At 44.6% G+C, this 122,500-nt stretch overlaps 4 protein-coding genes and 1 long non-coding RNA gene across 21 annotated transcripts in view; 1 reads left to right on the top strand and 4 right to left on the bottom strand.

Annotated features, from left to right (window-relative positions):
* LOC115196343 (peripheral plasma membrane protein CASK) overlaps window positions 1-12,126 on the bottom strand; it is a 42,527-nt gene extending 30,401 nt beyond the window's left edge. For 4 of the 15 annotated variants that reach the window (XM_029757091.1, XM_029757094.1, XM_029757098.1 and 1 more), the window contains exon 1: window positions 11,082-12,124. In XM_029757091.1, the coding sequence (XP_029612951.1) occupies window positions 11,082-11,140 (59 nt within the window). In that variant the 5' untranslated portion in view covers window positions 11,141-12,124. Of the gene's footprint in view, window positions 1-11,081 lie in introns of all 15 variants that reach the window. The other 11 variants (XM_029757090.1, XM_029757097.1, XM_029757099.1 and 8 more) reach the window with 4 other exon arrangements.
* Window positions 12,127-15,138: 3,012 nt separating this feature from the next.
* LOC115196342 (FUN14 domain-containing protein 1-like) lies at window positions 15,139-22,758 on the bottom strand. Of its 2 annotated transcripts, none has more exons than XM_029757084.1 (5): window positions 22,718-22,758; window positions 20,516-20,696; window positions 18,303-18,378; window positions 17,768-17,902; window positions 15,139-17,245 (listed from the first exon to the last, which is right to left on the bottom strand). In XM_029757084.1, the coding sequence occupies exons 1-5, from the start codon at window positions 22,734-22,736 to the stop codon at window positions 17,168-17,170; spliced, it is 489 nt and encodes a 162-aa protein (XP_029612944.1). In that variant the 5' UTR covers window positions 22,737-22,758; the 3' UTR covers window positions 15,139-17,167. The 2 variants fall into 2 exon arrangements, with proteins under 2 accessions (XP_029612944.1, XP_029612945.1); XM_029757085.1 differs by having other exon boundaries at window positions 17,774-17,902.
* A 1,056-nt stretch (window positions 22,759-23,814) lies between these two features.
* LOC115196340 (lysine-specific demethylase 6A) lies at window positions 23,815-69,233 on the top strand. Of its 2 annotated transcripts, XM_029757081.1 has the most exons (29): window positions 23,815-24,346; window positions 24,485-24,548; window positions 38,590-38,698; window positions 39,809-39,858; window positions 40,979-41,037; window positions 41,473-41,593; window positions 42,234-42,288; window positions 47,076-47,110; window positions 47,707-47,800; window positions 47,949-48,174; window positions 48,539-48,758; window positions 49,567-49,701; window positions 51,414-51,545; window positions 51,733-51,810; window positions 51,920-52,027; window positions 52,212-52,580; window positions 52,789-53,579; window positions 53,815-53,944; window positions 54,153-54,258; window positions 55,172-55,377; window positions 58,738-58,799; window positions 58,888-58,962; window positions 59,066-59,214; window positions 59,694-59,808; window positions 60,293-60,480; window positions 60,676-60,817; window positions 62,427-62,553; window positions 66,991-67,167; window positions 67,385-69,233. In XM_029757081.1, exons 1-29 carry the CDS (start codon window positions 24,171-24,173, stop codon window positions 67,409-67,411), a joined length of 4,326 nt encoding a protein of 1,441 aa, XP_029612941.1. In that variant the 5' UTR covers window positions 23,815-24,170; the 3' UTR covers window positions 67,412-69,233. The 2 variants fall into 2 exon arrangements, with proteins under 2 accessions (XP_029612941.1, XP_029612942.1); XM_029757082.1 differs by lacking the exon at window positions 49,567-49,701 and having other exon boundaries at window positions 23,816-24,346.
* A 3,755-nt stretch (window positions 69,234-72,988) lies between these two features.
* LOC115196341 (uncharacterized) lies at window positions 72,989-85,070 on the bottom strand. The gene is made up of 3 exons (XR_003878837.1): window positions 84,848-85,070; window positions 84,665-84,712; window positions 72,989-73,031 (listed from the first exon to the last, which is right to left on the bottom strand). It is a non-coding gene; the product is annotated as an uncharacterized LOC115196341 (long non-coding RNA).
* Window positions 85,071-108,294: 23,224 nt separating this feature from the next.
* The window catches only part of LOC115195160 (histone deacetylase 4-like), a 67,146-nt gene continuing 52,940 nt past the window's right edge, over window positions 108,295-122,500 (bottom strand). Inside the window, exons 13-24 of the mRNA XM_029754959.1 lie at window positions 122,203-122,482; window positions 121,803-121,936; window positions 121,389-121,538; window positions 121,044-121,151; window positions 120,740-120,883; window positions 120,481-120,600; window positions 120,276-120,373; window positions 119,690-119,808; window positions 114,444-114,577; window positions 114,187-114,271; window positions 112,802-112,934; window positions 108,295-112,715 (exon numbers count right to left, since the gene is read on the bottom strand). Of these exons, the coding sequence (XP_029610819.1) occupies window positions 112,673-112,715; window positions 112,802-112,934; window positions 114,187-114,271; window positions 114,444-114,577; window positions 119,690-119,808; window positions 120,276-120,373; window positions 120,481-120,600; window positions 120,740-120,883; window positions 121,044-121,151; window positions 121,389-121,538; window positions 121,803-121,936; window positions 122,203-122,482 (1,548 nt within the window). The 3' untranslated portion in view covers window positions 108,295-112,672. The remainder of the gene's footprint in view (window positions 112,716-112,801; window positions 112,935-114,186; window positions 114,272-114,443; window positions 114,578-119,689; window positions 119,809-120,275; window positions 120,374-120,480; window positions 120,601-120,739; window positions 120,884-121,043; window positions 121,152-121,388; window positions 121,539-121,802; window positions 121,937-122,202; window positions 122,483-122,500) is intronic.

Genomic DNA, 122,500 nt, shown 5'->3' with positions numbered 1-122,500 from the left:
CGGTGTAACACTGGTTTCCTTCCCCCCTAGCTCCTTCTAAGGTCTAACACTGGTTCCCTTCCACCATAGCTCCTCCCTACACTGTATCACTGGTTTCCTTCCCTCCTAGCTTCTCCCTAAGGTGTAATACTGGTTCCCTTCCACCCTAAGCCCTCCTATGGTGTATGCAGACTGAAGGGATAGGGTAGTTGTAAGCAATAAGGTGTGGGCTACACCTAGCCTTCATATGGGTTTTGATTTCATTCTACCATAGAGTTAACACCTAGGTCTGCAAACACTGAAGTGGTATAGAATGGAGGCCAGCGGATGGGTGTAGTATTGGACTGGACAAGTATTGCCCAGCCTAAATGTTAATAAAACTCCCATTATCTCCATGACACTGTGACGAGCCAAAAGCCAGGTGAACTCAGTTGGGTTTGAAGTCAATTTCATCTTATATAAGCTCAAAAATTCAAATATCCTCACAGAAGATGATAGACTAGCTGCCCAATTTGAATTCGTGAATCGAATTGCAATTAATCTCCCTAGCTGTCAAACGTAGACTGAGTGAGTTCAAATGGAATTGACCCCGCCAAACCCCCCACCCCTGGAAGGCGCCAAGCGATCACACGCAGGAGTGTCATTCCACGGGGAAGGACTGTGAGAAAGGAGAGAGGGTAGGCACGCTTTGATGACATAGGCACAGCTGTGCTCACAACATGGGCCCCCTCCCACGTTCAGCAATGCCCTGCAGTGTTAGTATTACCCGTTAGCGCCTGACCACCTTCTCACATGACCTCGGATGGGAACTAGAATGCCATTAGAGAGAGACGAGAGAGAATGGGAGAGATAGAAGGAACTGAGGTAGCCTAGTAGCCGAAGAAAGCCAAGAGTCGAGACAGGTCGTGAGTAGGGGTGTGAACGTTTAAACGAAATTTGGCTCCTTAACGTAAAAAAAAATCCCTAAACGGAATAACAATAGGTTTTATTTCCCACAAAATTATAATCGCGGTGCAGCTGGCTCGCCTACTCTTTCTCTTCGCTAATGATGCGAGTGCGTGTTCTCTCTTCGGTCTGTTGCATGTAGAATATCCTAGCCTATTCATTGTGGATAGGCCCTGCTTTACAATAAATCGGAAAATACAGCATTTTATTGCGAGATACTGCTTTTGATTGCCGATAGGCCTAGTAGACGGTTCTGACTCCGTCTGCCTGGTGGCTGACCCGCCTATACAGTGCCCCTTCCATCTCTCTCCGGCCCTCGCTGGCTCGCTATGAAAGATGCGAGTGTTTGTTCTCAGAAGTACGGCAACTAATTAGTCTTGTTTTCTTTCTACTAAATGTCTCGGTATTTAACGAACTTTAAAAAGTACTTTATTTAGGAGTGATCTGTTCGCAGGCAGTAGGTAGGCAGGCAGCTCGATTTTATTTGATTGACAGTTCTGGTGGCCTAGTGATGGATGTTAGTCCCCATTCAGAAGCACAGATCCTTTACAAATACAATTCCCGTTAAGTGGCGCTTCGAAACCATCTCCAGAGAAGGTTTCGTGTCGGTATTTAAGAAGCTGTAGTGTACCCTTACATACAAACATGCCGAGGCGCCTTCAATGGTATATGACTGCGGTAGATTTAACGTCATTGCCCGGCCCTAGCGGTCATAATTGGGACCATTATAATGCATTTTGAAATTTGTATGATTTTTCCCCCTTATCGTTTTAACGGAAAACCGATTTAAAAACTGATGTTTAAATGGTAGTTTAACCCTTAAGCACAATTGTCAATTTTTTACACCCCTAGTGCACTAGTGGTTCTGGTGGGGGGGCTGTGACAACAATTTGACCCCCTTGTGCCCCCCCAAATGTGGAGTATGAAATAATTTTTACATAACAAATTTTTGCTATAGTTCTTTTTTTTACATCAATTTTTAGAAAGTGGCAACGCGGAACACTAATTTAACCCACACATTTTCTAGAGGGACGGCTTTAGGCGGAACACAACAGTATCGTACCACGTGCAAAACGATATGACAACAATGTCTAATTTAACAGGCCCCTCTAACAGTACAACTGTGCCGAGCTTGTCTAACAGTGTAGGTTCCGTCCCTCTCTTCGCCCCAACCTGGGCTCGAACCAGGGACCCTTGCACACATCAACAACTGACACCCACGAAGCATCGTTACCCATCGCGCCACAAAAGCCGCGGCCCTTGCAAGGGGAACAACCACTTCAGGTCTCAGAGCGAGTGACGTCACCGATTGAACCGCTATTAGCGCGCACCACCGCTAACTAACTAGCCGTTTCACATCGGTTACACTTGGCCTCCCCAGTTGAAATGGTCTAGAACCGCCACTGCCCTAGTGAGTAAGGGAACGTTGCCTTCCATTGAGGTAGGCTAAGAATGTGATTCATACTTACTCTTTTTGTGTTAGAGTCCGATTACAGTCCAATGATGGTGTTAAAAACGAGGCGGAGTTCATTTAACTCGTCCCCGGATGCCAAAACTGTGTACACTAATTGCGCCGAAAAGTGTCTGTTGAGGTAATACAGTGGAAGAAAACACACGGCCCTACATATTTGCTTGGTTTAATTTACTGGTTACTTTAAGAGAACAACCTTTTGAATATTAATAGAGGGCAATTAGGATTCATCCTGCTGTAACGGAGTACATCTGAAATTCACAGGCCGAAATACCTCCAGGACATTAAGCCAGTCTCAGAGCAGAGATTTCCACTTCTCTCCCAGACTCCAGTAGGGTAGGGGGCCTGAGGAGGAACTTGGGACCCCCAAACACTCATGTAGTCAGAGCTGAACTACCAATTAAATGCACCCAACCATCTTGTTTCTTTAACCTACACCATCCCTTTCAGAATCAGACTGTGTTATGTGAGAGGGGAAAGTATGTAGGTAGGAAAGGAGAGGAGTAACGAAGGAAAGAGGAAAGCAGGTGAAAGTACATAGGGATGTAAAGAGAGAGAGGAGGAAGGAAGGAAGAAATTAGGAGGAAATAAATAAACGGGGCACTTTTTGGGAAATGACCAGAGTCAGACACTGGAGGCCCAGGAGCGTTTAGACAAGCAGAGACCAAATTCAATATCACCTCCGAGTCCCCTGCTCTCAAAGCAGTCAACAAACCCATCTGGAAGAATAAATCAGCCAGGCCAAACTCCCCAGAGTCCACACTGTTAGGAGCTGACCACACACTTCCTGGGAGGACAAGAAACAAGGAGAGGAGAGAAAGTTAGGTGGAATGTAGAATTCTGAGAAGCGCCTCGGGAGGTGTGGGCAGACGGAGATTCTTGCCAGCCTGCCTAGAGTCAGTTACATCATCTCATCATCATGGCTGAGGTGGAGGCTGGAGGGAGGGAGAACAGATCGTAGACCTGTAGACGCGGGTGTAGGCTACGCTGTCTGAATGACACATGCACAGTACGGGGAAAGCTTAGCTTAGCCTTCGTATGTTCTATCAGTAACAAATGAACTGAGTGTTATGGTTGCTCAGAGAACCCATTAGAGGCTATAAAACACACACAAATGGTAGTTAGCCTAACGTGTAGCAAGTGTGTGTATTGTATGTAGAGCTACGAATGAATTAAGAAAAACTGCAAACAAATCATTTTAAGAAATGCTTACATTTTAATGAGCACAATGCGATCCAAAGCATTAAAACGTAGGCTAGGAGTTGATGTTTAATTAGCTGAGCCAACGCGAGTCAGATCACTCCACCAGTTCCCAGCCATTCTGACAATATTCCAATCCTTCCTGGCTCTAATGAGTACCCCAGAGCCAGAATGAAGAGCCGCGTGTGATTCCAGTTGCACTTGTCTGCATTACTATTCCCATGCAGAGAGAATCATTATGAGCAGAGACGGCTCAAATTACCCACGCCACGCCCATCCCCTTCAACTGGAGCTTAAATGCCCGGCCTGAGAACGTCACTGTGTTTACTGAAATTTAACACACACAATGGGCTAATAAGTAGGATTGCATAACCTGTTTGAGTGAGCTTTACTTCCCTCAGATAGATAAGGATGCAGTGGTGAGTAAGGCCTTGTGCCATCCTTTGTTAGAATAATGTCTGAATAGGCAATGGGCCTTAGTTCACTGCTCATGTATAGGGTCATGCCTTGACTACTGTGCTTTGTTGAATCTGTTTATTCTGATTGTGCATTTGTTTTTACCAAAATGATTCAAACTAAATTGGGAGATATAACATTTTTAAAAGGTTCACTTCCAAAAGCCACAGTAGGCTTCTACCTATGGTACTGCAGTAGACAACAGCTGAGCAATAGGTCTGAGTTACTCATAATGTCTACCAATACTCTCAAAAGGGTGTCCCTCCACATGTCCTTTTTACTTTCTTAAAAGGAGGAGAGGAGAAAGGAGAGGAGAGCCTGGCACTAGCTGGCTGTCAGCCAACTGTATGGATCTGGAGGAACTTGATTCCAACAGAGCCAGGGGGGAAGAGGGGGAAGGGTTCCATTATGGTCGATTCAGAATGTTCTAGATAGTGAGACTGAACAGCCCATTCAGCTAAGCGTACAGTAAGCTACACCTCAGAGAACAATTAACTTAGTGTAGTAGTCAACTAGCAGGTTGCAGATCATCCTCAGAGCTTAACCCTACTGGCAATCCTCCCCACCCGCCCAGTCATCTCCCACACAGTCACCCGCCCAGTCATCTCCCACACAGTCACCCGCCCAGTCATCTCCCACACAGTCACCCGCCCAGTCATCTCCCACACAGTCACCCGCCCAGTCATCTCCCACACAGTCACCCACCCCATCACCTCCCACACAATCACCCACCCCATCACCTCCCACACAGTGACCCGCCCAGTCATCTCCCACACAGTCACCCGCCCAGTCATCTCCCACACAGTCACCCGCCCCGTCACCTCCCACACAGTCACCCGCCCCATCACCTCCCACACAGTCACCCGCCCAGTCATCTCCCACACAGTCACCCGCCCAGTCATCTCCCACACAGTCACCCACCCCATCACCTCCCACACAATCACCCACCCCATCACCTCCCACACAGTGACCCGCCCAGTCATCTCCCACACAGTCACCCGCCCAGTCACCTCCCACACAGTCACCCGCCCAGTCACCTCCCACACAGTGACCCACCCAGTCACCTCCCACACAGTGACCCACCCAGTCACCTCACACACAGTGACCCACCCAGTCACCTCACACACAGTGACCCACCCAGTTACCTCCCACACAGTGACCCACCCAGTCACCTCCCACACAGTCACCCACCCAGTCACCTCCCACACAGTCACCCACCCAGTCACCTCCCACACAGTCACCCACCCAGTCACCTCCCACACAGTGACCCACCCAGTCACCTCCCACACAGTGACCCACCCAGTCACCTCCCACACAGTGACCCACCCAGTCACCTCCCACACAGTGACCCACCCAGTCACCTCCCACACAGTGACCCACCCAGTCACCTCCCACACAGTAACCCACCCAGTCATCTCCCTTGACTCCTACACAAGCAGGATCAGAGAGAGGGGAGTGCAGGCAGGGACTACAATAGAAGTGTCTGTGGTGGTGGGGGATAATTGGTCTGACGTACATGTTTACAGGGGAAAATATCAAGGGTCAACTGGTGAGTAAAGACAAAAGATGAGCATATCTAAATGGGAGCACTCATTCTCATTCTTCAGAATGGATCCCTTTTCCTGGCAGATGCTTTAGACATGCTGTACTGGGGGTTTTCCATACATTAAATGTTGTGAGATACTGAACAAGATCTGGAAGCAAGTGCTATGTTTAAGCAATAAGGCCCGAGGAGGTGTGGTATATGGCCAATATACCACGTCTAAGGGCTGTCCTTATGCACGACGCAACGCAGAGGTATATTAGCCATACATCACAAACCCCCGAGGTGACTTATTGCTATTATAAACTGGTTACCAACGTAATTAGAGCAGTAAAACTAAATGTTTTGTCATACGGTCTGATATACCACGGCTTTCAGCCAAATCAGCATTCAGGGCTCGAACCACCCAGTTTCTTAAACGAGATAAGGTAGAAATAACAGAGATTAAAACACTCCTCCAGCTCAGGAACTGAGCCGAAACAAAGGCTCAGTCATCCCAAAGGCCTTCAGCTAACCCCAAACCTCCACACTGTCTGCCAACCTTAGACAGATTATAACAGAGGTGTTTGACTGTGTAGGTGTACTAGCCCGAGACAATTCCCTCATCAGCTAACACAAACACCTGCATATGTCGCTGGTTGACATGTCTATTTACACTATACCAGCCGCTGTTGGTAGCATGTCACACCTACTTTGGTAAGTGTCACCACACCATTTCAATCATTCACAGATCTACAGTGTCAGTCAAATGTCTCTCTCTCGTCAAACAAAATGTCTTGTTATAGCTCACAAACCTCAGAGGGCTACAGGCCACGTGTGAAGTGAGCATTCCATTGACAGTTATTTTTAAGGCAACAGATCTCGTAAACACACATCTAGACTATATTAGTTACTATATTAGCCACGCATGGAAGCATAGGCAACATTAGAAGCGAAACAGAAAAATTACTGGCTGTAAAATCGCATCCTACTAACTAGAGGTCGACCGATTATGATTTTTCAACACCGATACCGATTATTGGAGGACCCAAAAAAAGCTGATACCAATTAATTGGCCGATTTTTTTATTTATTTATTTGTAATAATGACAATTACAACAATACTGAATGAACACTTATTTTAACTTAATATAACACATAAATACTATCAATTTAGCCTCAAATCAATAATGAAACATGTTCAATTTGGTTTAAATAATGCAAAAACAAAGTGTTGGAGAAGAAAGTAAAAGTGCAATATGTGCCATGTAAGAAAGCTAACGTTTAAGTTCCTTGCTCAGAACATGAGAACATATGAAAGCTGGTGGTTCCTTTTAACACGAGTCTTCAATATTCCCAGGTAAGAAGTTTTAGGTTGTAGTTATTATAGGAATTATAGGACTATTTCTCTCCATACGATTTGTATTTCATATACCTTTGACTATTGGATGTTCTTATAGGCACTTTAGTATTGCCACTGTAACAGTATAGCTTCCATCCCTCTCCTCGCTCCTACCTGGGCTCGAACCAGGAACACATCGACAACAGCCACCCTTGAAGCAGCATTACCCATGTAGAGCAAGGGGAACAACTACTCCCAAGTCTCAGAGCGAGTGAGGTTTGAAACGCTATTAGCGCGCACCCGGCTAACTAGCTAGCCATTTCACATCGGTTACACCAGCCTAATCTCGGTGGTTGATAGGCTTGAAGTCATAAACAGCGCAATGCTTGAAGATTTGCGAAGAGCTGCTGGCAAACGCACGAAGGTGCTGTTTGAATGAATGCTTACGAGCCTGCTGCTGCCTACCACCGCCCAGTCAGACTGCTCTATCAAATCATAGACTTAATTCTAACATAATAACGCACAGAAATACGAGCCTTAGGTCATTAATATGGTCGAATCCGGAAACTATCATTTCAAAAACGAAACGTTTATTATTTCAGTGAAATACGGAACTGTTCCGTATTTTATCTAATGGGTGGCATCCCTAAGTCTAAATATTCCTGTTACATTGCACAACCTTCAATGTTATGTCATAATTATGTACAATTCTGGCAAATTAATTACGGCCTTTGTTAGGAATAAATGGACTTCACACAGTTCGCAATGAGCCAGGCAGCCCAAAATGCTGTATATACCCTGACTGCTTGCATGGAACGCAAGAGAAGTGACACAAATTCATGTTAGCAGGCAATATAAACTAAATATGCAGGTTTAAAAATATATACTTGTGTATTGATTTTAAAGAAAGGCATTGATGTTTATGGTGCAACGACAGTGCTTTTTTCGCAAATGCGCTTGTTAAATCATCACCCGTTTGTCGAAGTAGGCTGTGATTCGATGAGAAATTAACAGGCACCGCATCGATTATATGCAACGCAGGACACGTTAGATAAACTAGTAATATCATCAACCATATGTAGTTAACTGGTGATTATGTTAAGATTGATAGTTTTTTATAAGATATGTTTAATGCTAGCTAGCAACTTACCTTGGCTTCTTGCTGCCCTCGCGTAACAGGTAGTCAGCCTGCCATGCAGGCTCCTCGTGTAGTGCAATGTAAGGCAGGTGGTTAGAGTGTTGGACTAGTAACCGGAAGGTTGCAAAAACGAATCCCCCCTGAACAAGGCAGTTAACCCCCGTTCCTAGGCCGTCATTGAAAATAAGAATGTGTTCTTAATCTGACTTGCCTAGTTAAATAAAGGTGTAAAAAAAATAATAGGCAAATCAGTGGCCAAAAATACCGATTACCGATTGTTATGAAAACTTGAAATCGGCCATTCCGATTAATCGGTCGACCTCTACTACTAAGCACAGCCGCTGCTTGGCGACAGACATTTGTTGCCGTGTCAACGCCACTTTAGACATCCCTGACAATACAGACACTTGAGCCACGCTAACAGCACGTCTTCAGTTAATTGAACACTCCCCATGAACTACCAAGGGAAGGAAAACATCTGAACCAATGTGAACCAAAGGGAGCAAGGGATAGCAGGAGAGGAGTTCTTCTAAGCCTCTGTTCGTTGGTTCCCTAGCTCTTCTTGACAGTGAGTGTGGTTTACAAAAATTGGAGGTCAGCCCTGGAGTCCGCTGGCATTAGTTATATATCCAGCCTCAGGGCAATCCTATTTCGAACCATCCACTCTCTCCAATGATCTTCCTCAGCATCCCCTCCCTTCATCCTGGGCTGAGGAAAATGATCCCCAGCTTTCTGCAGGAGAGGCTGGCAGAGTTCTCTACCTAAAAGACACTGGCTGGTACTCAGTGCTTTTGTCTGACAATCGCTTCACTGTCAGAAACTAGGCTGCGTCGCTGGTGGAGAGGATTGATTTGGAATCGTGCTTTTTGTTCGGCTTTCTTTCACAAAGCTGGGATATAAATCAAGTTTATTGGAAAAGATCTGCTTCACTAAACAGAACCTGGTGATGCACAGTGAAATAAATAAGGTAGTGTAGCTGTTTTGGTGAAAGACGCCCTTGTGTCCTGACAACTATGAGTGAGAAAGGAAAGATGAAAGGAGGAACAAATGACTTTGGGAAGAGGAAGGTAGGAGGCCATGAAGCCCTTTCTGATCATGGTGATAACATAGTCATGGTGTAGGCTCCTCTGACTAGAGGCCCTCTCTGCGTTACTGCACCAAGGTAGGCCCTGGGCAGCTACTTATTTAACAGCTGTCCTGAGACTAGTATTGTCACACACCACATGACGTCTAACACCAGGACTGGGTAAAGTAGACCAGATCCTTGATCCGTCACTGAGTGAGGAGTAAACCGAAGTACTGAGCTCCCCAAACAAAGACTAGAGCCTGAGGGGCTGAAGAGCAATCAGCATGTGTCTCAGCCTGGACCCTAATGGACCCACGGGTCTCGATTGAGCGTAGAGGGGGAGGGGAGCTAGGCCAGCTCCAAGACTACAGCAGCCTGCCTGGTCTTCATATGAAGGGGTGTGATCATCAGCCACAACAATAGAAATCCGGGGTAAAGGGGGTATTGGTTGGTGTGGGTGGTAGTTTCAATACATTTAAATCTGGATTTCCAGACTAATCTGTGAAAATGACATTGTTGTAAGCTATGAGGGCAAACAAGGCCTGCACCAAATAGAAGAGGTTCTCTTCAATCAACAACCACCTTCTCCTGCACGAATGCGTGTTAGGATTTATGTGCTTTATAAATCAATGTTTATCGACAAATCCGGGCTAAATAGATCAGGGATAAACATGATCATTAACTGTGTGTGCAATGGTTAAAAGTCCATCAACAATAGGATTGGCCACCTCTGGTTGGTGGGGACCAATAGACTGGTCTGCAATTGACAGGGCAGGGACAATGACTAGCAGTGCGTGGTGATACCAGAACACCGGTGCAGCCATAGAACACAGCAGTATGTGACTCTATTCTGGTGAAGAAGTTCCATCCTCTCCAGGAGCCTACGCTCCTTCTCTTAAAGTAGGATCAAGAAGTAGTGTGTGACGTCATCGTAACGACAATCTGCAGCTTGTCCCAAATGGCCCATGATACTAAATGATTGACTATAATTACCCTGCGTCTGAGTCTGAGAGGAGTGTAGTGGTGTTGGCAGTAGTACTTGTGGAGATCGTTATAGACCGAGTTGTAGTAGACAAGCACGTTTACATTTCAACCCAAAACTATGAATGGCCCAGCTTTTAAACGTATAGCGCCTCTGTTCCAAACCACAAATGAGTCACTATGCCTATGTCTAGTAAAATATTATGATGTTATGTCATATACACCAGATGGGCGCCATGAAATGTGTTGTTTTACAGGGTCAGCCATAGTAGTACAACACCCCTGGAGCAAATTAGGGTTAAGTGCCTTGCTCAAGGGCACATTGTCAGATTTCCCACCTTGTCGGCTCGGGGATTCGAAGGAAGCAGTGACCTTTCCGTTACTGGCCCAACGCTCTAACCGCTAGGCTACCTGTCACCCAGTACCTCATCAAAATAATGTCTAAGCTGAATGGATGCACAAAACATGAATGAAAATGATCTAGATTGGGAAATGTTTTGAATATGTGTAAGCCAATGAACTTCCGTTTTGAAACCATTATTCTCTCTTGCCATGTTAAATTAAGATATCCTGCCCAGCTAAAACAATGCACTCGGCTCTTGAACTAAACAGGTGCTTCACCATACATTATTGGGCCTCACGCAATCAAACTAACAAGTCAGTAGGCCTAACTGGTTTCCCATATATTGAACAGTTTATGCAATCGCGTTATATGCTTATTGAACTAGTTACTGTGTAAGTGATTTTACATAGGCCTGACAATAGATGGGTAGTGTGAGGTTTTGTATGACCAACTCACCTACAAGTAGGCCAAGTAAAACAGCTGTCATGATGGTGGTGTCAATTCATATTTGTAAGGCAATTGCTTCCATACAGAAAAAAAAAAATCAGGCAGGCAGACACGCAATGCAATGCACTCAATGCAAACAAGAGGTTTCATTTATTATCATTGTTCAGTTCATAAACATATGCTGACACTTACTTCCCAATCACCTCGCACAGCTCGTAGACATCCTCGAAAAGCACGTCGTCGTCCGCCATGGTCCAAAGCAAACGGGGATGCTACCCCCGTGAAATTCGCCCCACACGGTATTATTTGTAGAGAAGCCAATGGCCTCAAGTGTACAGCTCTGACTGATCCTCGTTGGAGAAGGGGAACTGCCACGGAATACCCCAGCAAGCTCTCAGAATTCCAATGGTCGAATAATTCTAGTTTCCTAAATTAATTTCCCAAATGGAAAGCCGATGGAGAAGGTAATGTTAGCCGGGTAGCTAGAGCGGCAAGCTACATGCGCTGGGTTTAGCTCGATCGTTTTTGACACTCCTCGGCCCCACCTTCTCCTTCTCTCCCGGCTGGTTAATCCCACGACCAGAGCCGAGGACGCGGGATTTATCAACCGTTTGCACAAAACACACCGCTTTGCATGCCCCGAGATTGTGTTGTCGGTTAATGCCTACCAGATGCCTCTTCTTGGTCGATGCATCCGATGATGCCTCTGCCCGAGTAGGCAGCTTGCTCCCCCGCAAGCTAGCTGGCTAACTATAAAATGGTTGGCTATCTCCTAGCAATCTGGATTTATTTTGCCGTTTGAAATAGCCTGCTAGCGCCGTTATTGCGCTGAGCACACCCAATGTATCACATATGTCTTGGAATATTACCGCACATGCAAAACAAGGTTGCAGCTACCTGATCTTAAATCAAAGACCTTCATGCTTATCTCGTAAAATGTGCATCCATGTATATTTCGTTGGTATGTTGAAAATAAAATGATATTATTTCGTATTCCAGTCTCCTTCGAGCACCGTTACTCCAATTTTTACGCTGTCGGATGCTGCTCCTCCGGCTTCCAGAAATGGAAGACTCCTCCCTCTCTAGGTTATGAAACTGGTGTGTGGAGAGCCATAATGGCTTCGTAGGCGCGCTCAGACTCTTTGCTAATTCCAATGCCACTTGAGCCAACATGACGTTCAGGGCGCCACCCTCCAAGTCCCCCAAGGCGCAGTTTCCTAATCGGTTTCACACTCCCCATTCCACCAATCCACGGTCGCATTCAATGCACCGCGCGCACCCGTTGACACCATCAAAAGCCCATCACCTTACGTCAGCTTTTCCACAATCCTTTCACTGCCCTCTTAATAATGTTTATCGTGTATTATGTATTAATTATTACTTTCCATCTGATACAGATTTGTCCGGACCAGTATTGCACGTCTATAAATAAGGGTATCAAAAAAGGACCAGCATCCATAGCAGCATTGGAAACGCAGGAGTTGACTATTGGAAATATATGAACATTTTTGAATATTAGCAAATGCCCTATTTCTATAAGCCCTTGTTGCCATGCATTAAAAAAGCAAGTACAACCAGATTCCTGCAAGTGATGGCTTCACATTGGCTGGACATTATTTTGCTCTGCCTCAACATAAATGGTCCTATGCATTCTACACCCGGCAGGAGATGAGATTTGAAGTGATGTCTGTTGTTCAGGTGTGCATTGAGAGATACTTTCTAATAATAAGTGATAAGAGACCTGACAGAAATTAGACCTGTTAGGCATATGTAACCGATGTGAAACGGCTAGTTAGTTAGCGGTGGTGCGCGCTAATAGCGTTTCAATCGGTGACGTCACTCGCTCTGAGACCTGAAGTGGTTGTTCCAAGGGCCGCGGCTTTTGTGGCGCGATGGGTAACGATGCTTCGTGGGTGTCAGTTGTTGATGTGTGCAAGGGTCCCTGGTTCGAGCGAAGAGAGGGACGGAACCTACACAGTTACACATAGTAATGTCACAGCCACATCCTGGATCTGTCACATTCTCCTCTCTGCTAAATGTACCTAGCAGCCTAGTGTTTACAGGGAGGGGCTGGTTCTATCTGTGGAGTTGCATCAGATGCTGTCTGATAAGAATTAAACAAAATTGGTAACTTGTTATAAAATGTATGTATATGTAACAGAGAAACTGTAATAATGTAAAAAGTTATGTGTCCTCCGAAGAGGGTGATGGTAGATGGGTTAATAAAAAAGTTAAATAAGGTGCCTAGTGGTTCTTGTACTATTGAATCCCAAAGAAACAACCATGTAGCCTAAGTTCACAGGTTATTGCAATATAACTACCATTCTACCATGTACCTTTTTAGTAAATACCTGTTGATTCATTGGCTTAATGGCACTGCTTTGCTTTTGACTGATCCCTGGGCCACATTGTTGACACACTTGCACCAATGTATTTGTATTATTCGGCCACAACGTCACTCTGGATTGGTTGACACTGCCCCCTTGAGGTGGTCATACAGAAAATAGAGATCTTATTAAATGACCAGAGGGTTATGTCATAAACCCTAAAAGTTCCAGAATGGGATGAAAATGACAGCCAGGGAGAAATCCAAACCAGTCTAACTGGAATTAACGTCTATCCTGATTTTACTTATGCAGGAAAATAAAAGTAAGGCACATGATATATCTGAAATTGTGTAATATAATTATTGTCAACCTAAAATATAGTCATATAATTATAAATACAGTTCTCTTCAAATTCATTATTTTACACAATATCTTACAACAGCACTGGCAAACCATGCTTGACCAACTCCTTGACCAAAATGGCTGACCTCACTGCCATCATAAAAAGGTTCATATCCATTCTAGTATTCTAATTCCTAATTCTATGATACAGAACTCCAAATCTAGATGCAATGCAGGAATAATATGATAATATCCAAGACTCACTAGTCATAGGCTCTGTATTATACCCCAAATACTTTCCAAATACATAAGAAATAAATGTACTTTCACACAGAATCTTCCTTCGGAAACAGAAATGTGTTTCAGTCTACCCAGGCTAGCATTATTATGACAAATTCACTCCAACTCAGGGAGAAATGGTCCCATTTGATCAATTTTCAATTTTCTCTCATGAATAATTTGTGTGATAGGCCTAAAATGGTCTCTATCTATCAGTTGTTTAATAAGCCATGCTCCGTATAAAAAGGCAGCTTCTCGCTGTACTAATTACTATGAATTATTGTACTATGAATAATGAACATTGCTATTCTAACATGCATTGACGTTTCATCTCTGACTTTGTCCACTGACTAGTACTACAGAGAGGGTATTGTGTAACCATACTAATGACAGCTCTCAACAAACTGATTGTGACAAGAGTTAACTATTGTATGGCTTGGACCCTTTGGAGCCAGCTGCCTGAAGGCATGGATTAGGTTGTATCTCAAAAGTATAATTTGTTTCCTGTCTCCTGTCTTTCCTCTACTAATATGAAGTAACTAGTGAAAGCCAGTACCTAGTACATAAATGCACCATATCGAATTTGCCTTTTCTATTTTTTTTCGTATCAGTGCAGATAATGGAGATATGAGGAGAGGTTTAAGTATGAAGATGCAGCCCTTAGATTACGATCAATGGATTAATAACTGCTTTGAACAGCCTGACTGAGGTGTACCGGTATCTGGTGCCACTAGGGCGAGCTGCTAATATAAAACATCCCTTGCAGTTTCCATGGCACTCATACTCTGGCTTTACCCTACTATTGGTTGGATTTATTTGGGGCTATTGATGATCCGATTGGTTGGTGATGTGGTCATCGAATGGTGGAGAGTGGGACTCATCTCATTCCCCCCACTCTAATATCCCCCTCTACCCCTATACCATTACACATGGGCACACTCACAGATAGAGGGAGCGAGATAGAGGTAAAAACAAAGAAAAAGGCAGGACTGGAAAGAGAAAGCGAGAGAAACAGAGAGAGGACAGAGAAAGGCAGTGAGAAAGAGAGTGGAAAAGAGGGAAGGCCTCACCACACCACAAGAGAGCAAGCGGAAGAGAGAAAGAGAAAAAGAGCAGTTTCCATAGCAACAGGGAGGGACCAGTGGTAGTGTGGTGCTGGCAGCTACAGTAACACAGGGCAGAGAGAGGCACTCTGGTGAGGTAACATCATGGCTGCCTCTGTTTTTCAGCTTCATTCAGCTCAATAGACATTGAAGAGTCATTATTTACACAAATCAATATGCCTCTGACAGGACATTATGAAATTACAATAAATCAATACAATTTTATTTGAAAGAAGGTTCTTTGTCAAGTCAATTGACAGAGTACTTCATAAATCCCGGAACTAAACCTCTAGCTACAGAAAGCCTATCAGGACTAAACCCCAATTCAATGTGCATTTAATATAAACCCCAAAATCTTTAATTTATTAATGAATTTATATTGTACTCTGTGACAGAGGTAAACTAAACACAAAACATTTACAATTGGTACTTATTTCAGATTTGATTTGGTGAGTATCTTCCTTTGTCTCTTTCTACATGCAGTACCTTTCAAAAGCAGATTTCACAATGTAGATGAATGCACAGACATAGTGGTGAAATATCTTAGTATTGTGACAAAGCTCATTCATTCATTGTTGCTGTGACATGCATGGTAGTTATTACAAACCCATCCTCCATGCTGACGCAAGGAAGCATCCATTTCTATTCACATCATAAAATCTGGACATTTGCATCACCGGAACTCATAGACTACACTTACACAGGCAGCCCAATTATGATCTTTTGCCGAAATTACTGGCAAAAAATCTGACCTGATAGGCCAAAATACCAATAAATTGGCAAAAGATCGGAGTTGGGTTTCCTGTGTAAAGGCAGCCATAGAGCTACTGAAATCTGAAAAGTCATGCTGGCTTTAATAATCAAAATAAGTATATTGTTGAGAAGTTAAACGTGTCAAGATAGACTGTTAATTCCCTCAGTGTAAACATCAAGCCCTGAAAGTATGCATGTCTGCCATGCAGTCCAGTGACCACACAAACTGTTAACATTGCTAACCTACAAAAATCAGGCAACTTTATTTGACAAAACAGAAACATAAGACAAATCCATAGTTATGGTTGGTTGGTTATCAAGATTTCAAAACAGCATTCAGGAAGTCAGAACATACAAAATGGAGGTTAACGGCAGCAAGAAGTTAATGTGCACTTGGTGAAGTACAGAAACAAATGGAAAATCATACTCCTGACACGTAATATTTAAATAGTTAAAGACACAATATGGAGCAACTCATAAGCAACTGAACACTGACTTTATACTGTGCATTTCCTTCTATCTATAAAACAGATAGTGTATTCTACACATGACTAAATCTAATTTTTTCCCATTACTACACTGATAGCAGGTTCACATTTTTTGGAATGAGTGCAGTGATCAGGTGTTGGTATATTAACCCCGTAACAACAGGTCTGCAGACACATTTTGTTGAATAGCACAGGGTGGTAAAACTTTGGTCTGAGTGTAGGGAGAGCTGGGCTGTGTCCCAAATGGCACCCTATTTCCTACATAGTGCACTGCATTTGACCAGAGCCGTATGGGCAATTGGTGCCATTTGGGACACATTCCTGATCCTGGACCTGTTCTTCCAGGTAAAAGAGGGCACCAGATAGACAGGGGCTGAGTAATCCTATGTCCAGTGTGTGGTACAGTATATTAGTAGTTTATCATAGTGTATCAAGAGGTGTCGCGTTGTGCACTTAAAGGGACATTTCTAACATTTTCAATATTGTATTTATCATCTCCAGAACTCCCCTAACATCAACGTATGTGAAAATTCTGTGTTTCTATGTTTTGAAGTCAAAATTAGTTGTATAATATATATATATATATATATAGCTGATTCAAAACATAGAAACGTGACATTTTCACATACATTGACATTGGGGGTAGTGCTGATTATGAATATGAAGTATACAACAGGCCCAAACAACTGATCCTGGATCAGAAACCACCAGATAAATAGAAGAAAAAGAGGACAAGCTAGACGGTGGACAAGCTAGACTCAGATCAGTTGGGCAGTAACGGAAGAGAGCACCCAGGGGGGCATAAAGTGGCAGCTTCACATGTTCAGCCTCCTCCCAAACCCGTTTCATGACTAGTTCCGTGCTGGGAGAAAGACAGCGATTCACAGTTAATGACAACATCCCGTGTGGCGGCTCAGTTCACAGTAATGACAGCTTCCTTCTTCCTATGTAACGACTTCCTCAGTCGTGAATTGGTCCCGACGCCCTTAGGAGGCTAAGCCCAGGAGGAATCCACCCACAAACCCGCTGGACAGGACAATGTTCTTCTTGACAAACTCTGTGGCCTGCAGAGAGGGGAAGGAGAGAAAACAAGCAGACTGTGAGAGGTCACCCCCAATAACTGAAGGGTTATAAGTGATAATAGATGGAAAAATAAGAATCTTATACGCAGGGTATACTTTAGTTTCTGCTTGTGATAAATCCAGGAATGTGCTTTTACAGTGTGAGTTCGCTAGAGGGCGTTGTTGCTGCATTATTAGTCCATCAAATGGCTGCGGATGACTCAGGTATTTATGAACTTAGCTATTTCCCCCAAATATGATAATTAAGTATATATTTTTTTGTCATAAGTACATGCAATGCAAGGCACTGAGATTCAAATGGACTGTAAATCCAATTGAATCAAAAAGCAGCTCCCACACCCAGGTACTGGTGTTGGTCTCACGGAATAAATGAACTGATAGATAAAGGACCAATGAGCACGCACACATCTCAAACATGTTCACCTTTTAGAATCACACAATACTATAGGCACAATAGCCTACCATAGAGTTACTATTAGGAAAGTCAGGCAGTGTTATTAATACCTTTACCTCCTCGAAGAAGGAGTTAATTTCAGGGGCTGCTTGCTTGGTTCTCTTCTTCAGGTGTTTCTTTGCTTTGTTCACGTCCTTCTCCACTTTCTTCCAGTCCACCTGCACGTAGCCACTGTGATTCGCTATCTGCAGGAGAAGGTGCAGAAAGGAAAATGAGTGGGGATTGTTGGGTTGCATTTGAAGTGGCACTCCGTTCACGTTGTTACATGTGATCTCATTGGTGCTCCCGAGTGGCGTCTTAGTTGATGTGAACTAAGGCACTGCATCTCAGTGCTAGAGGCGTCACTATAGACCCTGGTTCGATTCCAGGCTGTATCACAACTGGCAGTGATTGGGAGTCCCATAGGGCAGCGCACAACTGGCCCAGCGTCTTCCGGATTAGAGTTTGGACGGGGTAGGCCGTCATTGAAAATAAGAATTTGTTCTTAACGGACTTGCCTAGTTAAATACATTTTAAAAATGAAATAGAGATGTGTATTATGTAAGTACCCAGCGTTGACTCAATACAAATATGATGCATTCTTACCTGTAACAACAGGAACCCTCCACCTATGGCAGTAGCAGCTATCTTCCCTACTCTCTGGAACAAGTATCCTGCACACCTGAATGTGAGAGAGAGGAGTGACTGATAGCAGTGTTGTAGTACTCCAGTCCAGGACTCAGACTTGACTCGGACTCAAGTCACAATTTTCATGGCTCAACTCGGACTGGACCAGAAGTGACTTTGTTGTCAGAAAATCTCTCTGATGCACAATTTAAAATAGGGGGCCTACTAACTACAACAGCAAATGTTAGAGATATCCTTAAAATGTGCCAACAGTTGAAGAGAATTTGGATTTTTAAATGGTTGGACTACAGCTTTTAGCACTACCAAGGGACTTGTGACTCGACTCGAGACTAAAGTACTCGGACCGGAACACTAGGGACTAGAGGTCGACCGATTCTGATTTTTCACCGCCGATAGCGATTATTGGAGGACCAAAAAAAGCCGATAACGATTAAATCGGCCAAATTTTGTATTTATTTGTAATAATGACAATTACAACAATACTGAATGAACACTTTTATTTTAACTTAATATAATACATCAATCAAATCAATTTAGCCTCAAATAAATAATGAAACATGTTCAATTTGGTTTAAATAATGCAAAAACAAAGTGTTGGAGAAGTAAAAGTGCAATAGAACATGTGCTCAGAACATGAGAACATATGAAAGCTGTTGGTTCCTTTTAACATGAGTCTTCAATATTCCCAAGTAAGAAGTTTTAGGTTGAGGTTATTATCGGAATTATAGGACTATTTCTCTCTATACCATTTGTATTTCATATAGCTTTGACTATTGGATGTTCTTATAGGCACTTTAGTATTGCCAGTGTAACAGTATAGCTTCCGTCCCTCTCCTCGCCCCTACCTGGGCTCGAACCAGGAACACATCGACAACAGCCACCCTCGAAGCAGCATTACCCATCGCTCCACAAATGCCGCGGCCCTTGGAGAGCAAGGGGAACAACTACTCCAAGTCTCAGAGCGAGTGACATTTGAAACTCTATTAGCTCGCACCCCGCTAACTAACTAGCCATTTCACATCGGTTACACCAGCCTAATCTCAGAAGTTGATAGGCTTGAAGTCATAAACAGCGCAATGCTTGAAGCATTGCGAAGAGCTGCTGGCAAACGCACGAAAGTGCTGTTTGAATGAATGCTTACGAGCCTGCTGCTGCCTACCACCGCCCAGTCAGACTGCTCTATCAAATATAAAATCTTAGACTTAATTATAACATAATAACACACAGAAATACGAGCCTTAGGTCATTAATATGGTAAAATCCGTTTATTCTTTCAGTGAAATAAAACGTTTATTCTTTCAGTGAAATACGGAACCGTTCCGTATTTTATCTAACGGGTGGCATCCCTAAGTCTAAATATTCCTGTTACATTGCACAACCTTCAATGTTATGTCATAATTAAGTAAAATTCTGGCAAATTAGTTCGCAACGAGCCAGGCGGCCGAACTGTTGCATATACCCTGACTCTGCGTGCAATGAACGCAAGAGAAGTGACACAATTTCCCTAGTTAAAAGAAATTCATGTTAGCAGGCAATATTAACTAAATATGCAGGTTTCAAAATATATACTTGTGTATTGATTTTAAGAAAGGCGTTGATGTTTATGGTTAGGTACACATTGGTGCAACGACAGTGCTTTTTTTGCGAATGCTCTTGTTAAATCACCCGTTTGGCGAAGTAGGCTGTGATTCAATAATAAATTAACAGGCACCGCATCGATTGAATGCAACGCACGACATATCATAAATAGTAATATCATAAACCATGTGTAGTTAACTAGTGATTATGTTAAGATTGATTGTTTTTTATAAGATACGTTTAATGCTAGCTAGCACCGTACCTTGGCTTCTTGCTGCACTCGCATAACAGGTAGTCAGCCTGCCACACAGTCTCCTCCCTTGGAGTGCAATGTAATCGGCCATGATCGGTGGCCAAAAATGCCGATTGTTATGAAAACTTGAAATCGGCCTTAATTAAATCGGCCATTCCGATTAATCGGTCGACCTCTACTAGGGACTTGGGACTCAAGGTTTAGTGACTTGACTACATCACCGACTCATACTATGCATTTCATCACTGAAATGTGTTGATGTGTTTCCTAGGGGCCAAAGATCCAGACATTTGTATAATAAGCATATTTAGCCTATACACCTTTGCTTTGGGTTGCATACCAGCCAGTGACCCCTCCCATCACGATCTGCGTGGTCACAGAGTATTTCTCAGCGAGGGGACCAGAGTTATTCCCAAACACCATGCTCCACCATTGGTGCCTCCGGGCGTACTCTGTCAGGTCCACCACCTCATAGGTCTCATCCTCGCTCTCCGGCTCATCCTTTTCTGATAAGATGTCATCTGGGATGAAGACATACAAAGAATTTAAACTGTTTTGCTTTCACTTTCTATCATCTAGGCAACCTTTTTTATTTTTTTTATTTCACCTTTATTTAACCAGGTAGGCAAGTTGAGAACAAGTTCTCATTTACAATTGCGACCTGGCCAAGATAAAGCAAAGCAGTTCGACACATACAACAACAAAGAGTTACACATGGAGTAAAGCAAACATACAGTCAATAATACAGTAGAAAAATAAGTCTACATACAATGTGAGCAAATGAGGTGAGATAAGGGAGGTAAAGGCAAAAAAGGCCATGGTGGCAAAGTAAATACAATATAGCAAGTAAAACACTGGAATGGTAGATTTGCAGTGGAAGAAAGTGCAAAGTAGAAATAGAAATAATGGGGTGTAAAGGAGCAAAATAAATAAATACAGTAGGGGAAGCGGTAGTTGTATGGGCTAAATTATAGATGGGCTATGTACAGGTGCAGTGATCTGCGAGCTGCTCTGACAGCTGGTGCTTAAAGCTAGTGAGGGAGATAAGTGTTTCCAGTTTCAGAGATTTTTGTAGTTCGTTCCAGTCATTGGCAGCACAGAACTGGAAGGAGAGACGGCCAAAGGAGGAATTGGCTTTGGGGGTGACCAGAGAGAAATACCTGCTGGAGCGCGTGCTACAGGTGGGTGCTGCTATGGTGACCAGTGAGCGGAGATAAGGGGGGACTTTACCTAGCAGGGTCTTGTAGGTGACCTGGAGCCAGTAGGTTTGGCGACGAGTATGAAGCGAGGGCCAGCCAACGAGAGCGTACAGATCGCAGTGGTGGGTAGTATATGGGGCTTTGTTGACAAAACAGATGTCACTGTGATATACTGCATCCAGTTTATTGAGTAGGGTATTGGAGGCTATTTTGTAAATGACATCGCCGAAGTCGAGGATCGGTAGGATGGTAAGTTTTATGAGGGTATGTTTGGAAGCATGAGTGAAGGATGCTTTGTTGCAAAATAGGAAGACAATTCTAGATTTAACTTTGTATTGGAGATGTTTGATGTGAGTCTGGAAGGAGAGCTTACAGTCTAACCAGACACCTAGGTATTTGTAGTTGTCCACATATTCTAAGTCAGAACCGTCCAGAGTCGTGATGCTGGACGGGCGGGCAGGTGCAGGCAGCGATCGGTTGAAGAGCATGCATTTAGTTTTACTTGTATTTAAGAGCAGTTGGAGGCCACGGAAGGAGAGTTGTATGGCATTGAAGCTCGTCTGGAGGGTTGTTAATACAGTGTCCAAAGAAGGGCCAGAAGTATACAGAATGGTGTCGTCTGCGTAGAGGTGGATCAGATACTCACCAGCAGCAAGAGCGACATCATTGATGTATACAGAGAAAAGAGTTGGCCCAAGAATTGAACCCTGTGGCACCCCCATAGAGACTACCAGAGGCCCGGACCACAGGCCATCCGATTTGACACATTGAACTCTATCAGAGAAGTACTTGGTGAACCAGGCGAGGCAATCATTTGAGAAACCAAACCTAGGGCAGGTTTCAGGTCCAAATTCAGTCCAATTACCTCACAGTCAAGAAACAGTTCCAATGCATGCATCTAAATCTTTGCTGTAACTTCATAGTAGTATTGATAGGATTCACAAAACACATTAATTCATTGAATATTGATTTAAAACATGACTGGAATAATTGTTTAGTTGGTAATCACGTTCACGTCATTACTATAAAGTGTATATCTGCGATAACGTTACAGTAGTCGGAATAGGAGCCATGGGTGACAAAAACAAAAGGGTTCACAATGCCAATGGCTGGTATTTGGGTCGATGGGCGATTGCATGCCATTGTTTAGAAATTAGGCTAAATTGCTAGCAACAAAGCTAGCCATCTAGTCAGTAAAGTCCCCCTGTCAAAAGCCGCAGCAGTTCGGATAACAATATTTGAGTGTTTAGATTTCTTGATATTGGAACTATCTATATATAGTATAGCTGATTCGTTGTTACAATTCAAGATGATTTTATCCATAAACATGGGCTAGCACTAACCTTCTTTGCGATCCGCCATTTTGGAGAAAATTACATCAGGATGTTGACCGCGGTATGCAAGCCCCGCCCCTGAGCTTTATAAACCTCTGCTGGCCCCGCCTACAGAATGATGCTTTGCCACATCAGTATTTTAACACTTTGCTCTTTCTTTGAAATGTTGCAGAATGTTGACAATTTCATTTGGACGCATAAAAATGTTCCATACAAAATAAGATTCGATTTCCCTCATATTAGATTCAATTTCTGCCCAAAATAGCTATCACTTTATCCCTTGAACATTTAAATTGATTTGAATGTAATTCAAATCTACATCAAATACTGTAACTTATATATAATCAATTGATATCAAAATAAATAGTAAGATTTTATAAAGTAATATGTTCAAAGTGTTTTATGATACATCAAAAAAACTATTTGGATAATTAGATTTGAGGATTTTACATTGGATTGATATGTCTTGTCTAACAAATGAGTCTGGGTATTTTGAAAATGTCTACAGCTGGGGGGAAAAAACACCAACAAGAATGATTGCTATTAATTTCATTTTCAAGACATGTACAAAAGTGAGAATGTAATTCATAACACAGTAGATATACTGTACATAAATACAGTAGAACTAGCTAGTACATTTTAAAAAATGCAAACAGATCAAATTGGTATCAACCACAAAAACGTATAGGAATGTGGGGCCTAGGGCAAGGATGATGATTATTAGGATGTGAACATTGCAGGGTGAGAAATATTTGACAAGTAGTTACACAGTCCTAATCAGAATTCTTACCTCGACACATCATTGCAACGTTTTATTTAGACATGCTTACCCATCAACAGCAAATAATACTGGTATCAAGTATTTGCACAAATTTCTCAGTTGTCACTCTTAAATATATTTAGTAATATGACAGTTTGCATGTAGCTATTTAACATGGTTATTTATGCACTTTGCAAAACAAATCAATCAATTTGAATACCTATACAATATAACCATTTTTGCTTTTGAGAAAATAATGAACATGTATAATTGATTTCTGTGGTTTGTAAAAAGATAAATGATGATGGGTAAAAAAAACTTCATGTCATATGCTGATATTCAGACATATCTATTGGCTGAAGAGGTAGGAGAGGCGTGACTACGGCGGCGCGTGGGTTCGCTTGCTTGTGTGACACAATTATAACAACTTTAAGCTGGTAGCTGAGGGGAATTTTATGGTCAAATAATACTATTTTCAAACTGCAAGAATTGAACTTCATGCATTACATTTGATTAGTTGCATAAACGGTGCCTAAAAATGTGACGCGAATACTTTTTGGAGGGGTACTTGTTTTCCTGAAAGGATTTACCATTTTGAATTGCGTTTTGATCGTGGAGAAAAGTTTATTCTATCTTAATACGTTTTTAGTTTTCCTTCTTTGATTTGGTGGAGTATTTCGTTCGCCCTCTCGTCGCGATTCCATGCAATCGTGCGGAGTCTCGCTCGCTGTTGCTGCCTGCGCTGCTGCTCGGAGTCTCGGCTCGGCTTCTGGTGGTGATGAGGAAAAGAAAATGGCGGCGGGAAAAGCCAGTGAAACCGAGGAGGACTTTCCGACGCTGACAGCCCAAGAGAGGGACAGCTTGGTCGGAATTGACAGGTCGGAGTCAAAGCCCTGCACACACCTCTGGTGTTTTCTTAATATTCTGTACACGCGTTTGCCGTTTTTATACGTTAAATCCATTTGCACGGGAGTGCAAGTGATACTGAACCGCCTGTGTTGTCTTCTTGCTTGCAGCTCACTGTTTGGATTTCAGAGGCTTCATGAAGATGGCGCCAGAACGAAGGCCTTACTGTTGAAGGTAGCTCGCTAAGTTGCAAACACACAGGACCAGCCGGTCCTTGAACCACAACACTTGAACCTTCTACATTCTTGCCCACATAGTAATACGTGTAACTATGTTAAACTAACTAACAAAGCCAGTCCACTCTCAGGTGAGAGCACGGACTCTGGTTAACCATACACCCATCACACGATGTGCGCAGAGCGACCCTGCGGCTACGCAGCGTTCCTACCCTACTTCTCTCCCTCGCTAGTTAATCCAATAGTGAAAATTAACGGCTTTTCCATTGCATAAACACATTTTAGTAACCCAACTGGCTATTTTCGTTATTAGGGTGGCCTTGCATTTATCTAACTCGTCAACTTAGCTATTTGTTAGTCACAAAGGCTTGTCATATCAAATGTTTCTGCCAAGCTGGATTGTATTGGGTGCAGTAGAAATGGCTAACAAGCCTGGTGGCTGAAAAAGCTTGTTAAGTAACGTTAGCCAGCTGGCTGTGTAATATATAACATCTCAAGTACATACTTGCGGGCTAGTTATTTATATTGATAAGACGAACCACCACATGCTAACCTTTTAATTTAGCCTGCTAGCAAATGTCTAGCTAGTCCCCTGCTAGTTTGATAACGTTAACTAGCTTGTGGAACGTGCGTTGTTGGATTCTGGAGTTGGCCAGCTCATTCTGAATGTTAGCCAGCTAGAGATTCAGTGGTCAGGGACATATAGAATATGGCTTTTTACAGATAACATCATTACTGTCATATAAGCGTTAGGTAACGTGTTGTAGCCCGCTAGCCATATCTACCGAGTATGATAGTGACCTTACTTGGTCAGAGAACTAGCTAACGTTTAGGAAGGCTACGTTGTTTTAATGGCGATTTAACGTTCTATCATGGAGTAGACTTCCCATGGTGCCAGGAAAGTGTGTTTGCTTGCTGCACTGTGTATCTGGCTCGTGCAAAATGTATGCATGAATTTGAGTCGTTCTCGTGCCCCGGAGTTGGTGTTGATTTGTGACGGGCTTTCGCTATGTTCCAATGGCTGCTAACTAACGTTAGCTAAACGTGTTAGCTGTTTGGATAGCTAGCTAGTAATGGCTGCTTGGGCCAGTCCAAGATGGCGGGACAGGGAGTAGTGACACCGAAATCTAGCTGTGGTGAGCTCAATTAAAACATCTATCGAACGAAATTACATGCAATTCGTTAGCAGGTTTTGATTGACCCCTTTAGCCGTGTGGCTTATGTTGGTTTGTTGACAGTTTTCATTGACCCTCTGTGGATGGGTCCCTTCGTAGCTAGGTTTTGCATCCCAGCATCAACCTGTAGCTAGCACATTGGACAGTGAACAAAGGGCAAAGTTGCACACACATTTATACATTTTTGCTCATTATATAGAATTGTTTTATGTTCACAGTTGGTGTTTACAATTGGAAGCTTCTATCCCCATACTATGTTGCCACCAAAAAGAAGTGATTGGCTCCCCAGGGTGCTTAGAAAGTAGGCTTGCCGGCAACATAAACAAAAAAGCATAATCTATTGCCAATTCAAATCACTGGAGAGATGATGGCAAACTGGCCACACCACTATGCCAGCCAGTTCAAACCCTCACCAATTCAGCCATTCTCCCTGCATTATTTCCCCTCGTATTTTTTTCAGCAGCGGTGGCAAGGTTGGCTTTGTAGTGGGAGCGTGGCTAATGGAGCTGTCACTGACTGAAATTTTAGTGTCCCGGCATGGCCGCAGAGACAATGTTGATATTTTAAAGTTAATTTCCTGCAATTCTACACATTTTGCCATGGCTTATCCTGTGTTCTTAGCTATTTGAGTGACTCAAATGTAACAAAATCAATGGGGACCCCATGCATGACATTTTTAGAATTTGATTCTCCTGACTGTCTAGTTTTTATTTTGGTGATCGTTAGTTATCAAAGGTGATCTTACTTAAAAATAATAAATATATTTTTTTTACGTACTTTATCTGGGTTTAGTCTTCATTTTACACTGAGAATGTTTAACACCCCAATAAATAATGATATTTATTTAATAAAAAGGAATACAGGGGAAAGACTGCACTGTCTTGGCATTTAGCTGGGACTTTATACCCATGCATTCTGTCCACATTTATTATCTCCAAAGTGATGCAGGGGTCCAATGAAGGAATGACCCCGTTGTCTCTTCATATCCGAGATACAGTTTGTTTTAAAATGTCATGTCGTTTTTTTGGCTTGTTTAGATCTCACTTTAAAGGTTGCCTAGGTTCATATTGTATAGGTTAAAGGTACTCCTTATATCCCTACTCTGAGAAGTGGGTGGGCAGATGCTAGCGGGATGTCACATACTAAAACCAGCCCCTTGCACTTTGGGGAATGCAGCCCTTGGCCAAACTGCCCCATGTAACATTACTAGCTACCCTACACCCTGGTATTCACCCCAGCCATCACATGACACACTCTTAGGGATGTGGTCAATTTAAATCTTGACATTAATGTATATTTTCCATGCACTAAATGAATGACCCGTATGCGTTTCTGCTGCATTGCACCTGGTTTTGCAATTGTCTTGCTACTTTCTAAAATGTGTATGTTGATGTAGCCCACCTCCATCAGCTGTTTTATATGGCACATTGACCACCAGGGATAAGTTTGGACATTATGATGATAAAACCAGTAGCCTATGTGAACCTACTGACTCAACATTTGTTAAACAGTGTCACTTTATTTTATTTTTTCCCCCTCAATTGGTTTGAGTTCCATTTTTATATCACTTGTCTCCTGATTTTGTTTGTTTATTTTTTGCTGTGAGGTGTTCTACCGCTCATTATCTTCTTCTATAGCTTTATTAGTTTTGAGTGTCTGCCCTGTCTGGAATGGTGCACAGTTGCTCTGTTGCACAGCTATCTACGCCCAGATAACGCAGAGTTCAACTCCACTGACAGAACTGGGTCACTGTATCGCCGCCACTGGATTAAGTGGCAACAACATAGAAATAGAATGAGTAGAACTACAACAGGTCTTACAGTGAAATGCTTACTTATAAGCCCTTAACCAACAATGCAGTTTTAAGAAAAATAAGTGATAAGTTACAAATAATTTAAGAGCAGCAGTAAAATAACAGTAACAAGGCTATATACAGGAGCTACCGGTACAGAGTCAATGTACTGGGGCACAGGTTAGTCAAGGTAATATGTACATGTGGGTAGGGGTAAAGTGACTATGCATAGATAATAAACAGAGAGTAGCAGCTGTGTAAAAGAGGGGTGGACAATGCAAATAGTCTGGGTAGCCATTTATTTGATTAGCTGTTCAGGAGTCTTATGGCTTGGCGGTAGAAGCTGTTAAGAAGTCTTTTGTACCTAGACTTGGCGCTCCGGTTCCGCTTGTCGTGTGGTAGCAGAGAGAACAGTCTACTACTAGGGTGGCTGGAGTCTTTGACAATTTTTAGGGCCTTCCCCTGACACTGCCTCGTATAGAGGTCCTGGATGGCAGAAAGCTTGACCCCAGTGACGTACTTGGCCGTACGCACTTCCTTCTGTAGTGTCTCGCGGTCGGAGGCCGAGCAGTTGCCGTGTCTTGCGGTCGGAGGCCGAGCAGTTGCCGTGTCTTGCGGTCGGAGGCCGAGCAGTTGCCGTGTCTTGCGGTCGGAGGCCGAGCAGTTGCCGTGTCTTGCGGTCGGAGGCCGAGCAGTTGCCATCCCAGGCAGTGATGCAACCAGTCAGAATGCTCTCTATGGTGCAGCTAATTAGTCCCTAATCTATGGATTTCACATGACAGGGCAGGGGTGCAGCCTTGGGAGGGCATAGGCCCAACCACTTGGGAGCCTGGCTCACCCACTCGGGAGCCAGGCCCAGCCAACGAGAATGGGCTTTTCCCCACAAGGATTTTATTACAGACAGAAATGCTCCTCAACTTCATCAGCTGTCTTTGTGGCTGGTCCCAGAGGATCCCTCAGGTGAAGAAGCCGGATATGGAGGTCCTGGGGTGGCATGCTTACACGTGGTCTGCGGTTGTGAGGCCGATTGGATGTACTGCCAAATTCTCTAAAATGATGTCGGAAGCAGTTTATGGTAGAGAAATTAACATTCAACTATCTGGCAACAGCTCTGGTGGACATTCCTGCAGTCAGCACACATCTGTGGCGTTGTGTGGCAAAACTGCACATCTTAGTAGCCTTTTATTGTCACCAGCACAAGGTGCACCTGTGTAATGATCATGCTGTTTATTTAATCAGCTTCTTGATATGCCACACCTGTCAGGTGGATGGATTTCCTTGGCAAAGGAGAAATTCTCACTAACAGGGATGTAAACAAATTTCTGTGCAACATTTGAGAGAAATAAGCTTTTTGTGCGAATGGAACATTTCTGTGTTCTTTTATTTCACCTCATGAAACATGGGACCACATGTTTGGGATGTGCACAACTGTACCATTGAATGATTGTTGCATTTTAGCTTCAATGCATGAGGATGACATTAAAAGGAAGAAGCATAATAGTGGGTACTTTCTTTGGAGTTTTTTACTGTCCCCATCCAAGTACACAAAATCAATGTTTCATGCCACCCTCATCCTGACCCATTTTTGGGAATAAACTGATTTTAGATCAATGAATGAACATCCCCTTCCACATTCACACACACTTACAAATGGGTATACAATCAATTTGTCTTTTTTATTTGCAGCAGCGGTGACTTTGTTTGATATGAAGTGGAGCGTTAATATGTTATGGAATCAATTGCAGTTTGTTTATTGGTATAAAATCACATTTACAACTTGTTTACGTATTCCCATATCATTGTATTTGTGTTTTACTTTCATGAGACGTGTTGCTCGTTAGGAAATAAGATGCATTGTGGGAGCTCACTACCAAGCACCAATGTTCGTTCCTGCAGCATTGTGTACCAGTGCCACATTAGGCATCATCGCTTTACTAGAGTAAACAGCAAACTTTATCTAGTTTGTCATATGAACTTGAATGCTTGTTAGGCCAACTGTGTGGTGTGCGAGCGTTCTCATAAAGCTTGAGCCGCAGCTACATTTAATTAGATTGATCTCGTCATCTGTGATGATAGTTGAATTCTGGGTTTGGCCTCCCTCAGCTGTGCTGTCTGTCATTTCTCCTGGCCCCTCCCCCTTTCCACCATAAACAAACCTCCAGTCAGTCTGAATGGCGACATAAGAAGGCATTGACAAACACATCCCCAACCACTCAATCACCCTGAGACTATTCAGCTGTTCAAAGAGAAAGTACCAGGGCCCAACACTAACTTTTTGTTCCATCAGCCACTGTGGCAGGTAGATAAATAAAATTAAAAAAAATATATATATATATATCTCTCTACCAGCCATTCATGTCTTTTTACAACAACAAAAAAACAGATGAGCATGCTTTAATGTTTAAAAAAAAAAAAATGTATTACTAGTAAGAAGTGGTGGTACATTGCTAAAAAAAAAAATTGTAACCTGTCTTTTAACTAAAATATCACAGATGAGGTAAACATGTTCAGCTGTCCGTTTTAAGGACGGGAGGTTGCCGTAGCAACAAGGGCACTTGAGCCACTCGAGTTGCCAGTGTCTGTGTGACTGAGTGGTCTAAGACACTGCATCTCGACGCAAGAGGCGTCACTGCAGTACCAGGTTCGAATCCAGGCTGCGGTGATTGGGAGTCCCATAGGGCGGTGCACAATTGGCCCAGCGTCGTCCGGGTTTGGCTGAGGTAGGCCGTCATTGTAAATAAGAATTTGTTCTTAAACTGACTTGCATAGTTAAATTTAAAAAAATCAACAGAGAATCAAATTCAAATGTTAAAAAAACTCCCGAGTGGCGCAGCAGTCTAAGGCATTGCATCTCAGTGAGGGACGCATCAACTACAGACCCAGGTTCGATCCCAGGCTGTCATAACTGGCCGTGACCAGGAGTCCCATGGGGTGGCGCACAATTGGCCCAGCGTCGTCCGGGTTAGTGGAGGGTTTGGCCGAGGGGGGCTTTACAAGTGGCCCGTCATTGTAAATAAGAATTTGTCATTCTTTTGGGCCGGAGGGGCTTTACTTGGCTCATCACGTTCTAGCGACTCCTTGTGGTGGGCCGTGTGCCTGCAGGTTCACTTCGGTTGTCAGTTGAACAGTGTTTCCTCAGACACTGGTGCAGCTGGCTTCCGGGTTAAGCGGGTGGGTGTTAAGAAGCGCGGTTTGACGGGTCATGTTTCGGAGGATGCATGACTCGACCTTCACCTCTACCGAGCCTGTTTAGGAAATTGCAGCGATGAGATTGGATATCATGAAATTGTGGAGAAAAGGGGGGTAAAATACAAAAACATATACAGTACCAGTCTAAGGTTTGGACACAACTACTCATTCAAGGGTTTTCTTTATTTTTACTATTTTCTACATTGTAGAATAATAGTGAAGACATGAAACATGAAATAACACACATGGAATCATGTAGTAACCAATAGTGTTAAACAAATCGAAATATATTTGAGATTCTTCAAAGTAGCCACCCTTTACCTTGATGACAGCTTTACTCACTCTTGACATTCTCTCAACCTGCTTCACCTGGAATGCTTTTCCAACAGTCTTGAAGGAGTTCCATATGCTGAGCTCTTGTTGGCTGCTTTTCCTTCACTCTGCGGTCCGACTCATCCCAAACCATCTCAATTGGGTTGAGGTCGGTTGATTGTGGAGGCCAGATCATCTGATGCAGCACCATCACTCTCTTTCTTGGTCAAATAGCCCTTACACAGCCTGGAGGTGTGTTGGGTCATTGTCCTGTTGAAAAACAAATGTTAGTACCACTAAGCCCAAACCAGATGGGATGGCGTTTTGCTGCAGAATGCTGTGGTAGCAATGCTGGATTAGTGTGCCTTAAATTCAAAATGAATCACTAACAGTGTCAACAGCAATGCACCACCACCTCCATGCTTCACGGTGGGAACCACACATGCCGTGATCATCCATTCACCTACTCTGCATCTCAGATAGACACGGTGGTTGGAACCAAAAATCTCAAATTTGGACTCATAAGACCAACGTACAGATTTCCACTGGTCTAATGTCAATTGCTCGTGTTTCTTAGCACAAGCAAGTCTCTTCTTATTGTTGTCCTTTAGTGGTATCTTTGCAGAAATTTGACTGAAGGCCTGATTCTCCTCTGAACAGTTATGTTATGTCTGTTATTTGAACTTTGATGCATTTATTTGGGCTGCAATTTCTGAGGCTGGTAACTAATGAACTTATCCTCTGCAGCAGAGGTAACTGGGTCTTCCTTTCCTGTGGCGGTCCTCATGAGAGCCAGTTGCATCATAGAGCTTGATGGTTTTTGCGACTGCATTATTTGAAGTAACTTTCAGTTCTTATTTTTCCGTGCTGACTGACCTTCATGTCTTAAAGTAATTATGGACTGTCGTTTCTCTTTGCTTATTTGAGCTGTTCTTGCCATAATATGGACTTGGTCTTTTACCAAATAGGGCTATCTTCTGTATAACACCCCTACCTTGTCACAACACAACTGATTGGCTCTTTACGCATTAAGAAGGTAAATTCCACAAATGAACTTTTAACAAGGCACACCTGTTAATTAAAATGCTTTCTCAAGGTGACTACCTCGTGAAGCTGGTTGAGAGAATACCAAGAGTGTGCAAAGCTGTCATCAAGGCAAAGGGTGGCTACTTTGAAGAATCTGAAATAAAAAATATATTTTAAATTAACACTTTTTTTTTGGTTACTACATGATTCCATATGTTATTTCATAGATTTGATGTCTTCACAATTATTCTACAATGTAGAAAATAGTAAAAATAAAGGACCCCAGGTACTGTATGTGAACACCCCTTCAAATTAGTGGATTTGGTTATTTCAGCCACACCCGTTGCTGACAGGCACACAGCCATGCGATCTCCAGAGAGAAACACGGGCAGTAGAATATCCTTACTGAAAAGCTCAGTGACTTTCAACGTGGCACCTTCATAGGATGCCACCTTTCCAACAAGTCAGTTTGTCAAAATTCTGCCCTACTAGAGCTGCCCCGGTCAACTGTAAGTGCTGTTATTCTGAAGTAGAAACGTCTAGGAGCAACAGCCGCGAAGTGGTAGGCCAAACAAGCTCAGAAATCGTCTGTCCTCGATTGCAACACTCACTACCGAGTTCCAAACTGCCTCTGGAAGCAACGTCAACACAATAAATGTCTGTTGGGAGCTTAAGGAAATGGGTTTCCATGGCTGAGCAGCTGTACACAAGCCTAAGCTCACCGTGCACAATGCCAAGCATCGGCTGGAGTGGTGTAAAACTCGCCACCATTGAACACTGCAGCAGTGGAGATGCATTCTCTGGAGTGATAAATCATGCTTCACCATCTGGCAGTCCGATTGACGAATCTGGGTTTGGCAGATGCCAGGAGAACGCTTCTTGCCTGACTGCATAGTGCCAACTGTGAAGTTTGGTGGAGAAGAATAAAGGTCTGAGGTTGTTTTTCATTGTTCAGGCTATATATGCACACACTGAACAAAAAATAAAATATAAACGCAACATGTAAAGTGAACTGAAATACACACAAAAAGCTTTTCTCTCATTTTGTGAACAAATTTGTTTCCATCACTGTTAGTGAGCATTTCTCCTTTTGTCAATATAATCTATCCACCTGACAGGTGTGGCATATCAAGAAGCTGATTTAAACAGCGTGATCAGGTGCAACCTGTGCTGGGGACAATAAAAGGCCACTCTAAAATTTGCAGTTTTGTCAACAGATATCTGCAATTGTCATGCTGACTGCAGGAATGTCCACCAGGGCTGTTGCCAGAGAATTTAATGTTCATCTCTCTAACATAAGTTGCCTCCAACGTTGTTTTATGCTCACCTATGATGGCTGCTGGCACACTGGAGAAGTGTGCTATTCACGGATTAATCCAGGTTTCAACTGTACCGGGCAGATGGCGTGTATGGCGTCGTGTGGGCGAGCGGTTTGCTGATGTCAATGTTGTGAACTGAGTGCCCAATGGTGGGGTGATGGTATGGGCAGGCATAAGCTACCGACAACAAGCACAATTGTATTTTATCGATTACATTTTGAATGCACAGATACCATAATGAGATCCTGAGGCCTTTTGTCGTGCCATTCATCCGTCGCCATCAGCATGTTTCAGCATGATGATGCACGTCCCCATGTCGCAAGGATCTGTCCACAATTCCTGGAATCAGAAAATGTCCCAGTTCTTCCATGGCCTGCATACTCACCAGACAATGTCACCTATTGAGTGTGTTTGAGATGCTCTGGATCGACCTGTACGACATTGTGTTCCAGTTCCTGACAATATTCTGCAACTTTGCACAGCTATTGCAGAGGAGTGGAACAACAGGCCACAATCAACAGCCTGATCAACTCTGTGTAGAGGAGATGTCATGCTGCATGAGGCAAATGGTGGTCACACCAGATACTGACTGGTTTTCTGATCCATGCCCATCTATTTCTTTAAGGTATCTGTGACCTGTGGATGCGTATCTGTATTCCCAGTCATGTGAAATCGAAACAAGCAGTTCATGCTTGAAAAGTCACAAAGTTAAAGCAGTTCTACATGGAAGAGTGGGCTGAAATTTCTTCACGGCGACGTGAGATGGATCAACAACTACAGGAAGCGCTTGGTTGGAGTCATTGCAGCTAAAGGTGGCACAACCAGTTATTGAGTTTAAGGGGGCAATTACTTTTTCACACAGGCATTGGGTGTTGCATAATATGAAATACGGAGTGGAGTTGATCTAATATTAGATTTTTGGTCTGATCACATTCAGTATAATTTATTTTGATGCAAAAGTAGAGACCTTCTGGAAAGGGGTAAATACCTCTTCACAGGTGTGTGTGTGATGCTTTGTGTGATTAGCTACCAGCTACGGCACAAAACGACACTGACACCAGCAACTGCAGCATTTATTGTATCTATAAATGTGCTCATACTTGATTTTGAACTCGATTTATATTCGCAAATGCGAGTGAAATGCTTGTACTGTAGAGCCCTGACCACCCGCCAATGTGGCTGGTGAAATAGACATCTTACCTACCAATGCCAAAATCTACCTGCATTTGGCAGGGGTTAATTTTAGGTTCTGGAACGTACCCCTTTTTGTTTTGCCATATGCGCTACAACAGACATTTACTCACGTCTCTTGTCTGGTCTGCATAACACACAGGATGTAACCAAATGACTGGTCCCACAGAGGGAACTCCTTTTGTAATGGAGTTAGTTGCTGTACACAGACAGTATACCCACGTTAGGTTCTGTTCTTCCCCCAGCCCATTCCTTGCCTTCTGAGTGATCTAACACACCTCAGTATTGCCCACTATCCCTCAACGTTGATGAATATGGAGTTGGCCAAGGGCATACGTGAATCTCGTCACTCACTAGTGTTATTGGTTCACTGTCATAGCACAAACTCCCCTGAACTTGGTAGTCCTGTTGAGTGACAAGTGGACGTTCTATCCACCTCACCCTCCCCAAACACACACGGACACGCACGTTTCAGAGACCAATACCTAATGCTGTCATCGAGTTAATCATTGGCTGGTCATTATCAACATTCTTTAAGTGCTCGATCTGCAAACAGTTTTGAATCGGTCTTGTTCAAACAGATGTTTTATTTTTTTCTATCTCTCTCTCGCTTGGTGAGTGACTGATCTAAGAGCTACCCAGATATAGGGCCTCACTGTAAAGGACACCAGAATTGGCAACAGTGAATTAAACATGAGAGAAGTTAAGCGGATCTCTTAGGCAAGAGTCATTCCACTTGTGAGTGTTTGTGGCTAATATGCACTTACAGCTGAAGTCAGAAGTTTAAATGTATTTGGCTAAATTGTATGTAAACTCAGTTTTTCACAATTCGTGACATTTAATCCTGGTAAAAATTCCCTGTCTTAGGTCAGTTAGGATCACCACTTTATTTTAAGAATGTGAAATGTCAGAATAATAGTGTAGAGGGAATGATTTATTTCAGCTTTTATTTCTTTCATCACATTCCCAGTGGGTCAGAAGTTTACATACACTCAATTAGTAATTGGTTGCATTGCCTTTGAATTGTTTCACTTGGTTCAAACATTTTGGGTAGCCTTCCACAAGCTTCCCACAATAAGTTGGGTGAATTTTGGCCCATTCCTCCTGACGGAGCTGGTGTAACTGAGTCAGGTTTGTAGGCCTCCTTGCTCGCACACGCTTTTTCAGTTCTGTCCACAAATTTTCTATAAGATTTAGGTCAGGGCTTTGTGATGGCCACTCCAATACATTGACTTTGTTGTCCTTAAGCCATTTTGCCACAACTTTGGAAGTATGCTTGGGGTCATTGTCCATTTGGAAGACCCATTTGCGACCAAGCTTTAACTTCCTGACTGATGTCTTGAGATGTTGCTTCAATATATCCACATCATTTTCCTGCCTCATGATGCAATCTATTTTGTGAAGTGCACCAGTCCCTCGTGCAGCAAAGCACCCCCACAACTTGATGCCGCCACCCCGTGCTTCAAGGTTGGGATGGTGTTCTTCGGCTTGCAAGCATCCCCCTTTTTCCTCCAAACATAACGATGGTCATTATGACCAAACAGTTCTATTTTTGTTTCATCAGACCAGAGGACATTACTCCAAAAAGTACCATCTTTGTCCCCATGTGCAGTTGCAAACCATAGTCTGGCTTTTTTATGGTGGTTTTGGAGCAGTGGCTTCTCTTTTGCTAAGCGGCCTTCCAGGTTATGTCGATATAGGACTCGTTTTACTGTGGATATAGATACTTTTGTACCAGTTTCCTCCAGCATCTTCACAAGGTCCTTTGTTGTTCTGGGATTGATTTACACTTTTCGCACCAAAAAGCACGTTCATCTCTAGGAGACAGAACGTGTCTCCTTCCTGAGCGGTATGATGGCTGCATGGTCCCATGGTGTTTATACTTGCGTACTATTGTTTGTACAGATGAACGTGATACCTTCAGCCGGTTGGAAATTGCTCCCAAGGATGAACCACACTTGTGGAGGTCTACAATTCTTTTTTTGAGGTCTTGGCTGATTTCTTTTGATTTTCCCATGATGTCAAGCAAAGAGGCACTGAGTTTGAAGGTAGGCCTTGAAATAGGTCCTCAGGTACACCTCCAATTGACTCAAATGATGTCAATTAGCCTATCAGAAGCTTCTAAAGCCATGACATCATTTTCTGAAATTTTCCAAGCTGTTTAACCTCTATGGGCTAGGTGGCACGTCACCGTCCCACTCTATTCAACAGCCAGTGGAAGAGCATGGCACGAAATACAAAATCTCAAATGCAATCATTTCAATTTTTCAAACATACGACTATTTTACACAATTTTAACTTGTTATGGATAGGGGGCAGTACTTTCACGGCCGGATAAAAAATGTATCAAGTTCATATTTATATCAAAAACCAGCTTTTTTACATTAGCATGTGACGTTCAGAACTAGCATACCCCCCGCAAACATCCGGTGAATTTACTAAATTACTCACGATAAACGTTCACAAATAGCATAACAATTATTTTAAGAATTATAGATACAGAACTCCTCTATGCACTCGATATGTCCGATTTAAAATAGCTTTTCGGTGAAAGCACATTTTGCAATATTCTCAGTAGATCGGCTAGCCATTTAGACACCGACCAAGTTTAGCCCTGACCAAACTCCGATTTACTATTAGAAAAGTTTGATTACCTTTGGTGTTCTTTGTCAGAATGCACTCCCAGGACTTCTACTTCAATACCAAATGTTGGTTTGGTTCAAGATAATCCATAGTTATATCCAAACAGCGGCGTTTTGTTCGTGCGTTCAAGACACTATCCGAAGTGTAAATAAGGGTCACGCGCATGACGCATTTCGTGACAAAAAAATTCTAAATATTCCATTACTGTACTTCGAAGCATGTCAACCGCTGTTTTAAAATCAATTTTTATGCCATTTTTCTCGTAAAAAAGCGATAATATTCCGACCGGGAGTGGTGGTTTTCGTTCAATGATAAAACATGGAGTCCACTCGTGCACGAGCCTGAGTCTCACAGTACTGTGACCAGCCACTATCCAAACGCGCTACTTTTTTTCAGCCAGAGCCTGCAAAGCCACGATTCAGCTTTTTGCCGCCTTCTGAGAGCCCATGGGAGCCGTAGGAAGTGTCACGTAACAGCAGAGATCCCCTGTAATGGATAGAGATAATCAAGAAGGCCAAGAAATTGTCAGACAGGGCACTTCCTGAATGGAATCTAAATGTTTTGGCCTGCCAAATGAGTTCTGTTATACTCAGACACCATTCAAACAGTTTTAGAAACTTTGGAGTGTTTTCTATCCAAAGCTAATAATTATATGCATATTCTAGTTTCTGGGCAGGAGTAATAATCAGATTAAATCGGGTACGTTTTTTATCCGGCCGTGAAAATACTGCCCCCTAGCCATAACAGGTTAACAAGACATTTGTGGTGTGGTTGAAAAACAAGTTTTAATGACTCCAACCTAAGTGTATGTAAACTTCCGACTTCAACTGTAAGTGTGTGTGTTCTGCAGGTGTGTGTGTGACAGACTATCTGAAGGAATGTTCTGGTGCATTTCTTAGTTGCTGTTTGTGTATATTTAGTGATTGTGCTCTTTCAGAAGCCATGTCCTCAGAGAGCTGTTACTCAGAGTGTAGGGAAACACTTTATGGGTTTCTAGAGTTCAGCAGCAGTCTTCCAGGAGTGGGTGTGTTTAATGTGTGTGATTAGGCCTTAGGCAGAGCCATCCCTGTGAGTGATGCGCATCTCGCTGTGTTTTTTATTTTCCAGTGGAAGAAGTCCAAATCAAAACATGGTCCAACACACACAATGAATGGAAATCCATACCATCGCTCCCATGTATATGGACGTTGATAACTGATTGAAAAGAAAGTGGCACCCTATCCCCTATATAGTGCACTACTTTTGACCAGGGCATATGAGGCTCCAGTCAAAATTAGTGCACTATGTAGGGAATAGAGGGCCGTTTGTGACGCATCCCATGCGAGACTTCCTGGTAAGAGACACTGCTGTCTGTGTTCATGTTGAGTTTCTTCTTGCTGTATTTGTCCCCAGGCCGTTCGTTCCTACGATTCTCTCATCTTGAAGGCTGACGGAAAAGTGGAGCCAGAGTTATTCTGCCAGCTAGGCCACTTCAACCTCCTCCTGGAGGACTACGCTAAAGGTGAGATGATGCCCCTCTTGCTCTCTCCCCCCTCGCTCACTCCCTCTCCCCCCTGTGTGGACATTGTTTTGCGAACATTAAGTCAACATTTCTACATGCCGTGTGGCATTATTCAAGTGTGTTAACTTCTGTGCAGCATCAGTGGGGAGCTAACATGATGCCGTCCAGACTCCCAGTGCAGCCTAAAGTCAAGTGGAGCAGGCAGGGTGCTTTCACACTTTAATAAGGTGGACATCGGCTGCACTGATAGACTGTTGAACCGTGAGACACATTTGACAGAAGTACCAACGGTAACAGAAATGATAGTTCTGAACCGTTTTTCATGTTGTAGTATTGGAAAAAGTCCAGAAGTTTCAGTATAGCATGCAACACCAGTGTCTACTCTGGTCTTGGCACATGGGCTCCAGCCAACAGCTGGCAGATAGAGTGCAGGTAGGCTAGTCTACCCAATGAGATTATTGTGAGAATATTTGTCAAACGGCAGTCATGCATCGATCAAGCCCCTTGAAATGTATTGTAACAGAACATGAAGATCACCGTGCACTTTCAGCACCCTGTGACGTTCATCTGGAGTTCCCACTGGGCACAGATGTCTATTCCACATTGGTTCAATGTCGTTTCATTGAAATGATGTGGAAACAACGTTGAGTCAACCAGTGTGTGCCCAGTGGGTTATTTCATCTGTAGCCTAATAAACTGCATGGTTTCTCGAGTCATAGTGGGAGGACCAAGCACCATATCATCGCATGACTCCCAAGTTTACTTCCATATGAATGTTATTAAAATCAGTATTTGTGCATAAAGGCATTTCCACCAGCATTTCTCGCATAATTAATTTGAGACACAAAAAGATCCCACCGTGTCGAAAGAACAAGTTATCTATCCATATTTATAAAACCATATTGAATTGTGCATAAAACAGTATGAACATGGTTCTGTCACACTCGATTTCCTCCCTTTATTTGTTATTTTTACCTAGTCCCCCCACCTGGGTTAAAAGCTTTATTAAACTTAAACTTAATTTCAGTTAGATGCAGTTGACCCCAACTTGGCGTTAACCTTTTGGTATGTCTGGTATTTAATATCCCACTTCTTTCTCTCTAATCACAGCATTATCAGCATACCAGAGGTACTACAGCTTACAGTCCGACTACTGGAAGGTGAGAAAATACTACTGACGGACACACACTCTGAAAGCTTCCGCATGCTTTGGTTTCGGCTGGTGCCTATTCAAACTGAACAAACGTGCTCACAAACTCCCTTAAAAGACCTTCGCTTGGAAAAACTAGAGAAGGCGACAATAGCTCTGTTTGTCCCTCTTTAGACGCAGTAGCCAGTATACACTTCCTCAAAATAGTCAGAATTAATCTAACTCGAGGTCTTTCATTTAATTTTTATGTTTTTGTCAGATCTTAGTCGTGTAATTTACATCTAAGATGTTTGGTGCCGTATTTCTCAAGTGAAATGTGCATGAAAACGAGTCGCCTATCCTTGATGACAAACACTTAATTGAAGAATCCCTACAATTGACCAAAGACAGACGAAGAGGCGTAGACTTTGGCTCAACTTCAGCTTGCCTCGAGAAAAAAATGTAGCGTGCACGAATGGCTGAAACACCGTTGCCAAAGATCACAATGAACAAACACGTCACAAAATGTCGTCATAATATATGAACGAACTGGACACCTTTACTCACGCACACACACGCTCCTATCTGTGGAGCTCTTATAGTAGTAATGTCTCCATTCTACTTCTACTGCAGATTATATTCTGCTCATGTTCATCCTCAACCTGCCAAGGGAAAAATTAACCCATTCACATCGCACTGGCTGACCAACCAGACACAGGAAGTGTGTGTGGTTATGATTCAGGGGTTTGTCTGGAGGCACGCTGTGGGTTGTGGCTTTCAGATTAGACTCATTCTCTGCCGTTTTCTGTTTGAGTCGAGAAATCTGTGGTGAGATGTGAGCATTTGGTAGGCCTACATGGTGATTCCATTTGAGTGTCGGCCAGCAGAGAAGATCCCCAAAAGGCATCTGTAGCGCAGTAACCAGTCATTGCACAAAGAAAGACTTCTATTGCTTGTGGTTAAAATGAATGGTCCATACCTAATGACGACAGATTAAGACAGATGCCTTACAGAGTGGGTTTCTGGAAGGGCTCCTATGCAGACGACATGTCTGGACTGCAGCCATTTTGAAAGCATTTTATGTGTAGGTGTGTGTGTGGCCTGCAACTAATTAGTCTTAATGGTGCTCCGTGTGCATCTGCCTCTTCCAGAATGCTGCCTTCCTATATGGCCTGGGCATGGTCTACTTCCATTACAACGCCTTTCAGTGGTGAGTAGCTGTCTTATACTACCTAAGTATGGAGGACTAGATTATGATGGTATTATAACTGTCGTGTGTGTGCATGGGAAAGAGATGTGTATGGTTTCCATGGTGACGCCGTCATCAGTTGCGTCCCACATGGCACCCTATTTCATTTTATAGTGCACTAGTTTTGACCAAGACCCCTACGGGCCCTGGTGGACAGTAGCGCATAATGTAGTGAATAGGGAGCTAGTTGTGAAGAAACCAGGAAGATGTCCAGTTTTATTGATGTGGTGAAGAAACCATGAAGATGTCCAGTTTTAATCACGTGATATTCTCTCCTCTGGAGGGCTGTGGTCTCTGTTCAACACTGCAGCGCTGACTCTTCATCTTCTCTGAGTGGCATCTCCCATTTCTAACTTGGAATATACTTATCTCTCTCTCACTCTCCTCCTCCCCCAGGGCGATTAAAGCTTTCCAGGAGGTGCTCTACATCGACCCCAGTTTCTCACGAGCCAAGGAGATCCACCTGCGACTCGGCCTCATGTTTAAGGTCAACACCGACTACGAGTCGAGTCTAAAGGTACTCTGCCTGCCTGTCTCCTCCACCGGTGGAGCCACCACAACATTTCCCACAGTTAGGACATCCAGGGAGGAACGTTAGTGTAGAATGATTTTTTATTTTTAGAGGTTGGCACCTTGTTCTATTGATGGGGGTGGGGGCCACCAAAAACCTGAACTCATTATGGGGGTCTCAGTGGCTTGTGGGTCTGTGTACCCACATCCATACACACACATGCAGTCAGAGACAGCCCTGGCCTTTTGGGGATCCTACGCACAAAGTAATTAATTTCATGAAATTCTACTCATTCTGCCATGGGGCGGAGATAAATGTTTGCAGTTTTCGATATCTGAGTGAGACTGACACACAAAATCAATGGGGGACTGTAGAGAGAACTTGCAGTGTGCAATCTATTCATCAGTTGCCCTCTCCCTTGTTCGTTCTCTCCTGCTCTCTAATTGCAGTGCAGAAAGTGAGCAAGGAGAGAGGCAGCTTGCTGAAGAATTGATTTCCTTGTCTGAGTCTGACAGTCAGGGAAAAGGAGTGTCTCAGTGCATGGGGATTCATATAAAGGAATTACCTTTTGCATTGTTCTTTTGTTTCTGTGTATTTCTTGTCTTTCAGTGGATGTTAATACCTTGATATTCTGTTCTGTCGACAGCATTTCCAGCTGGCTTTGATTGACTCCAACCCCTGCACTTTGTCCAAAGCTGAAAGTAAGTAGTGTGAATAAAGCTAATTCGGGAATGCAAGTTTCTTTTTTTTAAATGCATGTTTAAACACATGTTGATGGTCATTCGAGATTTAACTACAGAAATGTACTGGACAAATTGGCCAACTATGTTGATTGAGAGTAGGGATGGGCATGTGTAATGAGTACTCAAACTGATGTAAAAAAAAAAATATATATATATACTGTAAAACTATTTTGTGAAATGTTTGTCTTGAAGACAACGTTAATTTGCTTTGACTCTAGTGTTCCATTTGTGCATTTGCAGGACACAACAAAAAATAAACCAAGCCAAGCATCACACAGTTCTGCTCGCTAAATTCCCTTCCCCCCACGTGTCTCTCTCACTCAATTGCGTACCGACCGCTCCCTCCACACACATGCTGTGTGCGCCTACAGAAATAAATGCCTATTAAAACCATAGTCCATTCAGAAAGTATTCAAACCCCTTGACTTCCACGTTTTGTTAGGTTACAGCCTTATTCTAAAATGGATTAAATAAAACATATTCCTCATCTACACACAATACCCAATGACAAAGCGAAAACAGGTTTGTTAACATTTTTGCAAATGTATTAAAAATAAACTTAAATACCTTATTTACTTAAGTAGCTAGCTTGACATAGATGGGTCAGACCACCATTTAATCAAATAAGAACTGTCTTATAAGTTAGGGTTATTTTAGATGATGACAGCTAGCTAACTATATAGCTAGGTAACTATAGCTACTGAAACTGATGTCGTTTTGCTATGTTTTTGGGGAAGGACTTTGTTTGCATCCATGAGCTAGCTATCTTTTTTATGACCAGGACATAAAAAAGACATCTTTACCAGCATCATAGCATACGTATCGACGAATTGTTGTAAACAAATGAAATACAAGTGATGGTGTAATGACTACATACAATAATTTAACGTGTCCATAATTTTTTATGACGTGCAGTCATATTCAGGTCCTGATTGGTCAACAAGCTTATTTGACATGCAAAGACCTAAACGGCGTTCCATAGAAATCCTGGTTGAGAATGAAACGACTAAACAAATGAACAACGGAACAACACAGCAAGTAAGTGAAAGAAATAGGTTTGGTTTGTTTTACTGGTAATCGGGACATACGTAAATGCCAACAAAATAACTTTTTGGTCAGTGTGGTGTATGTGTGTAAACTTTTTTATTTAACTAGGCAAGTCAGTTAAGAACATTATTTACAATGACGGCCCAGACGACACTGGGCCAATTGTGCTAAGCCCTATGGGACTCCCAATCACACGGACACCACGGTCTAAGGCTCTGCATTTCAGTGCAAGAGGCGTCACTACAATCCCTGGTTTGAATCCAGGCTGTATCACATCTGACCGTGATTGGGAGTCCCATAGGCCAGCACACAATTGGCCCGGGGTAGGCCGTCATTGTAAATAAGAATTTGTTCTTAACTGACATGCCTGGTTGAAATGAAGGTTATACACACACACACACACACACACACACACACTGACCAAAACTTTAAATTGTTGGCATTTACGTATGTCCCCATTACCAGTAAAACATAATGAAAACCTATTTATTTCACTCACTTGCTGTGCTGTTTCATTCTCAACCAGGATTTCTATTGAACACCATTTGGGTCTTTGCGTGTCAAATTTGACGTGTCAAATAAGCTTGTTGACCAATCAGGACCTGAATATGACTGCACGTCACAATCATTTAAGTTATTACACATTGATTACACTATCACTCGTATTTCATATGTCACAATGATTCGTCTACGTATGTTATGATGCTGGTAATGTTCTCTTGTGCACCTACAGTGCTGGTCATAATTATTATTATTTTTTTTTTTTTAAAGCTAGCTAGCTCATGGATGCAAACAATGTTCTTACCCAAAACAACATCTGTTTCAGTAGCTATAGTTAGCTAGCTAACTATATAGCTAGGTGTCATCTAAAATAACCCTAACTTATAAGACAGTTCTTATTTGATTAATGGTGGTTGAACCCATCTATGTGAAGCTAGCCACAATAAAGATTGGCCACAATAGTGGACTGCGGTTACAGTATGTCAAAGTAATCATTTGCATCACTGTCAAATAGTGGAATTATGCCATAATTTAATAGATCATGCTAAACGAGGTTGGAATGTTATATAAAATCAACTTGTTGATTTGAAATCACACTGGATGTATTATACTTTAGAATTGCATTGGGGGCATACTTATTTCACTGTATAGCCTTACCTATGGATTGTGGATCAATGACATGAGGTGTCAGTCTACTCAGTGACACCCAGAGAACATTAGCTCTTATTGTGGGACTCTGAAACAACTATGAATTGAGCCACATTTTGTCAACCTACGTGTATTGAACACTATTCCAGAGGGAAAACAAAACTGCGTGGATGTTTTGGAGTCTGATGGAGGACGTTGGGGAAAAATATCTTGGGTATTGAGTAGACTGATACACCATTTCATTGATCCCCAATCCTTAGGTAAAGCTGTACAGTGCAATATGTATGTCGATACACACAATAGGCTGACTGGGGAGGTGATTTCACAGTCCTGCGATAAGAGCTACAACGCCAATGTTTGCGTAAACTCTTCACAGTTGTGTTCTGTGGGTGTCACTGAGTAGACTGATACTGCATTTCATTGCTTCACATTCCAACCTTGTTTAACATTATCTAGTATAAATATGTCATGATTCCACCAATTGTAACCTACATCACTTTCAAAGAGGTACTTTTATTTTGAAGGCAAACTGCGAATTACACTATTGTGCCTAATCCTTATTGTGGCTAGCTTCACAACACAAACCGATTTGGTCGTGCCTCAAAAGCCAGATGATGCTAGCTGGCTGCTTATAACGTTAGCTTTGGGCAACAGGGTTAAGTAGCTGGCTAGCTGTTTATGTTCATGAACTGAAGTTCAATTTCAATAGGTGAACAACAAGTGGCTACCTAGCTACTACTTACAAGGATTCCTAAATCATTGCTAAGAATAGTAAAAATGACTGCAGTTTCTACTGGTCATTGTTTTAAGTCTGGTTGTATTGGTGCTAGCAAGCTACCCCTGAAGTTGCGGTCGAACAAATAATGCTTTCTTACCAAAGGGGTATTGTATACACATCGTTCGTAGCCAATGTTTGCTTTTTTGTACAGCTTTGACAGTGCTACTGATCGTAGTGGTGGCACTTGGATTGCACGTGCAAATTCACGACACAACATTCTATAATAGAACTGTTATTTGACGTGTCAAATTAAAAACGTATTTAACGCGTCATAATGTTATTTGACGTGCATCTTTTTTGACATGCCAAGACACCAAACGGTGTTACGTAGTATGTCGTCAAGCTAATAGCAGTGATGCTATTACTGTGTAACTCCGGTAGGGAAACATCTGAAAAATAGCGCACTTGGTAGTGTGTACCGGTGCTCGACCAGTCGTGAAAGCCAACATCAACCACGACAGAGAACGGTTGATTGTCAAGGGCAATGAATTCCATTATCTTGGCATTAATGGATTTGGCCTTTGAGTTGTCTCGCTGAAATGTTCTTACTCTTTCAAATGACTGCTCGACTTGTCTGCTGTGTGGATCGAGCAGTCAACATTGTGGGCTAGGTTAGGAATGCTGTGTTGCGCGTGTCGTGCAAAATTTTACTTGGCGTCATTACATCGTGTACCTACATTATATAGGTATGCACGTCAGTTGGCGTTAAACTAGACATCGGGCTGATACTGACGTTGGCATTTTAGCTAATATCGTCCGATTCCAATATGTCCACTGACATATTGTGCATCCCTACTGATAACGAATCCTAATTGCTAAGTTGCCTCATATTCAGGCAATAAAAAAACAAGTGCCATTTTTTAAAATGAATTTGTTGAAACTGATATCATAGACTTTTTTTTTTTTTACCTTTAACTAGGCAAGTCAGTTAAGAACAAATTCTTATTTACAATGACGGCCTCGGAACAGTGGGTTTTAACTGCCTTGTTCAGGGGCAGAACGACAGATTTTTACCTTGTCAGCTCGGTGATTCGATCTTGCAACCTTTCGGTTACTAGTCCAACGCTCTAACCACTAGGCTACCTGCCGCCACGTGACGTGTATGTGTAGGCCAGTGACGACACATCTCAATTGAATCTATTTTAAATTTGGGCTGTAATGCAACAAAATGTGGGAAAAGTCAAGGGGTGTGAATACTTTCAGAAGGCACTGTAGCTAACCCAACAACTAACAATGTATTTGATCAAAGTGAAAGGAGGTGGAGTGGTAGGGTTAATCTAGCATGCCGAATACATTACACCGCATGATATTATTATTGTTGTTTCATTCGGCTTTCTCCCCCTCTACTGGCTCCGATCGCCTGGAAACTGTTACCTAGGAGACCCCAATACCCATCCCGCTGGAGTGTTTCTAATCAGGCACACGGACAAACACACACATCCTCCCTCTCTTTCTCTCTCACACGCATCCTTTCTATCTCTGTTACACACACACACACATCCTCTCTCGGTCTTTCTCACACACACGGGTACATCAAGGGCAGTCTCACCTCTGTGTATCAGGTAGGTTGGGCTCATTCACTCTGCTCAGAGACACACAGCACTGCTCTGCAGACAAGTCAACCTGCTGCCACCGGAGGAGACAGCCTAGCAGCTCATCTTTTCAACACAGTGGATTAACTGCAATCGTTTCTCTGTTTACTGGAGTCGTTCCATTTTGACCAGAATTTTGATGCTGAATGTTGGAATTTTTCTGTCTTTCTCTTCCTCAGTTCAGTTCCACATCGCCCATTTGTATGAGATTCAGGTAAGCCTTGTCCTTTTCCTCTCATGTCATTGAATTGTTTGTACTGTATCTACGTGCTTTCCTTTTCAGTAAGTATTCAACAACGCTGTTCAAGAATGTTACACTTACCCTAAAATATTAACTATACAACTATTCTATGCTAGCTAGCGTTTTAGCAGCTAGGCTAATTGATCCAAGAGAGCCTTGTGTTGTGATCAAATGACCATGCATCATAGAAAACGGATGGGTTTCCCTCTCGGCCAGTTCCGTGTGGTTGCCATGGTAACAGGAGTCCCTATCTCTTGCGTATGCCCGTGTGATTCGTCTTTCACACTGCTTTGGCTTAAGCAGCAGCTCTTAATAATAATCGGACCATGTTGGCTGGCTGACTGCAGTAGCACCACAGGAGTGCAGAGCTGTGGGTCAGTCAGTGTTCTGCTGTGTCAGTAGGACGTTGCTGCAGCAGAATCATTTCATCCAGCAGTGTGTTGGGAGTAAAATGTCTTGGTGCAGGCTAGGGACACTGCTTAATCTGTCAAATATGGCACGTCATTTGTTATTCTCACCCTCCTTTTTTCTCTCTCTTTCTCCTTCCCTCGTTCTCCCGTTTTCTGCAGAAGAGATACCGGGCTGCCAAGGAGGCGTACGAGAGCCTTCTGCAGACGGAGAATCTTCCAGCACAGGTGAAGGCCACTACCCTGCAGCAGCTAGGTAAGACCACACACAGCTGATGAGAAGAATGACTGGGTCTGGCACTGAATAAATGGATGGATGAGATGATGGCTAGTGATGGGAAGGTTGACCTATTGTTCTGTGTCTCTCTCTCCCCCCCCCCCCCCCCCCCACACACACACACTAGGCTGGATGCACCACACGGTGGAGCAGCTAGGAGACCGAGCCAACAAGGACAGCTATGCCATCCAGTGTCTGCAGAAATCACTGGAGGCAGACCCCAACTCGGGACAGTCCTGGTACTTCCTGGGCAGGTGCTACTCCAGTATTGGCAAGGTCCAGGATGCGTTCGTCTCCTACAGGCAGTCCATAGACAAATCAGAAGCCAGTGCAGACACTTGGTGTTCAATAGGGTACGCATTAGACCGTATGTCTTCTCTCTCGATCCCTCTTTGTTTTGCTCTGCTATCACTCCCACTCCTCTCCCTCTCACCATCCCATATCTCTCCCTCCTTTGTCATTCCATCTGTCAACCTTTCCACTCCACTCTCTATTTAACCCTTTCCACCCCTCACTGCTGTGTTCCCTACTCTTTTTCTGTATTTAACCCTCCACCTCTGACTGCTCTGTCCTCTCCACCCCTCTTTTTCTATATTTAACCTTCTCCACCCCTCTATCTCCCCCTCCCTCTCTCCCCCTCTTTTTCAATTTTCAACCCACTCCCCACCACTTTTTCTCCCTGTCCCTCTCTCCTCAATCATTTCTTCTCTCCAATAGTGTTCTGTACCAGCAACAGAACCAGCCCATGGATGCTCTGCAGGCGTACATCTGTGCAGTGCAGCTGGACCACGGCCACGCTGCCGCCTGGATGGACCTGGGCACGCTCTACGAGTCCTGCAGCCAGCCGCATGACGCCATCAAGTGCTACATCAACGCCATGCGCAGCAAGGCCTGCTCCAACGCCACCGCGCTCACACAACGCATCAAATGCCTGCAGGTGAGGAGAGAGGGAGAGACTCGGGAGGGAGGTGTTCAGTCCCAAATCAACCCCTAGCCCCCTACCGCTTAGATGGGGAGGGGATACTTCTGAGTTCACTGACCACTGGCTGGGTGCTTTTTTTCGCCTGATGTAGATCTGAAAGTGTTTGGACAGGTGTCAGTAAAGTGGGAATGATTTAATCTAGCCCTCTTGTTGACTAGGAGTTTCCACCACGTTTGCTCCCATCCTTTCAGAACTAAAATGGGTGTTCAGGGGCTAAGAGTTGATTTTGGACTGGGTAAGAGGGTGGGAGAGGTCTGAAGACCCACTTTGAATCCCACTGCTGGAGAGACCTATGATCTGAGCTGCTGGGCTACTCAAACTTGACTATTCTGAACTACAGATTGTGGAAACCATTTTCGGAATATCTGTGTGTGTTCAGTGGAACCTGGCTCCTCCAGTCCCATACCCCATGTGTCTTGTCCATTTTGATGTAAAAACATTACCCCGCATTCATCCAGTATTTTGAGCATAATTCCCTGGCATTAAGACAACGTGATGGTTTGTTTTAATGATTATGTGTTGTGTAAATTCATTCAAAATGCACATATGACCCCCAACATGACTTCCCTGTTTGGTTGACCTCTCTACTAAAGACCATAACGGGCAAACATATTCGATCCTCACTAACAGATGGGGCCGCTGATATGCCAAGCTAGTAGCTAACCGGCTACATGAGAGCGACCGTAACAAGACAATAACATTTTGATCGCAAGATCATTTTAAGTCATTAAAATGTTGTTTTCACACGTTTTCCATTCCATAGGCTCAGTTGAGTAACCCCCAGGTCACTAGTCTACAGAGTAAAAGTAAAATGCTTCCTCTTATTGATGAGGCCTGGAGTCTACCAATCCCAGCAGAGCTAACCTCCAGGCAGGGTGGCCTGAACACTGCACCGCAGGTGAGACCAGATAGACCACTCCCCCCACACACACAACCCTCTACACACACCACCGCCAACGGGCAACACATCACCTGGAGCTTCTCCATGAGTCTTCCTGTGGAGTAACCGATACCCTAGAGCAGTCATAAGAACCAATTTAACCAATTTATGCTCACAATCTGGAGAAGTTAGTGACTGAAAAAATCCCTGGTAACAGTCGTTCATATAGCTGTACCTGGTGTGATTCTTAGGTGTAGCTTGTTAAGGCAGCGATCTAGTCATGGTTGGCAAACTAGTCATTCAGCGACTTGAGACATGACATGCAAATGTTATGAAGTGATTTGTCACAATTTCTTGTTATGACTGCTTAGGGCTTTTGTTATGACTGACAGGATCAAGGGAAGTGTTGCCCATCCCAATCCCCCCCTCCCTTCCCCAAACTCCCTGACACAGCCACAGGCCAACCTCACTACCCACTGTCTACCAGTATCTGTTATCATGGCTTCACAACTCAAAGAACCAATTTGGTTAAATTAAATTGGTTTCATTTAATTTCTCCATTCAAAAATAATACATTTTAATTGTGACATCCAGTGTATTTGCACAATATAAAAATACATACTTAAAAAAAATACTCATGTATTTTTACCAGATTTTAAAAAAAAAAACTTGCTATTCTACACTGAGACGATTGTTGAATAGCGGCAAGACATCAGTTGTTTGTCGTTGTGATTGGTGAGGTTGTGCCTCAGTAGAATAGTTCCAGGTTGACATTCTTCCTCTCATTCATCCTGAGGTCATCAGGTGCCTTGCTGCCTCTGAAACCTAGCGGGGCCCCCTAGTGTTGCAGTACCATTCATTCACTTTCATTATAGACATTAGTTCTAGTGTGTGTGTGTGTGTGTTTGTTCGTTGAGTACAATGTAATTCTCAGCATCAGACTATACAAACTGAAGCCGTCTTCAGATGTTAGTTTTGGGAAGGAGACGGGTGAGGCTTGTTTTCTTTCACTTGTATTCATAAAAAACAGGTTGTTATGGGTTCAGGTGTTCTGATTAGGACCACAACCCATGTTTTCAACAAATCCATTTTCATGGAGGATGACAATTCACACCTGGAGTTGCCTTTTTGAACATTTGGATTATTTTGTTTTTAAAAGCTGCAACTGCCAAGGGCTTAGCGTTGTGGTATGATCAGGCAAAGCCTTTGTATGGCCAAGCGTCTTTGTTGGCGATGAGACTTCGTCAACGTGGAAGGATTGACAGTTTGTGATGAGAAATTCCACTCTACCGGTCATGGAAACATCTTCAGGGTATCATTGCAAATTGTTTGTTAAAAATGCAGGGAAGAAATGTGTACGTGTTTTGAAGTCCCAACATCACCCTCCTGCTTTTGTTCTCCCTCTCTAACTGCCTATCCCTTTATTCTGTCACTTCCTCTCTATCCTTCACTTTGCGTTCTGCTCCTTGCTACCTGCCCTTTAATTTTCCCTGCGACCCTCTTCTCTTCCTCTATCGCTCTCTCCTTTTATCGCTCCATCTCTGCCTGTGATCTACCCCTTCCTGTCCCTTTCTCTCTTCTCTCCTGCATCCCTCCTGTATTTCCCTGTCTTTCTGTGCACTTTCCCTCACTACTTTACCTTCTATCATGTTTAACACCCTTCACTGCCCTCCCTTGCAACCCCTTCACTCTCTCTCCTCCTTCTCCTCCCCTTCCCTCCCTCTCTGTAGGCGTGTAAGCCCCAGCACAGGTCAGAGGGAGGGGGATCGGGCCAGGCTCTGCCCCCACACGTGGGCCCTATGGGCCAGGGGGAGGACCAATCCAGCCCTGCCAAGAGGAGGAGGGCCTCCAGCCCAGCCAAGGTACATTAAGCTATATTCAGATGGAGGTCTGATGTGTTTTTGTAGAACAGACATGATTTGTCTATCAGGTAGCATAGGAAATCATGTGAGCAGTATGTTACAATATCACTCGCATCCATTTAAATATTTTAGGTTGGCTGAAGATGAGGAATCTCTCACTCCTAACTCTCAAACACTCCTTTTGCAGAGCCAGCCAGATTCCTGGGCTAGTAACTCAGCACAGCAGCCAGTCCCCAACTGGTACCTGTCGCCACAGAAACTGCAGGTAAACACACACTTAACAAACCCTGCCCTGCCACTCACACCTGCGTCCCCCTGCTGATTTTTGTCTCTACACATACACACACTAATCTGTACGTCCTCGGTGCTCCCAGCTCCTGGACCAGTTGAGGAGTAACCGGGCCAGTCTGAAGCCCCTGCAGCTGCAGATGCTGGAGCAGCTGGAGGCACAACTCAACCTAATGCAGCAGCACCAGCAGCAGGTACACACATACACACGCTTATTACCCCCAGATGTTTACCTGATGGCCTGCAAGCAGTATACTGTATGTCTCTTCTAATTATTCTAATGTAGAGTAATATATTGACTAATTCATGTTAATCCACTGAAAGTGCTGTTGTTAATTAGACTAAACCCTTATGTTGTGATTATGTTGTATTCTACAGATGAGACAGAATGCATCTGGACAGCTGCGTCCCTCCCTCCCCAACGGCCCCTCAGCTACCAACTCTCTTCCCCCTCCTCACTCTAGTCTGCCCCCCTCCCGGCCCCACCTGGCCCCTCAGGGCTCGTTGCGGCCCCCCTGCCCCCCTCGACCACTGGCCAACGGGCCTCTGGCAGGCGGGACACCACACGGACACTCTGACACTCTTTCTGTGGGCAATAATAATAATGATGATGATGACCCGGTGGCGGCCACAGGACCCAACGGAGACGTGCCTTACCTGCAGCCCGGCGCACTACTACCTCACACCTGCACAAGCACCCAATCACAGGACACAGCGCGCCGGGCCCTGCACCTAAACTCCACTCAGGTAGGACTCTACCTGTTCACTCTATTCAGGTCTATGTGAAGCTCATATAGGCTCTGACTGAACTGCTATTATTTTCTGTGCTAGTTCTTGCTTCGTTATCTCAATGTTCCTTAGTGAGAAGAGAACTAGACCGACTATATGTTCTTTAGCTACAGTCCTTATTCTGATCTAACGGTGGGGTTCCCTCCCTGCTCCCCTCTCCCTACAGGGGCTTCAGAAGGGTTCCGCTCCACATTGGGCGGGTCCTAATGGGGATGGGTCTCTCTCCTCCTCTGGGGGGTCAACCCACCCCCTCTCGCACCCACAGACGCCCCACAATCAGGTTGGACATTCCGCCACCCCGTCGCCGCGGCAACAGGCTCTCAACCACCTCCCGTCCCCCCCTTCTCCCCCTCACTCTGCTACCTCAGGTGGAGCACCCGGCACCCCTGCTACCAAAGAGAGCACGCCCCTCGGCAACGGCCCCGCAGCCACGGCAACAAAGGGGCCTGGGGAGACAACGACGGCCAATAGCACTGCCGCGGCGGAAGGCTTATCCAATCACATACAGTCAGCGGCGGGAGACGGCGGGACGAGCAACCGGTCCCCTCACCACAGCTCAGACAATCCTACGGGGGGCGACCACACCGCCACCACCTCCGCCCCCCACAAGAAGATCAACAACATCCACCCGGCCGTCTCCTCGGCCGCTTCCTCCCCCATCTCTGCCATGTCCACCGCCACCCCCTCGCCCAAATCCACCGAGCCTGGCCAGTCGACGGGCCCGCACGGCCTCAACAGCCCCTCCACCACCAACGCCGCATTATCATCAGCCGGCCCCGCCACTGTCGTCAATGGCAACGGCAAGGGGGGCATCTCCGAGGACTCCCAGAGCCCGTTGAAGGCGGACCCCCCTGCCACGTGTCGCAGACCCACGCCACCCCATGCCAGCACCCCCCCATCATCCTCTTCCTCCGTGTCCATCTACCCCTCCTCCACTGACGTGCTCAAGGCCTGCAGGTTAGACTGGGGGGACCCAGTACCATTTCTTCTTGGGCTGTAGGAACTTTTTGATTGTCTCCCTCTTTTGGGAAGATGTCGTATTACTTTTGTTGGTAGAGGGAACTGTCAGAGCAGAGATTATACTGTAAAACCAAGAGGCTAATCTTGTTTGTACCTTTTTCTCTCTTTGTCCGTCTCTCTATTTGTCTGTCTCTCTATTTGTCTCTCCTTTCCCTGTTTTTCTCCCTTTCAGAAACCTGGGGAAGAACGGTCTGTCTAGCAGCAGTATCCTGCTGGATAAGTGTCCCCCTCCTCGCCTGCCCCCTCCTCCCTCCCCAGTCCTGCCCAAGGACAAACTCAACCCCCCCACACCAAGCATCTATGTGAGTATGGAAGAAAGACTTCTTGTCATAGTATAATAATGAAAGGGAAATGTTTTAGTCAATGTTTTGATTCTGATGAGAATCTTACAAATGTATATACACTCAACATTCAAAAGGTGGTGTTTTGAAGACGTGAGATATATATTTTCAATTGAAATAATGTTGAATGTCCTTTAAAGAAAAATTGTATTGTGTATTTGATCCCCAGCTGGAGAATAAGAGGGATGCCTTCTTCCCTCCGCTGCACCAGTTCTGCACAAACCCCTCCAACCCTGTCACCGTCATCAGAGGGCTGGCCGGGGCGCTCAAACTGGGTGAGTCTACCATTTCTACTGCCACCTGCTGGTTAGGACTGTCATTACAATACCCGGTTTTGCCTTTTCTCATTTGGGCAAAAGTCCTTCAACCACCCTCTCTCCTCGGTGACCTTGAAACCGGTAAGTGGGGGAGGAGATGTTCATTTGTTAGTAGGTGAACGGATGAGTCCTCCCCCCCTCAATAGCCATCTTTCATCAGCTGCTGCTCTCTCGCGGTTTAAGGCACTGCATCTCAGTGCTAGAGGCGTCACTACAGACCCTGGTTCGATTCCAGGCTGATCACAACCGGCAGTGATTGGGAGTCCCGTAGGGCCCAGCGAGTTAGGGTTTGGCCGGGGTAGGCCGTCATTGTAAATAAGAATTTGTTCTTAACTGACTTACCTAGTTAAATAAATAAATGGTTATGAGTATCTTACCTGATTCATTTTTTTTACATTTACATTTTAGTCATTTAGCAGACGCTCTTATCCAGAGCGACTTACAGTAGTGAATGCATACATTTCATACAATTTCATACATATCATACATTTTTTTTCTGTGCTGGCCCCCCGTGGGAATCGAACCCACAACCCTGGTGTTGCAAACACCATGCTCTACCAACTGAGCTACAGGGAAGAGCTTTAAAATTCTCCCTCTTTGCCACCTCTCCTCAATTACCTTTGACCTTTTTCGAAAAGAGGCGAGAGAGGACGCAGGAGTTGAACCAATTCAGTTGAGAAATGCCCCATGAAGGAGTCCTTGGTGCTGACCATTAACTTTGATGTTGCACTTATGCAAGCCCCAATGCAGCTTGAGCATTAGCAGGTTTCCATGCCCTTTATTTGAGTGAGTGCCTGCTTCTACCCCATGTTCACTCTTTCTCTCGCTCTCTTTTTCATAACCATCTCCTACCTCTTTCCCCCTCTCTCAGACCTGGGTCTGTTCTCTACTAAGACCCTAGTGGAGGCTAACCCAGACCATCTGGTTGAGTGTCGTACCCAGCTGTCTCAGCCCGCTGACGAGAACTGGGACCTGAGTGGCACCAAGAAGATGTGGCGCTGCGAGAGCGGCCGAGCTCACACCACCATCGCCAAATACGCCCAGTACCAGGCTGCCTCCTTCCAGGAGTCACTTCGGGTTAGTAGAGGGACATACATGCATACATGCATACATGCATACATACATACATACATACATACATGCATGCATGCATGCATACATACATACATGCATGCATGCATGCATACATACATACATACATGCATACATACATACATACATACATACATACATACATACATACATACATACATACATACATACATACATACATACATACATTTCATTCATACACACACACACCCCCCCCCCCCCAAGGGTTTCCGTTAGGAAAATGTGGCGCTGGAGAACGTGAATGGAAAGATGTACATTTACCGGATCCATATGCATTGGGTGCGTAGACCGTTAAGGCATCCACCCACGGTGCTCAGAATGACAGAAATCACATGTAGATTATGGTAATGCAGCTTAAGAGAACATGCAACTCCTGTAATGAAGCAGACAATAAAACATCATATTCAAACATTTGCCAAAATGCAATTTGTTGGGAAACACCATTCTAAACAGGTCACCTGGTAGCAGTTCCATATGTGACTGATGAAAATCTCTGTTAGAAACTTAGAAAGGGGGGGGATCTAGAGGCAACAACTAGGATGGGTTGTTAATATGACTAGGATGGTGCCTTGGCTTCTGGACAACTAAAGAAAGTTGATCTGAAAACCAATAGAACAGTAGATAGATGGCATAGTGGTGGGTCCAGTAGGGAAGTAGATGTAATAATTACACCTGTCTGTAATCATTCTAAATACTTCACCAGAAAGCATGACTTGGCCACAGAGGGATCGAGGATCATTAGCTTATTTTGACAAAAATATCTGATTGTTTCAAATCACAAGCTCGGGAAGCCCGTAATGTGGGCAACCCGCATGGCAATGAGCCTGAGTTGTGGCTGTCAGTAGAAAAACATCTCAATTGAAGATAATGTGTGTTGAGTATCATTTTAAATGTTTAGACAAGAAGAAGGGGAGGGGTGTGTGGCGAAGATGGAGACGAGTCGCTCTCCAGAATGACTCGGCTGTTGCTCGCCAAATCGTACGCATTCATTTTTTTGTGTAATTTTTTATTTTTTTTAATCAATTCCCCATTACAGACAGTACCAGTCAAAAGTTTGGCAACACCTACTCATTCAAGGGTTTTTAAATTTACAGTTTGTCATTGTAGAATAATAGTGAAGACATCAAAACTATGAAATAACACACATGGAATCATGTATTAACCACAAAACAAACAAATCAAAATATATTTGAGATTCTTCTAAGTAACCTTGATGACAGCTTTGCACAGTGTTGGCATTCTCTGCAGTGATATGCCATCCCCAGTAGTGAATGTAAATCCCTGTCATTTGGTAACATCGTTTTATGGTATTGCGTGTATTAGGTCTGGGCGATATCGCCAAAATGTCATATCACGATATAGCACATTTTCTGTAAATTTAAATTTGAAATATTTTTTGGGGTCTCATCCGTAGACTCTCTCTGTACTGTTTCACATGATTCTTGTGTAGGTGGTAAGAGGTAGTGGTGTTTCAGCCTGTTGTCGGGACCGTCCTGCGGCATATTTTGCATTGGACGGTTTTCTGGTCCGTGTCAGACTTTTCATACCCAAACCACGTCCATGTGACCCTCTTTTAGGTACGAGCTCTGTGTCACGTTCACTCTCTTCCATGTTTGTTTGTGTTGCAAATTTCCTTCCAATTGATGAAAAATATTGCTGTAAAGAGTGATTTGCGACAAAACTAAATAAACGATAGAGCACAATATGAAACGATAGATGTTTTTCTATTGTCACACGATGTATATCGTCATATAGCCCAGCCCTAGCTTGTATTAATGAGTCATTTACCATTCTCAAGAGTGGAACGTTGTTTTCAGAGTTCACAACCTGCTACACTTGTGAGAAATTAGTTTTGGGTTATTTCGTAACCAATTACGAGATTTGTAAATGTTTTTATTCTGTTTTGTTTGGAGTCCTCCATGTGAGCATGTCTGGTTTCTCTGTCCTGATAATGTTGAGGGAGCGCGCGCCTGAGGACGCATAGACGTACCTGTCCTGATAATGTTGAGGGAGCGCGCGCCTGAGGACGCATAGACGTACCTGTCCTGATAATGTTGAGGGAGCGCGCGCCTGAGGACGCATAGACGTACCTGTCCTGATAATGTTGAGGGAGCGCGCGCCTGAGGACGCATAGACGTACCTGTCCTGATAATGTTGAGGGCGCGCGCGCCTGAGGACGCATAGACGTACCTGTCCTGATAATGTTGAGGGCGCGCGCGCCTGAGGACGCATAGACGTACCTGTCCTGATAATGTTGAGGGAGCGCGCGCCTGAGGACGCATAGACGTACCTGTCCTGATAATGTTGAGGGAGCGCGCGCCTGAGGACGCATAGACGTACCTGTCCTGCTGGTGTTTTTTTTAACATCCACTGTGAATGATAATATATTAAAACTATACTGTAGTTCCTTGCCGTAAACGATTTTGATCAATCTTTCCGACAATCTCCCCCTCGATAATCACAAATCCTCTGTGTGAAAGAGCAATGGAAGTTATAGGCCTACTGCTGTATTGGCCTATAGGCTGAGTTCCATGCAGTCATTTCTTTAGCTGCCAATGGATCACGGGGGATCAGTGTCCATATGGCAGGCTGGTGATCTCGCCTTAGTTGACTTCACTTTTAGATTTGTATCATTTTAATTCCGATTTTTGATTAACCACGTGACAATGGTTTTGAGAAACAACTTTATTGAAATGAAAATAAACATTCAGGTTTCAAACATTTTTAAGTATGTTTTCAAAATGCATACTGCCTCCAGCTCACATTGTAAAGTAGTGGATCACGCGCTGATAGCTTGTTGACCTGCACTTGAATGGTGAATGGGAGACCCGCTTCAATTACCAGTTGAAAAAAATAAATAAATAGTAGCTCTTTTTAATCGTGTATCAAAACTGTTAACATGCGATTGCGTTTAGAAATTGTTGAGATTTTATCAGCCCATTCAATGCACATGTTTTACTCCAGCAGCAACCAGCTGAGGAAATCTCACTCAAAATAGGCTCTGTGTGCACATGATAGTTGTTGGATAAATAAGATACACGATGGCTAGCAAAAATAAACACGACAATTTTGAATTCCACTAAATTATTCAAATAATCTACAGACTGATAAGCATGACGGTAAAAAAGTATTTCCATCAAAATAAATGGCAATATTTTGTAATGGGATTTATTTTGGCCAGCGACTGTTTTATTTATCGGCTTTTCCTTTTTTGGGGGGGGGGGCAATATCCGGCAATTGTAGGCTAACGGAAACCCTGACCCACACACAGACCTGTTTCCCAATGCTCGGTGTCTTTTTGAATGGGATCCTCTTTACTCTCAGGAGGAGAATGAGAAGAAGGCGTTGAAGGAGCCCTCAGACACTGAGCCAGCATCAGCAGAGAGGTGAGCAACACACCTGTCAGGATTTCTCACTGATATATTCACAACCGTTGAACCTTTTCTAATCATCATTTCTTCCTGCTGTGTTCAGTGCGGCACGCAAAAGGAGGGGTCCCCTAAAGCACATCAAATTTGGGACCAACATTGACGTGTCGGACGAAAGAAAGTACGTGTTTTTGTGGTCAGACATGGCATTGGTCACATGCTGCAAAATTTAGCTAAACCACATTGCCTCCTCTGAACACACCCCCTTTCTTCTCGTCCCTCAGGTGGAAGCTACAGCTGCAGGAGCTGAGTAAGCTGCCTGCGTTCGCCAGGGTGGTGTCTGCTGGCAATCTGCTCAGCCACGTAGGACACACCATCCTGGGCATGAACACTGTCCAGCTCTACATGAAGGTCCCCGGCAGCAGAATACCAGGTATACCACATTATACTGTACAGCGATACAATTTTATAGGACAAGCTGTTGCAGTTTCTAGTGCTTTTTTATATTGATACTTATGAGTTACAAAGACACTGTTAAAGATGCACTATGCAGAAATCCCTCTACCATTTCCTGGTTGAAATTCTAATAGTTTGCCTAATTCACTTTGTGCCAAGACAAGTACAGTGTAGAGAATCATTAAACCGCTGTGAAATATATTTTCCAAAATCGAGAATATTGCATTTTCTGCTGTTTTTTTAAAGCTGGTGTACAAAACCGAAAGTAAGAGGCAAAAAAGTTAACAATGGAAAGCATGGAAATTTCTCACATAACAGATCTAGCGCGTTCTAGACTTGCTTTCAATGAGAATGACAGATCTATAAATAACATTTCTATGGGATTTTTTGGGGGGGTCGCCCAAAAAGTTACATAATATAGTTCTAACTCGGTCTTGCTTTATCTCTGTGGTCCAGGTCATCAGGAACACAATAACTTCTGCTCTGTCAACATCAACATCGGCCCTGGGGACTGTGAGTGGTTTGCTGTGCCAGAACCCTACTGGGGAGTGATGAGCAACTTCTGTGAAAAGTAAGGACCTAACAACCATAGAGGCTAGTGATAATACATTATACAATAGTGATGTTGTCAGTGAATGAGAAATGGGGGGGGGGGGGGGGAAGGAATGACATCAGATGGGGTGTCAAGGTGAGGGTCGGCTTCTTTTGTGCCTCGCTTTGAACACGAAGTGCAAACTGAATGAAAAGGGAGTGATTCAGGGAGATATTGAGTGAAAGGAAGGAAAGCAGCTGAATTGAATCCAGAAATGAGGGCATTAATGAAACAAGGGAGATCTAACTAACCCATCTCTTCTCTCTGGCCTTCCACAACAAAATGATTCTGATTTTAAATACAGACAAAGGAATGGCCCAGAACACAGAAAAGACTGAAATTAGATGGTCTTTAATACAAGTCCTAATTCCACATCTTACAGAAATGAGAAAAGACTGAAAATAAATCCCCCCCTCGCTCTTTTCCTCCCCCTCTCTTTTTCTCCCCCCTTGCTATCCATCAGAAACAACATCAACTTCCTGATGGGTTCGTGGTGGCCCAACCTGGAGGACCTGTATGAGGCAGATGTGCCTGTCTACCGGTTCATCCAGCGGCCGGGGGACCTGGTGTGGCTCAACACGGGCACTGTCCACTGGGTCCAGGCCATCGGCTGGTGCAACAACATCGCCTGGAACGTAGGACCCCTCAGTGGTAAGCCTCTGATGCAGCTTTTGCTTGCTCCTTCGGTTACTGTAAAAACACTTAGTAATTAAAAAAAGACATGTATTTATGAATACAATTTAATACATGGATATTATCTCTTAAAGTGATTGTTGACTCCAGAATCAGTTTGTCAGCTGTTTCTAGACCTGTTAAGTGTTGTAATTAATTTCACAACATCCACAGCCCACCAGTACAAGCTGGCCGTGGAGCGTTACGAGTGGAACAAGCTCCAGAGCGTCAAGTCCCATGTACCCATGGTGCACCTTTCCTGGAACATGGCCCGCAACATCAAGGTGTCCGACCACAAGCTCTTCCAGATGATCAAGTAAGTCACTGTCTTTTACAGTTTAGTTTCACCCTGTGAGCATCTCTCCTGCCACATTTTTCTGTATTTATTTCACCTTTATTTAACCAGGTAGGCAAGTTGAGAACAAATTGATGTTAGAACTGTGTGTGTCCAGTCTGTCATGAGGGGTGGAGAGGGACACGGGGATGCAAACTAGTTTCCTCTCGGTGAAATACGCCAAAATAGGTGACCTATGTGATTCGTGTAGATCCGATGAGAGGTGGGCGCTTTGGATCACGACTGGCTGTAAGCGAACGAGTGATGTGCGTTAGGTGCAATACTGGCTGTATCCAAGGCTCAGCCAATCATTCACATAACAACAGAATGCAGCGCAGCACGCGACTGAAGAGAGAAGAGATGATCAATTTGCTAGTTATAGAATCAGCGCGCACTCTGGAAAGACAGCAGTAGGGTGCAAAGGCAGTTTGCCAGTTACAGTAGAGCATCCCTGAACGATAATAGAGGCAGGTGAGAAGTTTGACCACGGAGACGGGGTGAGAAGGTGATGAAGCGTACATCCTGAGCTGCAACTGAAAAACAACTAGTGTTTGGAAAGTTTTTGAGGTGAGGGAGAAAGTGTGGTGGATCAAGAGTTGTAAGCATTATTAAATATCTTGCTGTGGTAGCTGGATCGAATTCTCCGTTAGCTAGCCAGAAAAATGTTGAGCAACATAATGAAGTCCGATAGCTAGCTAGATAACGTTACAACATCAGATGAGCTAACGTTAGTAACCTAACCAATTCGCTATAGTATTAACTGGTATATGACTCCTTGCAGTGGATAAAAAGAGGTATGCCAGGTGTACTCTCTGCCTGAAAGAGATCAATTATGTCAACAAAGGGTATCATGCTCTGCTGGCACATTGTAGAACAGATGTCCACAGGCAGAATGTGTACAATGTAATAACGTGCAGTGTAGCCCAAAGATATTGCTTTTGTGTTTAATTTGACAGTAAAACTTTTGTGAGTGAGGGGGGAATATTACATTTTTTACTCAGTGAGCGTTATTTTTGTACAAATGTAGCCTTGTGCACTTGATCGACGTCTACTAGACTGGCCACTATATTAGAGCAAAAATAGAATGCCTGTTTGTTTCATTCTATTTCTACATAGTTTTTTCCCCACATACAATATTTAGGTGTGTGTGTGTGGTCACAAGCGTTCTATTATAAAGGCTGTCATGGCTAACTGCTATATTAGTGTGTTGTTTTTTTCCCCCTCAAGACTTCAAGTGTCATTTGCAGTAAAGTCTAGGCAACAAATAATATTGGATTGCTTTCCTTAAATTTTTTTGCTGTGAGTTAGGTTCACATGAACCACTTTTTATTTTACACACAGAGACTGATCATGTTCTTTTGTTGTTTAATTAGTTAAAACCTGCATTTCCCCTTAGCAGGGATATTTTTGCATGTCTCAGTGCAACAAAAAAAAAAGCTATTTTTGTACCCTCAGCAGTTTGCATCCCTGGAGTGACAGGGCTTCAGATTGGATGATGGCGTGCATTTTGATGATGTGGCGGCTGGAAAACGTAACCTTAAAATGTGTAGGTGTCTGAGTTTCTTTTAATGTGATGGTGTGTTTGCTGTAGGTACTGCCTGCTGAGGACGCTGAAGCAGTGTCAGTCGGTGAAGGAGGCTCTAGCCGCGGCAGGGAAGGAGACAGTACTGCAGAGCAGGAACAGGGATGAGCCTGCACACTACTGCACCATCTGTGAGGTACGTCAGGGGCTCCGGCCCATTTCAACCCCTAGTCCCTTACCCAAGCTGCTACCCCACACAGTCATTACATTGTCAGTATTGATAGGTTTGTTTTGAGTAACTGACAGTAATGTTCTGGTTGACGACTGAGAAATTGACTATAGTCCATGACTATCATATGAGTAAATGACAGGATTGTGTTGACGACTGAGTAAATGACAGTTTCTGACTTCAGTGTGTGTGTTTGTTGACTGTTACTGACGTGTGTGTGTGTGTGTGTGTGTGTGTGTGTGTGTGTGTGTGTGTGTGTGTGTGTGTGTGTGTGTGTGTGTGTGTGTGTGTGTGTGCGTTGGTTGACTGTATTACAGATAGGAATGGGCATTTTACAAGTTTTGACTGTTCTTTTTTTTTTTTGTACTCAAATTGAAAAAAAGCACTATCTATTTGCAAACAGTGAACAACAATGCCTAATATCATAACCGTTACAGATAACAAATCCTAATTGCTAAATTGCCTTGGCTCAGTGAATAAAAATAACAAAAAAGTGTCATTTACATTTTACATTTTAAGATGAGTTAACTGTAATATCAACAGGTTATATTACATCGTGGAACAGTCTTCAAAAAAGTAGTAAACTCAGCAATGTGGCGCTTGCTTGTAGAATGGCATAGCCTTGTTTTGTTAATTTGGCAGACAAGACTCTTCTTTCCCGCGAGCTTATCAAAGTCAAGACACCTACACTACATGACCAAAAGTATGTGGACGCCTGCTCATCGGCTATCTCATTCCAAAATCATGGGCATTAATATGGAGTTGCTTCCATTCAGCCACGCGCCTCAGTGAGGTCAGGCGATTGGGCCTGGCTCGCAGTCGGTGTTCTAATTAATCCCAAAGGTGTTCGATTGGGTTGAGGTCAGGGCTCTGTGCAGGCCTATCAAGTTCTTCCACACCGATCTCAACAAACCATTTCTGTATGGACCTCGCTTTGTGCACGGGGCATTGTCATGTTGAAACAGTAAAGGGCCTTCCCCAAACTTTTCCCACGAAGTTGGAAGCATAGAATTGTCTAGAATGTCACTGTATGCTGTAGCATTAAGATTTCCCTTCACTTGAACTAAAGGGCCTAGCCCGAACCATGAAAAACAACCCCAAACCATTATTCCTCCACCACCAAACTTTACAGTTGGCACTATGCATTCGGGCAGGTAGCGTTCTCCTGGCATCCGCCAAACCCAGATTTGTCCGTCAGACTGCCAGATGGTGAAGCGTGATTCATCACTCCAGAGAATGTGTTTCCACTGCTCCAGAGTCCAATGTCGGCTAGCTTTACACCACTCTAGCCGAAGCTTGGCATTGCGCATGGTCATCTTAGGCTTGTGTGCATCTCCTCAGCCATGGAAACCCATTTCATGAAGCTCCAGATGAACAGTTCTTGTGCTAACGTAGCTTCCAGAGGCCATTTGGAAGTTGGTAGTGAGTGTTGCAACCGGCAACAGACGATTTTTACGAGCTTCAGCACACGGCGGTCCCGTTCTGAGCTTGTCTGGCCTACCACTTCGCAGCGGAGCCGTTGTTGCTCCAAAATGTTTCCACTTCACACAAACGGCACTTACAGTGACCGGGACAGCCCAAGCAGGGCAGAAATTTGACGAACTGACTTGTTGGAACTGACTTGTTTGGCTATGTGTGTTTTATAGTTAATCTTTTTATAATTTAACAGAATAAAATAGAACAGAATAGTGTGAGTTGCGTCTTGTGTCTGGAACAGTTATTCTCAGGGATCATTTTAAACGGGGCTCAATTTGGCCAGTTCATGGTTACAGACCCAAACCTTTTGCATATACAGAAGTTCTATTTAGTTATTATGCCTGTTTTTGGAATGTTTTTAATGGGTTAACAGTTGTCCTGGCCATAATTCATCCCATGGAGATCTGTTTCGTGAATAGACCTAGGCTTAATGATTCTGATAAATGTCTTTATCAAAGTCATGTTTTTAGTGTGGAACCTGTCTGTTTAGGGTGTAATAGCGAAGAATAACCCATTCTGAGTGCCGCTAGCAGTTTGCAAGGTAGGGTTGTCATTAATGTTAGTTACCACAGCCATAAAGTCATACACCCTGCCTGTTTCATGAAATCTCTTATTTTATACTTTTATCCCTAACCACACTGTTAACCTTATGCCTAACCTTAAGCACATTTTTGTTTGCGGGACACAGCCCCTATATGGAAAGATAAGACTCACGAACATGCTGCTTTTCGGAACCCAAAAGCATCTTGACTCGTCTGAAGTTTGGACAGCCGATTATGCCAACTTCCGTCTGTAGCCCATCAGTTTGGGCTACACACTAATATGACCCCTCTGTGGAAAGGTTTTGCTCTAGGATGCCCACAGGCCTCACAAGACTTGTCTGAAGGTGCCCCTGGTACCAGTTGAAAAAATTAATGGAAGTATATATGGAGACAGTTTAGTGCCAAAAAATAAGTGTTTTAAATATATGTAAAAAAATATATTTTGTTGACTGATCTTATCTCTCAGATATAGGACAGACACTACAGAACAAACTTAATTGGGTTTATTTTTGGGAACTGTTCCATGTAGTGAATCTGTTATTCATTGTGTTTGTATGGGCTATATATCTATCGCTCTCTCACACTACCGGGGTCACTTAGAAAGGTCCATGTTTTTGAAAGAAAAGCATTTCTTCTTTTTTTGCCCTTTTTAAAATAACATCAAATTGATCAGAAATACAGTGTAGACATTGTTAATGTTGTAAATGACTATTGTAGCTGGAAACTATTTTTTATGGAATATCTACATAGGCGTACAGAGGCCCATTATCAGCAACCATCACTCCTGTGTTCCAATGGCACGTTGTTAGCTAATCGAAGTTAATCATTTTTAAAGGCTAATTGATCATTAGGAAACACTTTTTGCATTTGTGTTAGCACAGCTGAAAACTGTTGTGCTGATTTAAAGAAGCAATAAAACTGGCCTTCTTTAGACTAGTTGAGTATCTGGAGCATCAGCATTTGTGGGTTCAATTACAGGCTCAAAATGGCCAGAAACAAAGAACTTCTTCTGAAACTCGTCAGTCTATTCTTGTTCTGAGAAATGGTTATTCCATGCGAGAAATTGCCAAGAAACTGAAGATCTTGTACAACGCTGTGTACTACTTCCTTCACAGAACAGCGCAAACTGGCTCTAACCAGAATAGAAAGAGGAGTGGGAGGCCCCGGTGCACAACTGAACAAGAGGACAAGTACATTAGTGTCTAGTTTGAGAAAGACGCCTCACAAGTCCTCAACTGGCAGCTTCATTAAATAGTACCCGCAAAACACCAGTCTCGACATCAACAGTGAAGAGGTGACTCCAGGATGCTGGCCTTCTAGGCAGAGTAGCAAAGAAAAAGCCAGATCTCAGACTAGCCAATAAAATGAAAATATTAAGATGGGCAAAAGAACACACACTGGACACAAGAAGATTGGAAAAAGTGTTATGGACAGACAAATCTAAATTTGAGGTGTTCGGATCACAAAGAACATTTGTGAGACGCAGAAAACATGAAGATGCTGGAGGGGTGCTTGATGCCATCTCAAGCATGGTGGAGGCAAACTGATGGTCTGGGGGTGCTTTGGTGGTGGTAAAGATTTGTACAGGGTTAAAGGGATCTTGAAGAAGGAAGACTCACGCCATTTTGCAACGCCATGCCATACCCTGTGGACGGCGCAAAACACCAGTCTTGACGTCAACAGCTTAATTGGAGCCAATTTCCTCCTACAACAGGATAACGACCTAAAGCACAGCTCCAAACTATGCAAGAACTATTTAGGGAAGAAGCAGTCAGCTAGTATTCTGTCTGTAATGGTGTAGCCAGCAAAGTCACCGGATCTCAACCCTAATTGCGCTGTTGTGGGAACAGCTTGACCGTATGGTACGTAAGAAGTGCCCATCAAGCCAATCTAACTTGTGGGAGGTGCTTCAGGAAGCATGGGCTGAAATCTCTTCAGATTACCTCAACAAATTGACAACTAGAATGCTGAAGGTCTGCAAATGAAGGATTCTTTGACGAAGCAAAGTTTGAAGGACACAGTTATTTCAATTAAAAATCATTATTTATAACCTTGTCAACATCTTGACTATTTCCTATTCATTTTATGTATATTTTAATGGAAAACAAGGGAATTTAAGTGACCCCAAACTGTTGTATGCATGTATGTTAATTCTACTTCAAGGGGTGTTAAAATTCTAAATGAAATGGCTAGATGGTCCTTGGTATGACCTTAAACCAATTCCCTACAGCTCAGTAGAACCCTCCCCCGGCTTACAGGGATATGACTGAACAGCTTCAAGATGGAATTTTCACCTCAGGTCCACTACTCTATTACGCATGCCCATCCCTAGTTACTGACGTGTGTTGGTTGACTGCGTTACTGATTGGTGTTGACTGTGTTCCAGGTGGAGGTGTTTAACCTGCTGTTTGTGCGGAGCGAGCTCCTCTCCAGGAAGCAGAAGCAGTACGTGGTTCACTGCCAGGACTGTGCCCGGAAAGGCAGCGCCGAGCTGGACAACTTTGTGGTTGTAGAGAAACACCGGATGGATGATCTCATGCAGGTCTACGACCAGTTCACACTAGTAAGTCACACTTTGATTTGGCTCTATTGACATTGTTGGGATGTACATAGAGATCCTATTAAAGGACTACTTCCTCATTTGATTGGTATATTGGCCAGTGTTTCTGTCGAGTGAGTTCCATGTGCATTTCAATAAATGGAATTCTATAAAATACCCTTTTTTGTTCCCTGTTTCATGCGTTGAATTGGTATTGAACTCTCCCCCTCTTTCTCGCCAGGCCCCTCTGCATTCATCTTCATCTTGACATTAGACATCCCTTCGGCTTCTGTGGGGCGACCAAGCATTACAGGAACTTTCATTTCAAAGGAAAAATGGACCATTTCTGATATTCAGGAAAGTCGAGACAGTCTCCCCGTATGGCTGTTCTCCACAGCGACGGCTGGAGGCAGCAGCGGCTGCGTGTGTCTATGCAACCTGTCAAGTGCGCCGTGTCAACCCCCCTCTTCCCACTGGGGGGCGCCAGAGAGCGCACTTCCCAACACAGGACTCCCCCCTCGTAACAATGGTTCAGCTCTTTTTAATGGAGGACTTAATCCAAAAACATTTGGGAAAGGGGCGGGAATTATTGAGTGAAGGTGTTTTGTAGATATTGTATCCGTCACAACTGGCAACACCACCCTAAAAGACTACTGACTGGACAACCTGTTCTCTTTTTTTAATTATTATTCTGTTAACAGGCTGAGATGTGATCCCTTTGTTTTCCTTCCCTCTAAGGAGCACTAGCCTAACTGGTCTTTTTCTATAGTAGATAGTAATTTTAAGACTCTTTGGATGGCAAAATCTACAAAAAAAATTGTAATGTGAAGAGTTTAGGTGATTTTTCCCTTTTTTTCTTTTTTTTTTTTTTTTACAGCTTTTATGTTTTATCTTTGTTATTTTGGAGCTATGACGTTCAGTTTTTGGTTGTTTATTAGGTTTTAAAAAAGAGGACAAATGTTGGGGAAAATCAATAGCCAAGTCACAAAGAAAAATGGGTTGCACATTGACCTAAAGGAGAATTTAGCTTTTTTTACAACCAAATATATTTTTGATGTAAATGGCATGATATTGAAGGGTCCAGACAGTTTTTTGCGATTTCACTTGATTTGAGAAACTTACCACAACCAGCGATTGAATTCCTTCATCCCCGTTGTGCAGTATGTGGGCTCTGAAAAATGAACAAAGGCTCCAAATACACCCCAATGTCCTTTTTGAAACGGAAATGCTCTCAGTAGTAATACATGTCTTTTAGATGGTGTACAGATGACATTGTCATTCTGAACTTTATCCGCAACGTTATGTTCCATTTTGTTGCGACTCAAGCGATACCTCCGTCCATTCTACGGGTCACAGCCAAAACACTTGCGTAAATGAGGGATACAAAGTATATTGAAGCAGGTGCTTCCACACAGGGAGTTCCAGACGCTTGTTGAATCTATGCCACGGTGCATTGAAGCTGTTCTGGCAGCTCTTGTTGTCCCAACGCCCTATTGTGTTTCCTTTATTTTGGCAGTTACCTGTAGCAGCAGTCTACATGGAGAATGAAACAGCTGGATATGGGGAAACGTCTTGAGACGCACAAAATGGAGTATAGCATTGCGGAATGACACAATTTCAAAGACCTTTATCACGGTTTTTTCAGGGCCCCCATACTGCACAACAAGGATGAGGAAATGATTCGCTGTTTGTTTCTCAAACAAGTGAAATCGCATAAGTGTGGACTTCTATAACATGCCATTTTCATCAAAATACAGATTTGGTTGTTAATAAAAAGAGCTAACTTCTCCTTTTAAGGAATAAAGTTTGATTTGTGATTTTTGTTATGTTTCTAATCTTGATGTAAATTTACACTATTTATAAATACATATTTATTGCTTGAAAATATTTGTTGATGGAATGCTGTTATTTTTTTCCAGAGTACCTGCCATTAAATTTGAAGGAGTTTTGTCATTTTAACAACTCCTCGTACATTTTCTATATATAAATAAAACTGCTTAGCAAGCGTTGTACAGAAACTGACATTTAAAATTGTTTTATTGTTTTGAAGAATGTTTTATGACGAGTCATTAAACACAATTGTCAAATAATCCATGAATGTAATTACTTTCACCAGTGTGTGCGTACAGTATGTCTGCAGAAATAATGAATTGTTTTCCATTCATTTATTTTGTGCTGCAGTGTTTCAACTTCTAAGACATAATGTACATTTAAGGCCACAGTGAACAAAGGAACCCAGTAAAATATTGTTCTTTCTAGACAAAAAAACAGGGCCCAATCCAAATACAGCGGACCTCATTAACGCATTAGAAATCACAACTCTGCTTTTCTAACTTGTATTTATTTGATGATACAAAAGCATTGTCACACGGTCTCTGAATTGGGAGAAAATACTTACCGTGAGATTAAGTGACAAATGAGAGTGATTATTTGAGTAGGGCCTAAAACCCAGCAGACAATGTAGCTGTAGAATCACCCACACAGAATTCTACACTGTATGCCAGGTCAACAACCTACCAGCAAACTGAACTAAAGATGGCTGTATGTACATTTAGAATACAACATATACTAAATCATAATCACAGTACATGGAATTGATACAGTCACAATATTTGAGACATGAAGATCACGGCAGCCATCAGCGACCCAGTAGCCAGATGTAGCTGCTGACTGCCCCACAGGATCTACACTGACTACTGAGCAGCTGACAGACACCGACACGGCTGGCCAACCTTGCTTGGCACCGTCTCTTGTCACTGGGTTAGCACTGAATACCTGGGAGCTTGTGACTTATTTAACCACATCAAGCTGAGGATCACTAGTAATCTAATAAGGCCTTGTTAAGGGTTTCTCCGCGTCTGTTTTTAGCCTCTGAGATGAAGTACTGCTGGTTGCCGGGTTAAGACCTTTGCAGTAAGTAATCCTGACTGGGCCACTCATTCACCTACAAAGAGTTTTTCAGCAAGGTGCTGCCAGTATAGCAGCGCTGTCATCAGGTCCAGGCAGCTTCATACCTATACAGTGAACAGAGAAGAGAGGTCAGTTGCATAGAACTGACATTAAATGTAGAAATTGTCAATGGAGCTCAGTTGACCACATCTCTTCCAGGTTAATAGTGCCTGTTTTATTATTATACTGAGGGCTTCTAGTTGGAGGGAGATTGATTCTCCTTTAATCAGCCTGTTGTGACGTGGAGACAGAAGATCAAAGGGAATCTGGTGGCCTTGGGTTGAAGATAATGGAAAGTCAAACAGGTGAACAAAGTTCTACCCCACTTTAACCTAACCCCAATCCCCAGGTTTTAGTGATAAACCCTGTTATTTCCCCACACATTTAGCCCTTCCCCCACATGTGTTTGTGTAGTGTGACTGTATGTGATGGTGTCTGAGTGAATTTTACACGTTATAAGTCGCACTAGGAGGGAGATTATACAATATGATGCCCCAGACCCCTCAAATTCAACTCTGGACCTCGAAGCCAGTTCCACTGCATTGTTCCCCTCTAATCAGGGACTGATTTAGACCAGGAATGAATTATCAGGTAGAACAGAAAACCAGCAGCCTCCGGACCTCGTAGGGTAAGAGTTGAGTACCCCTGCCCTAGACGTTTCTGCTCTGAACTGCTGATTTAATCATTATGACACTGATCCAGGTGCAGTTGTTAAGTAGACAAAGCACTTTTCCATGACGCCACTGAACCTGGCTGGCCCATAGAGATTGATAGAGGACTCATCTTTATATCTGTACCATTATAGCATCTGTGACAGCTTGGGTAGCGTCATTGAGGTTACAACGCATAGGAATCCCCACCCAGTTTACTACTAGACTACTTTAAAATGGTGGATGATGGCAATGTCCATGCTAAAACGAGTTATATCCATGATGAGTCCTCTATCTACCTCTATGGGGTGGCCCCCTCTATTACTGTATCTCTTTGGTTGAAATCTTGAGGCCCAGGTAAGGGAATTGGGTGGTCAACTGCCATATATGGGTATGGAGACACTAAACAGTCAGTGTGTGTGTTTGTGTGTTGAGGGACTATCACTTGTGACATAGGCTAGGATTCAATACGATCGCGCCGGCAGAGCGCTGCCGACAATTCATGGTAAACGCTGCAGATCTTAGCTCAATCTGAAATGACCTTGAAATGTCAAGACAACTCAACTGCTATCCACTGACTTCTCTGTTTTCTCCTCGGACCTGTCTAGCGATAATGGACAGAGCAGACAACACCAAGGCCTAGATTCAATCAGATCAAGCGTTAAACAGCGATAGCAGACACCCGCATAGCAGATGTTTTGGCGGTGTTGGAAGTGGAACTGGGTTGGAGCCCTCAAAGCAGCTGCTCTTGCGATAATTGTCACGAAGCCACACCCACGCGTTAGAAATTCAGAATGAGAACATTTAGGCTATATAGAAATAATTACACTCAAATTGAAAAATCATTCAACGTAATACACAATCCAGTGTTTGAACTGGTAAAGAAGGCTGCATGGGATTTCTGTTAATGCAACTCCGTTCAGCCAATGGCAATGTCCGCTTCTGGTATAATGCCAGGAGCCGCTTGTGGATTTGCCAGCTCTAACACAGCTCCACCACCGCCAAAACAACCGCTATGCAGATGTCGGGCAAAGCGGATCTGATTGAATAGAGCATTAAACGAAGAGTCAAGTTCACCATGAGATGGATCATGTGACTCGCAGGCTTCTTAGAATGAAGGCTTTAAATGCTAGTTCCATTTACAACCAATTGTGCAAACGCAGTCTATGGCTAGGTTCCTACTACCCATGGTGATTGAATTCTTCTAGACTTGCCCTTGTCCTAGAGACTGGGGGGAAAGGTAGGGGCAGCAGGTGAGAAACAGAGGAGACTTCCTGGCTTGTCTGCTATCGGGTAGACAGGAAACTAGCGGGACATGATAAGATGTTAAAGAGTTAGCAGAACTCATAACACTGAATATGTCTTTCCACCACCATGTGAGCACTAACCAACGGTCATGGCCCATTTCACTCCCCCCTCTCTCTCTCTCTCTCCCTCTCTCTCCCCTCTGTGAGAGCTGGCGACGTGAGAGGTATTTGAAGAGAGAGGCAACATTTCTGCAGGGGTAAGTGTGAGCTGTTCCCTTAATGGCCCCCGTTTCTCCCTCCCTCCCCCTCATCGTTTCCTTCCTGTTTCCTCTCTCTGGCCGTGTTGCAGACAGGTGGCCTTGACTGCTAATTTTAGCCCTGTTCATTGTCCCGATGGGTTTCTCACAGCTATGGGCCTGCAATCAACCAACTGGTTCAGTGTGTGAGCTGGGGTCAGTCGGACAACTCTCTTCGTACACACACCAACACACAGACGTACACCCACACACACCTTCATCATCTCTGACTCATTCATTCATCTTGACTTCTACAACTAACATGCTGTATTTTGATTGGCTCCTGTCCCCAGCCAATGCCAGGTCTCTCTCATGTAGCCCATTGATAAAGTCAGGGTCCTATAGAACATGGCACACACTGTTCCTCCAGAGGCCAAGTCCATTCATTCATAACACAGCCATATGCTCAGAGGGTGTACGAGTGACACCAAGCCCTAAACATGACCATACATAACAATAGAGTTACAACCACATGCACACACACACTGCTGCACACATGAGAGAGACCTGTACAACTAGTAAAACATCTGACGGATACATAACCACGATGACACACACTCACCCCAACAGGTTTTGTACTCACTGTGTTTGATGTGTGTGATTCCCAGACCCAGGGCTCCTGGCATCTCTTTCATTCCAGCTTCACCGTTCACACACTCTCTCTCTCTCTCTCTCTCTCTCTCTCTCTCTCTCTCTCCTCTTCTTTCTCTCAGTGGCAGCTCTTTTCCTTGTCATCTTTCTTTCCTCTGCGGAGAACGAGAGAGGGGGCAGAGAGAGGGGGAGGGAAAGGAAGAAAGAGAGAGGGGGCAGAGAGGGGGAGGGGAAGGAAGAAAGAGAGAGGGGGCAGAGAGAGGGGGATGGGAAGGAAGAAAGAGAGAGAGAGGTGGCAGAGAGAGGGGGATGGGAAGGAAGAAAGAGAGAGAGAGGTGGCAGAGAGAGGGGGATGGGAAGGAAGAAAGAGAGAGGGGGAGAGAGAGGGGAGGGGAAGGAAGAGAGAGAGAGGGGGAGAGAGAGGGGAGGGGAAGAAAGAGAGAGAGAGGGGGCAGAGAGAGGGGGATGGGAAGGAAGAGAGAGAGGGGGAGAGAGAGGGGAGGGGAAGGAAGAGAGAGAGAGGGGGCAGAGAGAGGGGGATGGGAAGGAAGAGAGAGAGAGGGGGCAGAGAGAGGGGAGGGGAAGGAAGAGAGAGAGAGAGGGGAGAGAGAGGGGAGGGGAAGGAAGAGAGAGAGAGAGGGGGCAGAGAGAGGGGGATGGGAAGGAAGAAAGAGAGAGAGGTGGCAGAGGGGGATGGGAAGGAAGAAAGAGAGAGGGGGAGAGAGAGGGGAGGGGAAGGAAGAGAGAGAGAGGGGGCAGAGAGAGGGGAGGGGAAGGAAGAGAGAGAGAGGGGGCAGAGAGAGGGGAGGGGAAGGAAGAGAGAGAGAGAGGGGGCAGAGAGAGGGGTAGAAACAGAGAGATTCCATGTGAAACAGCATTCCAGTGTGTTCAATAGGTGAGCTTTAGATGTGTCAGTCTTGAGGCAGGGCCCAGTGTTGTCTATTTCTTCCTACTTGTCTGTTCTTTGGTTCTTTTCTCACCTGTGTCCATCGTGTACTTCTACTATCCTAGATTTCTCTTTTATCTCTCAATGAATCCACATACTTCAGTATGCATGTGTGACAGAAAGTCACTCAGTCACACAGTGTGACATGGAGATGGCAGACTTCTTTAAAAGGAGCCGGTAGCATTAGGGGGCTGGGCATTCTCAGTCTGGCCAATGACTGGTCCGGAGGCGCAAGTAACTCTGATATATTTGTGAATGGGGAGGCTTGGAAGAGGACACTCATTGAGAAAACTAGGGGAGTTGGTTTTCCGTGTAGCAACTGACCCAGAGACAGTGCCATGATCTCAAGTACAGAGCAATCATATTGTGTTGCATCTGACTCTTGATCCTTCATTGTGCCAGTGTTTTAATCAAATAAATGAATACAATTCATCTACGGTAGTTCTGTCAAAATTAGTTTGGCCATCAGGTGACCTAGTGGTGGTTTTCCATTGGTTCTTCCCGTGCTGCGTTACTGCAGTATGTTGCCATGGAAACCTGGAGCTAAGGGTACTTGACTGTTCAAAGTGGAGGAGTTATGTGTGTGTGTGTGCGTGTAGAGATGGATTTGTTTGTTTAATCTTTATTTAACTAGGCAAGTCAGTTAAGAACAAATCCTTATTTACAATAACGGCCTACCCCGGCCAAACCCACGCTGTGCCAATTGTATGCCGCCCTCATCTGCCCTTACGGGGATGTAAACAGTTAAACACTGCCCCTACGGGAAGGTAAACAGTTAAACACTGCCCCTATGGGGAGGGAAACAGTAAAACACTGCCCCTACGGGGAGGGAAACAGTTCAACACTGCCCCTATGGGGAGGGAAACAGTTAAACACTGCCCCTATGGGGAGGGAAACAGTAAAACACTGCTCCTATGGGGAGGGAAACAGTTAAACACTGCCCCTATGGGGAGGGAAACAGTTAAACACTGCCCCTATGGGGAGGGAAACAGTTAACACTGCCCCTATGGGGAGGGAAACAGTTAAACACTGCCCCTATGGGGAGGGAAACAGTTAAACACTGCCCCTATGGGGAGGGAAACAGTTAAACACTGCCCCTATGGGGAGGGAAACAGTTAAACACTGCCCCTATGGGGAGGGAAACAGTAAAACACTACTCCTATGGGGAGGGAAACAGTAAAACACTGCCCCTATGGGGAGGGAAACAGTAAAACACTGCCCCTATGGGGAGGGAAACAGTAAAACACTGCCCCTATGGGGAGGGAAACAGTTAAACACTGCCCTATGGGGAGGGAAACAGTAAAACACTGCCCTATGGGGAGGGAAACAGTTAAACACTGCCCCTATGGGGAGGGAAACAGTAAAACACTGCCCCTATGGGGAGGGAAACAGTATAACACTGCCCCTATGGGGAGGGAAACAGTTAAACACTGCCCCTATGGGGAGGGAAACAGTAAAACACTGCCCCTATGGGGAGGGAAACAGTTAAACACTGCCCTATGGGGAGGGAAACAGTAAAACACTGCCCTATGGGGAGGGAAACAGTTAAACACTGCCCCTATGGGGAGGGAAACAGTAAAACACTGCCCCTATGGGGAGGGAAACAGTAAAACACTGCTCCTATGGGGAGGGAAACAGTTTAACACTGCTCCTATGGGGAGGGAAACAGTTAAACACTGCCCCTATGGGGAGGGAAACAGTTAAACACTGCCCTATGGGGAGGGAAACAGTAAAACACTGCCCCTATGGGGAGGGAAACAGTTCAACACTGCCCCTATGGGGAGGGAAACAGTAAAACACTGCCCCTATGGGGAGGGAAAAAGTAAAACACTGCCCTATGGGGAGGGAAACAGTAAACACTGCCCCTATGGGGAGGGAAACAGTTAAACACTGCCCCTATGGGGAGGGAAACAGTAAACACTGCCCCTATGGGGAGGGAAACCGTAAAACACTGCCCCTATGGGGAGGGAAACAGTTAAACACTGCCCCTATGGGGAGGGAATCAGTAAAACACTGCCCTATGGGGAGGGAAACAGTTCAACACTGCCCCTATGGGGAGGGAAACAGTAAAACACTGCCCCTACGGGGAGGGAAACAGTAAAACTCTGTTCCTATGTGGAGGGAAACAGTAAAACACTGCTCCTACGGGGAGGGAAACAGTTAAACACTGCTCCTATGGGGAGGTAAACAGTAAAACACTGCTCCTATGGGGAGGGAAACAGTTCAACACTGCTCCTATGGGGAGGGAAACAGTGAACACTGCCCCTATGGGGAGGGAAACAGTAAAACACTGCTCCTATGGGGAGGGAAACAGTAAAACACTGCTCCTATGGGGAGGGAAACAGTAAAACACTGCCCTATGGGGAGGGAAACAGTAAAACACTGCCCCTATGGGGAGGGAAACAGTTCAACACTGCCCCTATGGGGAGGGAAACAGTAAAACACTGCCCCTACGGGGAGGGAAACAGTAAAACACTGCTCCTATGGGGAGGGAAACAGTAAAACACTGCCCTATGGGGAGGGAAACAGTAAAACACTGCCCCTATGGGGAGGGAAACAGTTCAACACTGCCCCTATGGGGAGGGAAACAGTAAAACACTGCCCCTACGGGGAGGGAAACAGTAAAACACTGCCCTATGGGGAGGGAAACAGTAAAACACTGCCCCTATGGGGAGGGAAACAGTTAAACACTGCCCCTATGGGGAGGGAAACAGTAAAACACTGCCCCTATGGCGAGGGAAACAGTAAAACACTGCCCCTATGGGGAGGGAAACAGTAAAACACTGCCCCTACGGGGAGGGGAAACAGTAAAAACACTGCTCCTATGGGGAGGGAAACAGTAAAACACTGCTCCTACGGGGAGGGAAACAGTTAAACACTGCTCCTATGGGGAGGTAAACAGTAAATCACTGCTCCTACGGGGAGGGAAACAGTTCAACACTGCTCCTATGGGGAGGGAAACAGTGAACACTGCCCGTATGGGGAGGGAAACAGTAAAACACTGCTCCTATGGGGAGGGAAACAGTAAAACACTGCTCCTATGGGGAGGGAAACAGTAAAACACTGCCCCTATGGGGAGGGAAACAGTAAAACACTGCTCCTATGGGGAGGGAAACAGTTAAACACTGCCCCTATGGGGAGGGAAACAGTTAAACACTGCCCTATGGGGAGGGAAACAGTTAAACACTGCCCCTATGGGGAGGGAAACAGTGAACACTGCCCTATGGGGAGGGAAACAGTGAACACTGCCCTATGGGGAGGGAAACAGTGAACACTGCCCTATGGGGAGGGAAACAGTTAACACTGCCCCTATGGGGAGGGAAACAGTTAAACACTGCCCCTATGGGGAGGGAAACAGTAAAACACTGCCCTATGGGGAGGGAAACAGTAAAACACTGCCCTATGGGGAGGGAAACAGTTAAACACTGCCCTATGGGGAGGGAAACAGTTAAACACTGCCCCTATGGGGAGGGAAACAGTAAAACACTGCTCCTATGGGGAGGGAAACAGTTAAACACTGCCCCTATGGGGAGGGAAACAGTGAACACTGCCCCTATGGGGAGGGAAACAGTAAAACACTGCTCCTATGGGGAGGGAAACAGTTAAACACTGCCCCTATGGGGAGGGAAACAGTGAACACTGCCCTATGGGGAGGGAAACAGTAAAACACTGCCCCTATGGGGAGGGAAACAGTAAACACTGCCCCTATGGGGAGGGAAACAGTCAAACACTGCCCACATGGACACTCACTAGTCCTCTCACACAAGTCATCCACCTCAAACATCTGACAAACACACCTACAGTACAGGGGATACTGCAGCCTGCACATCACTAACTATAACAAACATCCACAAGTCTACACACACACACACACACCAAACACACCTAGAGTACAGGGAATACTGCAGCCTGCACATCACTAACTGTAACACACATCCACAAGTCTACACACACACGCACCAAACACACCTACACATCACTACCTGTAACACACATCCACAAGTCTACACACACACACACACACCTACAGTGCAGGGGATACTGCAGCCTGCACATCACTACCTGTAACACACATCCACAAGTCTACACACACACACACACACACACACACACCAAATGCACCACGAGTTCTCCTCTTTTCATTGCAACATGAAATGTTGAGGAATGTGTGGTAGACTAGTCATTCCATTCTGATGTGGGTGCTGGGAGCTGATAGAATCCCACTTCAGGATCGGGTTGCTCATTGGAATAATTGTCATTTGTGAGTGGGCGATTGCTTTTGTAGGCAGGCGTCGAAGAGTGAACAATCTCAGATGGTTTTATGCTAATCCAGCACCGCCATTACTGCTCTAACCATAGTAAACTCTGGTAGACATATGCCTTTGATGCTACACTATTATATTCATTACTGATATCTATTATGTGTCTCATATTTTAATTTCTGCATTTATCTACTTGAAATATTTGGAGAAGCGTAGGCAGTGGTGGAAAAAGTACCCAATTGGAAAGTTGTCAGTTGTCCAACATTGTATTCAACTGAAATGTGTCTTCCACCAGAGAGGTGTGGGGGGCTGCCTTAATCGACATCCACGTCTTCGGCGCCCAGGGAACAGTTGGTTAACTGCCTTGTTCAGAGGCAGAACGGCAGATTTTTACCTTGTCAGCTCAGGGATTCGATCCAGCAACCTTCCGGTTACTGGCCCAACACTCTAACCACTAACTGTCATACTTGAGTAAAAGTAAAGATACCGTAATAGAAAATGACTCAAGTAAAAGTGAACGTCACCCAGTAAAATACCACTTGAGTAAAAGTCTGAAAGTATTTGGTTTAAAATATACTTAAGTATCAAAAGTTAATGTAATTGCTAAAATATACTTTCAATGATATAATTTCAAATTCCTTACATTAACCAAATGGCATGATTTACTTGTTTTTTACATTTACGGTCAGCCAGAGGCACACTTCAACACTAAGATATAATTTACAAACAAAGTATTTGTGTTTAGTGAGTCCGTCAGATCAGAGGCAGTAGGGATGACCAGGGATGTTCTCTTGATACGTGCGTTAATTAGACCATTTTCCTGTCCTGCTAAGCATTCAAAATGTAACGAGTACTTTTGGGTGTCAGGGAAAATATATGGAGTAAAAAGTACATTATTTTTCTTTAGGAATGTAGTGAAGTAAAAGTAAAAGTTGTTAAAAATATAAATAGTAAAGTACCGATACCCCAAAAAACTACTTAAGTAAAAATACTTTAAAGTACTACTAAGTACTTTACACCACTAAGCATAGGCTGTCAATGTGCTTTGATAAAATGTCAATTTTGTCTACCTTCTTTATGACAGTGGATAGTTGGGATATTTAGGTATTTTGACTGTCTCTGGGTCAGTTGCTACACGGAAAACCAACTCCCCAGGTATTTTGACCCTTAGCGAAAACCATTGTACAGGTGTAGGATCTTAATTTGACCACCCTGTTGCCGCAGGAAATGCAAACATGTAGTGTATTCACGGTTTAAAAATACTTCTAAAGTTTGTATCAACACCTACAAACATGTCCTTTAACTTTAATCCACACAATAATTTACATTTCCTGTTGCTGCAGGATTATTTTGCTGTTGTGAGAAACTGGTCAAATTAATAACCTACACCTGTAGCTCAGTAGCCTACTATACTAACCATACTAACCTGTTGGAAAAGATTGGAAAAAAACAGGCGGGAAACCAAATTAACCTATAACTGTGACAGCATTTTACATTAGCTCGGGCTATATCTACAATGTTGCAGTGCAAACCAGGAAATGTGCTGGTGGTAGCATAATCATGTGCTTTTTTCTATTTCTTTAAAAGACTGACCTTTGAGTGAAAGAAACAGTAGTTTTGGTGTAAAATAGGTGACAGTGCTAGTAGCCTAGTTAGTCTTCCTCATCTAACTACTTTCCCTTGGACACTGGGCTGTCAGTCAGCAGATCCATCAGCATAGACAGTATCACGTGAAGATGAAACAACATGTCAGCAACCCAAATGCAGTTTAGAACTAATGAGGAAGCCGAGGTATGTGTGTAGTCCTTTCAGAACTTGCCTCATTCTTCCGTCTGGCCCCTTCTCTCCCTCTTTTCAGTCATGGGTTCTCCCCTGGGTAATCGCATTCCAAAACACACAAGAATTCCCCCTCTCCTCACATACCACCCCTCCAACCTAGACTCAGGGGTAGATGTAACATAGTAAACGAACATCCGAGATGCTCAAATTAGTATGATATGTATTAATTTGTGGATGTCCATCATCCATTTCGTATATGTTATGATTTACAATTCTTATGATATGTTACGAATTTGCAATACTTATGATATGTTACGAATTCCAATTTGTTGTGGCTAACGTTAGCTAGGTGGCTAACATTAACTAGGCTATGGGTTAAAGTTAGGGTTAAAAGAAAAATCCACCAAAACCACTAATTCCTATATTTTACAGTGATAAATAACACTTATATGTGAGAACAATATTTTTTGTGAACAAATGTTTATTTTTATCGTTATAATAAGGTTGGTAGCAACATGTGAAAATCATTGTGGAAATCTGTTGCAGCTCAAGTCAACTACAAAACCCACAATGCAATTCTCTCTTTTTGCTGGCTGGCTAGCTATCTAGCTAGCAAACGTAGCTACACACAATAATACCAAAGTCAATATCAGCATGTGAAGTAGCTAGCTGGTTGTAAAATAGCCTAAACAAACTGCACTATCAATTTAGGAGACTACAATCTCACCATGTTCAACCTGCAGATCGATATGCTTCACAGATTGGAGTCTGACATTCACAATGGCCATGCAATGGCACCATGCAATGCACCCTGGACTGAAGAGGCAGACAATGTGGTGGACCCTCTGTTAAATTACACATTTCTCAAGGTAGGAATACTGCAATGGCTCATTCAAGAGAAGACAACCTCCCGCGTTGACATCGACCTGTATCGAAATCGGACACGTACGTTAGACATTTTCGCAACCCAAAAGTTGTATTCCTATTAACTTCCAGTGTCGTGAGAGCAGCTTTATCACAGTGCTACGTCATACCGGCCTAATTTCTGCCTACTTGAATGGCAATAGCTCAGATACACATGAAAACATGAAATTACCCCAGGAATGGATAGAACATCACTCAGAAATGGGTGAATCTTTCCTTTAAGGTTGGGGTTAGGAGTTAGGTTAACTTTTTAGTGACGGGGGCAGTATTCGGAAATTCAGATGAATGACGTGCCCAAATTAAACTGCCTGCTACTCGGGCCCAGAAGGTAGGATATGCATATTATTAGTAGATTTGGATAGAAAACACTCTGAAGTTTCTACAACTGTTTGAATGATGTCTGTGAGTATAACAGAACTCATATGGCAGGCAAAAACCTGAGAAAAATCCAACCAGAAAGTGTGGAAATCTGAGGTTTGTAGTTTTTCAAGTGATTCCCTATCCAGTATACAGTGACTTAGGGTTCATTTTGCACTTCCTAAGACTTCCACTAGATGTCATCAGTCTTTAGAACCTTGTTTCATGCTTCTACTGTTACTGGGGAGAGAATAAGAGCTGTGGACTTCCTGAGACCAACAAGTTGTTTACTGCGCAGTCACGCAGGTGCGCCGTTCCTTCTTTTTCCTCTGTAATGAATACGCTATTGTCCGGTTGGAATATTATCTAAGATTTATGTTAAAAAGACCCTAAGGATTGATTGTAAACATCGTTTGACATGTTTCTACGAACGGTAATGGAACTTTTTGACTTTTCGTCTCGGGTTTTGCGCTCGCGCATTATGCCTTTGGAATAGTGATCTGAACGCGCGAACAAAACGGAGGTATTTGGACATAAATATGGAGTTTATCGAACAAAACGAACATTTCTTGTGGAAGTGGGAGTCCTGGGAGTGCATTCCGACGAAGATCAGCAAAGGTAAGTGAAGATTTATAATACTATTTCTGAGTTTTGTTGACTCCAGAACTTGGCGGGTAACTGTATAGCTTGCTTTGATGGCTGAGCTCTGTACTCAGAATATTGAACAATGTGCTTTCGCCGTAAAGCTATTTTGAAATCTGACACAGCGGTTGCATTAAGGAGAAGTGTATCTATAGTTCTTTCAATAACTGTTGTAAATTTTATCAACGTTTATGATGAGTATTTCTGTAAATTGATGTGCTCATTCACCGGCAGCTTTGGAGGCAATACATTTTCTGAACATCACGCGCTAATGTAAAATGGGGTTTTTGGATATAAATATGAACTTTATCGAACAAAACATACATGTATTGTGTAACATTGAGTCCTGGGAGTGTCATCTGATGAAGATCGTCAAAGGTTAGTGATTAATTTGAGCTGTATTTCTGTTTTTTGTGACGCCCCTCCTTGCTTGGAAAATGGCTGTGTGGTTTTTCTTGTTTAGGCGCTGTCCTAACATAATCTAATGTTATGCTTTCGCCGTAAAGCCTTTTTGAAATCCGACAATGTGGTTGGATTAACGAGAAGTGTATCTTTAAAATGGGATATAATAGTTGTATGTTTGAGAAATTTGAATTATGAGATTTTTGTTGTTTTGAATTTGCCGCCCTGCTATTTCACTGGCTGTTGAATAGTGTGTCCCACGGGTGGGACGCTAGCTAAAGTTGTCCGTGATGAGATTCGAACACACAACCTTTGTTGCTAGACACCCGTGATGAGATTCGAACGCAACCTTTGTTATACCACCCTCCTTTCGTTTTTGCATTAACCTGTTTAGGATAGGGGGCAGTATTTTCACGGCCGGATAAAAAACGTACCCGATTTAATCTGGTTATTACTCCTGCCCAGAAACTAGAATATGCATATAATTGTTTGATTTGGATAGAAAACACCCTAAAGTTTCTAAAACTGTTTGAATGGTGTCTGTGAGTATAACAGAACTCATATGGCAGGCCAAAACCTGAGAAGATTCTAAACAGGAAGTGCCCTCTCTGACCATTTCTTGGCCTTCTATAGCCTCTTTATGGAAAAAAGAGGATCTCTGCTGTAACGTGACATTTTCTAAGACTCCCATAGGCTCTCAGAAGGCGCCAGAACGTTGAATGATGACTCTGCAGTCCCTGGCTGAAAAACAGTAGCACATTTGGATAGTGGTCGATCTGAGAACAATGACACGGGTGCGCGCATGCACGTGAAGAGTCCATTTTACATGTTCAGTCTTTGAACGAAAACGACGTCTCCTGGTCGGAATATTATCGCTATTTTACGAGAAAAATCGCATAAAAATTGATTTTAAACAGCGTTTGACATGCTTCGAAGTACGGTAATGGAATATTTTGACATTTTTTTTCACGATACGCGCCGGCGCGTCACCCTTCGGATAGTGTCTTGAACGCAAGAACAAAACGCCGCTATTTGGATATAACTATGGATTATTTGGAACCAAACCAACATTGGGTGTAAACTAGAAGTCCTGGGAGTGCATTCTGACGAAGAACAGCAAAGGTAATCCAATTTTTCTTATAGTAAATCTGAGTTTGGTGAGTGCCAAACTTGGTGGGTGTCAAAATAGCTAGCCATGATGGCCGGGCTATCTACTCAGAATATTGCAAAATGTGCTTTCACCGAAAAGCTATTTTAAAATCGGACATAGCGATTGCATAAAGGAGTTCTGTATCTATAATTCTTAAAATAATTGTTATTTTTTTGTGAACGTTTATCGTGAGTAATTTAGTAAATTCACCGGAAGTTTCGGTGGGTATGCTAGTTCTGAACGTCACATGCTAATGTAAAAAGCTGTTTTTTGATATAAATATGAACTTGATTGAACAAAACATGCATGTATTGTATAACATAATGTCCTAGGAGTGTCATCTGATGAAGATCATCAAAGGTTAGTGCTGCATTTAGCTGTGGTTTTGGTTTTTGTGACATTATATGCTAGCTTGAAAAATGGGTGTCTGATTATTTCTGGCGGGGTACTCTCCTGACATAATCTAATGTTTTGCTTTCGTTGTAAAGCCTTTTTGAAATCGGACAATGTGGTTAGATAAAGGAGAGTCTTGTCTTTAAAATGGTGTAAAATAGTCATATGTTTGAAAAATGGAAGTTCTTGGATTTTTGATGAGTTTGTAATTCGCGCCACGCCCTATCAATGGATATTGGAGCGGTGTTCCGCTAGCGGAACATCTAGATGTAAGAGGTTTTTAAGTAACCTTCTATCTTATATAACCATACCAAACTTAACATATTCTGACTTGTGTGTTGATATGCTACGTCTCGTCTATGAGACCAGGCTGTCCATTCTCTCCTCCAAAAGGCAAAAAACCCACAGCTAACTACAGAAACCTTTCCAAAACCCGTTTCGTTTAACATTATGTTTGATTCACGGTTCTATGTTAAAATAGACAAGTGTCATTTAGTATATGAGCGACCGTTGTGTTTATAAAAGAGATCAAAACGCTAGGCGCATTCCAGTGATCTGGAGCCAACTTCGTCCGACCGTGAGACCCTGGCTGCGCCAAGCCGCGAGACCACACACTTTGTTGCGCTACCACACACACGGGACCACAACTTGCCCCAAAATTCTGCAGTAGCCTATCTATAGCTTCGTTATAACATTGCCTTAACAACTTTAATGATAAAGTAGAATACTCTTACAACTTTCATCAGTTTAATTTAAAGTATAAACAAATGTGATAAGCGCATTGGAATGTGGCATTCTATTTTGCCCTGCAAGCAAACATTATATAACATTCTTTTCAGAACCAGATTTAAGAAAATCTAGCCCTTATTCTCACCACTAAAGTAGCTCAACCCCTAAGCTAAAGAAAATTGTTTATCCCTTCAACCAGCCTACCTTTTGTGACTGCATGTGTTGAACGGTCCACGTCGAGTTGTAGCCGATCTGAGAAAACATTGAGAAACAAACTGACTTCTGTTTTCAAGAAGCAACCAGGAGAAAGTGGACAGGAAAGTTCTTACAAATGCGTAAAAAGTGCATTATCGAGAATGTAGCCAAGGCTACCTCATGATGTCTTACCAATGTCCTCTCGTCTCCTCGTGCCTATTCCCCGTCTATATCCTTAGCCTGCCTGCCCTGCGCCTCGAGGGTTTTCTTTTATGGACCGCACACCAATAGGCTATGGGTCGGAAGTGCCGCGCTTCGCAATGCCTTCCGCAAAGGCAAGTCGGTGCCTATCCACAGAAAACGCACATTCTCCATAATTACCGCTGATCTCATTGTCTACCGCAAACACATCCGAAACCCCCAGGCCAGTCGAGGGAGGGGTCTTTTGTAGGTCAATATAGGCTTAACCAATGTCACAATCAAATGTGTTTCCATGCCATGGTTGGTTATTCGACGTCTGATAATGAAGACGGAGACAGACGGTTCATCGCGACTGTGAGTATACTGTCACAAGTACATGACACACCGATTGCTTCAAATCAATTAGAAATTGATTAAAAAAGCCTTTCTTCAATCATTGCTTGGGTGAGTGGCAGACTACTTGTTATTTATTCCCCCCTAACACACCTGCGCTATCACTGTCAAGTCTAAACCCACAGACACTCATAAAGAAACACAAAAAGACACCAATGATTCAAAAGTGGCAAAACTGTGCTATAAGGAACAGTAACGTGAAACCTACTTAGACAAGTATAAAAAAAAGGCAATATCAACCACCTATCTTGGGCCCCACCCTCTTCAGCCTTCACCATACCCCCAACACACACACCGGCACTCACCACTTTCCCAATATCATTGCTTCCGAAAGAAATGTCCGGGAACAAATCATAAGTGAACACACATGCACGCGCACACACGCACAAACACCATATTTTCCCTTAGCAGCTGTTGTCAATGGTAAATGACTCCTTCTCCTTCACCTCAACAATACTGTCTTACCAATACTGGATATCGGTAAGACAAATATCCTTATCACATTTCTGCAACATGATCGGTAGAGCTCATTTTGAAAGTGTACTGTAAGCAGAACAGTACTGATAGGATTTCAGAGTAATCAGCAGCGTGACTGTTTGACTGCAGAGCAATATCTAGGCAAATTTAGCACAGCTGTAGCTGTGAATCGTCTGCAGTGCTCCAAATACAAAGACACACACACACACACACACACACACACACACACACACACACACGCACAGCTGAGATAGTGAGTTCTTACCTGTGCACATGGTCCAGACAGTGTCTGCTCAGAACACTGCGAACAACGTGCTCTGGCTCCCCTCTCTCTCTCTGTCTCTCTCTCTCTCTCTCTCTCTCTCTCTCTCTCTCTCTCTCTCTCTCTCTCTCTCTCTTTACAATATCGTTTTTTTCTCTTAGTCTTGTTTTGCATATTTTTTCTGTTATTATTTATCTTCTATCTCTTCTCTCCATTCACTGGTCACCGTTCTTTCATTATCTGATCTTCAATTCTCTCTATTTTCTCATCTCGCCGTCTCCCTCTCATTTTCTCTCACTCTCTCGCTACAGCAGTCTATGGAAACCTGTTGTGGCAATCTCACTCTCTCTCTCTCTCTCTCTCTCTCTCTCTCTGCAGTAGCCTACAGAGTATAGGTGCTCTCCTCTGTCTGTCTGTCCATCTGTCTGTTGGTCAGTCTGTCTGTGAGCAGTGTCTGTTGTGGCAGTCCCAGTCCATACTGATCAATGGGCTAGCTGCAAGCAAGCTTAACTACCTAACGCCTCCCACCCTCAGCTTAATACTCCCGAGCGTGTGTGTCGGCGTGTGCGTGTCGGCGTGTGTGTGTGTGTGTGTGTGTGTGTGTGTGTGTGTGTGTGTGTGTGTGTGTGTGTGTGTGTGTGTGTGTGTGTGTGTGTGAGAGAGAGAGAGGAGGCTTCCATCCCACACACTGCTTTCCAGAGCTTTTAGCCCCCACAGTACCTACCCAGAAAACACCTGCCAGCTGACCACTCCATACCCCACGCAAAGCACTCCAGCGCCAACACACACACACACACAATTCACATCTTAGTATTGAACGTCATTACCCTTTTCCCTTCCTTCATCAGCTATTATATTGACAGCCTTATGACTAGGAAGATGTGTTCTTAATTCAGGCCTTGTATGGACACAGAGACTAGCTATAACCCTTATATAACAGCCAGTTTCTTCTCCATCCACTCTCTGAGCAACAGCAACCAGCACATAATCAATGGGAATTATTTAACCTCAAGAGTCACAAGGGTCAAATCTAATTAGAATGAATTAACCAGCGGTTTGGGGAGAAATCCATGGATCAGAAGACCTGCTGTGCCTCGACCCAACCCAAACGGGTGAAACTAGACCAATGTTATTGAAGCTACTCTAGATGTAAGGATTCCAATGCTTTTCTCTATAGCCTACAGTATGTGACAATTGTATGGAAAAAGACAGAGTAACTCTGAGTTATGTAATGAAAGTATGCATTATCGAGTCTCTGTGTGGTGTAGCTTGAATCATCTCACTGAATATGTTAGCAATATTCCCAGAGAGTGGCTGGCTCACACCATAGTCATTTAGATTCAGGTAATGTATTGGTGTCTAAAGGGCTAAAATCTGGGTGGGTGGAAAATATATACTTCTTCACCGGAATATGAAAACAGACTGACTGTTAGAGAGAGATTGAGTGAGAGAGAAAGAGAGAGCGAAAGTAAGACAGAGAGAGGGGGGTGAGAGAAAGACAGAGAGAGAGAGAGAGAGAGGGAGAGAGAGTACATTTACATTACATTTAAGTCATTTAGCAGACGCTCTTATCCAGAGCGACTTACAAATTGGTGCATTCACCTATAATATCCAGTAGAACAACCACTTTACAATAGTGCATCTAAATCTTTTAAAGGGGGGGTTAGAAGGATTACTTTATCCTATCCCAGGTATTCCTTAAAGAGGTGGGGTTTCAGGTGTCTCCGGAAGGTGGTGATTGACTCCGCTGTCCTGGCATCGTGAGGGAGCTTATTCCACCATTGGGGTGCCAGAGCGGCGAACAGTTTTGACTGGGCTGAGCGGGAACTGTGCTTCCTCAGAGGTAGGGAGGCGAGCAGGCCAGAGGTGGATGAACGCAGTGCCCTTGTTTGGGTGTAGGGCCTGATCAGAGCCTGAAGGTACGGAGGTGCCGTTCCCCTCACAGCTCCGTAGGCAAGCACCATGGTCTTGTAGCGGATGCGAGCTTCAACTGGAAGCCAGTGGAGAGAGCGGAGGAGCGGGGTGACGTGAGAGAACTTGGGAAGGTTGAACACCAGACGGGCTGCGGCGTTCTGGATGAGTTGTAGGGGTTTGATGGCACAGGCAGGGAGCCCAGCCAACAGCGAGTTGCAGTAATCCAGACGGGAGATGACAAGTGCCTGGATTAGGACCTGCGCCGCTTCCTGTGTGAGGCAGGGTCGTACTCTGCGAATGTTGTAGAGCATGAACCTACAGGATCGGGTCACCGCCTTGATGTTAGTGGAGAACGACAGGGTGTTGTCCAGGATCACGCCAAGGTTCTTAGCACTCTGGGAGGAGGACACAAGGGAGTTGTCAACCGTGATGGCGAGATCATGGAACGGGCAGTCCTTCCCCGGGAGGAAGAGCAGCTCCGTCTTGCCGAGGTTCAGCTTGAGGTGGTGATCCGTCATCCACACTGATATGTCTGCCAGACATGCAGAGATGCGATTCGCCACCTGGTTGTCAGAAGGGGGAAAGGAGAAGATTAATTGTGTGTCGTCTGCATAGCAATGATAGGAGAGACCGTGTGAGGATATGACAGAGCCAAGTGACTTGGTGTATAGCGAGAATAGGAGAGGGCCTAGAACAGAGCCCTGGGGGACACCAGTGGTGAGAGCACGTGGTGCGGAGACAGATTCTCGCCACGCCACCTGGTAGGAGCGACCTGTCAGGTAGGACGCAATCCAAGCGTGGGCCGCGCCGGAGATGCCCAGCTCGGAGAGGGTGGAGAGGAGGATCTGATGGTTCACAGTATCAAAGGCAGCAGATAGGTCTAGAAGGATGAGAGCAGAGGAGAGAGAGTTAGCTTTAGCAGTGCGGAGAGCCTCCGTGACACAGAGAAGAGCAGTCTCAGTTGAATGCCCAGTCTTGAAACCTGACTGATTAGGATCAAGAAGGTCGTTCTGAGAGAGATAGCAGGAGAGCTGGCCAAGGACGGCACGTTCAAGAGTTTTGGAGAGAAAAGAAAGAAGGGATACTGGTCTGTAGTTGTTGACATCGGAGGGATCGAGTGTAGGTTTTTTCAGAAGGGGTGCAACTCTCGCTCTCTTGAAGACGGAAGGGACGTAGCCAGCGGTCAAGGATGAGTTGATGAGCGAGGTGAGGTAGGGGAGAAGGTCTCCGGAAATGGTCTGGAGAAGAGAGGAGGGGATAGGGTCAAGTGGGCAGGTTGTTGGGCGGCCGGCCGTCACAAGACGCGAGATTTCATCTGGAGAGAGAGGGGAGAAAGAGGTCAAAGCACAGGGTAGGGCAGTGTGAGCAGGACCAGCGGTGTCGCTTGACTTAGCAAACGAGGATCGGATGTCGTCAACCTTCTTTTCAAAATGGTTGACGAAGTCATCCGCAGTGAGGGAGGAGGGGGGGGGGGGAGGGGGAGGAGGATTCAGGAGGGAGGAGAAGGTAGCAAAAAGCTTCCTAGGGTTAGAGGCAGATGCTTGGAATTTAGAGTGGTAGAAAGTGGCTTTAGCAGCAGATACAGAAGAGGAAAATGTAGAGAGGAGGGAGTGAAAGGATGCGAGGTCCGCAGGGAGGCGAGTTTTCCTCCATTTCCGCTCGGCTGCCCGGAGACCTGTTCTGTGAGCTCGCAGTGAGTCGTCGAGCCACGGAGCAGGAGGGGAGGACCAAGCCGGCCTGGAGGATAGGGGACAGAGAAAATCAAAGGATGCAGAGAGGGAGGAGAGGAGGGTTGAGGAGGCAAAATCAGGAGATAGGTTGGAGAAGGTTTGAGCAGAGGGAAGAGATGATAGGATGGAAGAGGAGAGAGTAGCAGGAGAGAGAGAGCGAAGGTTGGGACGGCGCAATACCATCCGAGTAGGGGCAGAGTGAGAAGTTTTTGATGAGAGCGAGAGGGAAAAGGATACAAGGTAGTGGTCGGAGACTTGGAGAGGAGTTGCAATGAGATTAGTGGAAGAACAGCATCTAGTAAAGATGAGGTCAAGCGTATTGCCTGCCTTGTGAGTAGGGGGGGAAGGTGAGAGGGTGAGGTCAAAAGAGGAGAGGAGTGGAAAGAAGGAGGCAGAGAGGAATGAGTCGAAGGTAGACGTGGGGAGGTTAAAGTCACCCAGAACTGTGAGAGGTGAGCCATCCTCAGGGAAGGAACTTATCAAGGCGTCAAGCTCATTGATGAACTCTCCAAGGGAACCTGGAGGGCGATAAATGATGAGGATGTTAAGCTTGAAAGGGCTGGTAACTGTGACAGCATGGAATTCAAATGAGGAGATAGACAGATGGGTCAGGGGAGAAAGAGAGAATGTCCACTTGGGAGAGATGAGGATTCCAGTGCCACCACCCCGCTGGCTCGATGCTCTAGGGGTATGCGAGAACACGTGGGCAGACGAGGAGAGAGCAGTAGGAGTAGCAGTGTTATCTGTGGTGATCCATGTTTCCGTCAGCGCCAGGAAGTCTAGGGACTGGAGGGTAGCATAGGCTGAGATGAACTCAGCCTTGTTGGCCGCAGACCGGCAGTTCCAGAGGCTGCCGGAGACCTGGAACTCCACGTGGGTCGTGTGCGCTGGGACCACCAGGTTAGAGTGGCAGCGGCCACGCGGTGTGAAGCGTTTGTATGGCCTGTGCAGAGGGGAGAGAACAGGGATAGACAGACACATAGTTGACAAGCTACAGAAGAGGCTACGCTAATGCAAAGGAGATTGGAATGACAAGTGGACTACACGTCTCGAATGTTCAGAAAGTTAAGCTTACGTTGCAAAAAATCTTATTGACTAAAATGACGAAAATGATACAGTACTGCTGGCTGGTGGAGTAGGCTAGCTAGCAGTGGCTGCGTTGTTGACTTTGTTTGACCGTGTAGCTGGCTAGGTGTAGCTGGCTAGGTGACCTCGATAGTTTCAGTACTACACCTTGTCATGATACAAAAGCAACTTTGTAGCTAGCTAACATAACACTAATCAAGACGTTCCTTTGTAATGTATTTAGTTTCTACAGTGTTACTAGTTGGCTGGGTTTGGAAAAAATGGCGTCGCGGGGGACGGCAATAGCTGGCTAGCTAACCTCGGTAATTACTAAACTACACAATTATCAAGCTATGACAAAGACAACTATGTAGCTAGCTAGCCAACACTGCACTAGTCAAATCGTTCCGTTGTAAAGTATTGGTATCTACAGCGCTGCTAGTCGGTAACGGTTGGCTAGCTGTTTAATAGCTAGCTAGCAGTGGGTTAATGATGACTAGGTGTGTTGACTACGTCTGGCGTCGCGGCTGGCTAGTTACTAATAATTACTCTAAACTACACAATTATCTTAGATGCAAAGACAGCAAAGACAACTATGTAGCTGGCTCACTAACACTAAGATAAGTAAGATGGAGAGAGAGGGGGGAGAAAGAGAGGGGGGAGAGAGAGTGAGAGAAAGGGGGGAGAGGCTATCAGACAGTTAAGTCACTCAGAATTTACGACTAATTACATTTCAAATCACCGCTGGGAAGGAAAGAGTACTCTCTAAGAAGTAGTTGTTGGGCCCTGGGCAAAATGAGAAGAGTTATTATGTGTTTAGGGAGAATGCTTTGCATGCAAGCACAGAACATCTTCAGAGCACAACAAGAAACCATATTAGACAGTATCATTTTGGGGTCTTGTTAATATTGCCCCGTATTAATTACACCATCCCTTTTGTGTCTCTGGCTTGGAGATGTAGGTGTTTCAAAATGAAGGGCAAACAAGGAACCAGTTTCACCATGTCCTGCGGTGTCATGCATAACCTCAAACTTTACTGCTGAAGTAGATGTGCAGCCGGTTTTTATTTTATAAAGACGGAGGGTCTGTTCGCTCTCTATGTCTTCTCTACATCTGGAGTATGGTTCATGATGATTCACTGTTCTGTATTAATATCATTTTCCAAAAATACTAAATTCAATACAGGACTAGCTGTATATAAATAGTCCTCCTAGAGATTCTGCAGTGTCATGATTGGAAGAATTTGACCGATTTAGTGCAATTCCAACCATTCTCGAGAGGTAGTCCATTTCCAAAGAGAACATTGTATTTTGCAACTGCAATAGACAACTCTGCCAATCATTCCAATGTTTTCTTTTCTGCGGCAAAGCTTGGAGAGTCTTGTTGAGGGCGGCCTCCCTCTTTACAAAAAACAGTCAGCGACCGTTAGTGAAACAATAGAAGACGAGAGGATACACTTCCCACACCGGCACATAAAGTACACAATAATATAGACTAGGTGTGCTGGAACACTCATCCTGCTGGGTGTGCTGGAACACTCATCCTGCTGGGTGTGCTGGAACACTCATCCTGCTGGGTGCGCTGGAACACTCATCCTGCTGGGTGCGCTGGAACACTCATCCTGCTGGGTGCGCTGGAACACTCATCCTGCTGGGTGGGCTGGAACACACATCCTGCTGGGTGCGCTGGAACACTCATCCTGCTGGGTGCGCTGGAACACTCATCCTGCTGGGTGCGCTGGAACACTCATCCTGCTGGGTGCGCTGGAACACTCATCCTACTGGGTGCGCTGGAACACTCATCCTGCTGGGTGCGCTGGAACACACATCCTGCTGGGTGCGCTGGAACACTCATCCTGCTGGGTGCGCTGGAACACTCATCCTGCTGGGTGCGCTGGAACACTCATCCTGCTGGGTGCGCTGGAACACTCATCCTGCTGGGTGCGCTGGAACACTCATCCTACTGGTTTTTAGGTGGGCTGGTATTTTTTCTGCAGGCATTTTGGTGGACGCCCCGGGCGGGTGGCGAATCCAGTTCCTCTTGCTGAGTGGTCAGCCTCTTGCTATGGAATGTGCTTTACAACGCCCAGGACAAAAGGAGCAGAGATGTACTGTTCAGGAGAACCCTGTGACCTCAGAGAGAGGCCTCTTTAAAAGGTCCACAACTGTCACGTAAAGCTAGAGTCAGCCAGGTACTACACACACACAATCATATACCGTATGCACGCACATGCACAAGAACGCACACACATGCATACCACATGCACACAATCACATTATACGTGTGCACACACACACACAGAGGAATGTGTGGGAATCCCCCTCTGGCTACCTCCATAACCTGCATCTGTAGTTGGTGAGGGGCCAAGAACCCACCAGACCCAGGAGGATGCCTGCTGCAGCTAAAACCTTAGTAACAGTCAAATGAGTCTCGTTGAAGGATTTCACATATCCACTGTTCTGTAACATAACTGTTGGAGAGTACGTGTGTGTGTGTCAGAACACGTTGTGTGTATGTGTGCGTACGTGCGTGAGTGTGTGTGTGCATACGGCCGGTGGGTGTGTGTGGGTGCAGGCGTGGGTTCTGTGTGATACTGACTCACAGTGTGGTCTGTGGAGAGAACACTGCTACAGGCAGAGGAGGAATCACCCTGAAATGGAACTCACTGTTTCATAGGGCTGGTAATAATAATAATAATAATAATAATAATGTATTACTTTAATTGCAGCATAAATACTGATGTTATATGAAAAAGATATCCCTTTATTTGGATATCGGTAGTTACACTATCACAACAACAACAACTACGACTACTACAACTACTACTACTACTACTGCTACTACTACTACTGCTACTACTACTACTGCTACTACTGTTACTGCTACTACTACTACTGCTACTACTACTACTGCTACTACTGCTACTACTACTACTACTACTACTACTACTGCTACTGCTACTATTACTGCAACTACTACTACTGTTACTGCTGCTACTACTACTACTACTGCTACTACTACTACTACTACTACTACTACTACTACTACTGCTACTACTACTACTACTGCTACTGCTACTATTACTGCAACTACTACTACTACTGTTACTGCTGCTACTACTACTACTGCTACTACTACTACTACTACTACTACTACTGCTACTACTACTGCTACTACTACTACTGCTACTACTACTACTACTGCTACTGCTACTGCTACTATTACTGCAACTACTACTACTACTGTTACTGCTGCTACTACTACTACTACTGCTACTACTACTACTACTACTACTACTGTTACTGCTGCTACTACTACTACTACTGCTACTACTACTACTACTACTACTACTACTACTGCTGCTGCAAACACTAACTACCATGTAATAGATGGATAATGGAAGGACACATTGAAAGATACATTACAAAACAATACTAAGTACAAGGACACATTTTAAATGTATATTAATTCCCACGTATGCTTTATACAACATATCTTAAGTTGGTATAGGATGTTAGAATAGGATCTAAAGTATGTGAGGGGTATTTGCTCTGTCATACCATATAAAGACCATGGGATGCATCTCTGCCTTGGGGAGTTGACCCTGAACAGCCTATTCAATCACTTTTTGAAATGCATGCTTCTATGTATGAATGTGTGTATATGTATCTGTGAACATGCAGTGTGTGTGTGTGTGTGTGTGTTCTCAGAGGGAGAAAGAGAACACATGGGGTGTGTAGGCGTATACTGGCAAAGAACCGCTCTCTTGCCTCCTGGATAAAAAAAAAAGCAGGAAATATTGGAGGTACTGCCTTTTGCTGTCTATAAGCCCAATCAACAAGATCAAAATGAAACGTGCACAGAATTGGAACACTGCAAACCCTCAACAGCTGTGATGTGAAGTATCATATGCTGTACACGACAACAATGCAATTTAGTTCAGGTCTCAGCATTTCATAAATAGGATGTCGATGTTGAGGATGTCAATGTTTTCAATCAAAAGGTTGAGCCACAAAGATTCCCGATCGTCTTCAGATGTTTGAGCTGCTGTATTTGAAGAGAATTGTGTTGGACTCTCATATGAGTCTCTCTCCATCAGTAGTCTCAAGGCAGCACATACAGTGTGGAGCAAAATGATTCATCTTTTCAAGACAATATCTTTGTCAGACAACAGCCTTGACGGGCAGACATCAGTTGTACACAAAGAGATATGACTCCCGAAGCCATAGCAACGAAGGAGAAGTGTGAATGCACAAGGAGCAAGAAGTGTGTGTGTGTGCGCGCGCGTGTATGGATGAATAGATACAACACAAAGCAAGACAGGCATATCTTTCATGTGAACACACACAAATCAGTGCCCCCCCCCCCCCCTCCCACAAGCCCCGCTCCAGTTGAAGAGCACATGTTCTGAGCAGAGAAACATTGTCGTTGGATCAAAAGGCATTATCAGAATTCGACTGACAACAAGTGACCATTTTGCCCAATCACAATGTTGTGTTTGACAGAGCCAGGGCAAATTTTCGGTTGCCAAGCGACGCTGCTAAAATGCTAAGAAGAAGACGCCCTCATTTTCTGAAGCACCTGGTGAGGGGGCTGTGATCTTCATGGAGGGCTCCAGGCTAAGTCATGCCAGGGCTTGGTGTGACTGGCTCTAAACAGCATCAAGATGTGCCCTGGGTTGTCATACAGCTGAAGTCACAAAGTATGTTTTGGAAGTTAAACAATGATACATTCAAAAAGTTCTTGAAAGAGTACTTTTTCGCAGTGACTAGTGGTGTTACACAATATGAGTGATCGACAATGAGTCATTTGAATAATGTGTCTTGTTAGACATTGATCTGCATGAGTGATTCTAGCCCGCTACCCTGCCTACACCTGTACGTGTCGAACTTTGACTGATCCTACAACATTCAGTGTTCAGCCTTAAAGCCCACTCATTTTAAGAGAAGAAGGAGAAGTGTCTTCAGTGAACAGAGGAGGAGGAGGAGGGATGGTGAACATGGGGCCACTCTTTCTCAGACACACACACACACACACACACACACACACACACACACACACACACACACACACACACACACGTGGGTTGTAGGAACAGAACACAAAAGCCTAGACGTGTTCCTAATTCACCAGTGTAGAAGGGAGAGAGAGAGAGAGATGAAACCATCTAAGCCTGTGGATCAACACAACTATGAATAAATATAACCCACACCAAATACAACCCACACCAATGTAACGGTGCCTGCTGATGTCCACACCCACACACACACACACACACACACACACACACACACACACACACACACACACACACACACACACACACACACACACACACACACACACACACACACACACACACACTTCCAAATCCTCTAAGGCATTTCAAAAATAGATGTCAGAATCTTGTCCAAGGACCAGTTTGAGATTAACTTCAGTGACAGAGAGAAAAATCTATTCTGCATTTAGGCCATGCAGTAAACATTTACTTTTCCAGCTCTTTTGTTTTACTCCATCTCTATCTATCTAGCGGTTGGTAGAACTGTATGGTAACGTACAGCAGGGAGGCTTGCTGAACAGCTCGGAAGAATCTTGGCTACCCACGCACACATACACACACTTTCTGGCCAAGAGAAGAACTCGTGCTGAGCTGTGTTGTTGCCAGGGTAACGGATGAAGAACAGGCGTTCGGGTAGTGATGCTCTTGATCTGGAGGAGTTTCAGGAGGGCTCTTATTGGCCTCTCCACCGACAGCCACAATCCCCTGCTGCTACTGAGTGGCCCCGTCACAGGAAGTTAGAGAGGGGTCAGAGGGCAAATGCAACCTCTTCCATGCAGTGGGAGAGCGAGAGAGGAATCACAGGTAGAGAGGGAGAACGAATGAAAACAATGTGACAAATAAGGAAAGAAACGAGAGAGAGACCTTCCCCCAGGTTTACTCTCCTCTCAGGACCCGTAGTGCAGTTTCTCCTGTTTCTGTTTACCATGTTCCCCCAGGTTTACTCTCCTCTCAGGACCCGTAGTGCAGTTTCTCCTGTTTCTGTTTACCATGTTCCCCCAGGTTTACTCTCCTCTCAGGACCCGTAGTGCAGTTTCTCCTGTTTCTGTTTACCATGTTCCCCCAGGTTTACTCTCCTCTCAGGACCCGTAGTGCAGTTTCTCCTGTTTACCATGTTCCCCCAGGTTTACTCTCCTCTCAGGACCCGTAGTGCAGTTTCTCCTGTTTCTGTTTACCATGTTCCCCAGGTTTACTCTCCTCTCAGGACCCGTAGTGCAGTTTCTCCTGTTTACCATGTTCCCCCAGGTTTACTCTCCTCTCAGGACCCGTAGTGCAGTTTCTCCTGTTTACCATGTTCCCCCAGGTTTACTCTCCTCTCAGGACCCGTAGTGCAGTTTCTCCTGTTTACCATGTTCCCCCAGGTTTACTCTCCTCTCAGGACCCGTAGTGCAGTTTCTCCTGTTTACCATGTTCCCCCAGGTTTACTCTCCTCTCAGGACCCGTAGTGCAGTTTCTCCTGTTTCTGTTTACCATGTTCCCCCAGGTTTACTCTCCTCTCAGGACCCGTAGTGCAGTTTCTCCTGTTTACCATGTTCCCCCAGGTTTACTCTCCTCTCAGGACCCGTAGTGCAGTTTCTCCTGTCTCTGTTTACCATGTTCCCCCAGGTTTACTCTCCTCTCAGGACCCGTAGTGCAGTTTCTCCTGTCTCTGTTTACCATGTTCCCCAGGTTTACTCTCCTCTCAGGACCCGTAGTGCAGTTTCTCCTGTTTACCATGTTCCCCCAGGTTTACTCTCCTCTCAGGACCCGTAGTGCAGTTTCTCCTGTTTACCATGTTCCCCAGGTTTACTCTCCTCTCAGGACCCGTAGTGCAGTTTCTCCTGTTTACCATGTTCCCCCAGGTTTACTCTCCTCTCAGGCCCCGTAGTGCAGTTTTCTCCTGTCTCTGTTTACCATGTTCCCCCAGGTTTACTCTCCTCTCAGGACCCGTAGTGCAGTTTCTCCTGTCTCTGTTTACCATGTTCCCCCAGGTTTACTCTCCTCTCAGGACCCGTAGTGCAGTTTCTCCTGTTTACCATGTTCCCCCAGGTTTACTCTCCTCTCAGGACCCGTAGTGCAGTTTCTCCTGTTTACCATGTTCCCCCAGGTTTACTCTCCTCTCAGGACCCGTAGTGCAGTTTCTCCTGTCTCTGTTTACCATGTTCCCCCAGGTTTACTCTCCTCTCAGGACCCGTAGTGCAGTTTCTCCTGTCTCTGTTTACCATGTTCCCCCAGGTTTACTCTCCTCTCAGGACCCGTAGTGCAGTTTCTCCTGTTTCTGTTTACCATGTTCCCCAGGTTTACTCTCCTCTCAGGACCCGTAGTGCAGTTTCTCCTGTTTACCATGTTCCCCAGGTTTACTCTCCTCTCAGGACCCGTAGTGCAGTTTCTCCTGTTTACCATGTTCCCCCAGGTTTACTCTCCTCTCAGGACCCGTAGTGCAGTTTCTCCTGTTTCTGTTTACCATGTTCCCCAGGTTTACTCTCCTCTCAGGACCCGTAGTGCAGTTTCTCCTGTTTCTGTTTACCATGTTCCCCAGGTTTACTCTCCTCTCAGGACCCGTAGTGCAGTTTCTCCTGTTTACCATGTTCCCCAGGTTTACTCTCCTCTCAGGACCCGTAGTGCAGTTTCTCCTGTTTACCATGTTCCCCCAGGTTTACTCTCCTCTCAGGACCCGTAGTGCAGTTTCTCCTGTTTACCATGTTCCCCCAGGTTTACTCTCCTCTCAGGACCCGTAGTGCAGTTTCTCCTGTTTACCATGTTCCCCCAGGTTTACTCTCCTCTCAGGACCCGTAGTGCAGTTTCTCCTGTTTACCATGTTCCCCAGGTTTACTCTCCTCTCAGGACCCGTAGTGCAGTTTCTCCTGTCTCTGTTTACCATGTTCCCCCAGGTTTACTCTCCTCTCAGGACCCGTAGTGCAGTTTCTCCTGTCTCTGTTTACCATGTTCCCCCAGGTTTACTCTCCTCTCAGGACCCGTAGTGCAGTTTCTCCTGTTTCTGTTTACCATGTTCCCCCAGGTTTACTCTCCTCTCAGGACCCGTAGTGCAGTTTCTCCTGTCTCTGTTTACCATGTTCCAACAGGTGTCACGTTTCACCCTGTCAGGTAGCTGGCTTGGGTTTCCCATACCGTTTGCGGGAGCCATACCGGGACACACTGGGATCAATGGGATTCCCCACATTCCTGGCATAGCCCCTGTGAGAGAGAGCAAACATTGTCTTAACAACCTCTTCTACTCTCATCCAACATGTCGACCCTATTGGAGAAGCAAGGGGGTCCTATTGTTGCATGTAGCAGTTTGGTCACGACTTCCGCCAAAGTCGGCTCCTCTCCTTGTTCGGGCGGCGTTCGGCGATCGACGTCACCGGCTTTCTAGCCATCGCTGCTCTATTTTTCATATATCCATTTGTCTTGTCTTGTTTCCATACACACCTGGTTTTCATTTCCCCAATCAATCTACTTGTATTTAACCCTCTGTTTCCCATCATGTTTTGAGTGTAATTGTTTCATGTTATTGTGGTGTTTTATTTTGCGCTTTACTTTTATGTTCTGTGTTTGAGCGCATTTGATTTATGTAGTGCTCTCGTTTTGGAACTAAAATAAAAGTGTGCCTGTTTACATCACGCCACTCTCCTGCACCTGACTTCACCTCTTATACACTCGTTGACAAGTTTAGAACGTGTACTTCTCCATTCTGAAATCCCAAGACAGACGGGGTACATCAGACATGCTGCCTCTATCATCACCAGGTCTCCTACTGATGGTCAATCATCTCAATCACAAATATGTCAATTCTCATTCTCTTAAAGGATTTAAACTTGGGCAAAACACTTCTCTCACATTAATAAACAGTGAAATACTGATACATTTCCACTCAAATTCTAGGTTACAGTTGGCTAATTTCATATCTCACTATGACGTACCACCTAGCCAGTTGGCTAGCTAGGCACTTAGTATACAACACAGTACAGCTGTTTGATCTTAATTTGATCACTCTTTTGTTGCTGAGAATTTCCCTGCACTGCAGGAAATGCAAACTTGTCATGTATGAAAAAGGTTTCAACCCATACATAAAATGTCCATTAATTATAATACACATAATTCACATTTCCAGTTGCTGCAGGATTATTTTCCTGCTGTAGTAAACGGTCTCAAATTAAGATCCTACTACTGTAGGTATATTTCTCTATATCTACAACTTTAGCATGAGCATCACTTATTTCCCTGATACCCTTGTTTATACATTCACTTAACATGTTGTCAAGAACCGGCTCGAAGCCAGTAACAAAAAGGGAGACAACGTGGAGATAAAGAATAACAAAATATATTTATTAAGTAAAGTAAATAAAATTAACAATGGTGTGTGTTTAGTCAGCAGTCAGTAGTGTAAGTGAGTGATCGCGTGTATACATGTGATAATGAGGGGTGTTGAAAGGTGCCAATGCAAACAAACCAAATAGCCACAAAAATGCCACAACCAAAATCTGTGTCTGCATGGAGATATTCATTGGGGAGACTGGGGAAGAGGAGCATTTATCCTGGGACACACCCGAGCTCAGGTGTGTCCCATTTCTCTGACGACCCTCCCGGCTCCGCCCACCGACATCCTATTAAGGAAAACAAGAGCAAAGAGAAAGAATTCGCCCCCCCCCCCATAAAACCGGGGATCAACAAAGACCCCGGAACACCATACCAGTCACACAACAAATTAATCCAGCCTTTGCGTCCCTTCGCCCCAACCAACCTCGTCCTCCCCAGACCTCAGCAACCTTTGTGGACAGGAAGCAACCTTTAAGAGGAAAGAAAACAAGACCAGAAGGGAACAGACAAGAGCGACAGAACAGGACAATACCAGACACAAAATAAGTGGTCAGTCACGTGGACATTCAGGAATCGGGCACACGAGAGAGAGCGTCAGCAATGACATTAACAGGCCTCTCAACCCGACACATCTGCTTGCAGCAAAACTGCACCTGCCCCACATGACTATCATCAACCTGCAAGGTAAATTACAAATCCACGCGAGGGGCAGCCAGCACCGGAGTTGAGGTAAGCAACCTCTTTGCATCTTAAAAAGCCTGTTTACAACGAGAAGACCAGACGTAAACAGCCTTAGGTTTCAGCAAATCTGTCAAGGGAGCGACAACAGTAGAGAAGTTCCTACAAAAACTACGGTAATAACCAATCATTCCCAAGAAACGCATCAGTTCCTTTTTAGTAGTTGGTGGTGGAAAAGCATCAATAGCTACCACTTTAGCCTGAACAGGACACACTTCACCCTGCCCAACCACCTTTCCAAGGTATGTAACGGTCGCCTGAGCAAACTCACATTTAGCCAGATTGATCGTGAGGCGACCCGCAGCTAGGCGGTCGAACAAGGCTTGAATACGGGACAGATGTTCCTCCCAAGTGTCTGCATATATCACTACATCATCCAGATAAACAGCACACCCGGCCAAACCGGAGACAACCCTGTTCATAAGTCGCTGAAAAGTGGCAGGTGCATTATGCAGGCCGAAACTCATAACCGAATACGAGTACAGACCAGAGGGTGTAATAAAGGCAGAGATTTCACCTCTCTGAATCAGACCAACCGTCTCTTTCCGCCCATCAACAGGTAGATGAGCAAGAAGGCTGTCTAAAATATCCAGTTTCTCTGAATTTTTCAATCTACCCTGCAGTATGCAATCGTCGGGACCAAGAACATCTTCCTCCTCATGCACGGACCTAGCATGACAAGAACCAAGGGAAGTAACGGTATTGGCCGAAAGAACAGGTTTTACCGTCCTCTGTAGACTCCCACTGTTCGTCTCAGAGGAACGTGCATAATAGGGTTTTAACAAATTTACATGGCACAGTTGGTGTGCTTTTCTCTGTTCTGGAGTGGCAACTAGATAGTTTTGCTCAGTGTGTTGGCGCAGCACCGTATATGGACCTTGAAACTTGGCTTGAAAAGGAGAACCAACGATTCGCAGCAGAGCAAGAACCTGGTTACCTGGACTAAAGTGACGAGGCTCAGTTCACCGATCAAATATGCCCTTCATCCTCTCCTGTGAAGATCATAGCTTCTCTTTAGCCATTTCACCAGCGGCGTTCAGGCGTCGCCGGAAATCACACACATAGGATAACAGGGACTGAGGAGGCTCGGGAGACTTCCAGTCATCCTGGAGAACAGATAGAAGTCCACGCACCTTATGTCCAAACACAAGGTCATTTGGACTGAAACCCGTGCGCTCCTGTGTAACCTCCCTAGCAGCTAACAGTAACCAAGGCAACCCCTCCTCCCAATCCTTATCCATCTCAGTACAATAAGCTCTCAACAAAGACTTAAGTGTTTGATGGAAACGTTCCAGTGCTCCTTGACTTTGTGCGTGATAGACGCTAGACATATTGTGTTTAATATGGAGCTATTTGAGAACCTGACCAAACAGATTGGAGGTGAAATTAGATCCTTGATCACTCTGAATGACCTTAGGGATTCCAAACAGTGAGAAGAACTGAGTCAAAGCTTTTAACACAGACTTAGTGGTGATAGACCGGAGAGGATAGGCAGTAGTAAACCTAGTGGTCTGACACATCACAGTGAACAGGTAACTAATACCCTTTTTAGAACGAGGCAGAGGACCAACACAGTCAATAATCAGATACTCAAAAGGTTGGCTGAGTACAGGAATTTGAAACAGTTGTACCGGCTTAATAGCTTGATTAGGTTTACCAGTTAATTGACAGGTGTGACAAGTTTTGATGAACACAGAAACATCCCTCTTTAGCCTAGGCCAAAATAAATGTCTTAAAATGCGATTGTAGGTTTTCCTCACACCCATATGTCCAGCAACATCGTTGTGGGAAGTTGTCAACACCAGCTCACGAAGCTTAACTGGTACAACAACCTGACTAATCGCCTCCCCAGAAAACAACTACCATGAAACACCCACTTCAGGACATCCTCATCCTCTTGGAGAAAATATCCATGGGCGACATCTCCAACTGTTCCACAATTTGGTCACGCAACTCTTCTAATGTGAGGTCAGTCCGTTGCGCATCGATTAGATCGGAGCGGGGTACAGATAACAGGATAACAGGGAAAACAGTGACAGACATCTTTGTGGTATTCTCGTTAGCTGGCGCAGTGACCAGGTCACCATGGCTCATAGAACGCGTCACTGCACACGCAGAGAACACCCCTGGGAAACTCTGCGCACTCATCAGGAATCCCTACAAATGACGGCTTAGTGGAAACCACTAGAGATGGAAACACGACAGGCCATACACGCTCACCAGCCAAGTTATTCCCAAGGATAGCGTCGATACCCTCAATAGGCAACGAAGGACGCACCCCCACAACAACCTCACCTTTCACCAGTCCACAATCCAACATCAGTTTATGCAATGGAACTGACAGTGTTCAAACCTATTCCCCTAATTAGAACACTATTCCCCGAATCAGTCTCAGCAGAGAAGGGTAACACAGATTCCAACACAAACGATTCAGAGGCACCTGTGTCTCTTAGGATCTTCACTGGCACTAGGTTCTTACTTCCTAACATAGACACAAAACCCTCCGTAATGAAAGGTAAATAGTCTGGGTCAATATGGACTTTCACATGGGCCTGAGCCTGAGACAATGTGTCAGGAGTGAACTGATGTGGAACAGGCGCAGCTAATGCCGTAGGCTTAGATTTAACATAAGCACATGTACTGAATTTACCCCTAGCCCTGAGAACCGGACATTCGTTTTTCCAATGACCTGAGCCTTGACAGTAGTGACACTCTTGATCAAAGTCAGTTTTACCACGGGAGTCAGGCTCAACCATAGTTGAAAAAAAATCTGCCCGTGAACCAAAGTATCTCAGTGAGCGAGGCCCAATTCTCTCCGAACGCCCCCACTCACTCTGAATACGGGGTTCTGCAAAAACACTTTTGTGAGTCAAAACATATTTGTCCGCCAAAACCGCAGCTTCAGCGACAGTCTTTACTTTTCGTTCTTTAATGTACGTCGCTATACGATCAGGGATTGTGTCCTTAAATTGCTCTAGCATAATCAGATCCCACAGCCCTTGGAAAGTCATAACTGCAGAGGCGGAACACCAGCGATTAAACTGTGACGATAATTCTCGCGCAAACTCAACACGAGTCTGCTTATCATCCCTTTTTAAAGTTCTAACCAATTCGTGAATCTGTAACACAGCTGTTTTAACCTTATCATAACTGACACTGTCAGCTACACTAAGAGCTGAATATGCTTCCTGTGCTTTACCAGTCAACACACACTGCAACATTAAAGTGTGCTCAGAATCAGGCCAACTCCTAGAGTCAGCAACACGATCAAACAACGAAAAGAATGTCTCAGGGTCCTGTTCATTAAACTGAGGCAACAACCGTAAGTTCCCAACAATATCACGTGTCCAGGGCACGACAAAAAGAGGAACGACCCCTAGGCAAATCTGGGTCACCTTCCCAGAGCAGACTCTCCCCTGAGAGCTTTCCTTCCCTAACCAGCTCTAGTCGCTCTTGTTGCAGCTTGATTTTAGCACGCTCCATATCCTGTTTAAATTCCAATTCCTTTTCATATTTTATACGATCATGCTCTAGCTTCTTACGATCGTGCTCTAGCTGTAACAGAAGCAGTTCTTTCTGCTGTTAAAAAAAAGACTACTAGGACTAACAGATGGAGCGGCCATTGTAACGTTACAGGGAGACGGCGAGTCCTCAGCAGAGGCTGCCCCAGTGGTAACTTGAAGAATACCACTCTCCATCAGATTGACCTTCAATATCAACCTAATAGAATTTTAGACATTTATCACTAATTTCAACCTTGTAGTGTTCAGTAACCTTCAACAGATGTTGGACGATGTAGTGATATATGCAGACACTTGGGAGGAACATCTGTCCCGTATTCAAGCCTTGTTCGACCGCCTAGCTGCGGGTCGCCTCACGATCAATCTGGCTAAATGTGAGTTTGCTCAGGCGACCGTTACATACCTTGGAAAGGTGGTTGGGCAGGGTGAAGTGCGTCCTGTTCGGGCTAAAGTGGTAGCTATTGATGCTTTTCCACCACCAACTACTAAAAAGGAACTGATGCGTTTCTTGGGAATGATTGGTTATTACCGTAGTTTTTGTAGGAACTTCTCTACTGTTGTCGCTCCCTTGACAGATTTGCTGAAACCTAAGGCTGTTTACATCTGGTCTTCTCATTGTCAACAGGCTTTTGAAGATGCAAAGAGGTTGCTTACCTCAACTCCGGTGCTGGCTGCCCCTCGCGTGGATTTGTCATTTACCTTGCAGGTTGATGATAGTCATGTGGGGCAGGTGCAGTTTTGCTGCAAGCAGATGTGTCTGGGGTTGAGAGGCCTGTTAGTTTCTTTTCTAAAAAGTTGAACCATTATCAGTTGAACTACCCAGTCATTGAAAAAGAAGCGCTAGCACTCATATGGGCGTTACAACACTTTGAAGTGTATGTCGGGTCGGGAGTAGTACCTACTGTGGTCTACACCGACCATAACCCTCTCACCTTTTTGAGGTCCATGATGTGTCCTGAGGATAATGAGGTGGAATGCTTGTAAAAATCAACACCATCTCGATGTGCGGCACATCCAGGGGACTGATAATGTCATTGCTGACGCTCTCTCTCGTGTGCCCGGTTCCTGAATATCCACGTGACTGACCACTTATTTTGTGTCTGGTATTGTCCTGTTCTGTCGCTCTTGTCTGTTCCCTTCTTGTTTTCTTTCCTCTTAAAGGTTGCTTCCTGGGGGGGTGACGACCCTCCCACTCTGTCTGCCGAATTCTCTTTGCTCTTGTTTTCCTTAATAGGATGTCGGTGGGCGGAGCCGGGAGGGTCGTCAGAGAAATGGGACACACCTGAGCTCGGGTGTGTCCCAGGATAAATGCTCCTCTTCCCCAGTCTCCCCAATGAATATCTCCATGCAGACACAGATTTTGGTTGTGGCATTTTGTGGCTATTTGGTTTGTTTGCGTTGGCACCTTTCAACAGCCCTTATTATCACATGTATACACGCGACCACTCACACTACTGACTAAACACACCATTGTTCATTTTATTTACTTTACTTAATAAAATATATTTTGTTATTCTTTATCTCCACGTTGTCTCCCTTTTTGTTACGGGCTGAAATCACAAGACAGACGGGGTACATAGACATGCTGCCTGTATCATCACTAGGTCTCCTACTGATGGTCAATCATCTAAAATCCCTAAAACTGGTTTCCACTAGTTACCATAGCTGCAAAGTCAAAATTGACAAAAAATTAAAGACCAAAACTATTTTTGATTTTCATGATTTTTTACTTGATTAATTTAAGGTTAGGCATAAGGTTAGCAGTGTGGTTAAGGTTAGGTTTAAAATAACATTTTAATAAGAGAAATTTAAGAAATAGGCAGGGTTTATGACTTTGTGGCTCTGGTAACTAGTGACGACACCTAAAACCTCTTAGCTGGCCCAACAGTGCCTGACAAGGCAGTACTCAGTAATAACCACAAAACTATCTCAAATACTAGTCTGCTTTACAGTACCATGTGAATGAGCCACATGTCTAAAGTTATTACCCCAAAATAATAATATAAAAAAGGGGGTGTATATTTATATCTAATATTACTATTACAATCACTTAATCACACACTCTCAATCTAGCATCAGATCATCTCGTCCAAATAACCAGTGACGTAAAACTTAAGCTCCGGAGGAGCTATTGCTGCTATAAAAAGGGACAGACTACCGCATTTGGGGCCCAGCAGACTTCCTGCAATTCTACACATTTTACCACAGGGCAGAGAGAAGAATATGCTGTGTAGAATTGCAGGAAATTAGCTTTTAAACTGCTGAATTTTCTCTTCGTATCTTTCGCTCTTTGTAATAATACATTTTGGGGGTTGGGGGCCCCCTGAAGGCCGGGGGCCCGGGGCTTGTGCCCGGTTGGTAATCTGGCCATGCCCATAGTATAAAGACAGATATATGTACTATTCATGTTTATGTAAGTTGCCAACAAGATGAATCACCAGATAACACCAATCCTATCCCCAATCCAAAGCTTATGTTCGTATGGTTGCCAGATTCTGGTTGCCACTACAGCACCTGTTAATCTCTCTGCTAAGGACGGCCTATTACCATTGCTTACAGCATCACTTACGAAACAGCCATGAGCCTGAGCGTGTACGACTAATAAAACGTTTTTCAGATTCCTATTGAACGATCCAAGTGTTCCACTGGTGAGGATCTTAAAGAAAAAAGGCACTTTTCATACTAGCTAACAAATACTTAGAGGGAAAATGCACTTGATACAATTGTGATGTGTTGTCTCACCTAGCTATTTTAAAGATTAACGCACTCACTAAGTCGCTCTGGATGAGAGCCTCTGCTCAATGACTAAAATGTAAATGTGTTGTGCCAGAGTAGGTGAGAGAAGATACATAACATACACTTAAAGTTAGCACTGCATTTCCACCCTCCAGGCTAACACACATTACACAATATAATTATCATGGGCTCTCCTAGTTGTTATGAACAGGCTGAGTGGGGTAGGGTAGTACATTGAAATGCACGGGCAAGGATGTGTGGGTGTCCCTCTTCCCTCTCACTGAATGTAATTATGCATCACACTGATTTAGAAGCATCCAGCCTGCTGCTAACCGACAGTACATGCTAAATTATTATAGAGCATTGGCCTCCATCTTCTAGCATTACCTTTGTACTTGTACTTGTGTTCCGTATCTACCAGAGCTGTCCTCACATTTCCCTTACATATTAGTCATTAACTAGCCTGGTTAACGCCTGGTTAGCCTGCATAGGATTAAGCCTGGTTTAATCAGGAAACTAACTCACCATTTCACAGTTCAGTGTTGAGAACTAAACACCAGCATTGTTCGTGTTTCACATTAGGAGAAAGAGACTTGATTATTTACAACTATATTTTATTATTTTCTCCTAACATTGTGATAACTGGTTGTAGTTCCTATGGCGATACTGTTGAAAGACACCTGGTAATGTATGGCTTTGATGCATTTTGTGATGAATAACTGAGTTGAAGCCGAACAGATATCTGGGCGGCTAACAAACTATCGGTCTCATATTGTTCTCTTCCTCAGATGTGTTTCTCCAACACAGACAGCTTACTTTACGTCTCCGCTGACATCTAGTGAAACTCCAGGGGAAGTTACACTACGCTGTGTCACGCTGCTGTTACGACCACCCTGCAGGTACATGGTTCACCCAGCGAGTAGCAAACAAAGAGACTCTCTCCCCAAACTCTCTCGGGGTCTCTAATCATTTCAGTGGTCGTATGGATCAAAGGTCTCAGAGTAGGGGTGCTGATCTAGGATCTTCTGTCCAGTAATCTTAGTAATTCATTATCAAAAAGGCCAAACTGATCTTAGATCAGGACTCTCTACTCTGAGATGCTTTGTGAATACTGGCCCAGATCTACACCAGTGCCTAGGAAGGTTGTGGTTTCTGGACAGGGCCTTTGATACTCAAGAACATATTGACTAACTATACATTTTTGGATTCATAAATATAGCATCACAATTAACACACAAGACAACTTCATTTTTCAGAAATATATTTTAGAGTTTATGTCTGAGACAAAATGTCAAAAGCATATAGGTCCCAACAAGATATCATTTGTAACAATGGAATGGAAAGAAAACAAAAATAACTTTTTCATTTACATATGTAAACCGAGAATAGCTCTTTTTAACCACAGTGGTTTTAAATACAACTGGCTTAAGTGGATAAGAGTCTGCAGAAAATTCCCTTCCAATCAACCACATATGGAGTGTTTTAAAGGTCTGACGTTTTAGCCATTGTCTACTTTGTGTCTGTCCCCAACACTCTAGAAACACTCTTAGGGAGAGACAAGCAGTCTAGATGGGTGTAATGCCACGTTCGTGTGGTATCGGAAGTTCCTATTTCCAACTGAGAAGTTTCACTTGAGTGACCCTCCAAGTCAGAATTTCAAGTGGGAAACTGAGAAAATGTTGTTGCCCGAGTTGGCGAGTTGTGACATTTCATCACTGACCTTTAACCTTTTCAACCAAAAAAATAACAAATCAGTTTGACAACTATGACCTCATCAATATGGAGAACGTAGCTAGTTTGACCATATTGTCAATGTTAAGCAAGCTAGCTAACTTTATTATTAGCAACCTTGATAAGCTAGCTAAAAATGTTCCGACTTCAAAAGCACTTAAACACAATCATGTCGGACTTAATTGTCCCACTTCCCCATTTCCCATGAGCATGTGAAGCCAGCATAAATACACTCGGAGATTAGCCTAGCTAATCCATATTCCTCTTACTCTAAACATAGTCAAGTGTATTGTCCATTATCTTGTTTAATTGCTGGGTAATTTCCCTGCAAAAACTGAGCATTTGAATTTTTTAAAATCTAATGTGGAATTCATTTTGACAAGTTAAGTCCTTTGTATCCTTAGTACACCAAAGAAGAAGAGACATTCACGCTGGGTTTTCTGGGTTGGGATTTAGTCCTCCAGTTTTCTTCTACTGTGCAAATACAGTGTTACACAGACGTACAGCCAGACAGGCATGCGGACAGACAAACCATGCAGAGAATTAGAGGCCGTGAAAGAAAAAAAGCAGAAACGTTAAAGAAATGTTTTTTAAAGGAACATACCAAAACCTGGGGCTCTGAAACAATTCATAGGAATGGTGAGTCAGAGCAAACACAAAGCAAAGCAAAAATAAATAGAATGTTTACTAAATCATGAAAAGGAAACATGATACTACCAAAATTAGTGTAAAAACATTATTGAAAAGTAAAAGGAGTTATTTACTCGGGACGAGAATAGTTTGAACTACAATGAGACCATGCCTACCCACTAATATCATCTGGTTTCTTAACAACCCCACTAATGTAGCGACAACAGGAAGAAGTGATGTCACAGCATTTTCTGAAATTGAGGTATGCTAATGTACAGTAACCATGGCAGCAGAGCAGTAACCATGGCAGCACAGCAGTAACCATGCTATCAAGCAACAACAGTGTGTTATCGTGTCAAAAGTAACCTCGGTATGACATTTTGGTTGGTCCCAATGAAGTAAAACGCGAAAGCTAAGTGTCTTTAAAATGCCCCATGCTTTTCTTGAGTCTAGCTAGCTACAGTGCAGCCAGGAACAATACAGTACAAAAACAAATCAGTGTTCCCCTTTCTGTGTTCAGAGTGATGTGTGGAAGAGAGACCAAATACAGTGCTGCTGAGTGCAGGGCCTGTTCCAACCAGGGCCAGCTTAAAACAGTGCTGCTGAGTGCAGGGCCTGCTCCAACCAGGGCCAGCTTAAAACAGTGCTGCTGAGTGCAGGGCCTGCTCCAACCAGGGCCAGCTTAAAACAGTGCTGCTGAGTGCAGGGCCTGCTCCAACCAGGGCCAGCTTAAAACAGTGCTGCTGAGTGCAGGGCCTGTTCCAACCAGGGCCAGCTTAAAACAGTGCTGCTGAGTGCAGGGCCTGCTCCAACCAGGGCCAGCTTAAAACAGTGCTGCTGAGTGCAGGGCCTGCTCCAACCAGGGCCAGCTTAAAACAGTGCTGCTGAGTGCAGGGCCTGCTCCAACCAGGGCCAGCTTAAAACAGTGCTGCTGAGTGCAGGGCCTGCTCCAACCAGGGCCAGCTTAAAACAGTGCTGCTGAGTGCAGGGCCTGTTCCAACCAGGGCCAGCTTAAAACAGTGCTGCTGAGTGCAGGGCCTGCTCCAACCAGGGCCAGCTTAAAACAGTGCTGCTGAGTGCAGGGCCTGCTCCAACCAGGGCCAGCTTAAAACAGTGCTGCTGAGTGCAGGGCCTGTTCCAACCAGGGCCAGCTTAAAACAGTGCTGCTGAGTGCAGGGCCTGCTCCAACCAGGGCCAGCTTAAAACAGTGCTGCTGAGTGCAGGGCCTGCTCCAACCAGGGCCAGCTTAAAACAGTGCTGCTGAGTGCAGGGCCTGCTCCAACCAGGGCCAGCTTAAAACAGTGCTGCTGAGTGCAGGGCCTGCTCCAACCAGGGCCAGCTTAAAACAGTGCTGCTGAGTGCAGGGCCTGCTCCAACCAGGGCCAGCTTAAAACAGTGCAGCCAACCTCAACCCTCCACATAAGGTTTTTAGAGTTATTTACTGGAGTGATACCATCTTTGCCATAGCTATTCTCTTTCACAACGTCATAGCTCTCATGTAGGCTACGTATATAATATATTTCTAGGTTTCCCCATGTACAACTTCTCTGTAAACAGGATCATTCTGTAAGTAAATAGACAATTGCTGGAATCATGGTATAAAGTAGAAAGGCTGATCTCCATCCCAATGCATGATGAGGACACCTAGAGCAAGTGGCACATCAACTGTACAGAGTAACACAAAATGACAAATACGCAAATATAAAATGTATGTTAAAAATTAGAGATTTTCAATACATGCCAAAAATAGAATTGTCACACACTTGAGATCATTGATTATGAAAAGTTGATGATGGTATAGTCGATTGACTAGCTTGATGTGGAAATGATAGTTTCAAAGATGGCAAATTAACACTTGGCTTTACAATATGTTCAATTCAATATACATGACAAGATGTTTATAGTAACTATTAACTAAGGTAGTTGCCAAACAATACATTGGAATTGAATAATTATTTAACTAAAGGTTGAGATATACATGTTTGATCCGTTACCTCCCGAACAGTGTGCTTGGTATCAAAAGCCTTGTTTGAGAAAGCCAGTAGCAATACTGTGTATGCCTGCTGTTACTAGTGGTACGAAAGAGCTGGATGCAAACTCATGCTTTGGCTTTTTTTGTTGCTTGACTACTTCTTTTTGGATAACCTTCTAACCTCGCAACCGACAGGTCTTTCTGGTGAGACATGCTTTTTTTTCTCGTTAGCGATTCGTTATGTGATAAAGGGAAGCTACATAAGGCTAACCTTCAACAGTGCTTTACGAATCAACTGGAGGTTGAACGTTTCAAATGTTTGCTTGCAACTACCTTTTTGAAGCATTTTTACAGAAAAATATATCAATCCAAAAGTATAATAACCCCTAAAAGAGGCTGTGAGAGACAAACGCTGTCTACGTCACAATCCTGGTAAACATGCTGAAAGATCAGTTTTTCCACCATCCTGTCCTCTTTCAAACAGGAAAATGTATTTCTCTCTCTCTCCCCTGGTCAGGAACATCATTTAAGGCAATCTTCATTTCTGACTCAATCCTGAAATCCATCAGAGCTTCACAAAGGCACTCTCTCATTGGTGGACCCTCCATCACAGAACTACCAGCTGCATCAATAAGGCAAAGATCCAATAGCCTCATCATCCAATAACGGCAAAGGCCGCTTGCTCAACGGCCAACCACAGTCAAGTCTACTGTCCTCAGCCAATGACAGCCCAACAATTCTCCTAGGGGCTTTTTTGTCCGCCATCTCTCATCAGTAACCACCATCTCCATCAGTAGCATGTCCTCCATTTAGGAGGACAAAAGCAGGAGAGAAAATAAATGTCCAAGCTGTGTGTGACAGCCGGACTTGTCCTGTCCTCTGTCTCCATATTTGGCCACGGGGGAGCTCTGTAAAGCACCAGATCTTTCCCTTCTCCTTCTCCACTCTGAGTACCCACGCCCTGCCTCGGTGCTAGGGTGTCTTCTGGGGGCGTCTTCTGGGGCTGCCTCAGTCTGACTGGCAGAAACAAACGTCTCTTTAGAGTCACGGTGAGCTGACCACGCTGAGCTGTCTGGCTGCAGCGCTTTGTCACTTCCGTCCTTCCTATCCCCATTGACTCCCTACTCTGAAGCCCATCCCTCTCCCTCATTGGCAGAGGAGCTGCCAATCAAGGTGATAGGCACGGCGCGGAGGGACTAAATGAATGGGACAGTCGAGACTCTCCAGAAGGTAGTCTTCCGAGCTGCAGAGGCCGACAGTCACGGTGCGACGCCCTTATGCTTCCCCCCCTATAATGGTGCTTCCTCCTCCATGGGTTCCTCCTCCGACCTGCTAAGGGGAACAAGAGGAGAGAAAGGTGCGTCAGCAAAACGGGTGCATCTCAATAGAACCGGATGGTAGTAGCTATGGTGACCTACCTCTGTTTGTTGGCCACGGAGAGAGAGGCCATGGCGCTGACGGTCTCAGCCTCCTCCGAGTCTCCTCTCTGAGCCTCCAGCACAGACAGGCCCAGCCTGGGGGATCCACGCTGCATGGAGCGCCAGTACTTACCTGGAGAAAGAGGGAGGGAGGGAGGGAGGGAGCGAGAGAGAGGGAGCGAGAGAGGGAGGGAGGGAGGGAACGAGAGAGGGAGGGAGGGAACGAGAGAGGGAGGGAGGGAACGAGAGAGGGAGGGAGGGAACGAGAGAGGGAGGGAGGGAACGAGAGAGGGAGGGAGGGAACGAGAGAGGGAGGGAGGGAACGAGAGAGGGAGGGAGGGAACGAGAGAGGGAGGGAGGGAACGAGAGAGGGAGGGAGGGAACGAGAGAGGGAGGGAGGGAACGAGAGAGGGAGGGAGGGAGCGAGAGAGGGAGAGAGCGAGAGAGAGGGAGGGAGCGAGAGAGGGAGGGAGCGAGAGAGGGAGCGAGAGAGGGAGGGAGGGAGCGAGCGGGAGGGAGCAGGTGGGAGGGAGGGAGCGGGGTGGGAGGGAGCGGGCGGGAGCGAGAGGGAGCAAGCGGGGGAGGGAGCGAGCGAGCGGGGGGGAGCGAGCGAGCGGGAGGGAGCGAGCGGGAGGGGGCGGGAGCGGGCGGGAGTGGGAGGGAGCAAGCAGGGGAGGGAGCGAGTGGGAGGGGGAGCGAGCGAGCGGGGGAGGGAGCGAGTGGGAGGGGGAGCGAGCGAGGGGGAGGGAGCGAGAGAGCGAGAGGGAGCGAGAGAGCGAGAGGGGAGGGAGCGAGAACAATGTTAAAGGACCAGTAAGTTACTGTAGAAGCTAGCAGATTCATGACTTACCAACAACAGCTGCAAATCCCAATAAAACTACATCATACTTTGAAGTTCACATTCCTTGATTTGTCTAGCACTATCATGTTTCCTTGATTTGTCTAGCACTATCATGTTTTGTGGGTCAGAGTGTAGTATTTATTTAGTTTCAGAGCACAAACATTTCTCACACTGGCTATAGCCCAGGCCCAGGAAGGGGCAGGCCTGCCCTGGCAAGTCCGGGGGGTTGCCTGGCAACACATGCCTCGGAAGAAAGAAAATGTCTGCATAGCGCAACAAAATTCCCATGATTCAATGCTAGGTTTGGCCTGAATTGCTAGCGCGATAGCTAAAATTAGATTTCAGATAATAAGGAGCAGTATCTAATGAATAATTAAATTACGGCAATCACTAATCATAAACTATTTACAGTACATCTAATAGAAATATGGATACATTTGTGGACAAAAAAAATCTAACTTACTCAACCTTTAAGACAGGAGTAAGTTGAGGGAGAACTTCCTGCCTCTTCAATCTCAGATAGGAAACTGTGCTTGGTACTCACTGTGTGTTTCTATAACCTTCTCTATGGAAGACACAGCATTCTGGTTGGGTCTCTGCTCCAGAAGCACCTGAGGGAGAGGATCCAGCTGTGGACAACACATGCACACTGTCAAACTGTGCTATCTGATAACTGGACACACACAATTCATCCATTCCCTCTCCTTCACAGTTCTTCACCAGACCGCTATAAATGATCTAGTCTGATCATTACCCTTCCTGATTCCTGCCCCCCCCCACCTTTCTCCCTCCTTCCCTCACCTGGTTGCCCAGCAGAGCGGAGACGCAGGCCTCGGAGGCGTCACAGATGGCCATGAGGTCGTGACCTCCCTCCAATGCCAGCACCACGCGACCCTCCGCCAGGGTCATCAGCTGACGCGTCAGGTACCCAAAACCTGCAGGAGAGGGTGTGTGTGTGAAGGGAGGGGAAGAGAGAGGGATCATCAATACAGTGCTTTTGGAAAGTATTCAGACCCCTTGACTTTTTCCACATTTTGTTATGTTACAGCCTTATTTTAAATAAATGTTTTTCCTCATCAATCTACACACAATGCCCCATAATGACAAAGCAAAAAAACGTTTTTGGGAAATTTTGCAACTGTATTAAAAATAGAAAACTGAAATATCACATTTACATAAGTATTCAGACCCTTTACTCAGTACTTTGTTGAAGCACCTTTGGCAGCGATTACAGCATCGAGTCTTGGGTATGACGCTACAAGCTTGGCACAGTTGTATTTGAGAAGTTTCTCCCATTTTTCTCTGCAGATTCTCTCAAGCTCTGTCAGGTTGGATGGGGAGCGTCGCTGCACAGCTATTTTCAGGACTCTCCAGAGATGTTCGATCGGGTTCAATTCAAATCAAAGTTTGACACGTGCACCGAATACAACAGGTGTAGACCTTACAGTGAAATGCTTACTTACAGGCTCTAACCAATAGTGTTGAAAAGGTATGTATGTGTGTGTGTAAGTAAAGAAATAAAACAACAGTAAAAAGACATTTGAAAATAACAGTAGCAAGGCTATATACAGACACCAGTTAGTCAGGCTTATTGAGGTAGTATGTACATGTAGGTATGGTTAAAGTGACTATGCATATATGATGAACAGAGAGTAGCAGTAGCGTAAAAGAGGGGTTGGCGGAGGGTAGCGGGACACAATGCAGATAGCCCGGTTAGCCAATGTGCGGGAGCACTGGTTGGTCGGGCCAATTGAGGTAGTATGTACATGAATGTATAGTTAAAGTGACTATGCATATAAGATAAACAGAGAGTAGCAGCAGCGTAAAAGAGGGGTAGGGGGGGGGGCACACAATGCAAATAGTCCGGGTAACCATTTGGTTACCTGTTCAGGAGTCTTATGGCTTGGGGGTAAAAACTGTTGAGAAGCCTTTTTGTCCTAGACTTGGCACTCTGGTACCGCTTGCCATGCGGTAGTAGAGAGAACAGTCTATGACTGGGGTGGCTGGGGTCTTTGACAATTTTTAGGGCCTTCCTCTGACACGCCTGGTGTAGAGGTCCTGGATGGCAGGCAGCTTTGCCCCAGTGATGTACTGGGGCGTACGCACTACCCTCAAGTGCCTTGCGGTCGGAGGCCGAGCAATTGCCGTACCAGGTAGTGATGCAACCGGTCAGGATGCTCTCGATGTTGCAGCTGTAGAACCTTTTGAGGATCTCAGGACCCATGCCAAATCTTTTTAGTTTCCTGAGGGGGAATTAGGCTTTGTCGTGCCCTCTTCACGACAGTCTTGGTGTGTTTGGACCATTCTAGTTTGTTGTTGATGTGGACACCAAGGAATTTGAAGCTCTCAACCTGCTCCACTACAGCCCCGTCGATGAGAATGGGGACGTGCTCGGTGCTCCTTTTCCTGTAGTCCACAATCATCTCCTTAGTCTTGGTTACGTTGAGGGATAGGTTGTTATTCTGGCACCACCCGACCAGGTCTCTGACCTCCTTCCTATAGGCTGTCTCGTCGTTGTCGGTGATCAGGCCTACCACTGTTGTGTCATCTGCAAACTTAATGATGGTGTTGGAGTCGTGCCTGGCCATGCAGTCGTGGGTGAACAGGGAGTACAGGAGGGGACTGAGCATGCACCCCTGGGGAGCTCCAGTGTTGAGGATCAGCGTGGCAGATGTGTTGCTACCAACCCTCACCACCTGGGGGCGGCCCGTCAGGAAGTCCAGGATCCAGTTGCAGAGGGAGGTGTTTAGTCCCAGGTTGCTGAGCTTAGTGATTAGCTTTGAGGGTACTATGGTGTTGAACGCTGAGCTGTAGTCAATGAATAGCATTCTCACATAGGTGTTCCTTTTGTCCAGGTGGGAAAGGGCAGTGTGTAGTGCAATAGAGATTGCATCATCTGTGGATCTGTTTGGGCGGTATGCAAATTTGAGTGGGTCTAGGGTTTCTGGGATAATGGTGTTGATGTGAGCCATTACCAGCCTTTCAAAGCACTTCATGGCTACTGACGTGAGTGCTACGGGTCTGTAGTCATTTAGGCAGGTTGCCTTTGTGTTCTTGGGCACAGGGACTATTGTGGTCTGCCTGAAGCATGTTGGTATTACAGACTCAATCAGGGACATGTTGAAAATGTCAGTGAAGACACCTGCAAGTTGGTCAGCACATGCCCGGAGCACACGTCCTGGTAATCCGTCTGGCCCCGCAGCCTTGTGTATGTTGACCTGTTTAAAGGTCTTACTCACGTCGGCTACGGAGAGCGTGATCACACAGTCGTCCGGAACAGCTGATGCTCTCATGCATGCCTCAGTGTTGCTTGCCTCGAAGCGAGAATAGAAGTGGTTTAGCTCGTCTGGTAGGCTCGTGTCACTGGGCAGCTCGCGGCTGTGCTTCCCTTTGTAGTCTGTAATAGTTTGCAAGCCCTGCCACATCCGATGAGCGTCGGAGCCGGTGTAGTATGATTCAATCTTGGCCCTGTATTGACGCTTTGCCTGTTTGATGGTTCGTCGCAGGGCATAGCGGGATTTCTTGTAAGCTTCCGGGTTAGATTCCCGCACCTTGAAAGCGGCAGCTCTACCCTTTAGCTCAGTGCGAATGTTGCCTGTAATCCAGGGCTTCTGGTTGGGGTATGTACGTACAGTCACTGTGGGGACGACGTCCTCAATGCACTTATTGATAAAGCCAGTGACTGATGTGGTGTATTCCTCAATGTCATCGGAAGAATCCCGGAACATGTTCCAGTCTGTGATAGCAAAACAGTCCTGTAGTTTAGCATCTGCTTCATCTGACCATTTTTTTATAGACCGAGTCACTGGTGCTTCCTGCTTTAATTATGGCTTGTAAGCAGGAATCAGGAGGATAGAGTTGTGGTCGGATTTACCAAATGGAGGGCGAGGGAGAGCTTTGTACGCGTCTCTGTGTGTGGAGTACAGGTGATCTAGATTTTTTTCCCCTCTGGTTGCACATTTAACACGTTGATAGAGATCTGGTAGAACTGATTTAAGTTTCCCTGCATTAAAGTCTCCAGCCACTAGGAGCGCCGCCTTTGGGTGAGTGGTTTCCTGTTTGCTTATTTCCTTATACAGCTGACTGAGTGCGGTCTTAGTGCCAGCATCTGTTTGTGGTGGTAAATAAACAGCCACGAAAAGTATAGCTGAGAACTCTCTAGGCAAGTAGTGTGGCCTGCAATTTATCACAATATACTCTACTTCAGACGAGCCAAATCTAGAGACTTCCTTAGATTTCGTGCACCAGCTGTTGTTTACAAATATGCACAGACCGCCCCCCCCCCCCCCCTCGTCCTACCGGAGTGTGCTGTTCTATCCTGCCGGTGCAGCGTATATTCCGCTAGCTGAATATCCATGTCGTCATTCAGCCACGATTCCGTGAAACATAGGATATTACAGTTTTTGATGTCCCGTTGGTAGGATATTCGTGATCGTACCTCATCTAGTTTATTGTCCAATGATTGCACGTTGGAGAGTAGTATTGACGGTAACGGCAGCTTTCCCACTCGCCTTCTGCGGGTCCGGACGAGGCATCCGGCTCTTCGTCCTCTGCGTCACTTCCTTTTGCGAATAATTTGGATGTCTGCCCTGTGGGGTGTTTGGAGAATATCGTGTGAGTCCTGCTTGTTGTTGTTGAAAAAAATCTGTCTAATCCGAGGTGAGTGATCGCTGTCCTGAAATCTAGAAGCTCTTTTTTGCTGTAAGATACGGTTGCAGAAACATTATGTACAAAATAAGTTACAAATATCGTGAAAAAACCTACATAATAGCACAATTGGTTAGGCGACCGTAAAACGGCGGCCATCTTGTTGTATCCCAGGCTTTGGCTGGGATACTCAAGGACATTCAGTCCCAAAGCTACTCCTACGTTGACTTGGCTGTCTGCTTAAGGTCATTGTCCTGTTGGAAGATGAACCTTCGCCCCAGTCTGAGGTCCTGAGCACTCTGGAGCAGGTTTTCATTAAGGATCTCTCTGTACTTTGCTCCGTTCATCTTTCCCTCGATCCTGACTAGTCTCCTAGTCCCTGCCGCTGAAAATCATCCCCACAGCATGATGCTGCCACCACCATGCTTCACCGTAGGGATGGTGCCAGGTTTCCTCCAGACGTGATGCTTGGCATTCAGGCCAAAGAGTTTAATCTTAAATTAAATCAGACCAGAGAACCTTGTTTCATATGGTCAGAGTCTTTAGGTGCCGTTTGGCAAACTCCAAGAGGGCTGTCATGTGCCTTTTACTGAGGAGTGGCTTCCGTCTGGCCACTCTACCATAAAGGCCTGATTGGTGGAGTGCAGCAGAGATGGTTGCCCTTCTGGAAGGTTCTCCCATGTCCACAGAGGAACTCTGGAGCTCTGTCGGCGTGACCATCGGGTTCTTGGTCACCTCCCTGACCAAGGCCCTTCTCCCCCGAGTTGCTCAGTTTGGCCGGGCGGCCAGCTCTAGGAAGATTCTTGGGGGCTTGTTTTTTGCTCTGACATGCACTGTCAACTGTGGGACCTTATATAGACAGCTGTGTGCCTTTACAAATCAAGTCCAATCAATTGAATTTACCACAGGTAAAACATCTCAAGGATGACCAATGGAAACAGGATGCACCTGAGCAATTTTTTTTGTCTAATAGCAAAGGGTCTGAATAATTATGTAAATAAGGTATTTCTGTTAGTTTTTGTATACAGTTGCAAAATATATAAAAAAAGCTGTTTTCGCTTTGTCATTATGGGGTATTGTGTGTAGATTGATGAAGAACATTTTTAATTTAATCCATTTTAGAATAAGGCTGTAACTCAACAAAATGTGGAAAAAGTCAAGGGGTCTGAATACTTTCCGAATGCACTGTATACCACAGCAGCAAAGAATACAGTGCATGACATACACTAGTATGTGGACACCCCATTAAATTAGTGGATTCCACAGGTGTCCACATACTTTCGGCCATGCAGTGTATCATCTTTTGTCTGTCGTGTTGTGTGTCTGGACCTCAGGCGTCAGCTAATAAAATAAAAGATCCAGATATCATTGCACCAGTGCTACTTTACACATATACGTACATTTGGAGGTGAGGGTGTAACCGCCTAGGGGAGGAGGGTGACCCTCGACGGCGTCGAAGCCTGAGGAAACCAGAACCACGTCAGGAGCAAATTCATTAGCTATGGGCATCACCACAGACCTAGGGAGAGGGGGAGAGAGAGTTGGTCAGTTTCGCAACTTCAGTGCATGGTGGGTGTTTTTTGATATTTGGTATTTTATTAGAATCATTAGCTGTTGTGAAAGCAGCAGATCCACTTCCTGGGGTCCACACAGCACATGAAACATAACATAATACAGAACATTAATAGACAAGAACAGCTCAAGGACAAAACTATATACATTTAAAACTGGCACACTCAGCCTACACATCAATACATACACACAAACTATCTAGGTCAAGTAGTGGAGAGGATGGTGTAACCAAGACCTGGTTACAAAAAAACAGGTAAAGCCACACCTCACAGCTGTTCATTTGAACAATATGAGATGGAAGGGAGTTCCATGCAATAATGGCTCTATATAATACTGTATACTTTCTTTAAATGGTTCTGGACCTGGGGACTGTGAAAAGACCCCTGGTGGCATGTCTGGCGGGGTAAGTGTTACCTGAAGGCTGCCAGGTACTCTGCATCTCCCATAGGTGGCTCCAGCCCCCCGGTGAAGGCCATGTTAACGTTAAAACCTACTCCTGGACCACTGCCCACCTGACAGAGAAGGGATGGGAGGAATAGCCATGAGAACACACACACACACACACACACACACACACACACACACACACACACGCTTCCATGAGATTTGTCACCATTACCTCGTCGGGTGCTCCGCTGCCAGGGAAGAAGTTTCCATCGTCGTATCGATGGAGAGACATGTACAGCACGTTGGGGTCGTCGTAAAATGCCTGCTGGGTCCCGTTGCCATGGTGAACATCCTGATGGACAGCACACATGGCCAATCAGATGACCATTGTCCCATTTTTTCTTCTTCTTACATCCAATGGTAATTCTACAGTCATTTACAAAACCCACGTTCTCTTTAAAAGGTCAGGTGAAGGACCAGCACAAACTCACCCAGTCTACAATGAGGATCTTGCAGATGTTGAGTCTCTGTTGGAGCAGTCGGGCTGCGATGGCTACTGAGTTAAAGTAGCAGAAGCCCATGGGAGTGCTCTCTTCTGCATGGTGTCCAGGGGGTCGAACCACAGCAAAGCCGTTCTGGGAACCAGACACAACAACTACATTACCCACAACTCCATCCATGAGGGGGAGAGATTGAGTGCATTCTTTGTGAAGGGGGGAAAAAGTGTAGAGCGACCTAACCTTAATGGAGGGATAGAGGGATGAAAAGGAGAAGAGGAGGGTAGAGAGGACGCACCTTCAGTTCACCAGTGGCCACTTTGAACACCAGCTCCACCACAGAACCTACAGCCAGACGAACTGCAGTAGAGGAATGGACCTCGTTCCAGATGGTGTCACTGTCCACCTGCAATCATCATCGTCACAGTTAAAGAGACACGTCAGGATGTTGACTTTGACTTTGGTGAAGTAGATAAATGGGTTCATTGCCAAAATATAAAACGGGGTTAATGATTTGACCATTGAGGAGGAGGAAAACGAAGATGAGGAGGAGAATAGGAGGAGGCAGAGGAGAAAGAGGAGAAAGAGGAGATGAAAGAAGAGGAGGACGACGAAGAGGAGAAAGAAGAGAAGCAACACTCACCCCCACTCCCCCACATGGTAATCTGACCAACATGGGCGTGACTGAACAGTCTAGTTTCTGTCGGAGGGGGTTGGTTCCATACAGCAGGACGTGGGCTTCAGAGTGGACTGTCTGGAGCTCCTCCAGAGTGGCCTTCCTACCACGGATACACTACACACACACACACACACACACACACAAAATGGAGACATGCAACATTTACTTTCTATTCATTTGTTTTATTTTCTCTGAGTTTAAGTGAATCACAAATTACAAAGTACATGGAAAGGATAAGCAATGATGTCTTTTTATGAATCAGTTGGTAACTCCTAGCAACAGAAATTCATCCTTGTTTGAAGACTACAAATACAAATAGAAATTGTACTATAACAGAGAATAGCAAAGAGAAGGACGGTTGAAGGCTTTAGAATGTACCTCACACTGTCCCCTAAGTCCTGTCTCCTGCAGTCTGGACCAGATGCTCTGGACGCGGCCGGCGTGCTCCGGATGGGTGTGTGTGTTCCCACACATACACTGGTGCTTCTGCATCAGAGAGTCATACACCAACCCTGCAGGAATAACCCAGGACATTACCACTGACGCACACACACATCCACTCACACAAGTGGAAAAAAACTAACTGACAGAGCAAAAGGAGGAGGGATAAAGGAGCGACAGACAAAGAGAAATATATAAAAATGCTTCTACATCTGCATTGCTTTCTGTTTTAGGTTTTAAGCTGGGCTTCTGTATAGCACTTTGTGACATCTGCTGATGGAAAAGGGCTTCATAAATACATGTGATTGATATAAGAGAGAAGAGCATTACTACTAACCTGTGGTGAAGCGAGGTTTGGAGGGAGGCTCAGGGGGCGGGACAGAGATGGGGAAGGAGGAAGCGGAGGCCGGAGACGATTGGGCCCTGGAGAGGGGGCGGTGACCTGGGAAGGTGATTGACAGACCGGCTGCCTCCATGGAAGCCTGATAGTTTCTCAGCTGGTGGATTCTCTGCTGCTCCAACAACATGGCCTGCTGCTCAGAGAGAGGAAAGAGGTGGACGAGGGGAGAGAGAGGAGGGGAAAGAAGGAGAGAGAGAAAGAGAGAAGGGGAGGGGAAAGAGAAAGGAGGGATAGA

This window comes from Salmo trutta, chromosome 6 (assembly GCF_901001165.1).
Source record: "Salmo trutta chromosome 6, fSalTru1.1, whole genome shotgun sequence".
NCBI lineage: Eukaryota > Metazoa > Chordata > Actinopteri > Salmoniformes > Salmonidae > Salmo > Salmo trutta.
The sequence above is the reverse complement of the archived record's forward strand: the minus strand, read 5'-3'. Positions and strand labels throughout refer to the sequence as shown.

Bases quoted from the DNA above. Each gene is read 5' to 3' on its own strand.
- LOC115196342 (XM_029757084.1), bottom strand. The intron at 17,903-18,302 runs GTAAGAATGCAT...CTTCTCCTGCAG, and splicing joins GAGGGTTCCTGTTGTTACAG to ATAGCGAATCACAGTGGCTA. The intron at 17,246-17,767 runs GTATTAATAACA...CCCTCTCTGCAG, and splicing joins CCTTCTTCGAGGAGGTAAAG to GCCACAGAGTTTGTCAAGAA.
- LOC115196340 (XM_029757081.1), top strand. From the start codon at position 24,171: ATGCAATCGTGCGGAGTCTCGCTCGCTGTTGCTGCCTGCGCTGCTGCT. The intron at 58,800-58,887 runs GTGAGCAACACA...TGCTGTGTTCAG, and splicing joins GAGCCAGCATCAGCAGAGAG to TGCGGCACGCAAAAGGAGGG. The intron at 59,809-60,292 runs GTAAGGACCTAA...GCTATCCATCAG, and splicing joins ATGAGCAACTTCTGTGAAAA to AAACAACATCAACTTCCTGA.